This window comes from Sceloporus occidentalis, unplaced genomic scaffold (genome assembly GCF_023333645.1).
Source record: "Sceloporus occidentalis isolate IW3139 unplaced genomic scaffold, rSceOcc1.0.p SCAF_5, whole genome shotgun sequence".
Classification (NCBI taxonomy): Eukaryota; Metazoa; Chordata; class Lepidosauria; order Squamata; family Phrynosomatidae; genus Sceloporus; species Sceloporus occidentalis.
Genome location: NW_028316985.1, coordinates 164699776 through 164843954, shown reverse-complemented (window position 1 = coordinate 164843954; position 144179 = coordinate 164699776). Strand labels below are relative to the sequence as shown.

General features: G+C 39.9%; 1 protein-coding gene across 2 annotated transcripts; it reads right to left on the bottom strand.

Moving 5' to 3' along the window:
* Positions 1 to 68184: 68184 nt before the first annotated feature.
* TACR3 (tachykinin receptor 3) lies at positions 68185 to 119351 on the bottom strand. Of its 2 annotated transcripts, XM_089527076.1 has the most exons (5): positions 118906 to 119351; positions 95543 to 95731; positions 94648 to 94798; positions 74058 to 74254; positions 68185 to 68673 (listed from the first exon to the last, which is right to left on the bottom strand). In XM_089527076.1, the coding sequence occupies exons 1-5, from the start codon at positions 119340 to 119342 to the stop codon at positions 68358 to 68360; spliced, it is 1290 nt and encodes a 429-aa protein (XP_089383202.1). In that variant the 5' UTR covers positions 119343 to 119351; the 3' UTR covers positions 68185 to 68357. The 2 variants fall into 2 exon arrangements, with proteins under 2 accessions (XP_089383202.1, XP_089383204.1); XM_089527078.1 differs by lacking the exon at positions 95543 to 95731.
* Positions 119352 to 144179: the final 24828 nt, after the last annotated feature.

Sequence of the window (144179 nt, the reverse complement as noted above, 5' to 3'; positions counted from 1 at the left end):
TAGACATGTGTAGCATCACACTGTTACATATGTATATTAACCCATTCCCCATATCCATTCCCCTTTCCCCTTTAACCCCATTCACCTTTAATGAATTTAACATGTAGAACTTTTACTTCACTTCTTCAGTATAGTGTGTATTATTATGTTATGAGTTGAGATGCTTTTACCAGCTCATGCAGTGTTCTCTCAACCAAGAAGGTTTGAGACAAATGCAAACAGTGAGAAGAAACAAATACTCCTTTGTCTGAGACTCTGTTAGTTTGTGTAATTTTATTCTGCTAGATTCAGGATTACTTTAAGAAACACTAACTCATAGATCACATGCAGTTCTGAATTTCCAGCTGTCCTAAAAAGAATTCAGAGGGTTGCTTTTCTCTCTCTTAAAATGTTTGCACACATTTATATCTGTTCTCTGAGCACAAACAATCTGGAGCTGGTTTACATACAATAAAACAATTTAAAATAATTAAAAAATGTAAAACAATTTAAACTCATTAAATTATTAAAAAGCATTTTAATAATCAAATTCATGAACAAAGCAATGTTAAAAGCATCTTTCTGATAAAAGGATGGAAATACACTGTGCCTTTGCCTTACGTGGGGGATCCATTCTGCCCCCCGCGTAAGGGAAATAGTGTGTATTCTCGAGCCTCATTAAAAACAATGGGGCTTGTGCATGTCACACAGTGTGGCACACATGTGCCATTGTTTCTTCCATCACACGGCTTTCAGTGTAAGGTGAAAGCTGCATAAGAGTCACCCCCATATGATGCAGGTGTACTGTACTAAAAAAACCCTTGTGTTTGTAATAAAATGAAGAACATAGATCCAGGTCTGGCACTTCAGAGTTCTGAGACGTACACGGAAGGACTCTATACTACCATGGCTGCATCCTATAGAATCCTGGGACTTGTGGTTTGGTGAGGCACTAAAGCTGGTTGACTGAGAATTTCAAATATCTCTCCCTATAATGCAAATTCCAGGATTCTGTGGGATGGAACCACGGCAGTTGAAGAGGAATTATAATGCTACCAATGTGCAGTGTGAAACGGAATAGGATATACGTGTAACATTTTTTAAAAGAAAGAAGCAATGAAGATATTTCAGAACTAATGCAAGATTTGCCTACCATTATTACAGGATTGCACCAACCCTGGATGATCTTTGGCACTTGATAGTCATCCTAGTTGCACAAATATGCTACTATTTTATTCTTTAATTACAGGAAAAATCTGCTTGCTGAGGTCTAGTTTCTTTCATGTCCCTCTCCATACAGAGTATTATTAAATCATTTGAACAGAGGTCCACTGGTAAATTTTGAAGTGCAGCTCATAACGGTCCAAGCTCATAACAATCAATTTCTCTTCCAAGGCCATTTCACATTGCACAGTTACAGACCTATATTTTCACTAACTTCCAGTTTGGAGAAGGAGATTTAGACTTCTCAGCCAGAGAGCTCTATTTTCTCACCAAACTACAAATTCCAGGATTCTGTAAGATGCAGCTGTGGCAGCTGAAGTGGAATAATAATTTTACCATTGTGTAGTGTGAAAGGGACTATTATAGTACTGTTCAGAGCTAAATTGAGAGGAAACAGGATTGTCCAAGGTGGTGGTAGATGATGTCATAGTACCTGCTAATTCAAAAGTCCCAGGACTTCAGCCCTGCTAGCCTTAGTTCCACTACACAACTGCACATAAATGAAATGAATCAATTTGAAGTGGGGTAGCACATGCACAAGAACATAAATTTAGAAACTGGCTCCAGATTTGGAGGATAAGGTGGGTGGACCAAACTAAAGCTGCTAGACTGGCCTCCATGGTCTCTTTCCTATAATAACTTTCTTTTGTTTCAACAGATGTTTGAGAACCAACTGTTTAAGGGAAAGTTTTTTTTAAAAAAACTAATGTCCTGTATTGTCTGTAGTTCTGGCTTTTTAATGAGTATGTTTGAAAATGGTACTGTGGTTTGAGTATCAGACTATGACCCTGGAGATCAGGGTTTGATTTCTTGCTCAGACATGGAAACTCACTGGATGACCCTGAGTAAGTCACACACTCTTAGCCCCAGAAAACCCTGTGATAGGTACACCTTAGGGTCTCTGTAAGTCAGAAACAACTTAAAGATACACAACAAAAATGACAACAAATGTTTTAAATTCCTTTTAAATATACAGTACTGACAGTTTAATTAACTTTTTTTTTTTTTTTTACTGGTATGAGCTTTGTTTGTATTTAAAAACATTTTTGTAAGCACTCTTGATTCCTATGGTTAAGAAAAGGGGAGGAAGATAGAAAACAAGAACAACCAACTCTAAATGAAAGAATGGGATCTGATATTATTATTATTATTATTATTATTATTATTATTATTATTATTATCCTTTATTTATAAAGCGCTGTAAATTTACACAGCGTTGTACATAGAATCTTTTTAATTAGACGGTTCCCTGCCCTCAGGCTTACAATCTAAAAAGACATGACACAAAAGGAGAAGGGAAAGGTGGTGAGGAAGGGGATGAGGTCCAGCAGTTCCTCTCTACCTCCAAGGCCTGGACCAAGGCAGATGGACTGGAGGGAGGGCTTGGCTTCATAATGGATGGTTAATCTTCTTCCAGGGAGGCCTGTTGGAGCTAGCCTGCCTCTCTAGTAGGATAATACATATAAAGTACACAGCAATATAGGAAATGGTTCAATAAAACAGGCACCAAAAGAGCATCAAACAGCAAGCGACAATTATGCAATGCCTGGGAAAGCTTCTCTGAACAGGATGGTCTTCAACTCTGTTTTGAAGCTGGTTAAGGAAGTGATGGCCCTTGCTTGTGGGGGAAGAAGGTTCCAGGAGTGAGGGGCATACACAGCCTTTTCTGATACACAGCTAATGGATTTCCAAGCAGAGGAATAATTGTTTATTAGTATGTTTGTTTGTTTTTAAAAAAACCAGTAGCATCTCCCCTCCATCCTCCTCTCCAGTGTTTTTATATCTGTAGCATTTCTACTTCCATTAAGGGGGCAGGGGAAAGCATTCTATGAATAGCAGATCACAGCCATCTTGCTGTGAATTCTGTTGGGTGCAGAAAGTCAGTTTCTGAATGTTCTGAAAGAATAACAATAAAACACCACTGCTTCATACAGCCTATAGAAAAAGCTACAAGGTAGTTCCATTGTGCCAGTAATATAACTGATTTTTTTTGCTATTAGGCAGTGTTTTGAAGTTGGCAGCTCTATAAGTGCGTACAGTGTGTGCCTTCCCTACCTTTTGATTTCAATTTCCATTGGACTTCTTTTTTAAAAAAACGGATTGCTGAATATAAAAGATAGATTCCATGTTCACAGCTTCTATTTTGAGCCATATTTCCATCAGTTTTGAAAAATATCACAATTTTCCTTCAAACTTTCTTCAAATTTACTTGATTGGATATTACTACATTACACATCAGTAATCTTAGCTTGGGTTGTGTGAGAATTTTTTCCAACTAGAGAATGGTTCTTTAAACAACTTCAGCTGGTGCCAGATGTGTAATACATGATTCATGTCTATAGTGGAAACTATGAATGGCTGTAATGAATCTCATTCTTCTAGGTGGGATAACCACACAATTGGAGTTGAGGTAAATGAATGAGACTGGCCCCAAATGCAACACATGAGTGTTGTGGAGGTCATCATCATTGTCACTGTTGTCATAACTTTACATTAACCTGAATGGGTAAAATGCAGTCTTGAGTGTACTCTGTACAATGGGATGATGAGCAGATCTACACAAGATTCCCACTAATGCAACTGTGATGACAATTTTGTTCTGCCCTTGACCGTATTTCTATTTTCCTGCTTCTCCTCTTCCTTTCAGTGTGTTATTATGATACATTCCTACCGAGAGAGGAAATCATCCATTGTATTCTATGTCCATCGTCCAGCTTTTAAACATACAGCGATGTTATCTCATAAACTATATAGAGCAGAATGAGATTTGTGTAGAACCCAATTTCACATGTAAGGATCAATCCAGGCATTTGAATACCTATGTGTTAGGGCAGAGCTTACCGAAAATCTTTTTTTGGACTATAACTCCCATGAATCCCTAGCCATCATGACCCCTTTTGGCTAGGGGATGTACAGTGTAAGCCTTTTGGGTTCCCATATGGGGGAAAAGCAGAATATAAATTAAATAAATAGATAATTCTGGAAAATAGACTTGAGTCTGTCACTGTGATGCTGTTATAGAAGGACAGTATGAACACATACTATCCTAAACTCTGCCTTGCCTCAGCAAGCAAAGATTAGCTCCGCCCAAAAGTGGCATTTTATTTAAAAAAAAAACCCACAGTGATGATGATTAATATATAAATGTCTTCTACACAGTGCCAGAAATGGAGTGTAACAATAAGACCATTGGAAAGATTTAGGTCAATTGTGTAGAGGACTGTCTAGCAAAGGCATGATTGATTTGTTAAGTTTTGACTCTTGAAAATCAGTTTATGGTGACGCATGGCCAAGTCAAAGTGAGACAGTCAATAAAATATGTTACATTATTCTTTAGCATTAATGTCATTACTTAGTGAGACTAAGGTAAAGACTATTTATGTAAAGCAGAATAAGTACAAGGTGAGCATTAGTGGTAGGCAAACTGAGATAGTTACTTCAGGTAACAGTTTCTGGTGGGCTGGAGTCATAGTGAGCTGTTGAAAAGCAGAGCTGCTTGGGCTGCTCTGGATGCCCAAAGCTAGCTTGTCCTCAGAAGACTATTGTGTCATGGTCAGTCTCAAAATAAGATACAATGGACAGTTCAGCCACCTTCTCTGTGTGGGATGGTGGTGGTGGGGTGCATTTTGTCTCTTGCCCTAGACATCAAAGTAGCTAGGGTTTGTCCTGGATAAGAACAAGAATGTATGAATGAAGATCAAGGGCATTAGTTTCATCTGCTATTATTATTCATGAGCTTCTCTTCTGCCACACACACTGTTGTACAGGACAACATTCTCTATAGCTCAAACTAGAAATTAAGGGGAATGTGAATGCGTATACCCAAAGTTTCACCTATTTTCCATCCCAAAGTGGAATTTCCATAGAGATATATGCCTCTTCAATTGGACTTGCCAATTGGTTTATCTACCAGTGACTTATCATAAAATACAGTATGCTAAATGTAAGCTATGCAAGTGAAGGAAATCATGAAAAACAGGGGCTCTTCCAGATGGAGGTGGTGGTGGTGGTGACAGCTCCTGTATTTGTTGCTGTAGTTCTCAGGGTTTTCAAAATAAAAATAACGAGACACTATTTCTATTGTCCTGGGTTATTCAAATGGCAATTCCCTGCGCCAGCAGCATCATTTTAGTTCTATCCAGAGGGTGTTTTTTTTAAAATCCAGGATGTACTGTATTGCAACAACAAAAAATCTCAAGGCACTTATGGTTCAATACTTGCGGTCCATATTGTCCTGGGTTCCTTGGCCATTCCTTCTTCTTGCCTCTATGAAGGTAGGGAGCACAGTCATCTCCTTACAGTTTAAAGGATTGTAGAACACTTTTTCTTTTAAAAAAAAGGAAACATGCTCATACCAGGTCTCACATGCTGAGCCAACAGGTAAGCAAAGACACCGAAGAGATCCAAATTCACATTGGCTAAGTTGCCTAAGGTGCCATAGAGCTTTCTTCGTTTCCTCCTTACACTGTCACCATCTTGTTGTTTTACTGTGTACCTTCAAGTTGTATCTTACTCATGGTTACTCAGTCTAAGATGAAACTGCCACAGGGTTTTCTTGGCAAGATTGTGGGGTTGTGCTTTTGCCTTCCTTTGAAGGTGAGAGAGTCTTACTTGCCGAACATCACCTAGCGGGTTTCCATGGCTAAGCAGGGATTCAAATTATGTTCTCCAGTCATAGTCCAATTCTCAAACCACTACACCATGCTGGCTTTCAGTCTCTTACGGGGACTAAAAAAAAAAAAATCTAAGCATTGAGATGCTTCTGAGAGGATACTGAGGGAATATGAACTGACAATTTCCAGCAACAAGTAGAGAACTCTGGGTCCTTTGACACTACACAATTATAGTGCAATTATAGTGCTATTATTCCACCTTAACTGCCTTAATTCCATCCCATGAAATCCTGAGTTTGGTGGGGCACTAGAACTCTCTGGCTGAGAATTCTAAATGCCCCTTCCTAAACTACAAATCCCAAGATTGTCACATAATCATGTAGCGTGAGAGGATTCTCTGCTGTCAAACCTTTTCCTTCTTTGAATGAGTCTGTGCAAGTTCCAGCTGTCTTTTCACTGCTTGAAGCAGAAGCTCTTCTAAAAGCACAATAAACATATCATATTTGATTGGGTGTCATCCATCCTCAAACCTGGTACCAGATAGCTTGGAGGTGCAATCCAACAAATTAGGATATGATTATTGTCACCCGCAACCCCAAGTCACAATGAGGGATATTTTATGTTCACAGAACTGAATTACTGATTTTGAAATCCCATTCAAAAATATTATTGTCCGAATTTCCAATACAGTTTGTTCAGGATGGAAAGATTCCATTTCCATCTGTATCAAGAGGCTAGATCATTATGGGAAACACACAGATTTTCCAGATGTTGTTAGTCAACAACTCCCATCACTCTTCACCATTGGTTATGTTAGTTGGGGATGATTGGAGTTGCTGTCCAACAATATCAAGAGGTCCCCAAGTTGCTAAACATAATTAAGATTCTACCCCTCCCCATTTCTGAAGGAATTATTATCTCTAGGCAGCAGTCCTATTCATCAAAAGAGATGACAAATACTTTTCTGTGACGTTTGGCTTCCCATCTACCTCCCTCTCACTGTCACCCTAATGATATACATTCACCTTGGTATTCTCACAGATTCGTAGGCAAAGCTTCGAGAGAGACATCAGAAGCAGAAAGAAAATCATATAGGACCTGTGTATAATACTATAAGATTAACTTTAGTTCACCAGAGGTTATTCCCCTCTGTAAGAAGGAATCAGCAGGCTTTGATATGGAAAGCCTTCTTGCTGGGCAGAAAGCTTACATTTAGGAAGCAGCCTTATTAATCTCAGCTGGGGAGCTAGCCAGCAAATCACACAGGCACGTCATTCCTTGAATGCCTGAGCTTCTCTTGAGCTGAATGGCTTTTTATGAAATCGCAGGTAATATGTCTCAGAAAATAGTCATTGAGAGAGCAGGCTGTCTTTGGGTAGCTTTGCCTTAAGTGCAAGCAGGCAGCAGGAGAAAATGAATTATGCAGAACACCTCTGGCATCCCTGGCATCTTAATTAACAAGGAATCCCAATTAGCAGTACCTCAGATAATTGGCTGCTCCTGACTTTGTAAGAGTTCAGATAATAAATTGGAAAAAAAAAAGTCTTTGGAAAGTTCTTCCTTTCAGTCACAATCATCACAGACACAAAAATGGAAACATCTGTGGTCCACTAATGAGTGAAGATGGAGTTCTAAGATCACTGTGGCGATATGGCTGTATGTGAAAAAGCCATAATATATTTATACTGAAGATGGGGAAGATGTTGCCCTTCAGATGCCATAAGCGGCAATTTCCAGCAATCCTAGGAAGCACAACTATTTGGGTGAAGGATGATGGGAGCTGCCATCCAAAAACATCTGAAGGGCCACACTATTCACATCACTGATATATGTACTTAATTTATCTTCCAATAAAATAAAATACATGTGTATGCTTTTGCCTGTTTTTATCATATTTCCCAGCCAATGAAACTTGGCATGGATACTAAGTAGATCTTCAGAATATACATCTCCAGGATATATTTTTTAAAAAAATGTGTCAATTTTAATTTTCCAGATATTGTTGGTCTACAGGGCATTTCTATTATTTTGCTCTAAGTTGTAATTTTAATTCTGTTGCTCCTCCCTAGCAGATACCCTATGCCTGGCCGCCTTTATTTTTGCTTTCATCCTTTTCTTTACCTCATTTTGCCTCTTCTTCTGCTACTTGCCTTTTTACTTTCCTTGCCACTCATCTCACCATTTTTAGTCAGTTTTATTGAATCCTACAATAAATGAGAAGTCATTTATCTCAGAATAGTCAGATGAATACTAAGTGTCTGGACAGACATATAGCAGAACGGCAATATATGCTGGGGCCAGAACAAGCCTTATTCAAGTAATTTCTTGATTTATACACTAGAAATATCAGTTAAAAAACTTGCCAACTGAATGCCTGTTGTATAATAAGGGGAATTTTAAAAATGATAATGCGTAGGGTTGCCTATACCTTACTGGTTGCGTAGAAGAAACAATTTGGACAGTCACACCTGAAATTCTCTCTTCTACATGACCATTAATGGTACAGGAGCCCTCCTTAGTTGCCACTTTGGCAACCCCAGTGCTGGTGGTGGGCTGCTATCAGATCCTAAGGTGAGTCTGAATCCTTCAGTACCAGCTTGCTTTGTGTATAATTGCTTTGGGCCTTGAAGACAAGATCCGTACAGGTCATCTGTATTATAGGCGGGATACAGACCACCCGTTTTGGAGCTCCTTTGGGCGCTGCTGAAAGGGCGCCACAAGCGCCCTTCAGCGGCACCAAGACATAATGGCTGCACCATGCCGTTTGGATGCAACATGGCCATTACGTTAAAATGGCGGCACCCATGTAAACAGGGCACTGCCATTTTTACGTACTCAGTACATACTAGGGTTAGGGAGCATCTAAAAAGGACGCTCCCGGGCAACCCTAGCACGTACTGAGTATATGTTTAATGGCCTATCTAAACAGGGCCATAGTTTCCTTTAGCCTGGTCCTTGTTCACACTACACAGCTGCAGCAATATGATTCCACTTTACGTGTCATGGCTAATGCCTGTGGAATATTGAGGTTTATAGTTTGGTGAGGCACTAGAACTTTCTGACTGAGAATTTTAAGTGTCTTTCTCTAATGTACAAATCCTTGGATTCCATTGGACATGCCATGGCAGTTAAAGTGGAATCATAGTGCTATAATTGTGAAGTGTGACATGTCCCCTGGGTTATTTCAGAATATGGTTGAAGCAAAAAAAATAGAAAGTAGGCAGAGGAGATGAAATTTCAGGAAAAGAAGCAGCAGACTAAGAATTGAGCTTCTCTTCAAAACAAAACAAAACAAAACAAAACAAAACAAAACAAAACAAAGAACACCTCTGATCCAAATGAGCATGCGCTATTTAGCAAACATGGTGTAGGGATACACCTGCCTCCATGCACTTTCATTTTCTTAATTTGAAGAGATAGTAAAAATAGGAGATCTGAATTCTGTCTGGGCATGTGCTTGAACCCTGAGAAATAATGAATAAAAAATAAAATGCAATTAGGGTTTTCTGTATATGACCATTAACATTGCATGGAATATATTGTCAAAATAATAGACCAAAAGCCATCCACATCTATGTTAATAAGATTAGTTGCGATGAAGTTTACTGGTGTAGAATATACAAGTAATTTCCCCTGAGATCATACAACAGTGGATATTGATTAAATGAAAGCATAGTTATTACAGTGTAATGAAAAGAAGAATTTAGCTAGAAATTGTGTGGGTTGGCATATGCACTTAACTGAGAACTGGAAGAGATTATTCAGTACAAGCTCCACAAACAATGCTTCCATCTTGTTTAAATCATCACTGACCTCTGTTAATGTGGAAATATATCTCAAGAAGGAACTCTGGGTAAAAAGTATCCAGGGTATTGTAGGAAAAAGATATCCTACTTGCTTTGATACCAGTCATAGTGGTCCAATTCACATGATACAATAAACCAAGGAAGAGTGGGAAACTGAACGTGCTGTGGACATGGCCCACTTGTCCTTTTTTGCCACGGGAGTTGCTGAACAAGCCAAGTTTTGACAATTCTATAAAAATTGTTGTGTCATCTTAACCTATACACAGGTGACACCTGGTTTTTCTCCCTCCAACAAAGCAGAGAAAGGAACCTACCATTTATTATGTTTTAGTTTCCTTTATTTCTTTTTTTCTTTTTTTCTTCCTCCGTCCTTCCCTTTTCCCTGGTCCTAAGACTGCAGATGGCTTACATAATTTAAAATACACAGAAGAAAAGCTCCCAGCAGTAAAACAAAGAAAACATACCCTGTTATTGACATTTTCAGTTCTTACAGGTGATAACCAAGAAGAACAAACTAAGGTAAATATCCAACCCAACTGTAACTTTGATAGACTAAGGCTGCATCTGCACTGCAGAAATAACCCAGATTGACACCACTTTCACTGCCATGGCATCATGCTATGGAATCTGGCCATTTTAGTTGGAGCACCAGAGATGTCTGACAGGGAAAGCTAAATGTCTCACAAAACTGCAATTCACAAAATTCCATAGCACTGAGCCATGGCAGTAACTGGATTATTTCTGCAGTGTGGATGCAGCTCATGAAAATTTTGATATAGGAATTTAATAATATGCTGTAACCACTTATCACTATGGTGGCTTTTTGCCCTATTGGGGTAATACAATTACAGCTAAGCACAACCTTGCCTCTTTATTTAAAACGTCCTACAGTGAGTTTAATATACTGTCTGTGAAAACACTGGCTAACACTTCACTTCCAAAAAGATTTCTTCTTACTTTTTCATTTTCCAAAATCCCAGCACTGAAAATAAAATTAAAGGTATATATTGCTAAAAAAAGGAATATTTCCAGAAAGATTAATGATGGGAAGAAAACTTCTTCCTTATTACCCAATGTAAGTTATCTCGCTTACAAGACAAAGAATGTGAGATCAATTTTAATGACTACAGGAAATCTTTCAAAGGACGAATGGCTCTGTAATCAAATTGGAAGCAAGAGTCAGCCCAACTTCTTATTTGATTCTGGAAATAAAGTACTAATAGGTTCTTATTCTAAGGCCACAATGGATGGACATAATTATATAGCACAAAGACTATCCAATTTAATGTGGCAGCCTGAAGAATTTACAGACAGCTCTAAACATTCTTCTCATACTAAGCCCACAGGCCCTCTTAAATCTGATCAGAAATTGCCTACAGGTTTCCCTCCACCATGTGCCCAATTCAAATGGTACTTGTGTTTTAACTGCTGCTTCAAAACAGCTTGAACCCCCGCTTTCCTCTTTTTATGATCTTACTACACCTATTACAGAGATATAGGGCATTTGGACATCATCATTTGGATTCACCAGAACAATGATGACCAATGGATAAATCCATCTCCTCATGTCCATGAACAGCTTGGGTTCGCCTTCTTCAAAACAATGGTGATATGTTTTATGATCCAGTAGAGATATTGGTAAATGTAGTCCAGCCACAGCTGCAAACACTGTTCTAGCCTTTTCCAAATTGTTTGAAGCTACTTGAAGCACCCCAGTATGAGTGACATCACATACAACGAATGAACTAAGGTGCAGGACAGACCGGCGTGATAAGACACCCTCGTCACGTGTGAGGGGTGACACTTCCAGACGCCCTTCGCACATGATGAGGGCATCAAAATGGTGGCGCCCTGTACAGATGGGTGCCTCCATTTTGACGTGACGGATGTTTAGCGTCTGCACATCACAGCGCCATAATGAAGTCACGAGTGCACCATTGGCGCACTGCAGTGTCATTATGGCGCCGCAAAAAGAACCCACTTTTTGCGGGTTCTTTTTGCTGCATGAGGAAGCTGTGCGGTTTGTCTGCTGTAGCTTCCTCGCACAGCAAACCAAGGCGCCGGCAGACCACCCTTTTTGGGTGGTCTGTACCAGGCCTAAGTTACTTTGTTAAATGTGCATTGTCTGAGGTCTATAAGAAGGAAAAGGTTGTAAAGACAAATCAGAATGGCTGATCCAAATGGCTTAATGCTTCAAAGGTTGCAGCATTGGGTGATCACAACAAACTGGAAGTGTTAGGCAAGAGACCAATGCCAGAGAAGTTGATTCAAAGCCTACTCGAGAGCAATAACCAGAGACTTATTTTGGGATCCACATCTTGGACTTGGCTCTGTTGTCAGATAATAGTTTGCAAAACTATTTCACTCTAAATTCTCACATTCCCAAGTCTCTTGGAGAAAGTTTATGTCAGATCCATTAATAAAATTGCTGAAGGAGAAGTCAGGAATCTTGTTGCACCAATGTGCAAAATTCTAATAGAGGAATGATAACTGAAGGGTATTCTGGAATAATTTGTTATGTGCCTTCAAGTTTACTTTGACATATGATGACCCTATTTTAGCAATTTATTGGCAAAATTTATTGGGAGGAGATTTTCCATTGTCTTCTTATATGGCAGAGGGTACAGGACTTGTTCAGGATCATCCAACAAGTTTCCATGGCTGATGTAGTGGTTTGAATGTTGGACTGCAACTCTGGAGACCAGGGTTCAATTCCCAGCTTGGCCATGAAAACCATTGGGTGGCCTTGTGCAAGTCACATGCTCTCGGCCTCAGGGTAAGAGAATGGCAAAGGCAAACCTCCTCTGAAAAAATCTTTCCAAGAAAATATAAGTTTGCTTTAGGGTCACCATAAATCAGGAATGACCTAAAGGCACACAATACATTCCCTGAGTCTCTGACTCTTAGATCATCCAAAATATGAAAAAATCTTCCAACAAAAGGCTTTCTTCCCATCAACACAGGCCTATCCTGATGATATCCCAATAAAAACAGGCCTATTTAAATAGAAGAAACTATATGAGAACTCTGATCTTGAAAGACTTCAGGAAGTCTGATAAAACAAATTTATTTTGTCTGATAAAACAAATTGACACTATTGCCATTTGTCATCGGTGACAATAATCTCTTTAGTTAATTTAATTTCCCCCCCTCCAACAGGACATAAGACAACAGATCTTGAATAAGGGAATTTTTCATATAATGTAGAGCTCTTGTGAACACCTAATTTGCGGGCTCCATTGCAGTATAAATATGAGTTTTAAGGCACCTTTTTTTTGTGTTCCTCTTTATTGTTAACTTCTCAGAGGAGTTTATCACATGGGACGAATCCTGTGCAGAAACTAAATTTAAACTGAAAACAACCCACATTTGCAGGCTGTTTTTCAAACGATGTTCGGGGTTAACCTGAACAGAAAGTTGAAAAAACCTGCATTTGTGGGATGTTTTTGAGACGACGTTTACATGAAAGAGAAATAATGCAAAATAATCGGAATGCAAAGTCATGAAAACCAACTCCTTTTTACTTTCACTAAGTTCCAAAAGTACAAAGGAGATTTCCATTTGGATTATTTTTGTGTTATTTCTCTTTCACGCCAATGCATCTGACAAACAACACCCGGGTTTTAAAATCCCATTTCTGCACAGGAGTTTTACCAATTTTCCCTCCATGTGATAAATTATAGGGTTCTATTTAGACCCTCATCTTGAGGGCTCCTTTGAAATATTTTTTTGTTAAAAATATTAATAGCAAAGTGGTTTAAGATTTTTATAATTTTTACTTATCTTCATACTTTCTCCAAGAAATGGAAATCTGAGAACTTGGAATTCAATGGCCCACATTTTACAATTTGTGGGGCTTTCTTGGCAAGATTTGTTCAGAGTAGGTTTTCCTTTTCCTTTCCCTTCCTCTGAGGCTGAGACAGTGTGACTTGCCCAAGGTCACCCACTGGTTTTCATAGCTGAGTGAGGAATCAAATCCAGTTCTCCAGAGTTATAGTCCACTGTGCTATATATCTCTAAATCTGAATCTGGGCCTCCTGAGGTCCCAATCTGGCCATCTATTCCTGGCCAGAGTGCCATACCACATCTCCCATGACACCATCATTCAAAGATTTCCCCACTTCTGTATGGGATTCTGCTGTTCTAATGGAGTAAAATACTTCTCTTAAAGCTTCATTAGATGCGGTAAGAGCTTTAAGATGATATGTGCTCATCTTTTTGGTCACACCTTCCCCCTTTGGTCCCTGGGAATTTCTCTGAAATTGAATTTAGCCCTTGGAATGAATATCCAAGCTCTGGGTCTAAAGGGACACAGTGTCACTATGGAAGTGATAATCCCTGTTCCATGATGTGTTAATATCTGTGCCACTTTGTATACAGCAGATCCGCAGAAAAAAGATGAACCAATCATCTTGGCATGAAGATCTCCTCTAGGCATTACATTTCTCTCTCAGAGAAAGGTTCAATGTATCTACAGTCCATCTTAAATGTAATTAAGGCACTGCTGATTAGTCTTTTTAGAAAATAAATAAATTAGAATGAAGCATTCAGGAAATGATATATTCTTCATCAATGTGTATAAATTTAACATCGTGGACTTAAGAAGAAAATGGAGCTTTAATTAACCTGCAAAAATGCTTATGCTTTTCTCTCACTTTCTTTTCTTTTCTTTTCTCTTTTTTGAAAAACAGAACTCCATTAAAAGTACAATTTGTAATTTTAGAGTGCTTTAGAGAACATTGCAGTACATGAAGAGACTACTGCTGTCTGAAAAACTGAGGTACCTTAATAATTTCTACTTCAACTATTTCAGTATAATAGAGTGGTGTTTGATGTGACTAGCCTCCATGTTAATGGGATGGTAAACCCACTCTGGGTTTTAGTGTATGAACTTTAAAGGAGCTGTCCAAGGCTGAACTTATTGTGTGTAGTGTTAAATATCCTTTTATAGCTCGTTTACATTCAGTTTAAAACACAGGATAGCTTCACTGCTCAATGACATGGAAGTGACTGTTCTATTTGATTGGCATCAAGTTCTGTTCAACTTATGGCAACCTTATGAATGAGAGACCTCCAAGTTATGCTGTTATTCAGCAGCCCTGCTCAGTTCTTGCAAACCCAGGGCCATGGCATCTTTAATGGTCTCTATCCACCTGTAATGTGATTCCCTCTTTTCATACTGCCTTCTACCTTACCAAACACCATTGTCTTTTCTAATGGGCCATATCTTCCATGACTTGTTTGAAGTACAACAGTCTCAGTGTAGTAATCTTGGCTTCTAGAGAGCTTAGGCTTAATTTATTCTTCGACCCATTTATTTGTCTATTTGGAAGTCCATGATATATGTAGAACTCACTACCCAACACCACATTTCAAATAAGTTGATTCTCTTCCTGTTAGCATTCTTCACTGTCTAGCTTTCATAATCATACTAAGAAATTGGGAATATGGCATGGACAGTCCTGACTTTGGTATTCAGTGATATAGCTTTACACTTGAGAATTTTGTCTACTTTTTTCATAGCTGCCTCCTAAATCCTAGTCTTTTTCTGATTTCTTTATTACAGTTTCCATTCTGATTTATTGCTGAGCCAAGATATAGAAATTCTTTTACTATTTCAGTGTCTTCATCATGGGGATCTTGCATTGAGCTATGATTCTATGACTGTGTGTGTAATGGTTTGAGTGTTGGGTTAAGACTCTGGGAGACCAGGGTTCAAATCCAGCCTTGGGCATGGAAACCCACTGGGTGACCTTGAATAAGTCACAATCTCTCAGCCTCAGTGGAAGGCTATAGCAAATCCACTCTGAACAATTTTTTCCAAAAAACTTTGTCAAAGGTTTCACCATAGAGTTGCTATAAGTCAAAATCAACTTACAGCTACACAGTGATAACAAACAAAGCTCCACCTATGTTTTGCTGATATTTGGAACACTTACAATCTCATGGACACTATATGTTTCCTTCCACTCCCACCAAGACCTTGAAAATGTTACTTTTGAGGACTACAGCCCCCAAATCCTTCAACTATTAGGGTCAATTGTCTTCCCCAAAGAATAACTTTTCCAAGGTTTGTTTTCATGCTATGTATTACATTAATGGTGGCTCTTTGCTGTGTGGTGTATTGATTTAAACTGAAAGTGCCCTAACTACCATTGACTGAAAAGCCAAAGAGACACTAGATGCATCCACTTCTCAACTCAGTGATGTTACTTTTAAATACCCTCAGGGACGGAGATGAGCCTTGAAGAATTACAATGCAGCTAGTATCTTCTACTAATAAAATGTTGATAGTGTACCTTACAGGCTCGGCAAAAACAGAGACAGAGATTTACTAGAGGCAAGTGGTAATAAACAAAGATCAGACCAAAGATTCTATGTCTGCCCCCACCAGCTAGAGGTGCTGGAAAAATTTAAAGCAAGCTGTAAATCAAGTGTATTGATTTATACTGAAATTGCTCTAAACACCATTGATTGACTAGATGCACCCACTTATCAATTCAGTGGTGTGACTTTTAAATACCCTTGGGGATGGAGAGGATTAACAAGAAGGCTTGTTTTGGTGTGTGAACAATTTCCTCTTGAACTCCAGCATAGAATTTTCAGTTTCTTCCCTATTACCTCTGTGATTGGAGCATAAACTTGGATTATGTTTATAGTGATAGGTTTTCCTTGGAGTCATAGTGTCATAATTTGGCCAGATTTTGCATTATATTCTTTGACTGCTTTTGCTACTTCTCTTCTTACTATAAATACCACCCTATTTCTTTTTGTCTTTTCATTTCCTCAGTGAAACTCTGTGTAATTATCTGAATCAAAATATCCCATTCCTGTCCACTTTAGTTCATTCACCCCAAGTATTGCATTTCTTGTTTTACTATATCTAGTTTTCCCGATTCATTCACACATTCCATGTTACAATATGTGGTGTTCAGCTTCAGACTTTTCTTTCACATCTGAGCACTTCAGCAGCCAAACTTCCTTTCAGCTTGAGCCCAGTTGCATCATCAGGCACAGCTCTACTTGTCCTCTGCCCTCCCATTAGTTCTTTGAGTGCATCCTGACATTGTTTCTTGTTTCACTTTGGATTATTTCATCATATGAAATATATGGTAAAATATTCAAAAGGGGGGTTATCATGCCTCCCTCTGCATAAGCATTAGTTATGGTGTTACTAGCATCTCTGAGAGATACTCTGCCAGTGTTACCCTTCATTCAGGCTGCTGCCCAGTAGCTGCTTGATGCATTTTATCTGTTTCTTCAGCAATATCCTTGATGCTTACTCAAGAGTATATCTACACACATAACAGAGGTATATAAAATCATGCATGATGTGAGGAAAGTGAAAGGTTTCTTATAATCCTGGAACCATCCACAGTAGCCGAGTGCTGCAAAATTCAGGATGGATAAAATGAAGTACTTCATCACACAGTGGAGAGTTAGAATCTGGAACTCACTAAAACATGATCACTATCTTGGTTGGCTTTAAAAAGAATTAATATAAATTCATGATTAACAACAACAACAACAACAAATAAAATAAAAAAGTGACCAGGTGCCACAATTTTTTTAACCAGTAGATGTCCCTCTTTGTTGTTTTTTTCACTCCGTCATACTTGTTTACTGCATACAACAAAAGCTGTCAAGGACTCTCTCCAGTAACCTTGACTCAAGAAAAGAGACAGGATACTGACTAACTGAATTTTGGGAGGCCAACAGTTGAAGAATGTATTTGTTATGAACGAACAAATCAAGAAGCAACTGTATACATGGGCGTCACCTGATGGCCAATATAGAAATCAAATGGACTATGTAATTGGAAGATGGAGAAGCCCCATTCTCTCTGCAAAAACAAGACTAAAATCAAATTGTGGCACAGGCCATGAACTACTAATAGCAAAAATTGGAATAAAGCTAAAGAAGAACAATAAACCAAACATCATGCCAAAATACAACCCAAAGAACATTTCTGTAGACTTTAAAGATAATGTGAAAAATAGATTTCCACTGCTAAGTGTACCTGACTGGGAACCAGATGAGCTATAGATTTAAGCCAGGGACATTGTCAGGGAGGAATGCAGAAATGCACTATATGCAGCCAGAAAGAATGGATGACAGAAGAAACTCCTCAAGCAGTCAAGGACATATGAAAAGCACAAGTGAAAGTGACAGAAATAGAACCAGAATTCTGATTGCAACTGTTGAACGACTTGTGTACAAGGACAAGGAGAGCTACTATAACAATCAATGCAGAGATATAAAAAATGATAACAAAATGTAAGAATAAGAGATCTCTTCCACAAGTTCTGAGAAATCAAAGAGAAATTAAAGAAAGAGTGAGGATGCTCTATGAACAGCAGGTGAACACATTACATGACCAAGTAGAAGTAAAAAGATGATTGGAAAAAAAAATTACAGAAGAACTATATAAAAGAGGTGGGAATTTTGAGAGCTGTAGTGCAATAGCTGTAGTCCAGAAACTTTCCAAGCCCTTGGCAAGAAAGATATGATTGTACCTGAACATTTTTGATATAATGCCATCACATTTGGAAATCATTCTATGGATGGAGGGTAGGACGTGTGGTTTCAATGCATCATTCTAAAATAGTACTGACAAATTTATTGATATAAAACTTCTCAAGTAAACAAGAGTTGCATTTTCCATGCAAAATTTAATTCTGTCAGTGCTGATAGGTAGTATTTATGGAATGTCACAAATATTGCCTTTCCTCAGCAGGTTCCATGCATTCCATTTCAATTCTCCTTGAATGAAACATGTCCTTTAATTTGGATTGACTCTGAGACAGTGTTACTCTGAATAGTGGTGGTGGGGGGATGTGGTGGTACCAACAATTTCTTAGAATGTTGGGGAAATTATAGCTCAAAATGAGGCCTGCAAGAGAAAGGTAACTTCAGGTATCTTTTCACTTCTGTATACCAAAGAGACTCCAGTTTCAATGAATGAGGTCCAAAACACACTGCAGAAATAATCCAGTTTGAAATCTCTTTAATGGTCCTTGCTCAGTGCTAGTGAATTCTGGGACGTGTAGTTTTGTAAGACATTTAGCCTTCTCTGTCAGAGAGCTCTGGGCCAAAATAAACTACAATTACCAGGATTCCCTAGAACTGAGCCAGGGAAGTTAAAACTTATTTCTGTAGTGTATTTTAGGCCTAAGAGAGTTTTATTTAGAAATAAAGGTGCAAAGGTGCACGCAAACATACAAAACCAATGCAACCTTAAGAACCATACAAGGCTAGCAGAAAGAAAGGTGTGGAAGGTTAGATAGAAAGTAATTGGGAATTAGGAAGGCTGATATTTACCAGTCCTGAAGATATGTCCATGGAAGATGGAGAGTGACTCAGAAAACAGGGCAACACAGTAAGTGGAAGGGAACCTCTGTGAACACATGAGGCTAGAGCTGGTGGGTGATGTTTATACCCTATTTCATACCTTCAAGGGGTGTTTGCTGTCACCACACAGTATTGACTTTAACTCCAAAGTGATAAAACATTGATTGGATTTGAGACAATCCTTGGCCCAAAATTCATGGACCAAATAAGGTGGCTTCCAGCCACTTGAGGGCTTGGTGTTCAGATAACACATGCCCCCAAAGCATTCGGAAGCCACTCCAGCACTGTGATCACTGACCTGGTCTTCAGGACTGGATAAAAAAAGAGTGGATATAACCTTGCTCCTGGTGGTGCCAATTTGAGACTGTGGCGATGGCCACCCATTTCAGGAGTGGGCCATTTGGTCGCTACAGTCCCAGCCCAATTGTGGCTGGAGTGGACTCCGGATGCTCTTTACTGGCCATGTGCTTTGGCCCTCTGTCTCAAGTCTTTCCCTGGATAGTCAGTCAGGAAGGGTGAATAGGAACACAACCATAGGTGAGGTGGAGGTATTGTCCTTAACTGCTTTGCAATGGGACTTGGTTTCCATTGTGAGAGGAAGTGTGAAGAGCCTGAGGGTGCTGGAGTGGATCAGAAAACTCATTCAGCATTTATTTTAATACTATCTAGGTCTCCCACAGGTTTTTAAATCAGTGTGAACCCTTACCTAGTTTATGCAGGTAATTGTGGACTCTCCAAAAACATGCTCAGTGTTAGATATTAATTATGAAACCCCATATCCAGCTAGAAGGGTGTAGGTTATGCTAAGAACAATAGCTACAGTCATTGAACAGTGACAGAAAACTGTCTTCTGAATTTCATTGGTAAAGAGAAAATTATCTTTATACAGTTTCCCCCCATTTCCACAGCACAAAAATTGGATTTGCATATATACCAACTGAACCTGCAGGCAACAATGTGATTTTTAACATTCCTTATTTCTTTTAAATCTTGGTTATTACAAAAGGAAACCAAATTAAAAAAAAATTAGACTTTTAGTAGCAGTATTGTTAAAAGAAAAAAGCACCTAATGACTGCATTACACTTTTTAGAATCCTACAACAGACGCAGCAGGATATCTTGTCTATTGATGCTACCAGTTTTGACATAGCATGTGGTTGTTTCTGTTGCATGTTCAGAGAGAATCTCATTAAATAAAATATATGGTGCATAATTCATTATCTTACTGGAGTTTGAGGCCAAAGCAAATAATATGTTATACATCCCCCCCCCCCCCCCGTTACAACAATAGTACACGGCACACACACTGAGTTCTACATCATACACATTCAGCTGGAGATGTTTTCAGTGTTTGGCTTAATGAATAACTGTCAATACAGTCTTTTGTAAGAACTTTTGCAAGTGCCCAGGTCATGCTGGTTTGTGTTGTCTGGGGATTCTGGGAGCCGTAGTTGAAAAGAATAAATTCTCCAAACTCTGCCTCAATCCTCTTGGGTTCCCAGTAGAACTTGAGAAAGCAGTGCATTCAGGTGGTGGTGCTTTGCTAGTCTTATAGCATCAGAAAATATCTGTCCTTTGTGACATCTGGAACTAGTTTTGGCAGAAATCCTTAGGCTTACTGTCTTCCAACATGAATAAAAGAGATCCATGGCAGAAGGAGCAAATGATGAGCTATGGATACTTTATGCATCTGCTTTCATTCTGGTTCAGCAGGTGCCTTTTAGATAACTCTAGCACATTACTCTTCCCAGCCTTGGTTGTCCACAAAAGAACAAATATCTGCAATTTATCCCCATCATAAAAGTTGGCCAGAAGACTCCACTAGGATCAGCTGTAAATCGGTCTCATTTGTCTTTTACCAAAATTACAACCCTACATCTTGGCACCACAATTATTGTAGCTGATCCTGGTATTAAACAATGGTGATCAATCATAATTGCACAAAAAGAGAGGGTGCAGCATTAATTATAGGGCAGTTATTGAATTATTATAATTCCAGCTCCAAAACCTTGGTTTTTGATCAATTTCTCATCCACGAGAAAGCCAACAGCTGCAGAAATTTTGTGCCATCTCCTTCCTAAGGGGGAATGTATTTCAAAATGCCAGCTATTGTATGGGTAGTTGGCAGAGATGGCTGTCATAGACTATTTAGGAGCTATTTATGGAACATTTTGAAGAAACCTCTATTTCTTTGGGAGTGTCAAAATCTATCCTTGATTTTCAAAAAGTATAAGATTTTACCTAGAGGGCAAGGAAATCTGCTCCAAAATGTATTAAAAGTTCACTGGCTGGAAAACAACAGCAGTAGGATAAAATATGGCACAATCTCGATAGTAGATGGCCAGAAATCAATGCAAAGCATATAGGAAGCTGCTTTACAGTGGTCAGAGTATCTGTCTCTTATTGCCTACTCTCATTAGCAGTGTTTTTTTCTGGTGGATGGATGTCCTATCACCTTACCCTTCAATCATCCTACTGGCAATGTCAGATATTCAGCCAGAGATTTTTACATGGAGAATATATTAAGCAAAAAGGCACTTTTTGTGAAAAACTTATATATCAAAAGGGATTTATTAATGTTAGAATTTCCCTTTGGAGAAGCATGGGTATTTACTTCTGAACAGGGCCATACCTTAGTGCTTGAGGTCTCATGGGCAAGAAGTACAAATGAGACCCTCTGAGTGTGCCCATCAGTACCATGCTGAGGACTGAGGTGGTGGTGGTGAGGCATGTAGTGGCAGGTATTCTCAATTGCTTAGAGGCCTGGTGACAATATCCTTCCTATTCCAGTGGTAGATATGCTCCTATTTCTTGAGTCACAAATAATTTGAAGCAGCAGCCAAGCTTGAATATTGCATCTCCAGATCTCTGGACCTGCCCCTCCTCAGGGCAAGAGCCATGGCCTTGTAAAGAAAATACTAAAAAAATAAACTGTACTGTTGGCTCCCACTGGTTGTCGGCCATTGGTATGCAGGCACCTGCCATACATGGATCCAAGCATCTGCAGAGGACAAGCCCGCATTGTCCCCAATGGTGGTGCACTGCCATTAGGGACAGCTGCTGTTATCTTCTGGCTATGTGTGCATGTGGCCGTGCCATCATTATGTTCTGTTGTGCCTGATAGTGGCATGGTCACATGCACATGCTGCAATAGCGAACAACATAAGCTTGAGCATCCTTGGATTTTGGTTTTCCGGGGGGGGGGGGGGAGGGGGAAGAGAAGCTGTCCAGAACAGGTCCCCTGAGGATACTGAGGTCTGACTGTATAGGCTATTTCAGAGTGGCTGCTGAATACTCTTCAGAAACACTCCTTTCTTCCCTTGCCTACTTTGTGTCAATTGTTAAACTTAGCAATAACAAGTACATTTGTGTGTTTTTTTTTCTCTGAATGACATACTCTGAGTGACTGTGATGCATACTGTATCATGCTTCAATACATCATAATTTGTCTGTTAGAAAAATTAATTATTGTTGTGGTCAAGGTTGATGAGCTTAGTTTAGCAGCAGCAACAAGCATACTCCACAGGTATTTAGTAAAAGGCTAGATCTGAGCTTCTGGTAAACAAACAGGATACATTGTTAGGTAAAAAAGAAACTTACTTTATTGTTGCATCTAGGGTCTACAAAAATAACTAATCAGTAGAGAAAAACTATACTTGGTAGAAGATGTCAGGGATGATGGGAGTTGTTGCTCTTCACCTCAGGCTGTAACTCACCACCTTGTTAATGAAGCTGAGCTGACCAGCTTTGGTCAGTGGTTATTGCTTTCTCCCAAAGCAGCAGAGTTTTCTGAGAATAGGCTGAAGACCCTGACAATCTTCTCCAAGCCTTCTCACTCTTCTTCTTCAGATGTCTCCAAACACCATCAGGATTCTGTTGGTTCTTGTATCTTCACTCAAGACACCAACACAACTCAGTAGTCTTAGATAAAAGATCTACTTTATTCTACTATATACAGTTACTATCTCTATATGCCCAACAATCCACAATATCTCTACACTCTACCAATACTCCAGAACTACCCACATGTTACATTAGCAAAACTGGCAATTATTATAGCAAATGTTTGTTACCACCCACTAGACAATTACCACCCAGTGGGTGTGTACATTCACAATGATTGGTTGACTTTTGTTCATCCCATACTCAAGTCCAACCCATGAACATCATCTGATCACCTTGTACATGTAACAAGTCTCAGGTGTTACCAATGTACATTCCTTAATTTTGTCCTTGGCTCCCAAGACTTCTAAATTATATCATCCTTTACACCTGTGTGATTTCTTAATTGTTCATGCTTAGTCATTCTGACTCTCACATACATATTTTATTTCTATAACTGCATGTCCCATGCTGCATTTCCTTGACAGAAGAGTCCCTATAGCTGACTCTCATGTGTGCAACTAGGAAGAAAAACATCTTTAGAAATACCACCTGGTTTGTGCATCCATGCTTGCAGGAGGCAGAGAAGGGAAGAGACTACAGAGAACAAAGAGTCATAAACTTTATTAACCCCCAGGAAGAGGAGGAGGATGGGAAGTGACCTCTTCACAGTCACACTGACTAAATGACCATAAAGATACTCAGTGCTTCTGTTTAGAGGATCACCCCCCCCTTCCCAAGAACAACATAGAGCTACAAACAAGCACTGATGTCAATGCTCCAACAGCACCATCCTTTGTGATATCACCAGGCTTAGAATGCAGGTTTTGGCTTTGAAATCTCAGTTCCTGGGATTTTTGCTCTGACAGCCCTAATTGGATACTCTGGAACAAAGGTTTTCAAACAATAGTCTTTTATTAAAGTCCACAGACCATTGGGCAACACATTAAATGCATAAACATATTAAAATAGCTCTATAAAACATATAACCTTAAAATATATAATGTGACTTATAAATATATTAATGATTAAAAAACTACCATTATAATAAAAACAAAGATAAATATTTGCATGAGTTCTTAAAATTTATTTGTATATCTATCTATAAATTTTAATACCAACTTTGTAGTATAAAATTTAATACCACATGAGCCAAAATCATGCATAATATGAAATTTAAATGATTTGTTAGCATCCATAAAAACAGCCAGGGTGTTAAAGGCCATTGGGTAGGGCTAATTTTTACACATGTGCAGATATCATAGTCTTAAGGTTTTAACAGTGAAAAAGAATTTAGCCACTGCTTCCATTATACTTTTCTCAGAATCTCTCATCCTTGTAAAAAGCATAGAAAAATAGGATATGAGATAGAGGGGTGAAAGGGATTATAAGGGATTCTGTTGAAGCAGCCCTCTAGTAAAGCAGAGGGGTATATAATAAGCTCACCTCAAGATTAAGTTGCAGCTCTTAACTAATAGGAAAATAGGTTGTATGGGCAGTGGATACAGAATACTGTGTATCTATATATTTAAAGCAGTGTGCCCAGGTTAGCTGTCCCTTGTCAAATCCAAAAATTGGATACCCTTTTTGTCTAATTGATGTTTTTTTATGAACATTCCTTACCAAAGGTGGATGTATTCAGAATTCAACAATAATTTGGTGACACCTCTAGACTGGGTACTGTATTCTGAAACAGGAATAAATGCTCAAATCCAACCTGATAAAGGGAAATAATTTTAGACCTCAATTGCAAGCCCTTAACTAACTTTTGATAGCCTTTTAAACTGTGGTCTTTCACTAATTCATGTCATTAGGAATACATCCTTCATCATTAATACAATAGTGCTTGTATTCCAGAAACAAACTTTTGCCCTTTACTTTCCAAAACCTAAGTATAGGTTTTCCCTATGGGTGCCCAAATGAGAGAATGCCAGAACATTCAGCAAAACTGGCTGCCAGTCTGATGAACAGAGAAATGCTTCTTATACTACAGTTGGCTACATGAAGCTGTCGTGGTTACCATTAAATTTATGGCCATATATTTACTTTAACTATCACAACTTGGCATTGTGAAGAGTTTAGACTTTCAATTACTTTTAAACTTTTCTTTTCATTTCCTTTCCGGTTTCCTTGCTATTTATAATATAGATTTATGGGTCACAATGTTACCTTTATTATATATATAAAAAGATTAGGTCCAATGTAATAAGAAGTGTTGTGAGAAATGAATAACAGCACTGCTCCTCTTCAGGATAAAATGTACTGCATTTGATTTGATGCAGCAACAACAACAAAATTATTCATGTGACAAATTTCACCTCTTGCAAAATTAATCTGTGAAAAAGATGGCAAATGCTGGCATTAAGAGAAGTGATAGCCCATGTTTGATAGCTTGTTTTCTCTGCAGCTGTGATTCCCTGCCTACAGCATGCAAATTATCATTTGTGCTTAATAATAATTAACCATTGTATTTTCTGGAGGAATAAATGATTTTGTGCAGAAACTGTTTCTCAGAAACAGTTTCTACTATTTGTCCACCTTGTTTTGCCTATTTGTTATCAAACCTCTTATTGACTCAATCTGTTTCCCTCCAGGTAGATAAATATTGCTTTTCTTTGGCATTGTGTATATGTGGTTTCTCCCCACTCTGATTTGCTTGTAATTTAGTTTACAAATGATGCCAAGCTAAGCCCCAAGAAACCATTATCTGATATAGTTCCCAAAACATTGATAAGTTTATGCAAACAAATAATAAAGCTGTGCAAATATTCTTCCAGACTTCTCTTTGTATTGCCTTTCATAAAGCTTCTGGGTTCTTGAAATATAGGACTGGAATGTATATGGGAATACTATAGTTAATCGTGAGCAATGTGTAGTGGTTTGAGTGTTAGACTACAATCCTGGAGACCAGGGTTGGATTCCCCATGCAGCCATGGAAACCCATTGGGGGGTCTTGGGCAAGTCACACACTGTCAGCCTCAGAAGACCCAATGACAGGTTTGCCTTAGGGATACCATAGTTCTAAAACAACTCGAAGGCACACAGCAACAACATAGGCAATCATATTCTGTTTAGGCATAATTTCTCCTTGTAAAGTAAGAGAGGAGGGAGGATGGCCTCTAGTGATGTAATGATTAGAGCAGGGACGTAGCCAAGGGGGGGTTCTTGGGGTCCGGACCCCCCCTTCCATTAGAAAAATGAATGGTGTGTGCTGCTGCGCCGCCGCGCTCAAGCCCCATTATAATGGTGGCACTTAGTCTGGACCCCCCCCCCCCCATCTAAAATCCTAGCTACGTCCCTGATTAGAGTCCTGGAGTGGGAATAGATGATTCAGATTCAAGTTCATTGGATGATCCTGGGATAATCACTCTCATACCTCTGTCAGCTTTATCTACTTTACAGGGTTGTTGTGAGGATAAAGTGGAGAAGAAACTTGTATGCCACTTTCAGCATGATGGAGAAAACACAAGATGTTAAAAAATAAAAAATAAGTAAATAACAAAACACCACCATAACACATTTCCAGAATACGCCCAGATTGCAGATTTAAGCACACTAAAAGTTTGTTGTTTACAAATGGTGCAGCCACACTGCAGAATTAGAGCAGTTTGATACCATTTTAACTGCCATGACTCTATCCTGTAGAATCCTGGGATTTGTCATTTGGTGAGAGCTTTCTGACCAGAGCTTTCTTATAAGACCAGCCTGAATACCTCACCAAACAACAAATCTCAGGATTCCACAGGATAGAATCATGACAGAAGTGGTGCCAAATTGCTTTAATTCTGCAGTGTGTATGTACTCAAATATTTGATTAAGTATGCTTAAATAAGTAATCTGTCCTGACCTCCATCTGACAGAAACATCATTCACCATGCTCTGATCTCTGGCAAATGGACCTCCTTCTTCCCATGTAGCTGATGCCCAGTAAAATAGGTGTGTGTGTGTATGTGTAAGTTATGATCATGGCAATAGTGTCACAATCATGATTAAGTAGTGATTGTGAATATGGAAGATTGACGGATGAATATACTTGACTAAGTAGCTGATGGCCCTGGCTTTTAAAATTTCACTGTTTTTATTTCTTTTTAAAACCACCAGGGTATAAAGAAGACTTCCATAAAGATCAGCTAAGACAACTGAGCAAAGGAAAATAATTTGTTGTTGTGATTGATTGCCATGAAATCAACTTCGACTTATGGTGACCCTATGAATGAGAGACTTCCGAGTCACTCTATTATCATCACTCAGGCTTTGCAGAGTCATGGCCATGGCTTCCTTGATTGAATCGATTCACCTGTAATGCAGTCTCCATCTTTTCCTAATGCCTTCTAACTTACCAAGCATTATTATCCTTTCTAATGAGTCATGTCTTGTGTTCTCATGATAATAGGGGGAAAAAAAGAATACTAAAGCTGAGATCAGTACGGTGTCAGCTTTGCAGTTGCTTGTTGCCCAGTATGAATGCCCAGAAAGACAAAATGAGTGATGTTTTTAATTTTAAACTTCAAAATGTAAAGTTTGCTATGCTTTTCCTATGAGGATGTCGTTTGCTGGTTCTTGTTGGCATTCATTTTGGCAAATGTGGAATAATGACTGTTATGGGAAAGTCTTTGTTTCCCACAACAAAATCCAATGAGATTAATCACTGAAACTTGGGTTGTAGGAAGAAGTGCAGAGAGTGATTTTTGTCAGTACTAATACTTCATGACTTATTCAGTTGTCTTGTAATATTAACTAGCAAAATAGAGATAGAAGATACCAAGGAATAGATATCAGTCAGAAAAAGAAAGGAAGGCAAAGGAGATATTGTGTATTCTTGATCTAACACAGTGATAAGAATTAAAAAGCCTTATTTCCTCTCACTGTACAAGTACAATCATTTGTTGTTTACAAGTTCAAGGTGGATTGTCATGAAAAATAGACGAAAACTTCAAAACAAGGCCTCTGCTGGTCAATTGCATATCAGTTAATGTCCTAGTCCAGATTATAACCTCCTGTTACTCAAAAAGATGGGGGAGAGGATGAAGGTCCCCACCAATTGTGTTGGCATCTCCTTAAATATTGGGGGACTTGCTTAGCTAAATGAGGCTTGTGAGAGTCTGGGTAAATTAAGGAACATTTCCACCTAATTATGTCAGTACTAACTGCTGGAGTACTCTAACTCTGGTGAATATAAAAAGGTTTTTATTTGGAAATATGCAAGAGTGCATTCAAACACACAATTGTAATTTAAACAGAAACATCACACAGAGCTAACTGAAATAGAGGTATGGAAATTGCATAGTGGAGGCTTAGGGTTGTAGAGGGGATAATACCTACCGGTCCTGAAGAGAAAACCATGGAAAGTGGGGTGTGGCTCAGATGGGATCCAAGGGCAATATGGTGAGTACACACATGGTCTGTAGGCAGACTGTGAACACAAACTGTTTGCTAGGAGTGAAGTTGATATTTATATCTCATATCCTAGCTTCAAGTGTTGCCAGGTGCTATGCTGCAATGTAACAAAGATCTGATGGGCTTCCCAGGGAATTGTCAATGGGATTCTGGAATGACTGATAACAAAAACTTTGATTGATTTAGGACAACCTCAAAATATATGGATACAGACATTGGCTGGGAACATGGCAGGGCGTAAGTAGAAAGTATGGTCACACTTGCCTTCACCTTTGTTCCCAGTGTGAGAGGATATGCAGAAAGCATGGGGGGAGAATGGAGCAAGCAGCAAACCCATTTAGCTTTTACCTTGGTATTACCCGGGTTCTTCACATTTGCAGGTCTACGTGTCCCTCCCATGAGAAAGCTTCCTGGTGTTCCAAAAGTCATCATGATCTCTTAAGAACATGCCTGGCTCCAGATGTGAAAATATGGGAACTCCATATACAGCACTGGGAATGCTGGGTATGTTAACACTCCCAAATCTGTAGGAGCAATGGTGGTGGTGGTAAACTGGTACAAATTAATGGGTGATCTAATAGGGAGCCCAGTGCCTCACTATGTTGCATATAGAATCATAGAGATGGAAAAGACCACAAGGAACATCCAGTCCAACCCCCTATCATGCAGGAAATCTCAATCAAAGCATCCCCGACAGATGGCCATCCAGCCTCTGTTTAAAGACCTCCAAAGAAGGAGACTCCACTACACTCCGAGGGAGTGTGTTCCACTGTCAAACAGTCCTTACTGTCAGGAAGTTCCTCCTAATGTTGAGGTGGAATCTCTTTTCCTGTAGCTTGCATCCATTGTTCTGGGTCCTGGTCTCTGGAGCAGCAGAAAACAAGCTTGTTCCCTCCTCAATATGACATCCCTTCAAGTATTTAACCAGGGCTATCATAGCACCTCTTAACCTTCTCTTCTCCAGGCTAAATATCCTCAGCTCCCTAAATTGTTCCTCATAGGGAATGGTTTCCAGGCCCTTCACCATTTTAGTCGCCCTCCTTTGGACACGCTCCAGTTTCTCAACATCCTTTTTAAATTGTGATGCCCAGAACTAGCCAGTGAAGAAAACCAATGGAAAGAAAATCAACTCACTTGAGATGTGGTGCTAGAGAAGAGTTGAGAATACCATAGACAGCCAGAAAATTATACAAATGGGTACTAGAGCAGCTCAGGCCTGAGCTTTCCCTGGAATCCAAGATGATCAAATTGAAGCTATCGTACTTTGCCACATCATGAGAATACATGACTCCCTGGAAAAGACAATAATTCTAGGAAAGATGGAGTGTAGCAGAAAGAGAGAAAGAAAGCATATTAGTTGGGTAGATTCAATCAAGGAGGCCACAGCCCTGAACCTGCAAGACAGCAGAGCAGCTGAAAACAGGGTAAGGGGGGGCTGGAGGTGTCTCACTCATAGGGTCACCATGAGTCATAGTCAACTCAGTGGCAACAACAACAACACAATTGGGATCAATGGTGATGTTGTAATATAAATTTATCTCTCCATTTATTCCATATTTTGAAAGTGTTATTTAGAAAGGGATTTTACATTAGATCTAAGTGTCTATGCTTAAATTTTCAACACTAAAGCAAAAATGATCTGGGCATTCTACATTGTGATGAGGAATACAATGGCTTAGATAATTTTTGCTTTAGTGTTGAGCTTTATTTCTTTGCATTTTCAGATTTTGTCTAGTTCATTCATAGTTGCTCTTCCCAGTCTTAATCTTCTTCTGATTTCTTGACTGCAATTGCCATTCTGGTCAATTATGGATCCAAGGTATGGGAAATCTTTGATTATTTTGATTTCTTTTTTGTCTAGATTGTATAAATCCTCCATGGTCATTATTTTTGTTTCCTTACTGTTGATCAGTAAGCCAGCCTTTGCATTTTCTTCTTTAACTTTCCTTAGTTGTGTTTTCTGCTAGTAGTATGATGTTGGCTGTATCTGCTTGCAGAAAAAATGCAGTTTGACACCATTTTAACTGCCAATGGTTCAATGCTATAGGATTCTGGGAAGTACCCATAGGGTCATGGGGGGTGCGAGAGGTGCCGACAGCACCAGGTGACACCCAGGAGGGGGGTGACAACCCAGAGGGAGGTGAAACCCAGGCTCACCATCCCTCCTTGCAGAAGCCCTGCTTTTCCGCTTGGGAAGCCCCACCCCCCACACTGGGTGACATCAAAGATAGGTACACCACTAGGCAGTACAATTTGCTGTGGCACCAGAGCTCTCTCGCAGAGAAGGCTAAAAGTCACAAAACTACAGTTCCCAGTATTCCATAGCATCGAGTCATGGCAGTTAAAGTGGTATCAAGCTGGATTATTTCTGCAGTGCAAATACTTTTGTTGTCTGTTTATCTTAGGTTGTTCATGTTTCTTCCTTGTCTTCACTCCTCTTTCTGAGTCTAATCCTGCTCTTCATATGATATTTACTGCATACAAGTTGAACAAATAGGGTGATAGAATGCAGCTCTGCCTAGCCTTTTTACCAGTTGGAAACCATTCACCTTGTTAGCCTCTTGTCCTGAGTATAGGTTTCTCATTAGGACAATCAGATGTATTGGCACTCCTATTTCTTTAAGAGCATCCTATAGCTTTTTGTGATCAATACTGTCAAAGGCATTGTTGTAATATATTATTCCTTATGTTGTCATCTAGCTAAATGCAATTTATTTAAAGGCTGGGAACAAAAAGTATTATATAGACTCTTAGACTTTTATACAGAAGCTAAACATAAATCTCGCACTCAATCCAAGGCCAATTAGCGGCAATTAAACTGATGTGGATCCATATACACCAGGTGCTCCAGAGCAGACATGAAGACACAGGTGCAACCTCCTGCAAGCAAAGGTAAACTATTAATGTAAATTTCCCAAACAAACATTATAGCTTTAGTGTCAAAACCTATGATCTGTTGATTTAATCAACATCCCCAGACCCTGGGTGCTTTGATAAAGCATGGTATGCTGATCTGCATACAAATGTGGCAAATGTCAAATGGAAAACACAGTGGAAGAGCCTTCCAGTAAAATCTTTATGAGACACCATGCTTTAAAATAATATAATATTGGTAAAATATTCTAGTAAAAATAGAAACATATAGTCAAACACATGCTGGAAGAACTGTGGGATGCTGGGTACATACTTCCATATGTGGCGGGACAGTGACAATATTTCTCAATTTTGCAGAAACATATTTCTAAAAATAAGTCAGATTATAAACCAAACAGTTCCTGGTGTCCCCCCCAAAAAAGGACTTCTTTCCATCTTTTGTGACAACTATGAGGCATTAAATGATAAAGGACTGATTACATTTCTTTTTTTTTGTTTTGCTGCAAGATTGGTAATAGCTCAAAATGAAAAAAAATCACTGGAGGATAAATTTGTTTTGGGGAAGCATCAGTTATGGAAAAGTTGAGATCTACTATACAAGATGATAGAAATGGCTAGATAACTAAGCTTCTTTTCAAAATGGTTTCTTTTTATTAATTTTATCAGTGACAGTAGGGAGTTTACACATGCTTTAATTGAATGGTAAATTTATTCTTATTTTCTCATGTTGTGAACCTAAGAACCAAAGATTTCTTACAAGCATTGAAAATCTTATTTTTGAGGAAATAATATGCAATGCCTGGTGAGCTTTTTTTGTTGTTCTGGTGAAATTATTTGCATTATGTCACTATGTTATATTGTTAAAACTGGAAAAAATAAAAATAAAAATTAAAAGAGAGACTTTTGGCTTGTCTACTCCTACTCTTGCTGGAGGAGTTGACTTTCCCCGCTGTTGGAGCCAGAATAAAATCTTACTGGCTTTGCTACTGTGGCCTTTATCTAGATACGTCTCCCTTTTCTTCTTTCATCTGTATTCATGGAGGATTATAAAGAACAGGCAGACAGGTTGGTATGCCAGGGGACTTCATTGCAAAGTGTACACAGAGAAACAATAGAAGGAGGAGGAACTGGAGGCATGGATAAGTTGGAAAAATAGATGTGACTGTTTCAGTTGCATGTACTTTTCCTGTAGTTCCAAAAAAACCACAACACTACAGGGATTAAGGAATGATTGAAAAACTTCCGCTGGAAGCTGAGCTTTGAAGCAGGACTTAAACAAGAGAAAGAATTGCATGGAATAATACAGGGAGGCAAATCCAGGTACAAGAGTTAGCAAGATTAAAAAGAGTGGGCTTGTCTAGATTTTTGGAGAGGTGATGATGGTACAACTGGATTTGGCAGGCAGGAATGTGATTGGGAGACAAACATAAGAGATAAGGAGTGGGCAGTGTCAGAACTTCAAAATGAAGGACAAGATTGCAGGGTTTTTCACATAATGGAATTGTACACAGTGGTCAAGATCCAGTGTCATGTGGGTAGAATGTAACCCTCTTTCCATGTAGTTCCAGATCCCTTCCATCCCCTGGGCACTCTGCAAAGCCCATTTATTGGCTGGGAAGAGAGACAGCAGGAAGAGTCTCCATAATATGATGCTACAGCTGGCCACAATGAAGGAATGGCAAGAGATATCCAGGCAGCACCTTCTGTAGCCACAGGAAAGCTGGCATTGCCCTCTCATTATCCATTCCCTCAGCCAGTTACAACAATGTGCTCTGCAGAAACCCCTGTCATCTCTTCCACAGCCAGAAATGGCAATCATTGCCCACACAGGGCTGTGTGTATATGGACACTGTAGAAGGAGGTACTGAATACCTCATTTACAATGTTTTTAAAAATACATGCACAGTAAGATTTGCATTTGGAAAGAAAGTGCAGTTTGAAATCTGAGAGAAGTGCATTTGGAAAAAGTGGGGGTAATGAGGCATTTCTTATGAGATGTGACACTGGAATGGGAATGTATAACAGGATGAATGTGCAGAAATCTTAAAGAAACTTTCAAAGATTATTTTGAATTGGGTTAAGGTGGAGGAACAGTGTCAAGAGGTATTAAATTTGGTAGAAGAAATCTGATAGTAGAGGAGTAGATACAGAGTCCTTTTATTAAACAAAGCCAGAATTCCAAATAAGGGCACCAGATTGAAAACTGGAGGAGGCTCTTGTCCCTTTAATCATTGTGTAGAAGTGAGAATTTCAGCAGGTGTTGCTTGTCATGTAACCAGGGTAAAAAGCAATACCTGCTGAAATTCCGGTGTTTGCTCTATTAGTTCATTACAAATGACATGTGCAGAGCAGGGTTTCTCAACCAGGCTTCCCTGGAACCCCTGTAGTCTTTCAGAGGTTGCAAGAGGTTCCATGATGACTAGGGGAAAAATCAGTTTTTATTTGAATTGTAGATATGATATTTTTGCAGATGTTTCCTGAAAAACATTTCAAGGGTTCCTCCAGGGGAAAAAGATTGAGAAAGGCTGGTAAAGAGAATAGTAACTATTGACCTCCCTGAAGAAACCATTGCAATTAGCAAGTTGTAGGTAAAACCAAGGAGGGAAGCACAATTGGTGCTCATCTTAAAAAAAAAAGTTTGGGGTGTCTGACAGGATATATGTGTAGTTCAAAAATTAGATTTAAAACAACATTTTTCCCTCCTCCCTCTCACCTACTGATAGACATAAACCATCCTGCAGCTGCGCCAGCACATCAGATCTTCTCAGATGCTTCACCATCCACCATCAACATCTTTCTGTTCCTCCTCCCTCAACACTAGCAGGTTTTGGAAGGGAAAGGGCATGAAAAATTGTACACGTTTTCTACAAGGTACACTAATACAAAGCCATTTGGATGCATTTGTATATCTTTTATTGGTGCTTTCATCATCTTCTATCACTTTCAAAAGCAACAGTGTACAGCATTTTCTACAGGCATATATGTACGTGCTCTCCAATGTGAGAAAAAAATGCTGCTTGCACACAAGACCCCCAGGTACAAGGTACATTGGAACTCCTGGCATCAGTGGTATGATCAGCTTTGCTACACCCCTTGATGTCATCTTGCCCGCATAAGGTGAGTTGGAGTTCTGGTCCTGGACTCCGAACTAGTTGTTTAACTCTGGCCTGCAGTTGCTACCAATAAGATCTAGGAAGGAACTATAGAAGTTGTAGGCCAAAACAAGACTCTGCTGCCTTTTCAGCCACATCCAGATATAATGCTGGATTTTAGTCATCTGAATTGCCTCTGTTACTCCAGTGGAGATTTTAGAATCAAATAATGATGGAATTAGGGTTTAACATAAGAGATTTTGCTGCTGTGATGGATAGGATGGTGCTCCCTGCTCCATTTCACATAGAGGCAAAGACTTGTGGATTTTGACAGGACTTCAACATTTAATTGGCTTTTGATAAGGTTTGTTTTTTACTTTTACCCCTATGATTTGAACATGTTATTAAATGCTTTTAAATTAATGTTAACATTCATTTTTAAGAGAATTGTTTATTTCAACAATGTTTTAGTTACATTTTGTTTTAAATATTTAAAACTGTGATATGTTTGGAGAAAGATGGGATAAAACACATACATACATAGGCTGATTGGCCTGTCAGTTGAATATTGACCCAATATGTGCAAGTATTCTCTACCCCACTAGAGAGCAGCAAGTTAGTTTGCCAACAGATGGGATTGCCTGAGATGTTTCAGAGGTTTACTGGCTAAAAGCTAAAAGTCCAGTAGTTTACTGCTTCTGACTGATCTAGCATCTATTGCCAGAGGCCATTGGTTCACTCTTTCTAATAATAGGACCAACCCTGGATGAGATTTCTAATACAACCAGAGTCCTTTTCATGGACTACATGAAAAGTATGAAAAAAAAGTCTGTCAATGCAGATTTCAGTTAAACAGAGTAATTCTGATGTAGGAATAGAGGTATATAACTATAGACATGAGCTTGAAGCAAGAACAGATATAGTTCTTTCTTTCATTCCCTTTAGTTATATACTCTGTATTTGCTTGTGTGTGAAATAAGATAGATAGACAATTTAGGGTTAGTTGATTGCAATACAAATTGCACTTTGAATAGCTTGACTCTCTGATGAGAGCAGCATCCACCTCATCAAACATCAGGCATTTTGAAACACCACCACTGACAAGTCCAATTAGACTAGCTTTGGGAATCAATTAAGCATTTAAAAAAATCTTTAAGGTCACTGACTTTTGAAGGTTTATGTTCAGCAGGGAGGATAAAAAAGTCCATTACCTTGTGACACCCAACTGATAGAAAATGCAAGGAGGAAGAAATTGCTTCACTAACACTTTGATTGCTTTTTGGAGAAACTTCAAAGTAAAGGAATCATAACTTAAAACAGGAATGTCTGAAACTTTCTCCAGTTCCAAAAAAGCAAAACAAAACACCAAAACAAAGAAAGCAAACAAAAACACCCAAAGCAACTTACTTCCTATACAACTTTAGGAAGGTTTAATATCCAAATTCTAATAGTTGTACAGTGAACCCTCGATTTATGCAGGGGATCCATTCTGGACCCCCCCCCCCCCCCGTGTAAAAGAAATACTGTGGGACCTCAAGTACACTCTTGTGTGCCTTGCCATGCATTTGTCATGGCCATGCACACCATTTATTTAATGGGGGCTCGCCATCCATGTGACATCACATCCATGTATAGCAAGCCTGCATATGGTACAGGCGTGCTGTAATTTACTATAGCGTAGAATTATTTCACCTGCAACAACTATCCCTCCCTGGCAGCAAATGTTACTTTTCAGTTCTATTAAAGTTTTCTTCTTTGTTCCAAAGAGTGCATGGAATTATTATAATGTGGTGTGAGGTACTGTAGAACTGGGACACTACTTAGAAACTTTACATTGTCATTCTTCTTGGACATTGTTCTGCGCCACCTCTTCCAGTACTGTAACATCTGGTAAATTTGCTTCATTTCCCTCCATGAAGCACACTGTTTTCATCTATTAAGGGTAACTGAAAATATGTCAGCTTTATTGATCCTGGAACCCGTGTGTCTCAAGCTGCCACTCAGCCTGCCAAATTCCAGCATATTGCATCCAGTTTACTACAGGAGACATGGGTGTAAACCAATGCATATAATAAGCTTAATTTGATCAGCATGGCAGATTGAGCTTTTTTTTCTTGCAGAGAACTTCATGGTATAATGAGTTTTTCGCAACAGTGTCAGTTCTTCAGTGGAACAAGCTTTATAGATTCCATTACTTTGAGTTCACATGAACTTAAGCTACAGAATATTGAAATTTATCTAGCAGATTTGAAAGCTTCCAGCAGCCCTGAGGTAGTAAGGATGTAGCTAATTGGTATTTTGGGTATAGAGTAGCAGAGACACTGAGTTCTCTCCAGTGGGCAGCAACTAACTCTTAAGCTAAGTACTGTATACAATATGCCCATGCAACTATCCCACTGTGAGTACTTTGTTCTGTCCTGGTAAAATGACTTTGGAGAACCAAGCCAGAAAGAATGAGGAACCATCCAACAGGCAGAGAATGTGCAGCACAGCCTTTTCAAACTGTGCTCTCCAGATGTGTTGGTCTACAAACTGAATCATCCAATGGACATGATGAGAATTGTAAGCCAACATATCTGGAGGGCACCAGTTTGGGGAAATCCTGTCTATCAGGGCCTTAATACCATAAAGGCACTAGGTCCAATCTAATATTGGATGTTAAGCAGGATGTTAAGCAGAGTCAGCACTGGTTAGTACCTGAAGCAGAAACTGCCAGTGAATACCAGGTGTTGTAGGCTATATTTCAGACGAAAGCGCTATGAAATTCATGAGGTTGCCATAAATTAATAGATGATTAGAACGTACAGCCACACCCACACATCAATTTATCAGGGCAAGAACCAGAATCAGAGAACAAGGGTGTTCATAGACCGTTTTTTTCAGAGCCCTGGACAGATCTTACGAAGAGCTGAGCTTTTACATTGCTCTTCCTAATCTGTTCTCCCCTCATGCAGTTACTGTGCCTGCACCTTTCTCCAGCCTCCATGGGCTCAACGAAAGGGTCTGTTGCTGTAATTAAGCCCTGTACATTTTATTTTATTTTATTTTATGATCTTCAATTTTATGTTCTACAATTTCCCCAAAAGTGGGGCTCAAGACATCTTTGAAATGATGTTCCCATGGATGTTTTATCCTGGTGACTTCATTTTTCACTTGGATTTTGATCTTGGTTTTTGTAATTCTGCAGTTCTTTTTTAACATGTTGGTGTTTTTTAAGCCACTGTTTTAATTATTAAGTCAGTCATTCTGAGTATTCAAAGGCTGAACTGGATAAATCTGTGTCCTTAACTTCATATCATTTTGGATTATGACCCTACTGGCAATCATGACTATGGTGGTTAAGGCTTTTGGGGTGGCATTCCAGCATCATATGGAAAAACACAAGCTGCCAGCCTCGGCATTAGTGGTTTAAATAGAAGCACTTACATATACATATTCTTTAAGTATAAAGAAATACAAATACACCACATCAGCTTTGTTTTAGATCATGGGATCTGTGCCCAGGGGTGAGCCTGGAAGAGGAATTGCAAGGTCCTGCTAAGTAAAATTTCCAAGAGGAATGTGCCCAATTTTTTTGGTAGGAGACGGGTAGGCAAAGAAGTGTGCACCTGTAGTTTCGGACTACAGATCTCATAATCTATGTCCAGTCTCTCCCACAGTTGCTGATTGGGGCTATGGGAGTTGTAAGCCAAAACATATAGCGGACCCAAAGTAGTTTACTCTTACTTTAGGATATGTGGTCAACACAGAGCTTTGAAACCTTTTAGTACTACAGCTCTGAGAATTACCTGGCTAGTATGGCTGGTGGAATTCTATGAGTTGTGGATTAAAAAAAGGGTAAGATTTCCAAGTTCTGGCTGGACACTGCAAGACTGGAACACTAATAATGTTAGCATTTTGTGCAGGTACCAAGGAACTGATAAGAACAACCCACAGCTCACTCAAAAAGCCAGCAGGCAATAAGGGGCTCAAGAAAGTAAAACACAAAGAAAATCCTGTGTTATTAATGTAGATTTATATCGAACAGTAATCACACTCATATTGTTCCAGGCATTTTTGCTGTACACTGAAGAATATTGTCATTAAGCTGGCATCCAGAGACTAAGGCTGGAGGAAAGAACGAGAAACGAGAAAACAGATATACTGCAAAACAAGTAATTTCAGTTGTACTCAGAGGTGAAAGCAGAAAACAATGCAAACCTTGTTAAGCTGCTCCATACAATTCATTTCCTTTGGGTCAGGGGTAGAAAAATAATGTATATTTTGAAAAATCAGTTCAGAACAAGGCTATAATTTCCTGTGGATATACCTGAGTGTGTGTATTTTTATGCTCATTTCCTGGATCAGGCCCAGTTTAATTTCAGAAAAATTGTGAATTCAATATAACTGTTGGTAATCCAGATCAGAATCCAATCCAAAATGAACTAGGTTTTTATATTTTTTGGTGAGCATGTGTATATAGTGTAGAATAGAGATTTTCAAAAGATTTACTAGAAAATGAAAACAGTAGAAAAATAGTTCACAGGGACAGTCCAACAGCACAATGCTATCTAGTGTTCCTGTTATTATGCACTTTTAGGTTGACTCTAAGTTAACCATGTCACAGGGTTTTCTTGGCAAGATTTACACAGAGGAGGTTTACCAGTGCCTTCCTCTATGGCTAAGAGAATATGACATGCCCAAGGTCACCCACTGGGTTTCCATGGCTGAGCAGGCATTTGAACTCTGGTCTCCCAGAGTTCTACTCCAGCACTCTAACCAGTATACCACGCTGGCTGATCTAGGTCTACGTAGAGGTAAGCCTTATTGTTTCCTGTACCTTGCAGATCCTACCAATTGCACTACTTGTTAATCATAGGTGACTGGAATGCAAAAGTAGGAGACACAGAGGAATTTAAAAACTTAAAAGAATTAAAGTTTGTAGAAAAATTTGTCCAGGATCAAGTAAAAAAGCAGGAAAGCAACTGACTGAATTTTCTGAGGCCAACGATTTGTTTAAACACAAAAACATTCTTCAAGTAACCAAAGAGGCAACTATATACATGGACATTACTTGATAGCCAATATAGAAATAAAATAGATTACCAAATTGGAAGCTGAAGATGGAGAAGTTCCATTCTCTGTAAAAACAAGACCAGGAGCAGATTGTGGCATGAGCTTTGCTTTGGTGCCACAGCAAACTAACATTCCCAGAATTCTATCACCTTGAGCCAAAGCTGTTAAAGCAGTGTTAACCCAGATTATTTCTCCAGTGCGGATGCAGTCTATGTCACAAAGAGAATGAGTTAGGAACACTCTGAGAGACCATAGTCCTTATATGAGCCTGCCTGAGCTTTAAGATCTGTCAGGAAAACAAAGGAAGGGAAGAGATACAGTACTGTGCATACTTGATCTAACACAATGATGGCAGTATAAAATCAAACTGTGGAAACAATTTCAACAATATCAGACTATTGAAACAGCTCCCTACCCCCAAAACAACACCATAGGTTTATGGCCTGCTTGTGGGCACAAGTCAAAGTGCTGGTTTTGAATTGTAAAACCCTACATAGCTTACGTCCAGACTATCTGAAACACTGTATCTTCCTTTATTCCACAGCAATAAGTGATAGAAGGCCTGCTGGGGCTTGGCGCTGCCAGACAGTGGAGGAGGTGGAACTGCACATACAGAGCTATGTGTCCCTGTAGTATCTTTAATATTACCATGTTTATTAAGTGCATGCATTGCAGTGTTTATCAGACAATCTTGGTGAAAAAAAGAAATATCCAGTTTTGGAGAGGTACCAGTTTTGTAAGTACAGCTTTGATGAAGCAGCCAGAATATCTCTTACACTGATTTAAGGGCCATTGAGGCAAGATTGGCACTGCTGCATGAGCCATCAAATTATCTTATCAGTGAGTGAGCTAAGGCAGGTTCATAAATTAATGATTTCTGTATGGTGGATAAGAGCTACTGAACTCTGTGGAAAAACTGCCCCTTACACAGGGTGTGAGCATGTTTTATGTTTGTTTAGTGTGCATATGTTCTTGTGTGTGTGTGTGCAAGCTGATGCTTGTGTTGGGGAATTTGTACAGCTGAAAAACTTTTAAAAATACTGGGTGGAGAAGGTTGATTTGGGTATTTTTTTTTGTTTGAAGAGCATAATTAGCTGAGTCAAGGCACATAAGTTTAATGAAATGTCATTTTGGCTGTGGCTGAAACCTCACCTCACTGCCCTTATGTAGCCTTTAACATTGCCTAAGTGACTGATCTGTGAAGAATTCCTTAGGGTTACAACCTTGCTTGTCCTTATCTCTGCACTATCATTTCCTTTCCATAATGTGCTCATGAAAACCAAGATAAAATACCATGTTAAAAAGAGCTTGTTTAGTATACATGGATTGGCTTTAAGATGCCTGTTTAAGTTGATAGAACAGACCTAAAGAGGTAAAGATCACATCAGTGGTGATAAAAATTAATATACATTTGTCCATTTGCTTGTGTAATTAATGAAATGTCTTTTTGCAGCCTCATTTCCTGGTCCAGAGCATTGACGATAGAGACCTTATCAGCCGTTTGAACTTGCTGCATCAAAGCCAACAATTAAGATAATGAAATCAAGAAGGATAAACAAGATGCATTAATTTTGATGGGGCGCGGGGAGAGAAATTTGCATTTAATAACAGACAAGAGACATTCCATCTCATTCCTTGAGGTGAAATGACAGTAGATCATTAGTAATTCAGCAGAAAGAATATACATTGCTAAAACAATCAAATGGACATTGCTGAAGCTGACTTCAGAAAAACTTTCAGATTTAATTCAGGTCATGCAACAAAATTGCTTAATTTGAACAAGGCCACCTGAGCAGACTCAATATTTCATGTTCATTTTGATGGGAAAAACTTGGCCTGTTGAATTTTTCACTATCATGTGGATATCAAAGTCAGGGAGACCTTGCCTTAAAGAAAGGAAAAATGCCCAGAGTCATGTATTTAGCTGTCCTTGACATCTGAAATATGGTGAACAAGGGCAAGGGTCTTCTCACCACTGATATTCCAATGATGGAACACTTTCCTCAGGGAGATTCAATTAATACAGGGGCAATAGCTTTGAGTGGGTTGGATGTTTTTTCAAAGCGGTAGTGGGAACAAAAGAAGTACAACTTTCCTTTTAAACAAGGCTAAGAATTCACCACATTCTGTGTTCAAAAGCAGAATCACACTTTCAGGAGACATCTGGGAGAATGACCATACTCTCCAACATTTCACAGATGAAAACAAGGATGTGTGTGGCCAAACAAAATAAATGTGTGGTCAAGATGGCAAATGTTATTAAATAAGAATAAAAGAAAAGATAAACTAGTAGAGGCTACTTTTGCCTGAGTCTATGAAAATCTGTTCCCCTCCTCTTCCCTTTGTTGATTTAACTGAATGCAAACTACTTTGGCACTTTGGCACTTTGAACTCAGTCTGCAGCAGCTGAAGTAAGCTGAGTGTGAAAAATAGAGAGGAAACTCTGATATTTTAAAAGCAGATGAAAAGGCAGAACAATAGAGGATTAATTAAGACTGTCTTTCTCAAATGAGACAAATGGGATGAGTCTGTTTGTAAACAAGGTGGATGGGAAACACACATATTGTTTTAAATGTGGTGCTTCCCCCTCTTGCCACCACTGCCACTGTTACACACAGTTCAGCTGGAGGGATATTTAGAGCCTGTTCAAAAATGGTAGTCTTACCATTACTGCATATGACTAGCTACTGGATTGGTCTTTTGATATCATTTTGACATTAGGGAAAGGCTTTTATTTTCTTAAGCTTTCAATATAATGGCTTAGATTTAGATTAAAGACTTTATCACATGAGGCAGTAAATCGAAATCAAAACAAGATATTAGTGTGTTTTGCTTGTACCTATCACACAACATTGTGTCTATTCAGTTGTTGCTTTGCATTTCCTTTTTCTCTAGCTCATCTCTTCATTGAGGGGAAGACCCATCAATAGGCTCCACTCTTGCTCTTACAATTGGTCCTCTGTATCCACTGACTTTTTATTCATGGATTCAACCATCCACAGCTTGAAAATATTGAAAAATTAATATAAATTCCAAAAGCAAGCCCTTTTTGCTGTTTTCTATAAGGGACACTATTTCACAATGCCACTGTACTTAATGGGACTTGAGCAGCCACAAATTTTGGTATCCACAGGGAGTTCTAGAACCAAACACCAGCAGATGTCAAGGGCCCACTGTATTTCGTTATTCCATAGATTCCTTCCATAGCAGTAACTATTGATGACAGTTACAATGCATGGGGGAATGTGATTCTCCTCCTTTTCTCCCTCCCTGTCACTATTCCCAAGTAGGCTGAGGTTGTTTTTACTCCATGGCTTTTAATTTTTGTTATTGTTGTGATTGTGTAATTATAGCAAAAATAAAAATAAAGACCACCCCCAAAGGAATGGAGGGGGTTACAAAACTGTTGCAGAAGGGGCAGCATGCTTATGTGATTGCAGAGAAGTGTGATACTGAAAGTTTTCAAAACAATATGTTCCTGTTTGCTTCACTAATATGATTGTTGCAAGAAACAAAGCTGGCATGATATATTCCTAGGCTAATTGCACTTTGTTTCCATTCATTGTGGTCCGTGGAAGTGAATCTAGTCATGAGTAACTTCTTGTGTGTTTCAGTGGGCCCTAAATAGATTTAACTTACAGTGCAATCCTATACTCAGAAGTAAATCCCACTCAGTTCAATGGACCCTACAAGTGGGTTATTTTTTCTTTTTTTGCCTTGAATTGGGTATGCAATTTAACACGCTTTTCATAATTTACATGTGAGTGTATGTGCCTTCAAGTTACCTCTTAACTTATAATAACTCCACAAATTTCATAGGATTTTCATACTTTCATACTTTCACATACTCTCAGACTGAGGGGAAAGCAATGGCAAACTTCTCCGAACAAATCTTGCCAAGAAAACCCCATGATAGGTTCAATTTAGGGTTGCCAGAAGTCAGAAATGACTTGAAGGCACACAATAACAGCAGCAGCAGCAGCAGCAGCAGCAGCAGCAGCAGCAGCAGCAGCAGCAGCAGCAGCAGCAACAATGTATGAAATGCATTTTCCCATTGATTTAAAGTTTTTTTGTGCTGCCTTTTCAACTGTACTAATGTGGAATTCTTTTAAAAATTATTATTAAAATTTTATTGAGTTTTCAAAAACCAGTTGTTGATGCTACACCTATAGTTTCACATTTGCAGGTATAAAAATATAAATTGATACAAGCATTTTTATTGTATAGAAATTTCAATGTTGGAGGGGAAAAAAGTCAATTATTGGTTAAAAATCAATATGGGGGGCAAGGCAAGTTGAATTTGGAGAACAAAATGCAAAAAAACTGAGATTTTGCAACTTTCCTGGAGATTTTATTTTTGAGCGTGGCATGCAGTAAATCCCTGTAATGAATGTGGAAGCCGACAAACCTTTGTGGAATCCTTTTGATTACTCCCATGTACAGTAGGACCATTGAATCAATTGTTGAATTTACACAAAGGTAAATCCAAACGGTACAATGGGTCTGCTTTAGTCAGGACTAATTTACCTTCAGTATGTCCAAACTCAGCTCTCCATGCAATCCTAGTCACATTTTACAAAGCCAGGATTAAAATCTATACAGTCAGTTCCAATAATGTGTATTCTTACCCTTTGTACTCAGTAGGTCTCATGCTTTATGCAACTTTTCACTCCCATTTATAAGAATTTCTAAGGTCCAAAATACACTGCAGAAATAATCCAGCTTGATACCACTTTAACTGCCCTGGCTCAATGCTGAGGAATCCCGGGAACTGTAGTTTTGGGAGACATTTAGCCTTCTTTGTCAGAGAGTTCTGGTGCCACAGTACCCTTCAATTCCCAGGATTCCCTAGCACTGAACCAGGGCAGTTAAAGTATTCTCAAACTGGATTATTTCTGCAGTGTGTTTTGGACCTAAGTGTACCCAATTATTCTTGTCTGAATTGCTGGTAAGGAATTAACAAAACTATGAGTTGCAGTTTCACCCAATTTCACATTTCTCTAAATGAAAGTTCATTATGATCTCTCTATGCACCAGTTTGTGAATGTGGCAAAATCATTTTCATCAAAACTGGGTCTAAAATTCATAGTCACTTCCCCTAATATACACCTTTTGGTATGCACTTTGTCTAGCTTGCACACTTTTTTTTACATGCTTTTCCTAAATGAAGTGCTCAGTTTCTCCTAACAAAAACATTTTTTTCTGTGCATTGTTCCTCAGTATACATGCATGTTCATGGTTGATTAGCAAACCGGACTGTAAAATTGTGATTCTGAAAAATGCAATTTATAGCCTTCAAGTACAACCCTATTTTGCTTATACTGTAGATTCGACAGATCTGAATTTGGTAAGGCTATAGAAAAGTTCAATCTAATTAATTTTTCCTACATCTCAGCCAGTGGTCTGTATTTGCTTTCATCCAGGTTTGTTTCCTTTCCATTAAAAAAAAATCCACTAGGGTTCATTTCATTCAGTCTTGTTATATAACCTCTAGACATTCAGTTCTATGGGCTGCTGTTTTTCCTTCTTCTTTCCAGACTTTTTAAGATAACAAAAATGAAATCAAATCACAAGTAACCCTGTAGCCAAGTCCAAAATTGTGAATAATCTTATTCCTAAATTCCCAAAGAATAAGACCCTAAAAGCTTAATTCATTGACTTTATAGTGCTTATTCCCAGCATAGCCTGACAACAGTGGAACTAATCCCAATTGATTTAAAACTGTGCATTGCAATATTGATTTATCCTTGTTAATAGCTCACAATAGGGACATTCTGTTTCATTGACTTTCATGGTTCCTACACAATTTCTAAAGCTGTCTGTTTCTAGCCCCTTATTAGACCAGATTCAGAGATGACAATTCACCATTTTATGAAGAAAACACTCAGGACTGAAGAAACATTTCCAGCTTGAAGGAGGACTTCATATGCTATTTGCTAATGCTCAGAACTAGAAAACAGTCTCTTTTTCCTCCTCAGAATCCTCCAGTTGTCAGTAGCCATGCTGGGTAGGGGATTCTGGGAGCCATAGTCCAAAAGGTATTCCTTTCATGCTGCACTATTGCTCACACAACACCTCTAGAAAAAAAACAACATACATGTCTGGAGCCTATATCCAATTGGTAGTCCCAACTAGAGTAAGTTCACTGAATCAATTGATGAATGGTAAGTCAGCACTTTGTTCAATGCTTTTGATTCAATAGTTTTACTATAGTGGGGAGTACCAAATCATTTTAGATCTCTTCTTAACTACAGTTGGGTTTTATTAAGGAGCAAACAAGCTTTATAAAATAAGTAAAGCAGAGTCAGCATAACCCAATTGGTTGTTGTTGACCACCTTCAAGTTGACCCCGACTCATGTCGACCTTGTGGGTGGGAAATGTCCAAAAACCACTATCCTCCACTGCTCTGCAAGGTCCTGTAAATTCAGGCCTGTGACTCTCTTAATTGACTCTAGCCATCTGGTGTGCAGCCTTCCTCTCTTTCTATTTCCCTACACCTTTCCTAGCATTATTGTCTTTTCCAGTGAGTCATGCCTTCTTATGATATGGCCAAAATACAACAGCCTCAATTTAACAGTTTTGGCTTCCAGGGAGATTTCAGGTTTGATCTTTTCAAGGACTTATTTATTTGTCGTTTTTGGCTGCCCACAGTATCCTTAGCACTTGTCTCCAGCACCATATCTCAAATGAGTTGATTTTCTTTTTATCTGCTTTCTTCACTGTCCAGCTCTCACACCTGTACATGGTGATGAGGAATGTAATAGTTTGGAAGATTCTACTTTTAGTGCTCTGTTGTATATCTTTAATCTTTAGGATCTTGTATAGTTCTTTCATAGCTGCCCTTCCCATTCCTAGTCTTCTTCTGCTTTGCTTAAAAAACTCTAATGAAGGAAGGCCACTATTCTGTGATCAGGAAGTTCTTCCTAATGTTTAGCCCTAGTGTATTATTGATTTTTTAAAAATTGTATTTATAACTTTAATAAATATATTTTTTAAAAAAACCACAGGAAGTGCAGGATGGGTAATCAGGGACCGATTCGCACTATACAAATATAATGTTTTTTCACTAATTGCCATGGCAAAATTCTGGAGTTTGTAGTTTTCTGGGGTGCTAAAGTTCTCTGACTGAGAATTCGAAACTTCCCTCCCCAAACTGCCAGTCCCAGGATTCTATGGGATGCTGCCATGACACTTAAAGCAGAATCATAGTGCTATCATTGTGTAATGTGAATGGGGCACAAGTCCCTTTGCTGCCTTTATGTTATGATTTTGTATAGTATTGTTGATTGCATCAGGAAAAAAACCCAACTTACTTAATAAACTTGCTTTCAACCTTGATTATAACAATTATAACACTGTGTTCAATATTAATTGAGTCATGGGCTTTGGGAAAGGTAGAATATAGATTAACTCACTCACTATATAAAACAAGCTGACTAAAGTACTGGTGGCTACAAGGACAGGCACATCACAAACCCTGTTTAGTACTTATAGATGTTTCACTCCAAAAGTTTACACCATTCAGCAACTGTTATGCTCCAGGCAATGCAATACAAGTCCCATTCAATTTAGCACTACATTTTGTTAAAGCCAGAATAAAAAAAAATGTTGAAACATGTTTTTAGTGCATTTTTTCCCTCAGGATACTGCTACCCTTTCAGCTATCAGAGGTTCAAAATGTAAAAACAACCAGCTTCTCATCTTCTTAGATTTTTTAAAAAAAAGCCACTCACAAAAGTGTTTTCAGATTTATGTTACTCTTGTTTCTTTTAAAGTTTTGTTTCCATACATTATATAGTTTCCAAAAGCAGAATGAGAACAAAGCAGGTCGTAATGCCTGTTAATGTTTTTTTTTAAAAGTTCCTGAATCTATAGACCTAACATTAGTCACCTCACAGATCTCAGAATTGCAACCTAGAGATTTTAATGACCTTTTTTAAAAGACACAAAAAAGAGGGGAGATATTTGGGCCTCTAGATACTTTGACCTACAGCTCCAATCAACCACAGCTGTCCAGCAATGAGGGATTGTGGGTGGTCTAAGTCAAAATATCTGGAGGGCCACATGTTCCTCACCCTCTGCCTTAGTGGAACCACAGCATCTGGCTTGGGCATCTTTGTTCAGGTGGAATGTGCTCTACATGGGGCTGCCTTTGGAAACTGTTCTGAAACTTCAACAGGTCCAAAATGCTGCAGCCAGAATGCTGACGCAGGGCCAATTATAGGGAGCATATAACTCCCTTGTTAAAACAGCTTCACTGGCTAAAAGTTTGTTTCTTGCCACATTTCAAAGCCCTATGAAGCCCAATATGGTTTAGGTCCAAACTATGTGGAAGACTGTGTCTCCCTATATAAACCTACCAGAGGCTTAAGATCTACAGGGGAAGGCTTTCTTTTGGGCCTTGAGGTGATGGGACAAGAAAACACACTGAGCCAATGCTATTCTGGCTTTAGTGGTCACTTGGGTCAGTCACCGGGCCAGTGTGGGTTCATTAATAAAAAAAAGTATTACTTTCCTGACATTTGGTATCATTTAAATTTCAAGTCCTTTTCACCATAAACATTTAGAATTTTTCACATTTTGGGAAATTATGATTGAAAAGCAACTGAAATGAAATTCTCATTCTTCCCTGCCCTCTCTGGCAATTCACAGGGAATTCTGCAACAATACATGTTAACAATCCCTGCTTTGTGTTGTCTGTTGCTGTCAGACTTCTCATTAGCTGCCTCTTTGCAGTTTGATATGTCACTATGAAGTTTTTTGTATTACTGAGATGGAATGTGGAAATGGTATTAAGTGAACATTTTACTCCTGGCATGCTGTTGCTATTTCAGTAAAAACCACACCCACATCCACACATGCCACACCTACTTATGAAGCTGCTCTATATTGACCCAAATCTTTCCCCCCAATCTGAATGATAAAGTAATTGTCTAAAGTTCTTTTTTTTTTTCATTTTTTAAAATTTTATTTATAATTATTAAACAATATTCATGAATACAAAAATCATACAAATAAACAACATACAAGTGACATATAACAAAAAGGACCCATTACTAACATAACTAAAAACAAAGAAAGGCTTAATTTTAGAATTGTCATAAATTTTCTATTAACTTTAATAGAACATTAATAAGAATTGTCTAAAGTTCTGAACCTCAACCACAAATCAGGTTCAGCACCTTGGATAGTTCCTTCAAGATTTAGCTTAAAAGCCAGAACACATTCACCATCCCACTGACATGGTTGTCATCACCATCAGCAAGCCCAGTACTGTGTCATGGTAATTCTGAATCTTAGACTGTTTGCATTGGCCAGGATCTTGACCTGCCCCTCTTACCACGACTTCCATTCGTACACTGCAGTCACTTTATGCAAAGGTGATGGTAAAATGCTGACAACTTCATTCTGACCTCAAAAGGATCAACCCAAAGTGGTAGCTCAGTGGGACACCCATGCGGACAGCCACAGCTTGGAAATGGAGGGCTTTGGAGCAACAGGGCTCCAGAGCAACAGGTCATTTTTTAAAATCCCGTTTTATACGTGTTATACTGTGGTTCTACTGTGGAGTATGCTGGATATTGTCCAGACTGCTTGCAGGAGAAATGAGGTTTGGGTCATGCATTGTCCACACAGGACAAATGCAGAATGGGGTGGTGCTGGGGGAACAGGCTTTTCAGCCCATGCAGACTAGGCCTAAGCCAGTGGTTTTCCCAGCCTTCTTACTATTAGATAGATTATTTTTAACTGGAGGTAACAGGATTAGACCTGGAACCTTCTGCATACCAAGCATGGTACCTACCAATGTGATCTCTGTTTCCTTCAAGTAGCTGGTCTTAATACTTTGGGATGAATATACAATTAAGGAATTAGAATGTGAAATCTGATGGTGGCTTGGATAAAAGAAGCAACATAGAAGAGTACTGCCTTTTGGCTCCTGTGGAGAGATAAAACTAAGCCCATTGTACGAAACCCCACCAATCTTTTAATCTTGCTCAGTTTTGAAAGGAAGTAATTTCTTTCATTTTCCACAATTGTGTTCTAAATAAATCATGCTTGCTTTTCATTCTTCCAATGATTAGAATCCTGTGGCTGGTTTCTAACCTAAATTATTTCATGGGCCATTTCTACTGAATTCTTTTCTTTCAGTGCAAATAGTAGTGCAGTGAAGGTCACTCATCAGACGTCAAGGACTGGGTATTACTTGTGTCCGCCTTGCATGGCCTTTTGGACCGTCTCTTGTTTAATGAGTTCGACTTGCTGTGCTCTGGTGCAATCGGCAGTGGCAGTGAGCTGGGATAAACAGATAGGAAATTAAATTTTTGAAGGATACATATCTTCCAGCTCTTTTAATATATGAGGGAAGGGATAATCCATTCTCCCAGATGTGGGTGTATTAAAAGCTTTATGTTTCCCTTCAGGTGCAGATGGGATAAGTCCCATTTCAAACTCTCCTCTGATTTACTGTACCTCTCAGAGCATTCCTGTTCAATATTAACCACCTTATTAAAAACTGAGACATAAGTGGAATATTTGCACCATAGACACTCATAAATGAGAAGGAAAGAGGCATCAACACTTGCATAAAGTGATTAGTGAGATAAGGAAGTCTAGATAATGCCTGTGCTTTGTTTTCACCTCATATCTGTATCTTTCTTTGGTCTATATACTCAAGCTTTTTTGCTTTGTTCTTATCTGCACTTCTCCCTTCTCTAAAGAAGTTAATCACTTTGTTTTCCTTTGTCTGGAGCACCCATGAGGATTCAACCCCAACAACAGATGTTAGTTTGCACCTATACATGAGAGTCAGCTTTTAGGGTTTCTTATAACCAAGTATATGCCAACTTTTGCCTATTTCCTTTATTATTCTGAGATGGTAGTAGAATCCAGAGACATAATCATATTAGTCTGGAAAATCAGTATGCAAAGGGATCATGTAGCACCATTTTGATTAACTGAAAGAAAGAAGTTGATAGCATAAGCGTTCATAGAATTTAGCCTACTTCCTTAGATGCATGTTTGGAGTGAGGAATCCAGAGCCAAAGTATTTAAGCCATTATATGGCAATTAAAATTCAAAACCTTGTGGGTATGGAGATGAGGTGACAAGTTCAGTACTAATGATGGTCTTTGACATCTGAAATTGCTTAAACTCTTCAAAAAACTTGCCCAGGTACAGACAGCCATAATCTTTCTCAACAAGTGCTTCCTCCTGCCTTTGTCCCCCAATGACCATAGGACTTTATCACAAGTGAGGAATTTCTCTTAATTTCGAATGAAAAGAAAGTGGGGCCAGAACGCATTCATGTGAATTCGCTAGTTCAGCAAATTTACGTGAATGCGAATTGCGTTCAAACTGACTTCCCATTGCCCGAAAATAGCATGCCATTGCCTGAATTTGCATGTGGTGGATTATCACGCAATAACGTGAAACCCCATGATTGCGTTCAGATTGCCATTGGATTATACTTCCAATTTCCCTTGTCTGATAAACTCCATAGTTAATATCAAACTTGTCACCTCATCTCCATACCCACAAGGTGTTGAATTTGAATTGACATTCTCACACACATATGGCGTATATATGATTGTCTCTGGATTCTCTACTCAAAACATTCATCTGAGGAAGTAGGCTCAATTCTGCAAAAGCTCATGCTATCAACTTCTTTTTTTCAGTTTGTCTCAAAGATGCTACAAGATTCCTTTATATCCTGAGATAGATTTCCTGAGACAATAAATGTAAGCTTTTCTTTTTCACCTTAAAAGAGCATCCAGAGTCATCCTTTTCCCACCACAAGCTCATTTTGCAATAGCTCTGCTGCAATCTGTTTAATATGGACACCAAATATTCCTATACCATATATAGCTTGCCTGGAGCATTTTTCTGCCTGAGGTGGTACATGAAACTTGCTGTCTGCCTTGTGCCCAGGAAAGTTTCTTTTCTCGATGACAATATCAAGAAACCCAGCCAGCATGGCCAGTAATCATTGTGGTCAAGGGATTCTGGGAGCACTACCTTTCCCTTTAGTCTTTAGTCACAGTAGGGTGAAAACGTCCCAAGTTTAGTCAAGTTAGTTTTTTGTGGGCTTTTCAGGCTATGTGGCCACATTCCAGAAAAGTTTCTTCCTGACGTTTCGCCAGCATCTGTGGTTGGCATCTTCAGAGAATTCTTTGCCTGGAAAATTGGGTGTATATATACTGTGTGAGCCTGTGAATGCAGGAGTGATTTGCATGTGTATTGTTCTGTGCTGATGGCTGGCCTCAGGCTGGGAGGCTAATGCAAACGAGGATTAATGTCTGTTAATTGGTGATGATTATCTGCTGGGAAAGCCCCTGACTCTGAATGGTTTCCCATTTGCATTTGCTGAGTCCTAATTTTGCTATCCTTCAGGCCTTACTGAAATCAAGTTATGTTATACCCACAGCATTCCCTTCATCTACCAAGCTTGTAACTCTTTCCCAGAGAGAGAGAGAGAGAGAGAATCAGTTGGGCTTGACTTGTTTTTGAAGAATCCATGTTGACTTCTAGCGATTACGACATTTTTTTCTAAGTGCTTACAGACTGTCTATTTAATGATCTACTCTAGAATCTTTCCTGGTATTGATGTTAGGCTGACTGAGTGGTATTTTTTTGGGTACCCCCCACCCTTTCGAAAATGGGAACAACATTTGCCCTCCTCCAGTCTGCTGGGAGTTTTTCAACTGATGATATTGTAATTTACTAACAGGATGTCCTACATGTTTATTTTTAATATCCATTAAACAAAAAATATTTTACTTTTAACTTGCTGCCACTTTTGCTGCTGTTGAATGCACACTGCCTATTGATCTTGCTTTCCTAGCTTCCTGAGCAGAGAAAATGTCAAGCACTTGAACTGTTTAATAGAGAAGGGATGAAAAAGGGAGAAACTCCAAGCAGTTTTGGATGAAACTGATTATCTGGATCCATTTCAAACTGGCTTTAGGGCAGCATATGGAGTTGAGACTGCCATGGTCGCCTTAGTGGATGATCTTCATCTAGGTATTGACAGGAGAAGTGTGACTGACTGTCTCTGACTGACCAGCCTGTAATGTTGATATGGCCGTCCTGTCTGCCCCAGGATGCCTCATTTTATTCATATTTAATTTAATAATTTAACTGTAATTATAATTATGTTTTAAGTTCTTAATATGTGGGTAAGGGGATAATGTGATATTAATTTATGTTTGTTTTATAATTGTTATTGTTTTATTTTATGGCTGTAAACTGCTTTGATCTTTCAGGGAGAGGCAGGCTATAAATAAAATTATTATTATTATTATTATTATTATTATTATTATTATTATTATTCCCGGACCTCTTAGTGGCTTTTGATACCATTGACTGGTATCCTTCTGGAATACCCAGGAGAGCTAGGAATCAGGGGCACTGTGCTCCAGTGGTTCCGATTCAGTTGCTCCTCAAAAAGGGAGCTCAGATTTGGCAACCCTCAAGGTGCCATTCTGTCCCCAATGCTACTTAACATATATATGAAGCCACTGGGAGAGATCATCCCGAGACATGGAGCAGGGTGTTATCAGTATGCTGATGATGCTCAGATATTTTTCGCCATGCCTCAGATTACAGCATCGAGCAAGGACAGCATCTCTCCTCTGAATGAATGTCTTAGGCTGGTAATGGACTGGATGAGGAAAAACAGACTGAAACTGAATACAGATAAGATGGATGTGTTCATTGTGCGGGACTGGGTATAGAGATATGTCACCTGGTCCTGGATGGGGTCACACTTTCTCTAAAAGACTGTGTTCGCAGCTTGGGGGTACTCCTGGATTTGTCGCTTCAGATGTCAACTCAGATAGATGCGACAGCCAGAAGTGCCTGTTACCAGCTTCGACTGATGCGCCAGCTGTGTCTTTTCCTGGAGCTGGGGGACCTGGAAACTGTGGTAACCTCATGATAGTTTCCAGGTCCCCTCATGACTTGACTTCTGTAATGCACTCTACATGGGGCTACCCTTGTGCCTAGTCCGGAAACTTCAGTTAGTTCAAGATATGGTGGCCAGATTAGTCACCGGGAAAGCTAGAGGTGACCATATAACACCGGTTCTAAAATCTCTTCACTGGATGCCCATTTCTGGGCACAGTACAAGGTGTTGGTGATGACCTTTAAAGTCGTTCATGGCCTGGGTCCAGCCTACTTGAGGAATCACCTTCTTCTATACAATCCACCCCACACACTTAGGTCCTCTGGGAAAAACTTACTGTGGATGGTAAAGACTAGGTTGGCCGCGGTTACCCAGAATGCTTTTTCATCTGCCGCTCCCAAATTATGGAATGGCCTGTTGGAGGAGATCCAACATATCACCAATCTTGATGGCTTTAAAAAGGCTGTCAAGATGGATCTTTTCCAATAGGCCTTTCCTGACACATTTGCTCCCACTGATATGGACTGATATGGACTACACTAGTCACCACCCCAAGTTGTCTTGTTTCTTATCGCTGATTGTTTTAAATGATTTGAATTGTATTTTATTGTAATGTTGAATTTTTTTGTGTGGCTCTGTTTTAATGAGAGCCCTCTCCTCCCTCCTTCCAACTGTCATCTTCTGGCTTTAGAGGGAGTGAAAGGATGGGCCCAATGCCATCGGGCCTTAAGAGGAAGAGCCCTCCCCTCCCTCCTTCCAACTGTTATCTTCTGGCCTGGGAAGGAGTGAAAGGACAGGCCCAACGCCATCGGGTCTGAAGAGGAAGAGCCCTCCCCTCCCTCCTTCCAACTGTCATCTTCTGGCCTTAGAGGGAGTGAAAGGACAGGCCCAACGCCATTGGGCCTGAAGAGGAAGAGCCTCCTCTCCCTCCTTCCAACTGTCATCTTCTGGCCTGGGAAGGAGTGAAAGGACAGGCCCAATGCCATCGGGCCTGAAGAGGAAGAGCCCTTCCCTCCCTCCAACTGTCATCTTCTGGCCTGGGAAGGAGTGAAAGGACAGGCCCAACACCATTGGGCCCAGCCTCGATTAAGAAAAAGAGCCCTCCCTCTGGCCCATCTGCCTTGGTCCAGGCCTCAGAGGGAGAGAAGAATGCTGGACCTGATCCCCTTCCCCCACCATTCCCTTCTCCTTTTGTGTCGTGTCTTTTTAGATTGTAAGTCTGAGGGCAGGGAACCGTCTATTATCCCCTCTGTTGTAAGCTGCCCGGATTCCCAGTGATTGGGTGGCATATAAATAAATAAATAAATAAATAAATAATAATAATAATAATATTAATGAGGGAGGGGATAGTGAGATTTATTTTAATGTATTGTATTGTATGGCTTGTTATTGTTGTAATGCTCCCACAATCTCATAGGAGAGTCGGGATAAAAATATTATTATTATTATTATTATTATTATTAATATTATTAATATTAAGGGCTAATTTATTTACTTAGCCCTCTTTATTGTTCTTCAGGGCTGTTTCTGTGCTATAAAGCTGGCTCAGCTGTGTCATTTTTGATGAAATGATATCTGTGCTACAATTTCTGATATCAAATGACTTTTAAACAAAGAAGCTGGGCCATACATGGGTACATGGAGTTGCACACTGCTGGCTGGTGGAGCTATTTCCAAGTGGTCAGGGATCTTTTACACACTGGTCCATGAGAGGTGAATCCTGATCATTTGACAGCCTGCTGTGAACAGCTTTCCTGACACTATGCAGATAAAATCATTCCAGCCATTCTGTGTTTCACAGCAAGCAGGCAGGATCACTGAAGTGTCTGGCTATGTCCCCATAGTCTAATGCACCATGATGATATCAGTGCTGAGATCTGCCAGGGGGTCTTAGCACTTCTGTAATCATTGTGTTTCTGGATACCGGAATGTAGACAGACACTTCTTTGATCCTACCTGTTTGGCGCAAATCACAGCTTGGCCATGCGGCATGGCTTTAGGGGTTTCACAGTAAGTTTGGTGTGTGTGTATGGCTCAGTGTAGTATAGATCTGCATGTAGGTATTGATGCTATCTGAGGGAATGTTAAATTGAGGCCTTTACCATCATTGTACTAACACTGTTATTATTGTCAACTGTAATACTGTCTTTTATTAGTTCAGTGATTCCCAAACTTTGGTGCTCCAGGTGTTTTGGACTTCAACTCCCAGAAGCCCCTGCCAGCTTGACCAATAATCAGGAATTCTGAGTGCTGAAGTCAAAACATCTGGAGGACCAAAGTTTGAAAACCACTTCTGCGATTTGGTTCCAGGACCTCCTGTGGATACTAAAATCCGTGGATACTTGCATCCCATTAAGTACAATGGATAGTAAAATGGTGACCCTTATAGAAAATTGCAAAATCCTGGTTTGATTTTCAGAATTTATGCATTTTTAGCAAATATTTTCAAGTCGTGGATGCTTGAATCCATGGATGAGAAATCCATGGATATCGAGGGCTCACTGTACATTATTGTATATAACACAAAATGTAATAAAATAAGATTTGATAATACAGTATTATACAATTTGTAATACTATCTTTTATATCACTGCTACTCAAGATTATGATCCTTCAACTGATCCATGAACCACCAGCTACTGCTCCCTGGTGAGTTTCCAGGAAAGAAAGAAACAGTTGAAGCCAACGGGCAAAAGCACATTGCTGGTATCTGGCACATTGAAAATAAATTGCCAGTTCCCTACACCAGATAGCTTGAAATGTGTTGTTTTGTATGATATAATCTTCTCCTTTGGAAAATTAGCAGCAGCAGTGCCCATTGAACAAAGAGTGTGTCTGAATAACTGGGACCAGACCACTCCAGTTATGTGGACTGAAGCAGCTTCAGCCTGGCTGATGTAATGGGCATCTACAGCATACAACTGGCCTCTCAGAAGACAGAACAGTGTATTCCAGGTCACATTCCCTGATGCCCTTCATCAGGCCTGCTACTTTCAACTGTGGTGGATGATGATGTTCCATAACTCAGGTAGAAATAAGACTGAGCTGCCATTCTATAAGTGGAATGAGAGGCATCTTGTTCTTTACCTTAGGCAACAAAGTGTCTTGCACTGTTCAAATGCAATAAAAATGTTAAGGAATTAAAAAGCTGATCAAATTGAGAGGCTGTGGTACAAGATACCCCTGGCTACAGAACCATAATCTGTGTTTTGCAGCAAGCTGGCAGGCAGGCAAGCCAGTGTCCAGGCCTCCTATAGAAATTACATCAAGACTGGAATCCTGTACTCACACATGTCAGACTAAGTACTCTGTGAACTCAATAGAAGTTACTTCTGAACATCTACAGTCAGCCCTCTGTATCCATGGATTCTTTATCCATGCTTTGAAAATATATTTTAAAAAATCTATAAATTCCAAAAATCAAACCTTGATTTTGCCATTTTATATAAGGGACACTGTTTTACTTACATTGTATTTAATGGGACTTGAGCATCTATGGGTTTTCATATCCACAGAGGGTCCTGGAACCAAACCCCAGTGGATACCAGGACCCATTGTACAATGGAATGTCTTATAAAGGGGCAATCCTGATCCCATTTGCTTGAGAATAAACTCTGCTGAATTCAGTAGCATTATTTTACGGTAAACATTCATTGGGTGGGCTGCATGTTCAAAAGAATGTATCATTCTAACCCCATCCTCTTTCAGTGCCTATAAATTATATTTATAGAATCAGTGAAATCACTCTGAAAGTGGAATGCAAGAAGATCCAGCTCCCTGGAGATAAAGTTTTTCAAATGACTCTAGAGTCTTCATTATTTTGTATCCAAGGACAATCATATACTGACTCTATTTCAATAGTCCAGCATCCAAGTGATGAGGGTAGAGGTTGCTACTGAAATGTTTGCCATTTCATTTATATACTTTTCATTTTCACAAGGCTCAGAACATTTCACGAATTTTTTTTTTTGATATTTGGAAAGTAAATCCTGTTTGTCCATTTATATGGTTCAGATGGACATTTTCTGAAGAGATAAGCTGCTCAGCCTACTACACCTGAGACCCTGAGAAATTATATTTAGGAGGGTTTAGCATTCAAGACAGTTTGATTGCAGCCAGCCCGCTGAGCATAGTCTTCAGGCAATTGGAAACTCTGAGCCTTTTAAAAGAAAACAAAAAGAACACTATTCAAATATATTGCATAAAAGGCCTGCCACATTCTTAATGTTGACAAGGGTGCCAAATGGTATTATTCTGAATTTATATTCAGGTTTAAAATTCAGGATTTGAATTTATATTGACGTTCAGGACATGACAGTTCTCAGCAAGGTAACTGATGCTTTGTACTAGTCTCAGTGGTCCCCAAACTGTGCCCTTTAAGAGAATTTGGACTTCAGCTCCCAGAAGCCTCAGCCATGTTGGTTTGGGATTCTGGGAGCTAAATCCCTTAAAGAGTACAGTTTGGGGACCACTGTGCTAGTGTTTTAAGATATAGAAAAAAATAACCAAGATGAATCTGACATTCACCATATAAATAAAGGTTGCACCATATATATTCATGTATAAGTGTCAACCTAATACTGTATATACATTGAGGAAAGGTTTGGGGGCCATAATTATGGATTCTGATATCACCCATGGATAAGTCAAGGTTACAATTTAGGGGCATGTAACAAAGGCGGCAAAGGACAAAGCAAGGGCACTGGTGAAGAGCCAATCACTACACACATGTAAATAAGCTCTCTCCCTGCCTAGGTGGCATCTCATTCAGAGCTCCCCACTGCTGAAACAAGGACATATTTACACACACACATTCTCTCTCCTTGTCAGGGCAGCAGTAAATTTGAACCCAGGATTTTGACTTGTAGACTCATATATGGTAGATGATTCTGTGACAGGAAAATGTAGAATATGAGTTTGAAGAGACCTCAAGGGTCCTCATGTCCAACCCCCTGCCATGCATGAATACACAGTCAACAGATGGCTATCCAGTTTCTGTTTAAAAACATCCAGAGGATACTTCACCACACTCCAAGGGAGTGTGTTCCACTGTCGAACAGCTCTTTATCATCTGTCTTGCTTCTGCACTGAGAATTCTGTTGAGACATAGTGCCAGTTAATATGTTCTTTGGGCTCACTTCTCCCCACAACTTTGTTGTAATTGCAGCAATCTGTGAAGTAAACCAGGATGAGAGAGCATGATTGGCTCAAGGTTAGCCAATGCATTTCATGTCTCAGTTGGTATATGAACATGGATTGTCCAAGCTCTGCCTGCCATAGCATATAAACACCTTGTGAATATGCCCACATTTCATACACAGAAAAATGTCTAAAAACTAATCAGGGAAGAGGAAGGAAGACAAGGTCAGGAGAGATCTGACCTTGCTGAGACAAGGAATGCAGCTGAAGATGAGGGACATCTAATGAGGTCTTTATTAACAGACAAATTACATTATATCCTTCCTAGATTTTTTTCCCTGTTTCAGGCTTTTAGACATTATTTCTTAATGCGTTCACTTGCAAGAGGCTGGTATTTTAAAGCAAAGGTTAAATACGCTGGCGTGTTGCAAATGTTATAATAGTTATTACTGTTTTTATTAAACAATATTTTGCCTAATTAGAACAAAGTATTGCATGGCTATTTGCACCATAAAATGGTAGAATGAAGATACACTCAAACTGAAAAACAACAACAACCAAGGAGCAAAATTATTTATTTTGATGTATAAATAACTCCATGGAAGTTATAACCAAACACTAATGTATTTGAGTGTGTGTGCATTCATTTAAGTATATTGCCCTCCATAGATTTTTTTAAAATAAAGAAATGTAGTTAATTAGCTGAAGATCAAAATTATCAGCATGGAAATCATCTTTATTTTTTCCAGCAGGGAAAGTGGCCTAGGAAATTATAAGCAACCATCTCCTGTTTTTAAAAGTTCTCAAAAATTGCCTCCTCTGGGGCGGATTGGGAACGGAATGGAAGAGAATGGAATGGGGACTTCTGTGTGCAGTAAAATGCATCCCCCACTTGTTCCCATCCCCTTTCATTCCATTCTCATCCCGTGCCTGGAGTCCGTGTGCATTAAGGTCCTAACAATAGGAATAGGCCATAGTTTCAGTTGTTCTTGGAGAATATTTTCTGCAAAACTCCAGATAGAAGCATGTGTCTCTTCTGTTGTGTTGCAAACATCATCCTTTATTCAAACCCTCCCTGATGTAGCTTGACAGTGGCAAGGGACCTCATTTCCAAGTGTGCAGAAGGATGATCTTATTATGACATTTATCTAGTCAGTGATTGCAGAAATCGCTTCTAATGAGTGCATGTACAAGCTGATAATTATGAAAGATATAAGGGAGAATAACCTTCAAAATCTATCGTTGATTTGCTGAACAAAAACAACAGAGAATAACCTTTGAAGAAAAAGACAGGACTGATTATGGTTTCCCTGATATCTATTCCAGCCTTGTTTGGACTAGATCAATTAACCCATAGATTCAGTGGTCTTTGGGTATATTATTTGTATGACTTGGGGGTCAGGAAGGTTGTACATGAATTTAATAAATGAATAAATATGCAGAGAACTTTCCTGTGTAAGCTTTCAGTCCCAAAATTGGGAGAAGGGGAAAGGACATGAGCTTCAGTTGTATAACATCTAAAGTTAGCCTGTGACATTCGTGTTACCTGCTGTAAGTAAGCAAATAAATAGTTAGATACACACCTACAAAATTCAACTAGTTTTGTTCTCTTTTAGTAATTCTAAGAATATGCTTTGTTAAGAAGTATCTAGCTCATTCAGCCATGTGGTCAGGACTTATTCTGGAAGATCCACTTGGAACTAATATGAACTTGAAAAATGAACAAGTTCATTTGGATTTGTAGCCTGGAGTTACTGGTCCGTAACTGATCTACATTCAGTAGTCTTACTATTTGTCGTTATTAAGTGCTGTCAAGTCAATCTTGATCTATGGGGATTCTATGAATGAGAGATCTCCAAGTCACCCTATCATCAACCACCCTGCTCAGGTCCTGCAGAGTCAGGGCTGTGCCTTCCTTGATTGAATTTATTCAACTGGAATGTGTCTTCCTCTTTTCCTACTGACTTCTACTTTGCTAAGCATTATCGTCTTTTCTAGTGAGTCATGTCTTTTCATGATATGGTCAAAGGATGATAGCCTCAATTTAGTCATGGCTTCCAGGAAGAATTCAGATTTGTTTTGCTCTAGGACTATTTGTCCTTTTCTCAGTCCATAGTATCTGCAGAACATTTCTCCAGCACCACATCTCAAATGAGTTGATTTTCATCCTGTCAGCTTTCATTGTCCAGCTTTCACAAACATACATAGAAATGGGAAATATGATAGCATGGGCAATTCTGTTTGTTGTTATTGTTGTTGTGTGATTTCAAGATGTTTATGACTTATGGTGACTGTAAGATGAACCTATCATGGGGTTTTCTTATTCAGTGATAAATCTTTACACTTGAGGAGCTTGTCTATTTCCTTCATAGCTGCAAGTCCAAGTCCTAGTCTCTTCCAATTCCAGTCTTAGTAGTAACCTATGTACATGCCAGCCCAGCACACCCTAAGAACTAGCTATGGGTCAGCTGAAGTAGATCTATTCAGCTGCTAACTGGGGTGCAAGGAGGATGACATTCCCACCAGTTAGTGACTATTGACTATGGCCAGTATTCTACATCAGCTATTTAATTATGTGCAGTCAGCCCTCTGTATTTGCAGGGGTTCTGTTTCAGACCCCCCCCCCCCGCACATAGAAAAAAGCATGGGACTTTAAGTCCCATTATTGTCAATGGATGTGTGATGTGTGTGTGAGTGGACTGGCATGGCTGTGTGCATGTGCCACCACTGACAATAACGGGGTGGGGCCATCTGTAGATGCTCCAATCCACGGATGGCTAGCCCATAAATACAAAGGGCCGACAGTATATGCAACCTCTCTTGCCCCCCTCCCCCAAACTTGATGGAAAATTAATAAACCAGTGCAGTATAGTGACCATTCTGCCAGCAACCAGAGCATGGGTGAATAATGTTTCCATCAGCTCTGGTACATTTGGGCCAGGAGAAGTTACTTGGTTAAGTATACTTAAATAGTTGATACAGAATTGAATTTTCTATCATAACTATCACCTTCCATTTTATAAGAAATGAAGCATGTTTCTAGTGCTTAAAGTCATTTTTTTAAAAAAAGGATACCCACCTGTTTCTTCCATAGTCTTATGAAATGCCTTATACATTGTTAGAGTCATCTAGGGCAGAGCCAGCTCCACCATTGGAAAGAATGAGATGGCAACCTCTGGTCGTGGATTCAAGGGAATTGGAATATGCTGGAGAACTAATAGTTGTTGTTGTTGTTAATTGCTGTCAGGTCAGCTTTGATACATGGAATGAGAGACCGCCCCCCCCCCCCCAGGTCACCATATCAAGGCAACACAGCTTTGGGGCAGAGTGGAAAACATAAAATGACATATCAAAATACTTGCCTGCAGCAGTGACAAGAGGTAAAAAACCATAAGAAAAGGAAATAGCTGTGCCAGTGTTAGTGGTGACCCTGCTTTCCCCAAAAAACCTGTTGGAGAATTTCTTCTCCTCACTAGACAAATTTGGTGAAGTGGTGCCTGGCATCTTGTTAAGCAGTGTATGGAAGCATAATTGAAAATAATGGGTGATGGAAGAATTCAGCATCTTCATTTGCTGTGACTCCTATCTGAGCCATTTACCTGTCCAGGAGAGGTTAAGGAGTGGGTGAGGGACAATCAGGCAGCCAGCTGTCTCCTTTTCTGCAGTCACTTGCAGGAAGACAAAAGGCATCCTCCTGGGCTTCCAAGGGGACCTTCCAGAGGTCCAGGAGGGTGACATTAGCCTTCTGAAACTGGTTGCAGGAATGGAGCTCACTGGCTACCTGTAGTCTTCACCTACTCACAGAACGGCCATGGGAAGGGGCATACAGCCAGAAAACAAGTAGGTCAGGTGTGTATATGCTGTGCCTCACCTCCAGGACTCAGACTGTCAAGATGAAGCAGAGAGTCAAGAGTGCCAGGCTAGTACAGCCTGGAAAGCAAAGCAGTTTCTGAACAATAAAAGACAGAGTTAACGGTGCCAAGCATGGCAGTTTCTGAACAGCAAAGCACAGAGCTAACAGCACCTACTGTGACAGAATGAAGGAGAGAAAAGAAATGGCCATCGAGGTCAGAATGTTTAAGGACCAAACAACCATTAATCAGGGAACAGCTGCTTGCTGACAACAGACCATAAATTCAGGTACCTCCCTCACGGAATGTGTTACAACAGTTCTGTCTGGTGGACACAGCATTCTTGACTTGTTTTCCTGGTTCATACTGCCTGATAATCTCAGACCTTGCTCTGTTTAAGGATTACGCTTTTGGATCAGTCTTTTGGTCTGTTTATTGCTTGACTGTTTTTGATTTGGACTGGTCTGATTACACTGCTATGTCATCCTTGCTGATAAGCCATGCATCCTTCAGGGTGCATCCTTCAGATACTCCCATGTTCTGTTGCCTGTATTCTCTCTCAGGGGCTCAAACTTGGACTCATGTTGACACCAAAACAGGACAGTGGATGAGTGTGGATGAGACATAGCTAAGCCTGATAGGACTTTTCAATCCACCAGGGTGATGTAGCTAATTGCTCCAAATTTTCAGCCCAGAAATAGGGTGGAGAATTATGAGAGGCCATATGCAGAGACCTTTCACAGAGCTCATAAAAAACTTGCCCTCTACCTTAAGTTTACTCTATTTTCCCTCATATTTTTAAAAAAGTTGAGCACATTGACCTCAATGTTTCTTATGTTCTTCTACAGTACATTTTGAGTATATTTTAGGCACAAAACTATCTAAATGTTAGATAAATGAATAAGGATGAGGAGGTTAAACATTTTGGAATCACACTCTTCAATATGACTTTGGCAACCCACCAGATACCATTGAATTCAACAGGAGTTACTCCCAGGTAAATGTATAGAGTATGCTGACTGAGAATGAAAGGCGTTTTAGAAGCCTTTCACACTACAGAATTGTAGCACTTTGGTTCCACATTAATTGCCATGGCTACATTCTACAGAATCCTGGATTTTGTAATTTGGGAGGCACTAGAGCTATCTGGTTGAGAATTCTAAGTACTCTTCCTTAAATTACAAATATCGGGGAGCAACATGATGTTACTATGACAGTTAAAGTGGAATCATGGTACTATAATTGTGCACTGTGAAGGTTTCCTCAGCCCAAGTTGGGTAAGGCTACAGTACAACAAGCAGAATATAACATATGTTTAATAAAGGACCTTTGCAGTTACCATGACATGTGGGATTATGGGTCTGTCAAGCAAGCCAGCTGTGCTGTGCTATTAAATGTTAGAATACAGCATGTGTAAAAGTGGATGATTCTAGCATATTTCAGTGGCAATAAAAGTACTCTCAGACACAGACTTTCTCTTTCTTCTTACATTTTTTTTCACATTTGAAATGACATATACTTTACAAAATACTATAATATTAAACCTGTTCAAAGCAAACTGTTCAAAATTAAGTGAGAAAAATGCCGTTGTAATGTACATATGCATTCATATTTATGAATTTACTTGAAAACATGTTCTTTTTAATGCAGTGTTCCCTGGATATTGAGAACAACTGCTGAATTACATTTTGACAGCTTGAACAAATTGCCTTAATATAGTGCTTTAAAGGCTGTTCTTTACAATAGTCTGTTAAAAATTGAGTTGCCTGGATGGACACCTTTGGCTCAAATATTTGCAGTTTTGCTGATCTGCTTAAAAGCCATGGAGGGCTGATAACATCAAAGCATTAAGAAAACTATCCCACTAAAATAGATGGCTTATTATGATCTATATATTATGATCTATATTGTGATCTATATTTATATATGATTTTATTGTGGTAATTTTATTCAGGGAGGGAGGGTGAGGGTTGGTGGGATTCGGGGGTTTGTTTTGTTTGATTATTATTTTGATTGTTGTTACCCACCTTGATCCCCAAAAGAGAAGAGGTGGGATATAAATAAATACATCATTATTATTATTATTATTATTATTATTATTATTATTATTATTATTGCTGATGTGGTAAACTTTTTGAAAAATGTTGCATTACACAAGTGGCAGGGAAAATGTCCCCCTAGGACCAAATGTGGCCATCCATGCCTTAGGCTCTTAGAATCATAAAATCATAGAGTTGGAAAAGACCACAAGGAACATCCAGTCCAACCCCCTGCCATGCAGGAAATCTAAATCAAAGCATCCCCAATAGATGGCCATCCAGCCTCTGTTTAAAGATCTCCAAGGAAGGAGACTTCACCACTCTCCAAGGGAGTGTGTTCCACTGTCGAACAGCCCTTACTGTCAGGAAGTTCCTCCTAATGTTGAGGTGGAATCTCTTTTCCTGTAGCTTGCATCTATTGCTCTGGATCCTAGTCTCTGGAGCAGCAGAAAACAAGCTTGTTCTCTCCTCCATATGACATTCCTTCAAATATTTAAACAGGGCTATCACATCACCTCTTAACCTTCTCTTCTCCAGGCTAAACATACTCAGCTCCCTAAGTCATTCCTCATAGGGCATGGTTTCCAGACCCTTCACCATTTTAGTTGCCCTCCTTTGGACACGCTCCAGTTTCTCCACATCCCTTTTGAATTGTGGTGCCCAGAACTGGACACAATATTCCTGGTGCGGCCTGACCAAAGCAGAATAGAGTGGCACTATTGCTTCTCTTGATCTATACTTCTATTGATGCAGCCTAAAATCGCATTGGCCTTGTTAGCTGCCGCATCACACTGTTGACTCATGTTCAACTTATCGTCTACTTGGACTCCTAGATCCCTTTCACGCAGTTTCATTCAGCCAGGTGTATATATGTGCATTTCATTTTTCTGCCCTAAGTGCAGTACCTTACATGTCTCTGTGTTGAATTTCATTTTGTTAGCTTTGGCCCAGCTTTCTAGTCTATTCAGGTCATTTTGAATTTTCATCCTGTCCTCCAGGGTATTAGCTACTCCCGCTATTTTGGTGTCATCTGCAAACTTGATAAGTATGCTCCCAATTTTGTCCTCAATGACTTGGATAAAGATGTTGAATAGCATTGGGCCCAGTACAGAACTCCCCACTGGTCACTTCTCTCCAGGATGAAAAGGAGCCATTGTTGAACATTATTTGGGTTCAGCTGGTCAACCAATTACAAATCCATGTAACAGTTGCCTTGTCTAGTCCATGTTTTATAAGCTTGTTTACAAGAATGTCATGGGAACCTTGTCAAAGGCCTTACTGAAATCAAGATATACTATATCCACAGCATTCCCTTCATCTAACAAGCTGGTAATTTTATCAAAAAAAGATATCAGGTTTGTCTGGCATGACTTGTTTCTCTGAAACCCATGGTGACTTTTTGTGATTATGGCCTTGCTTTCTAGATGTTCACTAACTCTCTGTTTAATGATCTGCTCTAGAATCTTTCCTGTTATAGATGTCAGACTAACTGGAGGATAATTGCTGGGATCCTCTTTTTCCCCTTTTTGAAGATGGGGACAACGTTTCCCCTCCTCCAGTCTGCTGGGACTTCTCCTGTTCTCCAGGAGTTCTCAAAGATTATTGCCAATGGCTCTGATATTACATTCGCCAGTTCTTTTAATACCCTTGGATGTAGTTCATCTGGCCCTGGAGACTTGACCCCTCCAGACACTCTGTTGGCAAAGAAGATTAGCACTTCACCTTTTAGATAAGTTGCAGCCTGTTTAATGTTTAAAAAGACTTGTTTTTTTTCTCCCCAAACCAGCCACCTCCATTTTTTCTGGGGAGGGAATTTCTGTCCATCTCTGTGACTTCCAGAGAAGACCAGAGAGAAAGCAATGCATGCCTGAATTGCACAATAATCATCCAAACATTGCAGCAAACCAACCTACTCACTTCCCTCTGCTGCATAGGACAAAATGGATGGCAGTGTTCAACCCTGGATAGACCTTGAACCTGTGAAAAGCTGCCATCTGGAACTTGACAATCTTTAGTCAGACTCCATCACTACCAGCCAATGATGCCACTTGAAAGTTAAAGGTCACACTAACGTTCACTCACTAGTGTGGTCTGATTTTCTTTCCCTCCCTTTCTCCTGCTTAAAATGATAAGATCCCTAGAGAATGTCTTGACAGGGCATGGGACACTAATGGGATGATCTACTGAATTCTGGTCACTGACTGCTTGCCTTTGGAAGATGAGGTGGAGATGAGGAAACAAAATTAAGATGAACTGTTCCTAGACCAGCCACTAGCATTTTTCCCTTGAGTAGAAAAACAAACATTACCATCCAGAATTGAAGCTCGTGACAAAGACAGCAGCAGACTAAATAAGTTCTTTATGCTGTAGTGAATCCTTCTTCTCTGGGGCCCTTGCCACATTGCAAAAATAAAGCAGTCTGACATCACTTTAACTGCAACAATTCAATGTGATGGCATTCTGGGATTTGTAGTTTCATGGGATATTTAGCCTTCCTTGTCAGAGTTTTGTGCCCTACCATACTACATATCTCAGGATTCCATAGCATTGAGTCATGGCAGTTAAAGTGGCACCAAACTGCTGTATTTCTGCAGTGTTGCAGCAGCCTAGTGATTAGGAATTCACCATCACTTCTCCCACATTTAATATATACATCTAATCATTTAGAAATAGACATCAATATAAGTGCATGCTGATACACAAAGGAATGTTTCAGATGTTCAGAATTCCTCCATACATTCACTACTGCAGATGTAGTAACAGAGAAGAAGAAAAAGCAATGAAGAGTCTTATGGCCTCTTAAATACTATTATTACATCATGGCACACATTTTTGTGGACAACAGTCCACTTCTTCAGTAGTATCTGTTCAGGCGCTGCTACCTGTTCATGATCTCCATGATTATAGTAGTCCGCCTTTTTCAGCAATTACTTTTCTACAAATTTCTGTTGAGAGCTTCAGCTATTTTTGTTTGTAGATTCAACATGACTTGTCTATATGAAAGAACTCAAAATGTATTGTGCAATCACTGCATGCTCTTTCTGTTAAGGCATTGTGTAGGCATCTGTGTTCATTACTCTGTGGCTTTATCTTCACAGAGTCATACTCAAAAAAACCACACAAGCTTCATGGATTCCATACTTCATACTTTGATGGCACAAAAATGTTCATCTGAAGTACTGAATGCTGAAGACATTGAATGCTTTCCAACAAAATGCCTAAGGTGATCTTGGGATGGAAAATGAAATCAGGGAGATATCCATGAGAATAACATTTATGGGAAAAGTTGATTTCAGTTACCTTCATATGGACAGAATGTATTCTGGTAACTAGAAGTTATGTAGGAAAACAGGCAATCTATACAGCAACCATTACATTGACGGATGAGTTTTTCCTTATGTAGTCAGTGATCCAAATGTTCTGTAGTGAAGATTAGCAAATGGTTGGTAATTTTGATGAGTAAGAAAGATGTCCTCACACAGTGAATGTTTTTCTTAAAAAACTTGCACTGGTAGAACTTTTGCGCCATTCTAATGTCCAATATAGAACCAAGCAAGTTCAAGTCCATTAGGCATCATAATTCCAGATTAAATGTCCATCATGTACAATGTGGCTTATCTCCAGATAAAATAAATTATAAATGAGACTTTAAAATTAATCAGGATTCACTCTACACTTTGATTTTAGAGGGCTAACTTGTTCTGGATTCAGCTTAACTCTGCACAATTTCACACAAACATTCAAATTTACAACATGGCACTATGACATTATATGCATGTAAATAGATCTCAGTCTTTGCTTTTTTCCAAAGTATGAAGAAAAGAAAAGGTGCATGGTTAACTTGTGGTTCCACCCAACCCAACCCAACCCCACCCCACCTCTGATGTTGCTGGACTGCAGTTTTCATCAGATCCAGCCAGCAATAATCAATAGTGAAGGATTGTGGGAACAACAGTCCAAAAACATCTAAAGGGCTGAACATTTCTCATCCCTGACATAAACAGATATATATACATGCAATCAGGGTTCAGCATCTGAAGCCTGGCTGCCCTCCAGAAAGTTAGATGTTCAGTTCTTAGGCAGAATAGAATTGTCTTATTTATTAGCAATACTATGTTCTCTCACATCCCTAACATGATCCATGTAACGCTTTAGGAATACTCATCTACTGATGTGTATGGAGAACTGATGTAACTTGACACTGTTGAAGTGGCTTTGGAATTTCTGCGGGGACAGCCGTTAAGATTTGTTTCCTGTGAAGGTGCTTTTTTTTTGCGGCTGGACCTGGCACTTTCTCCATCACTGGGATCAAACACTACAGACATGCTGGATTCCATTCTGGAAACAGTGTATAAGCTACTGTGCCTGGTAGGATTGAACCTGGTTGTCTTAAGCTCCAGTTCGTCGTAACTAGATACTTCAATGAAAGGACACCATTGGAATGCTCTCTTGAAACCAGCTCGGAACCTAAAACAAAGACATGTCTAGTAATTATATATTATATGCTCTGATACTTGATAAAAAGTAGTGATACAGAAGAGTTCAAACAGTAAGAATGTAGAGTAACATGCCCAACTGTGGGCATTATATTTTAAGAAGCGCACACACATACATACATACATATATATATATATATATATATATATATATATGAAGTGAGTCAAAACAGGGCAACAAGGATGGTCAACAGTTTAGAAATCAAATGGTTGAAAGATCTGAATAGCTTTATCCTAGCGAACAGAGGCTGCTATTCTAGAGTAGGGGTGGGGAACTGCATGGTGGTTGGGGAGCAATTCCCACTGAGACTGCTAAGTACCATAACCTGCAGAGATTTCTTTTGTCAGCATCCTTCCAGTTACCATTTTGGCCAGGATATGGCTGAAAGAGCTATTTTTTTTTGGGGGGGGGGGGAGGTTCTAGGAACTTTGAAGAATGCTTTTTAATGCAGGTGCACATTTTTGTGTGTCTGGGAATGGCACTAGCATGATTTGGGGGCAAAAATTGTTCAAGAGGCTTCAGGGAAGGAGTTTTAAAGTAAAATTAAATAAAAATAAAAATAAAAGTGAGGCTCAGGGCCCAAAATTCCCCAATCCTGCTCCAGAGAGCAGGAAGCAGCTCTCAGCTAAAGGGTAGCCACAATGATAAAAGCTGGGAACAGTAAGAGTGGAACAGTCTGCCTTCAAAGGTAGTGGGCTCTCCTTCATTGGAGGCATTTCAACAGAGACTAGGGTCCAAAACACACTTCAGAAATAATCCAGTTTGAGACCATTTTAATTTACCTAGCTCAGTGCTACGGAATTCTGGGAACTGTAGTTTTGTGAGACATTTAGCCTTCTCTGTCAGAAGGAAGTCATGTGCAACAATAAACTACAATGTCCAGGATTCCCTAGCACTGAACCAGGGCAGTTAAAGTGGTCTCAAACTGGATTATTTCTGCAGTGTGTTTTGGACCTTCATTGCCCTCTCTAAGGATAGTGGTGCCTCCTGATGTGGTGATCCTGCAGCCAGCAAGGGTTGGATTAGATGACCTCCAGGGTATCATCTGTCTCAATTCTATATATCTATGAGACTAATACACTGACCTTTAAGCTTTTTCTTTGACTTTCATCTGAAAGGCCTACTTAAGCTTTTCTGGGCACAAAGCTTTAATAAACCTCACATCTCACAGTCTTGTGACCTTTCAATTACAGTTAGCAAAAATTACTCTGTTGGACTAGAAGTCCCAATAGTGATAATACTTGGGGGACTCTGGCAGATGTAGCCCCTTGAAATTACTTTTCCAAGCTATACTTTGGATGCATGCAAAGACTTTTGGAGCATGGGTGTCTTCATTTGACTTTTTAATCAAGCAATAAAGATGGTGACTAGCTCCCTGTATTTGTGAATTCATGTTAGATAAACATTCAAATGAAAGAAACAACATAGAAACCCACAACCACATGATTTGTATGTATGTGGCCTATGTTAACCCAATAAGAGAAGAATGGCAGATTAGATGAGCAGATACTTTATTTTATCACATAAAACATGTTTATTGTTCATGCATACATTCTAAGGTTGAGTCCTGGTATGGAACAATAAAGAGAGAAAGGTGGTTTTAATTGCATGTTCTCATGGCCATCATAGGTTAAATGTTTCATCTTCTGTCTAAAGTACTTTAAAACTGACTGTGTAATAGTTTGGTGAAAATAAAAGGGCAGGCCAGAGGCTAACAAAGGAGTTAAAAAGTTAAGATGCTGAGTAATGAGTAAGCGGCAGGATGCCGAAAGGCAAGGGCAAATATCTTAGAATACAGTTCTCAGTGTTTTGTACACTGAACTCGTACTTCAAACGCTTTGCATCAGGGGAGTGTAAAAATCATGTTAATCTGTTACAATAGTCAAAAGAGCACTGTAAAGATGAACAGATTTATCGTGACACAAGCTTGCTCTACAGTACATCTGTTCATCTATTCAGGTGCCAGCTGAATCAGTAACGAAGAGTTGCTGTGTCCAGAATTCAAAATAGTTTTCAAATGGAGTCCCAGACTTTCTTTGCTGAAAGTCTGATGGAACTACTGAAGGAAAAAGCTGCTCCCCATGCCTTTGATGACTAAGGCGGGTTACAGACCACCGCTGCCGCTTGCTCCGTGAGGGAGCTGTAGCACCACACCGCGCGGCTCCCGCGCGGAGCAAAAAAGGAGCTCCAAAATGGAGCTCCTTCTTGCGGTGCCTCTATGACGTCGCGAGGCGCCGCTGGCGCATTCGCGACGTCATAGGCGCTGCGACACGTCTGGACGCTATGCGTCCGATACATAAACATGGCGGCCCCCATGTGGAAGGGGCGCCGCCATGTTGTACGTATGGAATATGTACTGGGGTTAGGGGGGTGCGGAAGCACCGCCCCTTCCTAACCCTAATACGTATTCCATACGTATTTTTGGCGGTCTGTAACCCGCCTAAATTTAAGACTTAAGACCATAATCTAGAGCAGTGTTTTCCAAACCTTGCTTCTCCAGATGTTTTGGGCTTCAGCCCATTCCTGAGTTGGGTGTCTGGGATTTGAAGTCCAAAACACTTGGAGGACCAAAGTTTGGAAAACACTGATCTAGAGGAATCAGGACCCAAAGAGTTGAAACACTGGAACTATTCCTTGATTAGAAAGGAGGCTGATGTGAACTCTCCTCTTCATTTACCTTATTTCGTCCAACTCTAGTCATGATATGCACAATAGCTGGTATTGGGGTAAGTGAAGAAATGAATTTTCCCAGCAACAATCTATTTTGCAAAGTATTTTGGGGTGGCTTAGGCTGCATCTGTACTGCAGAAATAATCTAGTTTGACACCACTTTAACTGCCACGGCTCAATGCTATGGAATTCTTGGAATTGTAGCCTTCTCTATTAGAGGCCTCTGGTGCCACAGCAAACTACAATTCTAAGTATTTAACAGTAGTGGGAATGAGGCGTAGGAAAAGCCTTGTTAATTTGGATGAATGTATAAAATAGCTTAGAATAACCAATATAGCTATATAGTTTTAGACTCCTATACAGGAAGATCTTCTCTATTATATTTAGTAATGTGAACTGCTTTAGTTTCTGTCTATTCATATCTATTTGGTAATGTGTATTGCTTTAGTTCCTGCAAAATATGGCAAGCCAGCTTGGTTAAATTTGGGGTCCTTCCTGTTCATTCAGCTGAATGGGACTGTGGAGATCTGATCCAAGGTTCACCACGATAGCACTATTAGGGACAGTTGGTAATTTAATCTGGCCTACATTTTAAAGCAAAATGACCCAATCTCCACTTTTGGGTCTGATATGTTAATCAAAACACAAGGATTATGGACTGTGTATGTTATCAACTGGTGCAATGATGACAAAAATGCAGATTTTAGAGGGTAATACTTATATAAGTGCACAATTTAGGGGTGATGTGTGAAAAGTGCACACCATAAGGGAAATGCATAAAATATGTGCAGAAATACATGAAAATGCATGCATGTATAATATATATGCAGAATGTACTTTAAGGAAAAGGCATACAAAACTGTCAAAGAAAAATGGACACAGGTTAAATACACACTCTCTCAGTGAGTGTATGTCTTTGTTTGTCTAAAAATACTGCAGAAATAGCAAAAGTACAGCACTGAAAATTTCAAAACTGACATGCAGTGGAAGTAAATAGATCTCTTCCTCCCCATAACAATATGTTGAGTGTATAGCTAGCTGGTCAGATGTTTCTGAGTGGAAGCTGCTCCATGTACATTCAATATGTGAATGTATACAGTGACTACATGTAGCATTGATGTAAGTAACAATGTCGTTTTGAAAAGGACCAGATGTTGAAGTTGATTTCAGTTGGAATGACTGACAGAATAATGTTTCATATACCAGTAAATATCAGAAATGTTTAGGGACTTTGTTTTGATTGGGAGGCATGGGAAGCAAGAGATCAGTGCTCCTGTACCAGATGAAATCCTGATAGGAATAGGTATATGTTAAATGAGACTGCAGCAGTCAGGTGCTGGATTAAGATGCAGAAGAACAGTGGAATATTTGTTTATTAGGCTCCTACAATCATCTTAAACTATTTACATACATACTGTAGCAATTAGAGTGTGCTATTTGGAAATCATCCCAAAGAGATTTCAAAATAATATTCCATAATAGCTGCTCAATATTGAATTAGATGTTGATTTTGATCATGAATTAATGTTTTTACAGACTAGCTAGGTAGATTTCTTTGGAAATACATTCCACAGTGTTCATTCTTGCTGGCTTTCAGGTAAAGTGAAACACAGCATTGTGTTTCAATTTGTAAAAACTCCAGGAAATGTCACATAACATTCATATTGAGAAAGACAAAAACAGTGTGATGGCATAGGCACAATGCTGGTATGGCATGGGCTTTGATTTTGACATAATGATGCTCTCAGCGTGCAGTCTCATAAACCTGAATTCTACTAGTAATAGTAATACCAGTTACAGTAGACCAAAAGAATCAATGGGATTTCAGTTAGACTCACCATCCAACTACTGATTCTATGTGTTTCCTTTTGACTTTCTGCTCCCATAATGGCCCCATGCAGAATGTTCAGTAACAAGGGTTTATGGGAGTTGTAGTCCAAATTATCTAGAGACCACAAGTTCAGCTACCTATACACTAGATCATGAGTCAGTAGCCACCTCTGCTTATGTATTCAAGACATACATAGAATGTCTTCTGTCAACAGCCATCTTCCATCTTCCATGGGTACTGATAAATATAAAACACTTGGCCTGGTGATTATGCTTTACTGAAATCATTCTGAATTTATGGTCCACTGATCTCATCTATAACATGGATATGCAAAATTTTTAAAAAGGGAAATCCTGCTCAATGTGCAGCTGTCAGCGTCAGGGTGCCTTGAATGCTGCCCATGCTTTTCAGGCATTTAGTGTTGTATCTGATATACTAACTAGATTTTCAGTGCCATGCAACACTCTCTTCAGACTGCATTGTATTAGCCCTTGTGTGGTGCATCTAACTTAGGTAAGTGATTGTGAGAAAGGGAGAAGAGAGAAGAAATTGTGATGGCATTATGGATCTTTTGGTTGGGGATTTACTTGCTGGTTGAAGCATGCTGGGAGATACAGTCCACAATAGCTTTTCTAAGTTCAATGTGGAATGGGTTCACTCTGAGAGGTATGGATAAGCAAGGTTTACAGAATGGAAGCTCTGTTGTACACACTTTCTCCAATCTTGATCTTCCTTCTCTTGATCTGAATAAGTGAAAAGAGTAAATAAAAATTCCCAGGACTCTTCTAATCTGGTAAAAATTTGTTTTGTGTTACAGCCCCAAATGCTTAAGGAACCCATAAAACAACCTTACCTTTTATTGAGACAGCAGTAGATAATGGGATTGTACATGGTAGAACTCATTGCTAGCCAAAATGTGGCCAGGTAAATTTGCTGAATATACTTCCACCGGTTCAAATTCTCATAGATCCCAGTAACTATAAAGTAAATGTGGTACGGCAACCAGCAGACTGCAAATGTCACAACGACGACAATCATCATTTTCACCACCTGAGAAAAGAGAAGTGCATTTTTTTGACAGCCACACAGATCTGAGTGCCTGGCATATTCTTTTAGCACCAAGAAGTTTACGTTGCCAAGCTGCAGCTACTGAAATTCCAGAAAAAAAACCAAAAACCAAACATGGATGATAATGGGATGGAACAGGGTGCTGGAAAGAGCAAACATCTGACAATTTTTATTTTGTTCTGTTAGGTAATGGAGACTATTTTGATATGGAACTGGGCCAAGAGATGCAGTTTGAATGACTCATTTTAAAGCTATTTTCCCTGTAAGTATGAACAATGGCTTTTCTACACTGTACTTTCTCTTTGCTTGGGGCAGACTGAGGTCTGAATTGCTAAACCTGACCCATGGGGCAGATAAATGGATCTGCTTTATGTGAGGGGATGAACAAACCAATTATTTACTTTTTTCTAGAACTTGAAAAAGTTTTTTTTAAAACAAAAAAACGTTCACCCCAGTTCTGTATTTTCTAGTGTTTGGGTATATCTAGGGTTAGCCTAAGATGGGGTTGTGTTTAATGAAAAAATGATGACATTCCAGATTATTATAATTGGGCAAGTATCTGCAAAAGAGAATGAAAATATTTTGGTATTCTTTCTGAAAGGGTAGAAAGAATTGCCCTCACTCTGATTTAGCTTTAAGATGGTGTCACATAGTCGAACCTAAATGGGTAAACAGTATCATGATATTAATATACTGGCTTGTTACATAATTTGTCTTTTAGGCGATTCATTCAAAATAGATTTGCATTACAATTCTTACTATCAATAACTCATCTTCATACCTAAAATGATGATCTGGCGAGTCCTGGCCTTTGTGTGCAATAGAAAATGGGTTAGCAGGGTCAATTACTATATTGATGACATAGACTGAAAATCAAAACTACCGGGACAATATTGTGAGTTTTAAAAAAAGTTATTTAATTTGACTACAACTCATAAAATACTTCAACCAACATGGCTTCTAGCTCCATCAGGGCTAGCCTGAAGAAGAAGAGTCCTCCCTCCAGTCCATCTGCCTTGGTCCAGGCCTCAGAGGGAGAGAAGAATGCTGGACTTGATCCCCTCCCCTCATCATTCCCTTCTCCTTTTGTGTCGTGTCTTTGTAAGTCTGAGGGCAGGGAACCGTCTATTATCCCCTCTGTTGTAAACCGCCCAGATTCCCAGTGATTGGGCGGTATATAAATAAATCCTATTATTATTATTAATATTATTATTATTAAATATTCTGGCTGTGGTAATCCTAAAGCTATTTTCGCCATAGTTTCTATTGCTCCAACATGTTTGAAGACCTTGCTTCATTAATGGAGACGGTTTAATAAAGGAGAATCTTTAATTCATTGTCACATACAGTCAAATTTGTACTATTATTTTATACAGAGGTGTTCAACAGGGCTTACTCCAATCTTTTTCTGGTGAAGGCCACAGCTGATGTTCTTGAACTGCTTGGGGGACACACATTTGAAAAGGTATGTCCAAAATCTAAGTGGGTGGGGCCAGAACGAAGAATCGGGACAAATCTATGTTTCCATGTCAACAATTTTCTGATTCCTCATTAGCATTAATAAAATTATGCTACATATTTCTCATTAATTTCATCACATACATTACTAATGCTTTTCCTTCTTTTTGGTTTTTGTTTCATTGCTTTCTCTTTCAACTTTAAGATGGTATTCTATCCCCTTCTAAACAGGGGCTGTTTTTCAGCACTGCAGTTGTGTATTTAGTTAAGAGTAGGTAGTCTTACCAGAAACCTATTTAAATGCCACTCCATCTTAAGAACTGGAATGCAGGATTGTGTGAATAAATCCCATCTAGCTTCTCATCAGCCACTTAGTTACATCTGTGCAACATTACTGAGTAAAGCAGATGTAACTAAGTGGCTGATCTTCCGGCAAACTATACATACAAATACCCTAAAGGTGCCAAATTCTGTCTGATCTTGGAAACCGAGCAGAATCAGCTCTGGTTAGTTCTTGGATGGGAGATTGCCAACAAATACCAGGCACATTAGGCTGTATTTCAGAGGAAAGAACTGACAAAACCACCTGTGAGTATTCATTGCCTAAGAAAATCCAATGAAATTATTGTGTTCACCATATGTTGACAGGTGATTTGAGGACACACACAAACACATACGTATATATATTTGCTATGATTATCAAATAAATTAACATTCTCTAGCACTAATGGAAGCAAAAGCAGCAGCAGCTGCAGTGGCCACAATAAAGAGCATTCCAAGACTGCTGTCAAGAGTATCTTGCAGCAGATGTTCTGGCTTCTGAATTCAGAAAGCATGGAACATAGAGTCCTGAGGCAGTAGATGCCAGAGCATCTGCTTAAATAGGCTAGAGAAGCTGAAGAAACAGGAAAAAGTGGCAGTATGAGGAAGAACAGAGAGGAAGAACACAATGGTGGCAGCTTCTTTTCAGCTGCAAAACTGTGTTTGCAATTGTCGAGTAGAGGGGGTTGTAAAGTGGTACCTGCCATTAACAAAAGACCTCAAAGGGAGTTCCACGGGCAAATAAGTCAAGAATGAGAAGAAAACACCATTGTAGTCTTTGAATGATGCAAAACGTACAGGAGCTTTTTAAAAAAAATGGACTAAATCTAATTTGCACCTTATTGCCATTCCAGATAAATTTAGAAATTGTTTTATTCCATTTAATGAAAGGCTTATCATTCATGATGACCAGGATATTTTGAAATAAAAACTTCATCTTAGGTAAGATCATCTTAACTACAGATATTCTTCCCAATAGGGATAAATTCATCGATTTCCATTTTTTTCCAAATTATTTTTAATTTCCGTCCAAATTTTTCATAATTATTTTCAAAAAGTTCTGAATTCATTTTAATGATATTTATTCCTAGATACCTTATTTTCTTTTTGACTTTAAATTCAGTATTTCTTGAACAGACATACTTTTTTGTTAACACTGATGTTTTATCCTTATTTATTTTAAAACCTGCATGTGATCCAAATTCATCTACCACCTCCACAAACTTTGATAAAATTTTTATCAGGTCTAACAACAAACCCCAATCTGTATATACTTTAACTTTTAAAATTTTGTCCCTTAAACCTAACTCCAAATATTTCTTTTCATTTTGTATTGTTCTGCTTAAGATCTCTATTATAATAAAAAATTATAAAGGTAATAGGAGACAACCTTGTCTACTTCCCCTCTGTATTTCAACAGCTCTTGTTTTTACTTTGTAAACCAGAACTTGAGCTATTTGTTTTTCATCTATTTGTCTTATCCATAAGGTTTTCAGCCTGTAACTACCAGGTTCTTTGGAATCTTTTCCTTCTTTGTGGACCAGTGTTATATTTGCTCCATTCCAAGTGTCAGGCCTTTTTTTTATTTTATAATCATATTAAAGGATTTTTAAAAAAGGTATTATTAATTCTTCTTCAAATTTTCTGTAGTATTCTATGATGAACCCATCAGGACCAGGCACTTCCCCCCTTTTAAGGTCTCAATAGCATCTATTATTTCTGCTGCAGTTATAGGTTGATTAAGGCTCTGGCAGAAAATGCTAAGAACCTTTCCCAAATTACAAATCCCAAGGTTCAGTAGAATGCAGTCATGAAAATTATAGTGGTATTTAAGTGCTACAATTACATAGTGTAGATACACCCCAATATATACTTTTTAAAAAGCATCATTTACTCTCAAAAATCTTCTATCATCTTCTAAAGTTCCAGAAGTGCTGACTTGTCTTTCTATAATATGTCATTTTCAGTGGGCCAAAAAGCAATACTTGATACTGTTAGAAATTATTATTTTTTGTCATAAATAATATAGTAATTTTCATGGCAAATTGCATTTCTACACTCCATTACCCCTTTCCCAATAGGATGGATTATTCCTTGTATATTGCTGCCAGACACATGGCCTCATCAGTCAAATGATCAAGCTTTTGATGATAAGTCAAACTTCTTGGCTGCAGCTCTTGCATTCTTCTCCAGTTCTCTTTTTGTAAGGAACGGGTAGATAACTTTTTGGATACAGTTGCTGATGCAAAGGGTGTTTAAAACAAAAATTAATTTAGTACCAGAGCTATTCCTACTGGGGCTGTCAAATGAGCACATTAAAGAGAGCTTTATAAAATACTTCATTATATGATTTTGGCAGCCAGTGTGTTGTAAGTGAAATAGCGGAAGAATCTGGAGATTCCATCTAAGGGTGAATGGGTACTGAAGACTATAGAAATGGCTGGAATAAACAAGCTGTCTATCTTAATGAAAGATAAGGTGCAAGATAACTTCTTGGCAAACTGGGAACCACTAATTGCATTTTAAAACAGGAAATGTGGGATAAATATGTTTGTGAGATTTGAATACTGAGCTGTATTTAGTTTAATTTCTTTGGCAGAAGTGTAAACAGAACAAACGAAAATGAAGAAGTACATGAAAGGTATATATGCAGTTTTTATGTATGTGGCTTGGAGGGTGGTAGGTCAGTTTTAGCTTGTGCATGTAATGGGGAGTGGGGGGATACTGTTTCTGTTTGTATTGTATGGTATTGGTGGTTAAGTTGTATATTTTGTATACCTTGTGTGTGCATATATATGTGTATGTGTGTGTTTTGTGAAAATATTATTTTAGAAAAAGCCAGAATCATTATGCATGTATAAATTCACTCATGAAAGTGTCGACACTGGCTGCATCTGCACCACAGAACTAATCCAGATTGACTCCACTTTAACTGCTGTGACTCAATAGGATGCTGAGAACTGTAGTTTGGTGAGATATTGAGCCTTTGCTGTCAGAGAGCTCTGATGTCATAACAAACTACTGTTCCCAAGATTTCATAGCATTGAGACATGGCAGTTAAAGTGGTATCAAATTAAGTTATTTCTGTAGTGCAGATGCAGCCATTCAGATCAAGGTTTGTACAAGTGGACGTACACATACAGTGCCAGAGGAAATAAATGGGCATAAATGGCAACATCAAAAGACTAGAGCACCTGAAAACAAAACTTGATAAGTCAGGAGAGCAGTCAATCCTCTCAGGAAAGCTATTCTACAACTGCATCTCTTCCAAATACACCATTGCCTCTATGTTCAACATTGCATTAAAATGTGTTCTCTAGATGAAGAGTGCTTTATGACACTCAGCTTCTAATACAGAAAAAATAGGGGAAACTAAGAAGAGAAACAGGCTGTATCTGTGGCATACAAAATAGCACCTATGAGAGAATCACCCCTTTGGCCTACTAAGGGCATCTTCTGCAAGTGTGTGTATGTGCTTTCAAGTCATCGGTTGACTTGTGGTGACCCCATCAATTTCATTTTTGTTATGGAGGCTTATGGTGGAAAACCCAAGACAAAATGACATTAACCTGTACAACTGAAGCAGAAATGTGGAATGGAAAATGAGGACAGTGTTTTCTAAAAGAGAGCACAGAGAGGAAGCAATAAAACATTCTGTTCTCCCACTGTGTCAAGGGTGTGGCTCTTTATCTTGGGAGTGACACTAAAGGGGGGGGACACTCAGAGAAGACAGAAACTTAAAACACCTTATATCTGAACTGATATAAGATCTTTATATTTGAACAGATATAAGATCTGAACAGAGCAGTCTCTTCCATCAGTGAGAGAAGAATGGCTAGTGAAAGTGTATGTATGTGTCTCCAAGTTGACTGTTGACTTATAGTGACCTCATGAATTTCATAGGATTTTCTTAGGCAACGAAGAATACTCAGAGGTGGCCTTGCTAGTTTTTTCCTCTTGAAATATAGAGGGTGTACAGACTGGCACTTTGTGCTGATCTGAACCTGAACTAGGGTTCAGCGAGGGCTAAGCGTTTACATGCTTGAAGCCCTTGTGCCAGCACCCGGGCACCATCTTGTACTGGGTTGGGGGCGTGGCATGCAGTTGCCACATCCTCAACCCATAGACCCGCCCCTTAAGGGCTGTTTGTACATCCCCATAGCCTACAGCAATAGTTTGTTTTCCCCAACTTCTGGAGTTTCCAAAATTCCAGTAAAGTAAAATCCAGGAAAAAAAATGACTGCAATGAATCAGGTTTTTCATTGGCAGTCTCCCATAGCCCTGAAAAAAATGTTTTAAATCATCAGAATATCATGATAAACTTTCTAAATCAAATATCAAGTTGTTAGTCCCAACTACAGCACAGACATTGAATCATTGAGACTTGGGGTCTGTACAGATAGCCCCAAAGGAGCAGTGTCCTACTGGCCCTTTCAGCACCAGATCGGGGCTGCAGCAACTGCACGCTGTGGTCCTGATCTGGCAATTTATCAGCCCAAAAAAGACCAGCAAAATGCTGCTCCTTTTTAAAATGGCAAAAAGCCGCCCTTACTGCTACTGTGGTGGCTTTTCGCTGTTTCTTTGGCACAGTGTGTCTAAGCACTGTGCCAAAGAAATGTGATGGATCCGTCCACCATCTGGTTGGCCCGGCAGCTTCCAGGAGGCTTGGGGATGGAGTTAGTGCATGCAGTGTGCAGCCGCCATGCCCCCACTCCACCCTGATGCTGGTCCTTTTAGCCGATCTGTACAGCCCCTTACTCAAACCTGACTTACTGTACAGCAGTTGAATCAAATGCACCACTCTGGTTGGGAATAGCAATTGGATTTAAACTTTTATATTTGTACCACTGGAACAAAAGTTATAGGCAAATGTAAAATAGGAAATCAGATCAGAATGAGAAATTATGGAAATTTAGACTCATATGGCAAAGTGCAGTCTGCAAGCATGTGGCCCTTGGGACCCTTAAATGCAACACCTGAGGCTCCCTAGAAACCAGCCAAAGCCCCCATAACTCCCCCAATTATTAGTTTTGTTCACGGTGATTTTCAGGCCATTTTCACTCCAAACCAGCCCAAAGCCTCCAAAGCCATCCACAAATGCAGTAAAGTCCAGAAAGAAAAAAAAAGAAAGAAAAAAAGTAATGACTGCAAACTGGGTAAAATGGTGGCCAGCCATGGAATTATGTCACTTCCAGTGCACTGAAACATGCTGGTTTGGCCCAGCAGTTGGACAATGAGGGAAATGCCACCCCACAGTTGCCCATTCCTACTTTAAACACATGTCACAAACAAGGCTCCAGGGACTGTTTTCTGTTCACCACACTTTCCCTACCTTCCCCCCCCCCCCCCAAAAGTGGGCCTGCATTCATATTGACATATGTGTCCAGAATTTGTTCCTGGGATGAGGAATCTTGACTAACTCTCACTGAGGTGCCTGTATGCATCAGTATATGAACAGGGTCCATCTGAGTCTCCTCCAACATGTGGCCTCACAGCCCCCTACTCTATGCTTTTAATGCATGTGGAAAGTCTAAAGGAAGTGTATCCCAGACGTAGACACCTTCAGCAGGACAGGGGACCAACTTCATCCTCCCTGAACCTACCAACCACACCAAGGCTGTCTGGCAACAAGAAAATTACAACTTCTGCCTTAAAACAAGGTGCACAGAGAGCACACATTCTTGTTTCAAAGGGAAACCTGGAAGGCTTCTGGTAGCACAGTTCTTCTCAAAACATTTGTCTTCTTGTTTTAAGCCTAGCTTGTTTTGTACCATGGAATTCAAGGGGAGGAGGCCAAAAGGCAGACCATTTTTTTTTGCCTTGACCACATACTTTTAATCCATGCCTCATGCCAGGACTAAGAAAGAAACAAGACAGATTTTCCTGTTTTGCAGGGAGGTACTGGCAAGACTCTTGACAAACAATGATCAAGTGAGCCATTATATTATCAGAGCATCTTTGTCTCAAAACCGCCATGACAAAATTGCAGGGTTTTTTTTTTTTTGAGAACATTCTAGTGATAAAGCTGTTTCATTGACCTTTGTAGTGGCTGTTGATTTTTTTATAGCTTCAATAAATTTACTATAGAAATTGGGATTGATGGGACAAATAAAATGTAGAATGCTTGCAAAGCCTAAGAACTGTATCTTTTTTGATTTGAAAATAAGATTCATACAGAAATGCTGGGAAATAGTCTGTTAACTGTTAACAGTGACGTCCTGCTGAAAATCAAGTACTTCAATTAAACTGCAGAATCAAGAGGAAGTAATGGCTACAATCAAGTTTGTAGCAATAAGAAGTGGTTCACATTTCTCTAACTTTGGCAGTTATTTTAAAGTTGAGATTAAAGTAGCGAAATAAAAAGTTATTGAGTTTTGCCAGTGAAACTGGGTCACAGAAACATTTAAAAAATCTAAGAAAAAGTCAGGACTAGATGTGAATGGAAAGGTTTTTCAGTGATTCATGGCAACAAATAATTTATCCAAATGGCAAAATTCCATTGAAGCATTTCCACTCCCCAGTATCACTATCCTTCAGGTCACATTACTGGAGCCAACATAGGAAGGTGGCAACATTATTGAACTAATTTAAATGCCTGAACATCTAATACAGGTAAACTAATACAAAAGAAAGAAAGAAAAAAAACCACTTGTAGTTTTGCAGCAAATTCTTAGCAAATGTTTCCCTGAGATTGGACTGGATGCATTTAAGATAAATACTGGAATCCTGTTGGTTAATGCCAACTAGATTAGAAGAATCACTGAATCAGCGATTGAATGGTAAGTCACCACACAGGTAAATCTGTTTCAATGGCTCTACTCTAGCTGGGAGTCAGAGTAGGATTTAGGCTCAGGGCTTTAAAGCTGAAAAAGGGGGAAGCTTGGAACAGTTACTCTTTTGGACTACAACTCCCAACATGGCCAATCAGGGATGCTGGAAGTTATCAAAAAGGTAACATTTCCAAGCTCTGGAAAATGGTTTAGCCATGCATTAAGTGTGGAAACATTATAAGTCAAATGAAGACAGAAAAAGAGTTTGGGGAAACCTTGGAAGAAGATTTTGGGGAAACTGCCTGTCCTTCACACCCCCCCCCCCAATCAGAAAGGGAAGAGGTGAGATACGTGGTGGCTATATTCTATATCTTCAATATTATTTTTCTTATTGTTATTTACCTTTCATTTACTTGAAGAGGTAGCTTCTGATGCTGACTTTCATACAAATGTATACCTGTCTCCCTCTGTGCAGTGAGGCATGTGGTATTTCTGTTTAACCTAGAGTATCTACTTCCAGATGTTCACTCAATGGCAGCTGATGGCTTGCATATCAGTGAGGCAGTGAACCCAAATTTTGGGTATAGCGGTCATCACCTTGGGCAGATCTTTTGAAAACTGGACCAGAACAGAACAGATTCATTGCCTTAATGACACGAAATTACTACTTGACATTTTGTTCACCTGCAAATTAACCATATGTGAATTTTATGCAAACCTGTGTCCCCTTTTGTCCCCTTTTGCCAGCTGCTAGAAATGATTGTGCAAGGGCTGCAAGGACTACAAGGTGTATGAAACATTTATCAGTATTAAGGTGTATTTTTTTTCTAGTAGCAACTTAACATATCATTTAATGGAACAAAATAATCCAACAGTTTCATTGACAATGCCATTGCAGAGCAATACTGAAAAGACTACACACATCTGACACAAGATACTCATTTATTTGGACTATTGAATAAATATGAAGACAAGATCAGCTCAGTAATTTAGTTTGGATAAATCACTAGGAAATGTCAAAATGTGGGAGCATATCTACATGTCTATGCTTGAAATCCATTCATTACCAAGTTATACATCAATGGCACTTTACGTACACAGATTTATAAATCAAGTTCAGGAAATTTAATAAATTACAATTTAGTTATTGCAATTGGAATAAGACAGGAATGACTCATTGCCTTTGGTTGTGAAGGAAATGGTGTGCAATTGGTGAAATTCAGGCGTCAACTAGTTTAATAGTTTAACTAGTTTAATAGAAATTGGAGATAGAAATGAGAGTATAGATGAGATGGATGAACTTTTTGGATGCTTAGAATGAGAATTGTAAGGATTAATTACAAATCTATGTCCTTGCCTAGACAGAAAGGGAAACAAACAAAACCAGGTTCAGCTGATGGATTTATTTTACTGCTAGCAAAACGGAAATGGTAAAAGTATTCTCATACCTGGGATCAGTCACTGACAGGAACAGGGACTGCTGCCAGAAAATCAGAAGAAGATTAAGAATGGGGAGGGTGGCTATGAAAGAACTAGAAAAGATCCTAAAATGCAAAGATATACTACTGGGTACAAAAGTTAGAATCATACAAGCCATTGTATTCCCCATTACCATGTATGGATGTGAGAGCTGGACAGTTAAGGAAGAAGATCGAAAGAAAATCAATTAATTGGAGATGTGGGGCTGGAGAAGAGTGCTGAGGATTCCGTGGACAGCCAAAAAGACAAACAAATGGGTTCTAGAGCAGTTCAAGCCAGAAATCTCCCTGGAAGTCAAAATGACAAAATCTAGGCTGTTGTATTTTGGACATATCTTGAGAAGAGATAACTCATTAGAAAAAAACAATATTGCTGGGAAAGGTGGAGGGAAGTAGGAAGAGAGGTAGGCTGCATGCAAGATGGATGGACTCTATTAAGGAGGTCACCGGTATGAATTTGGAAGAACTAAGAGCAGTGGAGGTCAGGGAGTCATGAAGATGTCTACAGGTTCGCCATGGGTTGATCAATTTGAGGGCAGTTAACAACAAACACCTATAGCTATGCCTCTACAGGTGACCAGATTTCATAATTGCAAAGGAAGAAAAGGCACCGCAAAATGTAGGACATTTCAGAAAAATATAGGATACTGCCAAATAAAAACTAAAAACATTAATATAAATATAAATTCATGCTACTCATCAAGGGCATTTTGAAATTCTTCCTGAGCAGAAGGTTGAAATGTAGGATGAGTCCTGGAAAAGTAGGATGTTTGATGTGTGTGTGTGTGTTTGTATACACGTGCACATGCACACTCACACACACACAGGGTGCTTACACATTCTCCTTTTTTATATGTACACACATATCTGTATTTTGGTCAGAAACATTCTCTCTCTCTATGTATGGTTTGGGATGAAAAAAGAAACATTGCTATGAATGCCTGCTGACATTTTGAGGAGGTCAGAGTACAAAGCACTAGAATTCACAGGGTAACTGTGAACTGAATGAGCATTTGTGGCCTGGTGATCTCATTCCATCTAAAGAATCCATAAACTGGAAAGTGTTGAGTAGTGCTAAAGTACTTTGCTTTTGTTTTCAAAAAGCTCTAATGTGTTTCAGTTATTATGTACTTTTCCCAATACATTATCTACTTGTTTCAAATACCAAACGGAGTGTGTCATGCTGGGTGGCTCTTTGCTCTCATAACTGTGAGAGAATGCCTAATTATGTCACATTAATATGCTGATTGCTTAATGTTATAAACTACAGCCCACAAGAAGAAGGTAACCTCCTTGTGAAGTCGAAGGCTTTCACAAATGGCATCCATTTTTTTTGTGGGTTTTTCAGGCTATGAGGCCATATTCTAGAAGAGTTTATTCCAGCATTCTCTGAAAATGCCAGCCACAGTTGCTGGCAAAACATCAGGAATAAATTCTAGAACACAACCTCATAGCCTGAAAAATCCACAATTTTGTTTTATTATTATTATTAACCTTTATTTATGAAGCGCTGTACATTTACACAGCGCTGTACATGCAATCTTTTTAGTTAGATGGATCCCTGCCCTCGGGCTTACAATCTAAAAAGACATGACACAGAAGGAGAAGGGAGTGGTGGAGGGAAAGGGTAAGAGGTCCAGCAGTTCCTCTCTACCTCCAAGGCCTGGACCAAGGCAGATGGACTAGTTGTTGTTGTTGTTGTGTGCTTTCAACTCATTTCCCTCTTATGGCGACCCTAAGGTGAACTTATAGTGTGACTTGCCCAGAGTCACTCAGTGGGTTACATGGCTGAACAGGGACTAGCCCCCTGTTCTCTAGCATCATCGTTCAATGATAAAACCCCTACACCATGCTGGCTCTCCAGTAGTTATGAGAAAGGCAGCAATACTCATATCTTAGAATTAGAAGATTGGAATGGAACAAAAGGGCCATTTAGTCCAGATCCATAAGAAAAATCCTGCTGGGTCAGACCAAAGTTCTACCAGGTCTTCTATCCTATTTCTCACCATGGCCAAGTGTAACAGAAATTTCAGGAAACTTAAATTTCTAGGATTTGCAGAACAATAGAATTGGCAAGAGGACCTAGTAATTGAAAATCCATAAGTTTATTTCCAATTGTCGACAAAGGAAAACAATGAACTCAGTGGAATTCAAGTTCCAAAAGCTGAGACCCCGAACAAGACAAAATGGCTCTTTTTATATTATTCAAGACAAAGAAGCTTCTTCTATACACTTGATTGGCTAATTACAATTTAAACATACAGAATTCTTACAATCAGAACAGAAATACATGCATACATTAAAACTGCATCATCACTCCTTACCCCCTCCTGTAGGAATTCAGTGGCTTTCCTCCTAACCTTGCTTCTGAATGTCAACTATGTGTCCTTATCTCAGTAGTTTATGTTATGTCTTTTTACTGGTGCCAGCTTCCATCCAGGTCAAGATGCACTCCTTATTCCTTTGCTCTAGTTTCTCCTAAACTCTAAGCCTTTATTTCAAAAACCATCTCTCTGGCTGACAAAGGTGACTCCATCTTTCTATAGCTTTTTTATTTCAACAAGGAATATTTCCACCACACAAGGAGTTACTGCTAATAAACCCCTCAATACAATATCCCTCTTAAATTGTTTGTGTCTTAGCCAGTAGAATCATAGAACCATAGGAGAGAGGTAATGGTAAAGTAATACTTTATTCAGATCTCACTTGGCATTCTGTGTCCAATTCTGGATACTACACTAAGGTCACATGGAAAATGTTTGCTTATGGTAACACAGCCAATTATCAGTAGTCTGTCAATGATCCAGAGGTTCATTCTAAATCTATGTTTCTATGATATTCAGGGTGTATCCACACTGCAGGAATAAAGCCATCTGACGCCATTTTAACTGTCAGGCTTCTAACCTGTGAAATCTTGGGATCTGAAGTTTGGTGAGGCAGTAGGGCTCTCTGACAGACCAGACTGAATACCTCATCAAACTACAAACCCCATTCCACAGCCATACCGTTAAAATGATGTCAAACTGCTTTGTTTCTGCAGTCTGGCATTAGCTCTTTAAACTTACTGTATATTAGGTATCCCATTGGTTAACAAAGTTAGGACAAGCAGCCACTGATAATCCTAGGAACCATGAATCTGCTGGTTTCCAGCCTGAGTGATCTAAACTAGTAGCCATCAACACATCCATTAATGTAATCACTAGTTATAACAAAACCTTATGAGTTATTAATTTAATTTTTATCTAGGATATCCTACCATATTGATCTTCTGCAACGGTTTAAGGCTTAAACTTTAAGTCATCTCATGGTGCTCAAGGCACTTCCACTGCCACCACCACCACCACAATTGCTAATACTACTACTTCTACTATTAATATTTAAAAGGGATTAAAATTAGGCTTTATGCCACACCTCCTACCTACCTCCACCCATGCTACTGCATTCAAGATGCCACACCAATTCTACTGGCAACATAGAAGAAAGGATATGGTAACACAGTCTGTGAGGACATGAGATATGAATTTAAATTATACCTGTGAAGAAAATGGTATCCCCTGAATCCTATACAATCCCACTGGTGTTTTGGCAGAGACTAGAACCACATGCCTGCCCAGATGCTATAGCAGCTGCGCTTGACAAAATGTCTGATGCCTTTAAAAAGGCCTCATATGAATTGATCACACTGGCTTCTAATAATTAATAATGATTAACCACAGTTTCAGTTAATTTGTACTTTCAGGCTTTACCTCAGCACACAGTGTCTTACTTAGAGTGCCACTGTGTGTTTCTTCTTATAATCAAATGCAGAATCGCATGAATCCCAGTCCCCCATGGGTACAGATAATTACACATGCTAAATAGCATGCAAAAACAATATTGCAGTTCGCTCAAGTAAAAAGATAGCTATTATTTATTACAGGAAGAAGAAACAATAAACTAATTTAAAAGCAAGTCATCCAAGTGATCAATCGAGTGATGATTTCCTTCCTTTTAAAATGCAATCCAAACGGGCAAAGATGGCCAAATGCCAATAGAGACCAGAATATAGCTATGCTATATTCAAAATCCTCCCAGCCTAAGAGTGTTGGAAATTATGGACTGCCTATTGAGTGTTTCTAAGTGGATGACCACTCACCATCTTAAGCTGAATATGGACAAAATAGAGATCCTAGGGTTTCAGGCTGACCACCCAATAGCCCCACTTTCATACCTTTCATTGTGTTTACAGGGTTACACACTGGCCCCTGTCTCAGTTGCCAGAAACTGCTGGATGATCATTTATCTCTATGCCCCTTTGCTGGGGAAACTGCTATGGCATGTAACATACATCTTCTGAACATCCACAGGATCTGTAGGTTTTTGACTGTTGAGACTGCTCATTTGCTTGTCCAGGCCTTGGTATTCCTGGCAAATCTATGAGACCAGGCAGCAGAATAGGATTCTGCTAACCAGAGAGACAGTCATAACCCAACCCCTAAACCACTACACCACCACTATACTACACTGCTCTTGGATAGGAGTGTAGTGTTGTCTTTCTTTTTTAAAAGAAAGCAACTTCTTGTCAAAAGTAGGATGTCTTTTCCTTGTGTTAAGAGATATTGGCCCTCAGATCTGTTTTTAGCCTGTTCCTCTCTCAGTAATTTCTTTTTTCAGAGAAAAGATACTTTGGAGGAACATTTTATAGAATTTTATCATTAGTATTCTATATCTGAGTATTCCATTGCCTTCTTCTGAAATATAGTGTGCAGCACTTGGTATTCCCTGGAGACCCCTAACCAAGTACTAACCAGGCCTGACTCTGCTTCTTCCAAGATCAGCTGGGATCTGGTGCTTTCAGGGTATTTAAGGACTGGGCTAGTGACTCACATTTGTTCCTGGCAATTTAAAAGATCAAGGGTAAGCTCACTGGAAGTGGAGGAAGAAAGGAAGCATTAAAAATGTTGTGTCTGAACTAATGACATCATCCCATTTGGGTCTGAATATGTTTTCTGCATATTCTGGTGCTTTTGATATTTTTTGAGCTAGCATGGTTTGAGTCATGTTTTTATAAAACTTTATAGACTTTAAAAGATTACTTTTGTGAAGCAGACATCAAGCTAGAGGAGGTGTTGAAATCCACCTAATCCATCATCCTGCTTGATGCAGAATGTAGAGACATCTTGTAGTGCCTCTGAGACTAAATGAAAGAAGAAAGGTGACAGCATAAGCTTTCGTAGGCTTAAGTCTACTTCTTCAGATGCATACTGATTCCACAGACTAACACAGCGATATCTTTGAATTCTGCTTGATCCAGAGTTAGAATTAGAGATGGGTAGTTTAGCAGAAAGGCATTAAAAAGTGAACTAATTGTTAGTGACTTCAATCTCTGTCTCAATTACATCTCACCAATAGATAACAGTTAATCCTTCTTTACTAGATTTCCCATCTCTGATTAGAATATGATCAATAGGTAGATGTCTAGCCTCCACCTCTGAGGTAGTGCCTACCCACCTTCTAGTTAACTGCAATGGTAGTTGGTGGCTCCCATGTCAAAGAATCCATTCCAAGTTCTAGCAAAACTTAAAACGACCCAGAATCGATTCTCTACTCCAATGACAAAGATGTCACCAGCTGCCATGGGGCAGGTGGCTTGACTTTTGAACCACTCTAAAAACAAGCACAGGTGGCACACATATTTCATAAGGGATCTGTCCTGGGGCAAGTTTTGAGTAAACTTTGGAACTCCATTCCTCTTACCTGAAATGAAGGCTGTACAGATTGGCCATTAAGGCCGGCTTGGGGATCAAGTCGGAGCATGGCGTCCAAATGATGGGCGACATCATGGTGCTCCTTTGGTGCTGCATCTAGATAATGTATCAGCAAAGGAGTGCTGAAAAGCTGTGGGGCTGGTGGCTATGGTGCTCCTTCAGTGGCGCAGAAAGCGGCTCCTTTTTGTGCTGCGGAAAGGCAAGATTGGGGCTGTGGCGTGCAGTTACCATAGCCCCAATCTGGCTCTAAAAGGGGTGGCTGCAGGCCACCCCTTAGGGGCGGTCTGTACAGACCCTAAGTGTTCTCTCTAGGCATTTTTAGGTCCTCCAGCACAATTCTATGATATATGTCTGCCAGAAGTTGATCATATAGCTGCACTGCCAGACCTACACATGTCTAGAGAAGTGTTCTCTCTAGGAATCTCTAGGTCCTCCAGCATAACTGTACGGCCAACTGCTGGTAGAAAAATACCATGGGATCATGCTGGAGGACCTAGAAAATGCCTAGAGAGAAGGTATTTTTTCCGGAGCATGAAAGTGAACCTCTGTTTTATGAACTTGGATATGTGGGCTGCCTGTAATACAACCAAGATATCTTAGCACAAAATTAAGAGGCAGGCATGGAGAACATGTCTTCTATTTCCTAAGAACTTTCCTTGATCATGTTCACCTGACAAAGAAAGATCAAGGTTTTTTTTAAAGAGGTTTGATATATAATCCCTTCATTTTTAAACAGAGGAACATATTTGGTCTACCTATTTATCTGCTGCCTATTGTACCCTTTTCTCTTTCATAGCTCTCAAGCTATCATGGCATATGTGAGCATTAATTTCACTGTCAATTGGGGTTATCCTCTTTTTCCTAAAGTGAGAATAAGAACCTTCTTTATGCCAAGATTTGCTTTCAAATAATTTTCCCTCTGCACTTGGTTTCTTTCACAGTGAGCGATTTCTCACTTTATCTTCATAATCAGACCTCTGGCAAATCTTCAGAAGCAGAAGTCCCTTTGTTAACAGAAAAGGAGCTGGTGGCAATAACCCAGAAAATTGCCTTGTAGAGCATTTCCCTGCCTTTTGTTTCATAGTAGTATTTACCTTAGAAGCTGAAGAGAGCAGGAAACATTTTAATGGGTGACATTGTACATGATATTCTCATTCCCATTAGCTATTTATGCTAATGGCTAAACATGACACTTCTGAATGGTACATTCAGCATACATAAAAACAATTTTGATCCCCTTTTGTCTTCTAGTGATGATTTATTAAGTACAGCAGACAGATCTATTGGAGAAATGCCTGTTGGTTTAATGTTACCATTGCCTTCCCATCAGTAATATGGGGGGAAAAGTAGTCTATCCACCTATCAGAAATAGGAGAATGCTAAAGAAGAACAGGGGAGTCCTAAAGAAAAAGGAGCCAAGGCATTGGGACTTAGCTCCTACCTCCAACAAAGGAGGTATTTTATTCGGACTGCATTTGGTGGGTTTTCCCTATAAATCACCTAAAGAATTTTTTCAGATGCAAAAGTACAGAGGCCTCTTGAGAAATTCAATGTCTTCTGCCAAAGAAAGGGGTGGGTAGCCTCATCCAGGACAGAAATAGCCTGGATCTCAAGGGAAGTTACTTTTTCTCTTGCTAATGTAGGGCCCGAACAGACAGGCCAAAATAAAGCTGCTTTGGGTCACTTTGGAGGTATGCTGTTTAAATGACACATACATCTTAAGAGGCCAGAAGCTACACCAAAGCTGCACTCTAGTACTTAGAACTGGAGCGTGGCTTTGGCACAGCTTCCAGCCCCTTAAGAGACATGCATCATTTAAGTAGCATACCTTCAAAGTGACCCGAAGCAGCTTTATTTGGACCAGTCTGTTTGGGCCCATAGTTTAGATTTTATTGCCTGGATTTTACAACTCTTTGTCTCCTGAGCCCAGATGGCCAAAGAGAGGAGTGGCGTGCACAGATATCCCTCTAGACCATCTTAACAGACAACAACAAAAACACATTTTGACAAAATGTAGACCTGTGACTCTTGTCATTCTATTTTCTTTTCCAGTATGATTTTAACACTTTTTCCCAATGAAGAAACCAGTAGAGCTTTGAAATGAATTATGTACTTTGTGTATTTTTGGTTGACCCAATAAATATATTGCTGCTTTGTTGATTTTAGATGTTATTGTGTTCTGCTGTATGACCAACACAGATATGATTATTATAAAAAAAAATTTGGCATTACAAAATTTTTCTTTAGGAGAAAAAAATTGGTGTATACATCTGTTCCAGATGGATTGGCTGTTTCTTGTAGAAACACACATATTTATTGGCATGTAAATATTTTTACATACATTCTGTTATTCCAGAGGATTTTAAAGATATGTTTTTGAAACAGTTTTTGAGACACATTCTGATTCTGCAGATGGTTTTTGCCCAGATGGGAACACACACACACACACACTCTATGTCATAGGCTCCATGAACTCTAGCAGGGCACACGTTCTCTCTGTGCACTCTGCAGAAGTATCTAATATAGATCTGAAATCTTTCATTTATTTTAGCTTGTAGTCTGCCCTCTGCTAGAAGCTTGCAACTGGTTTTTTAATTAAAACAGCAAGAGAGAGATAGGTGCTATATGTTAAAATAGCATATAGGTACAAGTTGTACTCCATACAGACATCAAACAGATGTGCAAACAGAAATATGTTAATGATTCTTCTAAAGGTAAAGGTGTATTTGTGTTGAAAAAATGAGTGGAGACCAGTTAGCCAAGTGTTTCATCCCATGCCTTATGCAAACATCAGGACATACTCAGTCAATAAGTAATAGGTTGTCATTAATGTCATGGAAAAAAGTCACTTTGATAAATGGGATCATGATTTCAACCAAGGCCTTTCAGAGTTCTTTCATTGCGGTTTTTGTATTTTTAAATGTAAAGGCCTTTAGGATAATGTCTGAAGCAACAGCAAAGCAAAGTCAGAATCCTTTAGAAGACTGTACACAGGTCCCTTGTCATGATACCATGACAATACCAAATGGAAGGTGAGACATGTTCCACATCTTTTAAAAAAACTTCATTTTTTTCCATCTCTGCAAACAGCACCAGTGAAATAAAATAGAAACAAACACATTCAATATTTTGTTTTTGTTCTTATGTGTCTTCATAATGATTTTTTATTTTTGACAAGGCTTTCCTTGGCAACAGTTATTCAGAGAAGATTTTGCCATTGGAGATTATGGCACTGCCCTTTCCTCCTGCACTAGATGCAGGTGGATTTTATTGCACATGTCCATGTACAAGCAGGAGGCATCCTGTATCTGATCTGGGCTTCTCCTGCACTTTGCAAAGAATGAAATTTTCTATTGGATGTCTCCTGCCTGGGCACAGGTGTGTGCAATAAAATTCATGTATTGAAGGTTACACCCCATGTCCAACAAGGGAGGAAAGGGTGATCCAATAATCTCATCTTCTTTTAAGGCTGAAAGAATGTGACTTGCCTTGGGTCATCCAGTGGATTTCCATGGCTGAGCAGGGCTTTGAACCTTGGTTCCACACATTCTGTATTGTTACTAAATATTATAGCAGGTAGAAGAAAAAACAGCTTAACAGCCTGTGTTCTCTGTAAGGTTAGGCTCTGGGCTCAGTTCACCATGATCAAAGATTTTATAGGGTTGGTCAAGCACTTCAAGGGAAGCCATTAGAAAGAGTAGCACTGTAAATACACATTGAATTTATTCACTTGTGTTTCATAAAATTGGCTGGAATTATTTTGGTTTTTTTTTTTGCATACCTGGGGGTTATTTTCTAGATGTTGTACAGGGAGGTATGTTTGCACAACAGTTTTCCCCACTTGCAGAATGGCTGCTAGGCACACTAGGGTTGCAATTGCACCCCCACCCTTGACTCAAATCAGTATTGAATGTCTAGAGAGGGAAATTTCTGTTACAGCTCTCCCATGCCATCAAAAGGCTGAAAGCTATTGTGTCCCTGGACCTCCTGGGTCAAGTATGCTGTTGGAACATTATATTTTACCAGTAGAAAATCAGATCTTAGCCTTAGTATTCTCAAATGTTTCAGGATAAGTTTAGTCTTTACACATAGGTATCCATCAGTATAACAAATGTTTGGATTCTTGTATCTTTTAACCGTTCTATTTTGAATTGCATTTTAACCTGGTTTTATGTTCCAATTGTATTTGTTTTTTTAATTTGAATTACATTGTTATTAGCCAATCGTTGGCTTGTTAGATGCCATTTGATGTCCGAAAGGTGGCCTATTAAATATATCTGCATACATACCTATATATGCACATACATACATACATCTATATTAAATAGAATGACCTTTGTAAGGTCAAAACGCTAAATAACATGATAGCAAGAAAAGCAATGAGAAAGAAAACAAAACAAAAAGTAATCAGTGCCAATTAGTCATTCTACTTAAATCCAGTTTTATCATGTCTACAAGTAAAAAAAAAAAAAAAAAAGCATCAGGTGTGATCTAGCCTTTTCCAAAAAAACAGTATTTTTCAAAGCAATAATTTGCAACCAAAATGATGAAGCTATAGAACTTCAGCACTAACAATGAAACAAGACTTAGAGATACGGTACCTTCCTTTTTGCTTTCAGCTGTTCATGATATTTGTCAGATGTATCACCTGGGATCTCTCCACCCCAAAGGGTAATTCCAACAATTGTATATGTGATGCCCATGACAAGCAGTGGAAAGCAATAGACCAGTACAATCACAACGATATGGTACCTGTGAAAAAGAAACACTGAAGTTATAGATTCTGTGGGGAAAACCAACCAGAATAGAAGTTGCTGTCTGTATTGTTAAAAATGAGCAGTCTTCTGTGGCTGAAGAATGGGATGGCATGGGTAATAGCCACATGGACATCCATCCTTTGAAATATTACTATTTGTTTGTTTGTTTAACTTAAATCTTGCCTTTCTTCTAACATGGGACTTAAGGTGGCTCATGACAAAGCTAAAACAAAAAAGATCAAAAGGTCTGATGTTAAAATGCCATAGTAAAAGCTACACTAAACTAAATAATCATAAAATATGTTCTTCCCAGTCACTCACAAAATTTGTGTGGTAAAAAGAAAGAATAGATATTAAGAGAAAGAAAATACCCACTTATTCTGGAACTAGCAGACTTAGAATGCATGCACACAGACACACAAATACAAATATATGGCACTCATATATAACAGACAGATGGGGTAGGCAACCTTTTTGCTCTCAAATGATGCACACGGTAATGGGTAGTCGGCTGATGGACAGAGCTGGTTTTCAATGCTTTTTACTGCCCAAAAAGATGTGGTGGTGAATTCACCTTTTTGAAGAGGTTATAGCCCACCCACACCATGGTTTTTTTTAAAATGTGTTTTTCAAAACCAGAAGTGACAGAAAATTGACCCTAGAGCTACTGCAGTTGCCCACTTCTATTCTAGGGCATAGAAGAATGGAGATGTTCACTCCCACTGAAACTGTGACTTACGTAAAACGCTGCTTCATACCACCTGGCCAGAAAACATAACACAGAGTTCTTCCAGGCATCACTTTGGTCTTAGAAAAGAGACACTGGGGAAAAGCAAGTAGGAATGCTAGGATCCATATGCTTGCAATCACCACTTTGGTTGCTGTGGCAGACAGTCTGGGCTTCAGAGGATCAATAATGGCCATATATCTGTGAAAATGAAATGAAACAATTTTTTTATTGTGGATGTTATAAAATTAGAAATGGTAGGAAAACGGTAACTTGGTGTTAACTCTTTTCTCTTGCAACATAGTGTAGGAAACGAAAGTCACTCTCTGACATTGCTGTCACCCCTCATTTGAGGACAATCACTCTCAAGAAAATGGCTACAGTGCCACAGGACGTAAATTAAATAATTGAAAACTTCACTCAGTCCAAAGTAATCACCCACAGAGCAACTGTCCACTGAGTTCACTGCATGATTTGTTGTTCTTGCCTTTCCTCTTTCTAAGACATTTCCTCTGCGGAGTAGTAATTCTGATTTATCTCCATGATTCAGTGTGACTGGATTCTCTTTATACAGTGGAAGAGTCAGCATTAATAGGTCCATAGAGTACTATGCAAGACAGATACTATGCAGGCTGGAATGTGCATGTGCACACCACACACACACGCACACACACACACACACACACAACCCATCCTTTACCTTAAGGCAAAAAGTGCTCAAAACAAGCCCATGAGCATTCAATTCTCCTTAATGGAAGAGATGGTAGAATTCAATCTGCTAGGTACAGGTATAATAAAAACTATTTCATGTTCACTATGTTTATGGTACTCCCATTCATTTCCTGTTGCCTTTGTTACAGTCTCATTTCATTGCTGATGCCTTTTTTTCTTCCTTTCTCATTTCTTTATAGCAATAGCAACAGTAAGTACGTTTCTATACCATTTATCAGTGGACTAATCACTCCCTAAGCATAGGTTTTTGTGGGTTCTTCCGGCTATGTGGCCATGTTCTAGCAGAGTTTCTTTCTGACGTTTCACCAGCATCTGTGGCTGGCATTTCTCTGAAGATAAAACTAACAAATCAGGGGGAGAACCACTAAGGTAAATTGTGAATCTTCAATACCAAATACTGTAATTATAATAAAGATACAAACAATTTTCTTGCAAAATGTATATTTGTATGTGTGTAACAGTTAATAAAGAGCAGGGGTAGGCAACCTTTTTGAGTCGGGGGCCGGGTTGCTGTCCCTCAGACAACTGGGGGGCCGAAGCCGGAGGGTGGAGCTTCCACCCTCTGGGGGCGGAGCCTCCACCCTCCAGGGGCGGAGCCACACATGGGGGTGGAGCTTCCACCCTCTGGGGCGGAGCCACATGCCAGGGCGGAGCTTCCACTATCTGGGGCGGAGCCACATGTCAGGGGCGGAGTTTCCACCCTCCAGGGGCGGAGCCGCATAATATTTGCAAGAAGCTACTAGGGCCGGCAATGCCATAACACAGGAAAAACGCATGCACACTGTCTCAACCCACAAAAGAGCAAGCAAGTCCATGTGGGGGGATTTTACAAAGAGAATACCAAAGGAGAACAACAACAATAATAAGAGCAATATTTGCAAGAATGGAAGCGACTAGGCAAGGCCACAAAACAGCAAAAAATGCATGCCACTGTCTCAACCCACAAAAGAGCAAGCAAGTCCATGTGGGGGGATTTTACAAAGAGAATACCAAAGGAGAACAACAACAATAATAAGAGCAATATTTGCAAGAATGGAAGCAACTAGGCAAGGCCACAAAACAGCAAAAAATGCATGCCACTGTCTCAACCCACTTTCTTTCTCTCCCTTCCTCCCTCCCTATCACTCCCACCTTCTCACCTTTTCTCTCTCTCTCTTCTCCTCTCCCTCCCTCCCTCTCCTCTCCCTCTCACCTTTTCTCTCTCTCTTCTCCCCTCCCTCCCACCCTCTCCCTCCCACCCACCCACCCTTTCTCTCTCTCTCTTCTCCCCTCCCTCCCTCCCTCCCTCTCTCTTCTCTCCCTCCCACTCTCTCTCTCTCCTCCTCCCCTCCCTCCTTCTCTCTTCTCTCCCTCCCACTCTCTCTCTCTCTCCTCCTCCCCTCCCTCCATCTCTCTCTCTCTGCCTCCTCCTCCTTCCCCCCCGCCCCTCCATTTATAGGAGGGAGGTGGGCGGGGCCAGGAGGGAGGTGGGCGGGGCCCATTTGAAGGCCCGGTGCGGCTCCTGGAGCCCCGATTCAGGGCTCCAGATGCCGCATCATGCCTCCCAGGGGCCCGGTGAGGCTGCTGAAGCCCCGTTTCAGGGCTACAGAGGCCGCATCGGGCCTCCCAGGGGCCCGGTGAGGCTGCTGAAGCCCCGATTCAGGGCTCCAGATGCCGCATCGGGCCTCCCAGGGGCCCGGTGAGGCTGCTGAAGCCCCGTTTCAGGGCTTCGGCTGCCGCATCAGGCCTCCCAATGGGCGCCGCCATTTTGCCCTTCAAAATGGCGACGAAGTCTCGCGCGGCCTTTATGGTCGCGCGAGACTTTGCCGCCATTTTGAAAGGCAAAATGGTGGCCGGAGCGGCCGAAATCAGCAGCGATTTCGGCGGCAGGAGGGAGCGGGGGCCGGCAGAAAGGCGCCCGCGGGCCGCATCTGGCCTGCGGGCCGGAGGTTGCCGACCCCTGATAAAGAGCAACAGTGATGACCAGGGATTCTACTATTGCTAATTCAAGTTGTCCTATGATCTGGAAGCATGGAATGACAGAATGATATACCTATCCAGAATTGTAATTTATTTTATGCTGATGAAGACCATAGTGAGTCGAAATGGCCAGACATTACTCTGGAGGTAGCCGTCTGAAGGTTTCGCACCATGTTTCTTTTGTTGAAAACAGTCAATATTTGAAGGATATTGCCACTAATGGAGTGTTATTTTATCCGCAAGAGATACAAATAAACATTACCATAGCTCCTAGATTGGATTGTTCTACAATAGCAGAATATTGTCCTACAACAGCAGAATATTGCCACCACTCATAGTATATTGACTCCATCCTCATCATTGGGAATACTAGTTACCACTGCTGTTGTTTTAAAGACTTTGCTTTCATCATTGGGACTATCAATCACCAGTAAATAGCATTAATTTCTACAGCTGTCTTAGTGTTGTTAATGTATTTAGGAATTGTTCATCACTGTTGTTCTTTATTAACTGTTATACACATACAAATATACATTTTGCAAGAAAATTTTGTATTTTTATTATAATTACAGTATTTGGTATTGAAGATTCACAATTTACCTTAGTGGTTCTCCCCCTGCTTTGTTAGTTTTCTCTGTAAGCCTCCTGTTTATTTTGGATTTCACTGAAGATACCAGCCACAGATGCTGGCGAAACGTCAGAAAGAAACTCTGCTAGAACATGGCCACATAGCCTGAAAAAGCCACAAAAAACTATGGATGCTGGCCATGAAAGCCTTCGACTCCCTAAGCAGTTTACAATGTGTAAGCTAATTGCCAGCAACAGGCTGGGTACTTATTTTAGCAACCTACCGAATGATGCAAGGCTGAGTGGACCTTGGAGCCTCTGGGATCAAACTTACAACCTTGTGGCTTGCAGTATAGGTATCTAGCCACTGCACACCCAGGGCTCCTTTAGTGCAGGCATAGGCAACACACAGTTCTCCAAATGTTGTTAGATCTTAGCTCCCCTCATCCCGCAACCCTGATTGTGTTAGCTCAAACTAATGGGGGTTTCAGTCCCACATCTGGAAGGCCACACTTTCCTAAGCTCAGGGTCACTGATAACAGTGGCCATTCAACCTGTATTCCCTTTCCTGATGCCTGTAATTTCTAGTTTTGATCCAAATAGCAAAGACGCTCCTGGGGGTTGTACAGTAGACAATGTCCATGAAAGTCCAGCTTATGCTACAACTTCTTTAGTCTTTAAAGGTGGGTACTGATATTCCAGACTAACATGGTTATATTGTTTATTTCTTATGTTGCATACAAAAAGCCTGGCCCAAGATATTTTGCTTCCTGAGGAAAAGGACAAGAAGGTAAACCTCTTATTGTCTCAATTAGTTTTGGACACTAAGCTGTTCTCCTCCTCCTCTTCAGCTTTGTGTCTGCTTGTCTATGCAATGCCTCTTTCAAAAACAAGACATCACCAAATAGGCTGACATAACAAGCCCTATTTCAGAAGGATTCTGAACACATTCAGCTATATTCATGTGCTGTTCTTTAGCTAATATTCCCAGCTATCTGCTTACTGGTTCCAAGGCGTCAGGAGATAAATTGCTATCAATTCCATTTGAGATTTCAATATTGCCTTTTCTTTTCTTTTCTTTCTGAACATTAGTCTCCACTACAGATTTTATTCCAGTTCTCTTTGCTCCCATTTTAATGTTATTTTTATTATGTTCATAAAGTTTTGAGGTTCTTTTCTGCTTTAGTTGATGTCTGTGTCTCTGATAGCAGCAAATATAGTATGTGTGTGTGTGTGTGTGTGTGTGTATATATGTAAGGGGAGAGGTAGGCATTAAAGTGAGACAGTTGTACTCTAATATTGATGGCTAATACAATCTTTTAAATATCTATGGGATAGATCATGATAGTTCATAGGATGGTAAATGGATTATGTGTTTGTAATCATAAGTGTCTATGTGACATGACTTCCTGACACATACTTGACTGTGTATTCCTACGTGACTGGATGGCCCTTGTAGTCTCCTTCAACTCTATGAATCTATATAATGCTTCCTAGTGCAAAACTGCACAATGAGCAGTTAGTATTGAAGCAGAACACTATTAGAGCTAAATGTCAAACCATTCTAAATTCTACTGGGGCAGTTTAAAAAAAGAGATGAGAAATCATAGGTATGGAAAAGCTTTGGGGCCAGATGGTTTTCTTATTATGATTCTATGGTATAAAACATACTCAGATATATTCGTTCCCAGATTTTTGGTTTGTTTGTATCAAAGGTTTTTGAGTCAGGCTCCTTTCCAAGTTCTTTCAATGAAGCCTTTATTTCTGTTAATCCAAACTCAGTCAGAGATCATATGAGGTGTATGGATTATAGTCCAGTCTCTTTATTAAATATTAATGTTCAAATGCTAAATGTTGTGTTGGCTAGCAGGCTTTGAAAGTCATAACAACATTAATTTGCCTGGCTCAGATAGGCTTTGTTAATAACTGCAGGGAGGTGATCATTTAGGATTAGCTACAAATTTGATTGCTTTAAATACTAGAACTGAGCCTGATGCCATTATTCTATTTGATGCTAGGAAAACGTTAGACAAAACCAACTGGCAGTTTATTATTATGATTTTAAGGAATTTGGTTTTCTGCCACATCTTTTGAAATGGATTTGGATTTTCTGCCTCTCTTCTAGGTTAAGAGTGATTTCAAATAGGACACCTTCTGATTTTTTTAATTGAATGAGGGATACAAGACAAGGATTTCCTCTCTCTCCACTGATATTTGACATATGTTTAGAAATAATTTATTATTTTATTTTAATTATTTTATTTTCTCTTTCTCTTAAATGAAATTCACACATAAAAAGAGTTCATGAACTTTGATGTTCAGGCAGGCAAAGTCCTGAAATCCCAAGATTTAGACTTTGAAAAAATGATTATAAATCTTCTTCACGGAGCTGATAAAATTAATTAATAGCTTTGAGGGCTATTAATCTGTCTAAATTTGAGTCCGTGCCTCTTGGGACTAATATGCCATCTATGTTGTTTACCAATGTCATTGCTGTTATTGAATGCCATTTTACTGTTTTCGGAAATAATTATCTACTTCAACTAAATGTTGCCATTACAATAAATATAGGCAAAGTTCCCGTATCAGAAAACATAGCTATGAAGATGTTTTCGAATGATACTCCCCCTCCAAATCCTACCTTTTTAGCAGCACATCCCTGGCAACAGAAGGATTTCTAAGGTGCTGGTGATTGGTGATTGGTGCAAAAACTATAAATGTGAATTTCAAAATCTAAGATGTTGCATGTCTGGTTTACAACATTATAAATACTGATCAATATGCCAGCCATTCTGTATCCTTGTGGCATATGATACTGACATGTTCAGTAGTTACCGCCTTTTGGTTGCATGTGTTACAAGACATTAACTTTGTATTGGAAAAATCTTTGGCATTCATAGATGCATGCATTCGTTTAAATTATATTCCTGTGATGTGGAATCTATCTAAAGGTCAACATAATTGGACCCAATGTGCTGGGAAAAGACTTATACTGCAGTGTTGGAGAGATACAAACATATACCATCTGTCATTCAAGATCATAAAATTATACTGCTTTAGCTGTATGTGAGTGCATATTATATAAATATTAACGTCAAGAATATGCACTCTCAGAAATACAACAATTTTAGATTAATTATAATTACAGTGTGAGTTTATATCCTATATACTTCACTTTCCCCCTTTTTGCTTTTTCTTCTTTTCCCCATCTTTTTGTAACTTTACTTTAAAGATCCAACACATAAAACAAAATAATGTGACCAACTAGAATCTTCCAAAATCCTTCATAAAAAGGAAAGATGTATTTTTATTTTAACATGATACCATGAAGAAAATAACACTGGCAGATTGGGTTTTCTTGGCAAGATTTGTTCAGAGGAGGTTTTGCCATTGCTTTCCCCTGAGGCTGAGACAGTGTGACCTGCCACCCACAGTTTCCATGACTGAGCAAGGATTTGAGCCCTGGCCTCCAGAGTCCTAGTCCAATAGTCAAGCCAAGCTGGCTCTACTGAGGCATAATGGATTTGAATTTACAAGAGTAAATTCATGATTTTTCTCTTCTAAAACTATATACAACACCAGGCTAGATTAACTCTTGTTATGAAATGAGAAGTTTCTATTTGCAGTACGTTTCATATCATGTGCTCTACAGTTTTCTTTACAGCATGACAGTAATAACTGTAAATGGATTTATCATGCCTGCCATCCATGACAGATAAAGGTTATGACTTCTAGAAATAAGAAGTCATATTCATTAGTTTTCCCTTTCTATTTCAGGCATGGGTTTGGTCAAATGGATGGCAAAAGAAAAACAGAAAGAAAAAAAAAACAGAGTAAGAGAAATCACATAACTCAGTGTAGGTCACATATCTCACAAAAATACCCATATCTTCCAAAGTTAAAATATCACAATGGCATCTCTATCATATCTGTAAAATAAAATGTAAATACTTCATTGAAATTCATTATGCTGTAGGTTGCTATACATGACCACTGTGGCTATACATGACCATCATGTTTTAAATGTGAAAGCCATTGGCATACAAAAGTGATCAAATTCATATTTTCCAGTTTCATTTTTAACTAACTTTTTTTTCCTCACTAGGCTTAAATCCTAGGCATGTGTTAAAAGTAGTTCAGATCAAAGCAACATTCTTCCCAGCTCAGAGGAAGAAAAAATAATCACTGAATTATTATTAATCATTAATTACAATGTCCATTGGGATAACAAAAGGATAGCATATGACACTGACTGCATTAGATTTTATGGTGTATTATGAAGTTATAGGAATAAACCCTTGAAAATTGAAGACCTCAGACAATGTCAAGAACTAAACAAAACACTGCCACTTCCCTATCATAAGGTTATTTAGAGCACCTTCCTATCAGGGTCGCCATCATCTCTTCTTCATGCATTCCCCACTACTGGATATTCCTATCATTAGGGGCAGCCTTACCATTAGGAAAAATGAGGCAGCTGTCTCATGAAGAAGATCTGAGTTGTCAGGAAAGGTCAACAAACAGTTATTTAATAAGAGCAGAGATTATAAAGTTCCATCAGGCATAGTTGCATCTAGATCTCCTTCCCCACATACTTAATATGTTTGCTGGCTGGATGCCCATCCCCACAGCCATTCCAATGGCCAGGGGAGGCCAGGGGAAAGGCAAGGGAGATCAAGCCAGATGGTTCTGTTCCTGCAGAGGTCCAGGAGGATACCTTTTTCTTCTTGCAGGTGACTGAAGGAGCTGGATGCCTAATTCTTTTTTTATCCCTTGCATTCTGCTCCACCAATGAGTAGCTGCAGAGGTGGGCAACCAGCCAGAAAACAGGTAAGTGGCTCAGTGAGGGAGATGTAGCAGATGGAGGTGCTGAATTCCTCCATCTGCCACAACCTCAATGTTACTATGTGTGTCACTAACCTGATGCCAGCCGAATTCTTACAGCATTTTTGATTGCCAGGAAAGGTGTTTCTGAGAGCTCTGTCTGGGACAGGAGCAGCTGGTGGCTTCCATATCAGAGATATAGTAGATCCACTCTCTGTTCTGTTTCAGACTTGAATGGATCATGCCAAAACTACCTGGAGAACAATGTTCAGCACCTTGGACAGCTCCTTAAAATTTCAGGAAAAAGGCCTGAGAGGACTGTATGCTGTTGTTTTTTTTGCTGTAAAATAGAGGTGGACATCCACAGCTTTACAGGCCTATAATTCCTGACCACTGACAACACTGGCCAGGGATGATGGGAACTGTAGGTCCCAAACATCTGGGGTGTCCCATCTCTACTGTACAGAAAAAATGTAGACTTCAAGATGAATGCTGAACTGAAGCTAATATGAGGCACTTGACCTAGTGGAATAAGAACCATGTATCTTCAAGGGTCTAAATACTCTGAAGGCCCAAGATACCACCTGATCTAGGCAGGGTCAGCTTTGATTAGTACTTGGATGGGAGACTGCCAATGAATACCAGGTGCTGTAGGATATATTTTCAGAAGGAGGAATTGGTATTGCCATGGTTCTCTTGCTTATCAGTTTATCCACTTCTCCCTTTTCTTTCTGTCTCTTTTCAAGTATTAACCAGCCAGTAACCAGCTCAGCAGTAAGTCAATGGTGATCTTGCCTCAAACTGTATATTTCCTTGGTTTGTTTCCAATGTTCTTCCATTCCTGGCTTCTCCATTAGCCCCCTGTTACTTTCATTTGGGACTCTGAAGGCACCTGATTTGATTTGATCTGATCTGATCTAGGAAACTAAGCAGGATGAGCTTTGGTTAGTACTTGGACAAGAGTCCACCAAGAAATACCAGGTGTTATAGGCTCTATTTCAAAGGAAGGCAATGGAAAACTAACTGTATTCCTCTGGTGATCAGAAACAGTTAGCCTCTGGAATGCTCACACATAATGGTTGCGGCTTTGAGCAATGGTCGGCAATTCCCGTAGGTGGGCAGAACATATATTGTCACCATCCCAAACCCAATGGCAGCAGCACCCTCCCCCCATGTCACTATGATTTAGAAGGAACAAGATTGCTTGTGTGGTGATGCTGTAGTAGCAAATTTAGCAGTGGCAGTAAGGGAACAGCCTTGCCTTAAAGGGACATTGATTTTGTTTCTTAATTCAAGCAACATTTTGTAGCAGAGCCACATATGTCTATGGCCCTTAACAGACCAGCAAAATATACCGGTGTGGGGGTATGGTGCCTGCCTGCTGTTTGCCCCCAGGCTGGCGTCACACCGCCCGACCAAACACATGGTGGGTGGCATCACACTATGTCTTTGGTGCAGTGTGTAGATACGCTGCGCCAAAAAGCCATAGAAAAGCTGCAGCAGTGGCTATGACACCCTTTTTGCATTGCAAAAAGAAGTCACTTTTTGTGGCGTCTTTTTGTGCCATGGACCTAAAAGTTTGGGGACGTGGCATGTGGTTGCTGTGTCCCCAACCCAGTGCTTCCAGGGGTGGCACAGTGGCGCCTCTTAATGGTGGTCTGCCGAGCCCCTATATTACTTCACATATCACAGATCAAAGTTTGAGAAGTTGAAGGCTTTCATGGCCGGTATCCATAGTTTTTTGTGGGTTTTTCGGGCTGTGTGGCCATGTTCTAGAAGAGTTGAGAAGCTTGCTCAAACTGACACAGTGATTTCATATATAAATTGAGACTTGAAATGTCTTGGTGAAACTTGGGCAAACTTTAACTATACAGAAATTCAGCTCATCCAGTCACGTCAAATCAATGAGATAACAGCAGTCTAACTCTTTTGGCACTAAAATAATTCTTTGTAAGTCTCATCACACAGTTAAGTCATAAGGTTATTCCAAGAAGCATACATAGGAACTGAATGTTCAAGCCTGGTGTACTTTATCATCATTTGCAGAAAGAACTAATTTGAAGCTCTAAAATGTTACAGAATGCAGATTATTCTGTGTACAGCAGCTTCTCAAATTTACTGTCTTTTCAATACCCCTCCAAGGCACTGCATACAAAACACCACTAAAGTGATTATAATAAAAGTCCAGTTGAAACTACAGCTATGTCAAAAGCATGAGTTTTGGCATATGAGTTGGGGTTGTGACCTATTTGAATATGTGGGATGCAGGTTTTTTGGGGGAGAAATGTTTGTCCTTGAACCATTTTGTACTTTTTAAGGGTTTAAGTTACCCCTCTCTCCTCCTGCTTGAGCCTGCAGAGCCACTGAAATCAAAAGAACAAGCCATCTTGTATCACACAACACTATGAATTGGTTAATCTGTCAGTTGCACTTTCTCCCACATAAAATTTTGTTAAACCTGGAATATAAGAAAATGATGAATGCTGATCAAGTCTTCCAAATGATGGGTATAACCAAAACTATGTTGTACCTGTCTGACAGATCCTATACAAAAAGCCTACCAAGGCTGTCAAGTTAAATCAAGAAAAAAGCCAGGCTAGTATGCCTTTAACTGAAGAACAGCTTTAGTTAATGTTATTTATCTAGGAACAATCTACAACACTGGTTTCCAACCTTTGGTGCTCCACTTGGTTTGCACTTCAGCTCCTAGAAGCCCCAGCCAACTTGGCCAACAGTCAGAAATGATGGGATCCGAAGTCCAAATCATCTTAAAATTAAACCTTTTTGCACATGAAAATGAAAGAAATGAAATGAAAGAAAACACTTACATCCCTACCAAGAGTAATTTATATTACTCTAGGGAACAAACCAAAAGGACAAACTGGGTAAGTATTTCTACATCTGCAATTCAGTGAATCCACATTTTCTTACAACCCAAATAATATTTTAATATATGGAAAGAAAGATGTGTGAAGCAATGCTGTAAGACCTTAGAAATAATAAAAATAATACTAAAAATTCTAATGAAGTCCTGTTTGTGAGTATTTGACATAAATGGTGGAACAAGCATTCCCTGTGATTAGACCATATACATTTGGGACATGAATTTTCATTGAGGAGATTGGTATGCCTGTATTCTATTGCTGAAGCATCAGATCAACAATTCTGTTAAAAGAAACCCATGTGACACCAGAAACAGGTTGCAGTTGGAGACCTAAAACAGAACATCCAAACTTATACTCCTATTAGTTAGCAACAAGCAAATGCTACTCAGCTCTATTACTGTAAAGATCAGCAAAGGAGTAGTTTGCAATATACTATATGTACACTGGAGACAAATAAAATTAATTGTCCATAAAACAACTTCTTGCAAAGATTTTTTTTTAAAGAAAGAGGAAATATCTGAGGCAGAGAGAATCTTTTTTAACCCTCTTTGGAAATATCATTTTAAGACAACACTAGAAGAAAATATATTTCAGTAGAAACCCAGGAGAAACAATCAGCTTATTTAGCAATGTAAGCATCAAGGACATCTAATATATAATATTGTTTCAGTCCTACTAGATGCATACACATAAAACACTGCGTGGGCACAGATGTACATTGTGAGGTAGAATGAAGAAATCCATTTAGATTTGGTTGCTGTATGAGCAATAATTAACATAAGTTAAATGAGGAAAATAGAAAAATAAAATCCCAGCAACTTCACTCAATACTGAGTGAAGAGCTGAGCTGAGACTGGCTTGGAGAGCCAGGAGCAACAAAAGGGTCTCTCCCCCCCCCCCCTCCCCAAATCCATTCAAGGCAAGAGAATGACCAAGGAGATGGTGAGGCTGCTGTTCAGTAAGAATGGTAAAATGCTAACACATCATAGTGAAAAAGTAGAACTACTTAGTACCCATTTTGCTTCAGGCTTTTCCCAAAAAAGAGAACCGTGAGCTTCCATGTAGCAGCAGAGAATGTGGCAAAAGTTCTGGATTGCAAATCAAGATTGATAGGGAGTTAGTCAGGAATCACCTAGCTAATCTAAATGAGTTAAAATTTGCAGGGCCAGATGAACTGCTTCCCAAATTAATTAAGGAACTTGCTGGTGTACTCTCTGAACTTGCCATCATTACTGAGAAATCTTGGAGGATGGTGAGGTGCCAGAAGACTGGAGAAAGGCAAACACTGTCCCTCTCTTCAAAAAAAGAAAAAAGAAAAGAAAGACAGTATTGAGGAGAGACCAGTCAGCCTGACCTCAATCTCAGGAAAATATTAGAACAGATTATACAGGAGTTTGTCTGCAAGTATCTCAATGACAAGAGATGACAAGTATGAATTAACATAGCTTTGTCAAGAATAAAATCCTGTCAAACTAATCTTATCTCTTTGTTAAAATCAGATCCCTAGTTTAGTAGATGTTGGGAATTCTGTGGATGTCATTTATCTGGATTTCAACAAAGCAGGTGATAAAGTCCCCCGTAATATTTTGATTAGCAAACTGATTAATTGTGGACTAGATTGGAACACTATCAGATGCATCCACAACTGGCTAGAAAACTGTGCTGATAAGAGTAATAATCAAGGGCTGCATTTCAGACTGGAAGGAAGTCTCAAGTGGAGTGCTGGAGGGTTCTGTTCTAGGGCCATTAATCTTCAACATTTTTATCACTGGCTTACATGACACAGTGAAGGAAATCCTTAGCAAGTTTCAGGATAACACAAAATTGGGAGGGATGGCTAATACATTAGGAACATATTTCAAAAGGCCTTAATAAACTTGAAAATAAACTCCAGTATCCATTGGGGACTGGTTTCAGGATCCTGTGCGCATAGCAAATCATGCTGATGATTGCGTCCCTACTAATAATATGGTGTAAAGCAGCAGTGGAGGCTGCCATATTCCTTAGTCTCCATCATCTCTGGGGGGCTGTCAGCCACTCCCTTCTGCCTTTGGAACCAACAAGCAGAAATGTCAAGGTGATGGCTGTGGCGCTTCTGTTCCTAGCCACTTCTGTGGGCCTCAAAGGTGCTTTTGCTCCTTCATTCCAAAGGCAGAAGCAGGTGACTGGTGGGCTCCTGAGAGTTAGGGTAGTCTGAAGAAAGCATGCCTGGTGGCTGGGGCTTGGTGCTACCTCCGATGTTGCCCTGTGCCATATTATTAATAGGGAGTTTTGTCTTTCTGGGACCCTGCATTCACATATCTCTCCTGTGACTCCAGGTTTATTCCCTATTGACCCAGAGATTAGGACCAAGTCTAATGGTCTTAAGTTATAGGAGGGTAGTTTTTGAATGTACCTTAGAAGGAACGTCTTGATAGTTAAAGTGGTATGGTAATGGTGATGTCTCCTCTGGACATCTTGGGAAAGAGGCTGGTCAGCTACCTGTAGAGTATGTTCATAGTTCATCATATCTTATGGATGCAGTTTGCAGGAGGCTGTTTACATTAATAAAATGGAGGGGAGTGCCACATAATGAGGGACGATCAGTTCCTGCCCCTCTTTCTTTCCTTCATCTTTTCTATGTGTAGGAATTTCTCCTAGTGTCCTTGCCTAAGAAAACCCTATGAAGTTCATGGGATCACATAAGTTTACAGCCAATGTGAAGGCACACAGGCACTCACACATGTACACACATACACATTCTTGTAAAAGTTCCTAGCAAATTAAAATTCTTGTTAAATTCCACAGATTCAACAGTAAAAAAACAACAACCTGGTTCTTTCCCTTCTAGTTCTGCTATGGTGCAGCACAATTTGGCTAATAATATGAGTCCGCTAATAATATGAGTTGTTTTTTAAACGTTGTGGAAAATTAAAATTACTTTCCCACCCTTCTAGTTGCAGGACCTAAAGAGGCTGTTTCCGGTATCTGCCCTTCACCAAAAAGGGTACCATAGGTGCTTATTTCCATCTCCCTGCTACACTACCTGCCAAATGACCACCTATTTAAGACACCACCCTAGGCCAATTGTCCAAGTCCCTACCAACAGTGAAGGGGTAGGGGAAAAAGCAGGGAGGGGGAGATTCCTGCCTTGCCCCACAGCAACCAGCACTGCTCACACTATGGTAGAGGCAGGAGGGTGGGTTAAAGGAAGAGAAGGCAAAGAGGAAAAAGAAGGGTGGCAAGGCCTTAAATAGGCTGACCCTTCACTTTGGATGCCCCCTCCCCCATGCTCCCTGTCATGGCACTGTGCACCCTGGCATTAAATTGGTTTTGTTTCCTTTGAGGCCAGAAAAACTGTCTCTCCCATTGCATGGCTGTACTGTGCTGGGCTGGGTGGGTTCAGTTTTGCATTCTGAACTCAGTTTGCAACAGCTGAAATAACCTGGGGGCAAAGGTGCAAAGTAGGAGGAGGAGAGAGAAACTGGGGACACTTGGAAGGTCCTGTATAAATAAAACACGTCTGTTAGCAAGGAGAGTGCTTTTACTGGAAAACAACCCTAAAGATTAAGAAATATTGTGGGAAATTAAAATTACTACTCCCACAGGTATGCTTATGTTTGATCTCACAGGAATACTATTGCTCTCTGCTGCTTCCACCAGGAGACCTGTTCCACCAAATGGTCCTACTGAAGCAGGAGGGTGTTAGGCAGAACCCATTTGTTGAGTCCCCTCCTCAAATCTCTAGCTCACTCTAGCGAAAGTGAGAACTTCCCCTCTTACGTTTCCATGACTTTTGCTCAGGACCTGTTACTGACCCGTTTGAACCACAATCATCAATACAGCTCATTGCTGGCTGTCATGTTCTTTCTTTCTTACTGCTGCAGCAACAGGACAGCTCCCACTGATATAGAATCCACATGTAGTGCTTCCTTATATTGGTTATTAAAACATGATCCCAATGTCATTTGAATCATTCATACCATTTTCCTTCTTTAGTTTGTTTTTAAAAAATTAAATGGCAATTATCGCTCATGAATTTTAATACTGCATATAATATATCAGACACACTGGGCAGAGTTCAGGTAAGTGATCTGCCTCCAAAATAACACCGTTAATAAAACACTTTGCTTAATGCTTTCCACAGAAAGAAGAGCAAACAAGTGGCTTCCACTCATTCAAGCTCCTTAGGTTTTCTTTGAAGAGAAAATAGAAAGGTTGGATAATTTCCTATTTTAACAGAACATGAACAAGTGGGGTTCATGGCTGAGAGGGGAATTGAACTCTGGTCTCCAGAGTCACAATCCAGCACTAAAAAAACCCTACACCACACTGGGTCTCTGAGTACAGTTTACAGCAAATGAAATAAGCTGAGGACAAAGGAAGAAAGCGAGAGGAAGGGAGAGAAACTGGGACAGCTGAAAAAGTGGAACATATAATTAATTGGGACTGTCCCCACCAAACTGGGACAGTTGCATAGTATAGCATTGCATCGCTGAGAGCTAGAAAGTTATTTTTAAATGTTTCAGTCCAACTCTTGCTCCCAGCACCAAGGATTCAAAGCTTAACTTTAAAAAAGAACATGAAAAGGGGATGATCAATTAGTGCTGAACAAGAATACTCCCCAGGGCAACATTTTCTCTCACATTCCACATGGCAACATTTTCTCTCCACGGACATTTTTGCAAAGCTCAAATTCCAGGAACATGTTTTTAATGCTCAAATGAGACTTGTAGACACATGCATTCTGTCATCTGAGAAGTGTAGACCACATCAGCGGGTGCCAGGCAGGTTGCCTGAATCCCACAGCTTTGACCTTCAGTAAAGGGGAATGACTGCAGGAGGTGGCCGCTGTTCTCTTTATATCAGGTCAGCAGTTGTGCTGGGGGGGGGGGGGGAGGGCTCCCTCCCTTTGTTTAATGGCAGGGCCAGTCCTGACACTATGGACCTTATGTAATGGTCTTTAGTTCATGAATGCATGTCATCAGAAAGACAAATGGCCCTTATTAGTTTTACTGCAACAGGTTAAAATGATTACTTCTGAAAGGTAATATGGTTTTGTGGCTTATGCCCAAGATTGGTTACATTTAATCCACATGTATTAGTTATTCCTTGTAAATCTTCACATATGTAGACTCGTGAATAGCCTCTTTCTAGAATTACATAGAATAATCACTACTTGACAGAGTAACTCAGGGAAAAACTATTTTTCCGACATCAACAATCAACTTTTAATGTGCAACCCTGCAGTAGGGATTATTTAGCATTCTGACAATCTACTCTAGAAATATGTTTCTAGCCTTCAATGATGCACAGACACATTTTAATGAAACATCTAGTATTGGGTTGAAGAATTTTAAGGAAATAAGGAAAAAGAATTTCCATCCGGACAAGAATACAAACACCACTCTGTTGCCACTCAACATGATCAGTACTCAGTGGATTGTTGTTGAACTTACATTTTTTCACAGTAAAAGGCATTCACTTGATGTTTATTCATATCTCTTTTGGATGAATGCTGGAATACTCTTCAACATTTTACAAATAAAAACAGGGCAAGCAACATCAGAGTGTGATCAAGATGACAAAAGTTATAAAGAAGAAAGAACAGTTAAACTAGGACTGGCTGCAGCATTTTGCTTTTGCCTGAACCAACTGAGAGGTGCAAAATTCCACTCCTCCTCTCCACTTCTTCCTGATGAGTTAAAAGAATGCAAACTACTTTTGCACTTTAAACCCAGTTTGCAGCAACAGAAGTACACAGAAGAGAAAGGAGAAAGTGAGACGAGGAGAGAAAATTGGGATATTAAAAAAGCAGTTGAAAAAAATGAGATGATAGAGGATCAAATTGGAGGATATGTGGTGATTGGTGCTAACATAGGGTTGTAAAATTTTAAAGTGCAACATTAAGAAGAATCCAAAAATGTAAACAGATAGATAGATAAACTGACTGATAGATCTTCACTAGAAGCAAGCCTTTTTGTAAAGCTAATGGGTCTTGTCAATGCAACACCAAGCCACCCCGACAGTCTTTGGATGACAACACAGGTAATTCATAAAAACAGTGTTGCTGGGAAAATCCATTTCCCCTCCAGCTACTATGGGGAGTCCAACTAAACTCAGAAGGAACTAGAGAATCCAAGGGGAATGACAACTGAGATCATAATTTTTGTTAACAAAATAAATTAAAAAAAATTAAAAAAAATCCTGGAGCCCATTCCCACTACAGAATTATAGTGCTATTCATTAAAAACAAACAAAACAATCCTACAATTGAAAAAGTAGGATGATTGAGGACTAATCAGGACTGTTCTGCTCAAGCCTGCCCAGGTATTCACAACTCTAGTCTGGAGGGAATCTTACCCTGAGAGCCACCCACAGTATGCAAGAATACTCACAGAAGAACAAGAAAGGACTGCAGCTGTCTGTCAAAGCCATTCTTGTTGGCAAACACAGATTTACTGCCATGCCATCTAGGGAATGGTGCTTCAGAATGGCAAGCTGTCTCCAACTATTCAACTCCTTTGAGTGAAAGTAATCTTTTTTTTTTTTTTTAAAAACCCCAAAACCCAAACACTAATGCATTTAGTTTATGAAGGAAGATAATACCTTTCTTCCCTGGATCTGAAAGTAGCATATTCATCTCCCTTCAGTTATATTGGTACAATTTCTGCAGGGAGTCAGGCAATTCTCGGAAGTGCTATCATGACGCTACACACCATCCAAACAGACTTGTCTTATCTCCCACAGAGGAGATTTTTGAGATGTTGTTTTGACTGGGGATAATGGCTCCTTAAGGAGATAAAGTTTTCATTGTGACAAACCTTAGGTTGATCTCTACATTCAAGCAGCAGACTCAGAAATGACTCAGTGGGAAAGGCAGAACAGTGCTCAAGTGAATCACCAGGAGCATTAACAGAATAAAGACATAACAATAATGCAGAAAATATAGCAAGGACTGACAGATATAATTTGGGAAAAATCTTGGAATAATCCCACCACCTGCCATATTTTTTAAAGGTTATATACTCCAGTATCCCACAAAGTGTCCCTGGGAGTTATCTGCCTCAACGATCACTTGTGTGGGACAGAAGAACAATTTCTTTGCAACAACGCATTGGGATAGTGTAAAAAGTAGATACTAAGTGTGGTGGGAGAGATTAAAGACACAGGTGGGGTCCTATCTCTGGCCCTACAGATACTGTTGGATTCTACTTCCCACCAGCCCCAGACAACAGATCAGTGGTTGGGAATGATGGGAGTTCTAATTCAGCATAGATGGCTGTACGTTCTTCACTCTTGATTTAAAGCACACTGAACAGGGATATCATTGGGAGCCTATGGGGATAACAGCTTCCATGCATATTTTAGATACTATTCAATGACTCTTTCGAAGCTTTTATATCTTCAGACTCTTCTATCCATTGAGTTAAAATCATTGAATGTAGAGCAATGGAATCTTAGAGATGGGAACCACAAGGACCTTCTAGTCAAACCCTCTGCTATGCAGTAACACACAATTACCACACTCCTAAAAGATGCCCATCCAACCTCTGCTTAAAGACCTCCAAAGATATTGTCACAGAATCTTAAAATTAGAAAAATGTATAAGTTATGGACACCAAAGTCTTAAATCTTTGTACAACTGTTTTTTTCAAAATATTCTACCTTCCTATGACAAGGGAACTCAAAACATTATACCTGGCTTCCCAGGAGATCTTTCTTCCAACTTTGCTTAGAAAAATGATATGTATCATGCACTCCTGTCCTGGAACCATAAATCAAGCCACTTTTTATATATAATACAGATACAATAGCTATGCAGGTATTTTGGGGTGTCTAAAGAATAACTCCTTTGAGTGAAAGTATTTTTTTTTTAAAAAAATCCAAACACTAACGCATTTAGTTTGTGAAGGAAGTAAATACCTTTCTTCTTTGGAAATGAAAGTAGCAAACACAAAGGTGATATGGGAATAAACTTCCATATATAGGAAATACACTCATATTGAGTGTATGAGGCAGACTATACGGGAGAAATGTTAGGTGTTTTGTAGGGGATGCTTCATCCTCAGTGGCAGGATAAGGCACTTGCTCCCTTCCCCACTCAGATCATGAAATCAGTTCTTCAGGTATCCTTGTACAGTTGGCCCTCCATATCCACAGATTTTTTTATCCACAGATTGAAGCATCCACAGCTTGAAATCCACACAAAAACACACAAAACAAAAACCTTGATTTTGCCATTTTATATAAGGGACATCATTTTACTATCCACTGTATTTAATAGGACTTGAACACCCATGGATTTTGGTATCCACAGAGGGTCCTGGAACCAAACCCCAGCAGACACCAAGGGCTCACTGTTACCTCAAGTACCAGGTCCTCTGGTGACATGTCTCCACACACCCCAAAATTGTGAAAATTGTATGCAACATGCCATCTACTTGTTGGCCACATCATTTCAAACACAGAGTTCTTGAAATATTCTAACTGTCATGAAACAAAATGTGTTTATGCCCATATCTGCCAGTCTTATAAAACAGACTCTCAACTGATAGTTCCCTTGGGAAGAATGATTCATTTTCATCTACATAGGAAGAGAAATATTTATCAAATTATAGGCTATTTCCCCATCTCCTTCTGACAAAAATAGGTGACACAGATTATGTCCTCAGGCAGATAAATAACTTTTGTGGCCATATTTAAATTTGTCAATTACAGTACTTACAAGGGAGGATAAGCTTAGAATACAAATGTACTCAAAGAACTTTGAATACAAATACACTCCAAGATTACAAATGCACTCCAGGTGTCACACACTTAGGCTCTGTGCTACACTTGTCTGCCTGTTTGGCAGCTGGTGGACATATCTACTAATGAATTTTTTTTTTATCAACCTGGTAACCCTCCCATGATCATGCTGGTTGGGGAGTGATGGAGATTGTAGCCTCACACATCTGAAGAACTGCTTGGCAGATCTCACACCAATCCATCTTTAAATAATCTGACCAGAGCATGTTGAATTCAAAGGCCTTTTGTCTGATCTAGAAATTTAGTCCTGACATTTTTTGATACTTCCAGCATTGTGTCTGCAATTTAAATACAAGAAGCAAAGAATGGGGATATCTGACAGCTGCATCTAAAGTATGCACAGGCTCCATCTCCTTTATCCAAAATGCTTGAGACCAGAAGCATTTTGGATTTTTGGATGTTGGGATATTTGCAAATACATAACAAGATATCTTGCAGGTGGGACCCAAGTCTAAACATGAAATTCATTTATGTTTTGTATACATAAGAGCTGGAATGATAATAGTTTGCCTTTGAGTATGTACAGAACAACCTACCCCACATTATGTGACATCACACATAATGCCTACACATTATATGACTTTTAATGAACCAGAACAATCTGCCTCTGAACATATACATAATGTATCCCCTCCTTTCTAAATAAGTCCAGCCCATTTTATACACTTCAGATTTTGCAACTTCTTCCCCAGTATGGAAGGCAGGGCAGATCTCCCAAATCCTCTGATATTAAAATACACGAAAAAATAATTAAAAGACAGGATAGTGCGCCTGTTTGTGAATCCTCCACAAATGTCATGTTCATGGCATTTTATAACATCTCATCTCACGCGTAAAATAAATTCAGGGAGCTTCTATGTGGATAGCTCCTACTGCAAACAATCAAAACAGCCCTGAGGAGAGACATTCTATTAATTCCATTCTTAATGGATTTTCTCTGACTAAAAAACATAGGAGAAGCAGTCAGACAAAAGGGGGGAACTCAAATGAAAGGCAGTGATAGCAACACCCTAAAAAAAAAATTAACCAAGAGTGATTGCATGATAAAAGTCCCATCTCAAAGCTCATCTCTTTGGATCATACTCAGAGCTTGGAAAAAAATCCTTTTTAAAAAAGCTACAGCCCCTAGAATCCTGACATCCACAATCATACCAGTTTTGGGGGGATTCTGTGAGCTGGAATGCCTAAAAAAGAACTCTTCTAAGCTCTGATCTTCCCACGGCACAAATGAGGACCAACAGTGAAAGCTCTAACTGAACTCTTCCGGCTAATGCTTAGAGACAACAGGAGGGAGACAATCTCATTCATCATGAACTTTCAGAATAACTAAAGCATCCAGAAGTGACATTTGTATGCTTGACAGATATTCTACCCCAGTCCTGGTGGATGCACATCCCAGCATGAAAAACACCACATATTTCTTATGCCAGCTGGGGGTGGAAAATCCGAGACTGGATAACATTATCCTGTACAACTGCAGCAGATATGGGGAATGGAAAATGAGGACAGTGAATGTTTTCTGAAGCAGAGCAGAGAGAGGAAACAATATACATAGGACTCCATTCTCCTGCTGTAACTTAGATGTAGCTCTTCATCTTGAGAGTGACACTTAAAAAAAAAACGGACTCAGAGAAGAGGGAAATTTAAACCACCTGATATACTTGCATAGATCTGAACACAACAGACTCTTCCTTCAAGGAAAGATGGTTAGTGAAAGTGTGTGTGTGTGTGTGTGTGTGTTGTGTGACTTCAAGTCTTTTCCGACTTGTGGCAACCCTAGGACCCTATCACAAAATTTTCTTGGCAAGTTTCTTCAGAGGGGGTTTGTCATTGCCATCTTCTGTGGCTGAGAGAGTGTGACTTGCCCAAGGTCATTCAGTGGGTTTTCATGGCTGAGCGGGAATTCAAGCCCTGGTCTCCAGAGTCACAGTTCAACACTCAAACCACCACACTCTGCTGATATGTGCCTCCAAGATGCCTGCTGACATATGGTGAACCCATGAATGTCATAATGTTTCTAGGGGCAAAAAATACTCATTATCTTCTTCTGAAATATAGCTGGTATTTCTTGGCAGTCTCCCTATTCAAGGCTGATCAGGTAGGATCTAGTGCCCTGAGGGTAAGTCCCAGCTCATGAAGAGGCCAGGGAAGAAAGGAAGTTGGAAAGAAACCAGGGGAAAATGACATTACTGACCTACTTGCTTAGCTGCTCATTGGTGAATGGATGTCATATTGAGGATGGAGAAAGCTTGTTTTCTGCTGCTCCAGAGAGTAGGACACAGAACATGGGATGCAAACTACAGGAAAAGAGACTCCACCTCAACATGAGGAAGACCTTCCTGACAGTAAGAGCTGTTCCACAGTGGAAGACACTCCCTTGGAGTGTGGTGGGTCTCCTTCTTTGGAGGTCTTTGAACAGAGGCTGGATGAACATCTGTTGGGGATTCTTTGATTGTGAGTTCCTGCATGGCAGGGGGTTGGACTTGATGGCCCTTGTGGTCTCTTCCAACTTTATGATTCTATGAATAATAATAATAGCAACAACAACTATTATTATTATTATTATTATTATTATTATTATTATTATATGCTGCCTTGGAGTTGTGGTGGAGTCTCCACCTCTGTTTAACACTCCCTAAAGAAGGAGACTCCACTGCCCTCCAAAGGAGTGTGTTCCACTGTCAAACAGCTCTTACGGTCAGGACGTTCCTCCTGATGTTGACTTGGAATTGCTTTTCCTGTAATTTAAATCCATTGCTCTAGGTCCTAGTCTCTGGAGCAGCAGAAAACAAGCTTGCTCCATCCCCAATATGACATCCCTTCAAATATTTCATAGAGTCATAGAATCCTACAGTTGGAAGAGACCTCTAGGGCCCCCCAGTTCAACCCCAGACTGCCATGCAGAAGCACAGAGTCAATGCACTTCCGGCAGATCCAGCCTATGTTTAAAAACTTCCAAAGAAGGAGACTCCATCACAACTCCAAGGCAGCATGTTATAATCTCTTTCTTAGGAGGTTTTGAAAGAGGGGCTGGATGGTTGTTGCTGTTGCTATTATTATTATTATTATTATTATTAATTTCCAAGCTAAAGCTATTTTTTTAAGGAGGGAAACTACAAGTCCCCTGACCCCCCTCCCCAGCCCTTCTTTCCCATCCCTCAGCATGCCCAACCTTATCGATACAATTCAAAGACATAGCCATGTTAGTCTGTAGAGAGATCTAGTAGCACCGTTGAGACTAACTGGAAGAAAGAAGTTGGCAGTAGGAGCATTCCTAGACTAAAGTCGACTTCCTCACTCCACTAAAAGCACCCCTTTAGACGAAGACACAGAGCAATGGATGCAAGCTCCAGGAAAAGAGATTCCAGCTGAACATTAGAAGAAAGACTCCCTTGAAGGGCGGTGGAGCCTCCTTCTTGGAGGTCTTTACACATTTCTTGGGGGTGCTTTGGCTGAGATTCCCTTGTGTTTCCCCACTGTGTTTCTCTATGGGCAAGTATTCCCCAATGGTCCTCCATGGACAAGTATGCTTCTCCCATGGGCAAATCTCTTTCCCTGGGGGCAAGGAGGCCTTCCCTTGGCCGGGGATTGGGGGGTTGAGGGGGGGGGGGTTCTGACCTGTCGACGGCGATGACGGTCATGGAGTAGATGCTGGCGAAGACGGCGGTGATGGGGAAGAAGTTCTGGAAGCGGCAGTAGGGCTGCCCGAAGGCCCAGTGGCCCTGGAGGGCGTAGAGGAAGTTGACCAAGGTGTTGAAGGCGGCCACCGAGGCGTCGGCGAAGGCCAGGTTGAGCAGGAAGGCGTTGGTCACCGTCCGCATGCGCTGGTGGGCCACGATGATCCAGATGACCACCAGGTTGCCCAGCACCGCCACCGCCACCACCCCGCCGTAGGCCACCGACCACAGGGCCACCCCCCAGGCCGGCTGGGCGAACTGGTTGGAGACGTTGGCCCCCGGAGCCCCGGCGGCAGCCCAGGACCAGTTCCCCGGGTGAAGGAGGAGGCTGGCGTTGGGGCCCGCCTCGCTCCAGGGCCCCGGAGGCAGCGAGGTCATCCTGGGGGAGCCTTCCTCCAGGCTGAGAGAGTGTGACTCCTTTCAGACCGAAGCCTAGCTGAGGAGAGCAGTTGTGCCCCTGCCACCCTCTGAGGCTGAGAGAGTGTGACTCCTTTCAGACTGAAGCCTACCGAAGCTCCTGCTGCCAACTTCTTTCTTCCCGGGAGTCTCAGAGAGTGCTGCCACAAGCCTCTGCCTTGGAATCCTCCCTTCTTCGTCTGGGGTTGGGCTCAAGGTGGGGTCGAGCCCTGCTCTCCGGAGCCTTGGTCCCAAGCTCAAGCCTGGTCTTTCAAGCGGAGCGGGAAAGGGGCTCTGGCGTCGAGGATCCAGCCACGCTCACCCGGCTTCTCTCTCTCTCTCTCAAAGGAAGGGGAGCCCCTTTTATAGGCTTGGGCGAAGCTTCCCTCCTCTTCCCTCCGCCTCTCGCTTTCCTCTGCTGTCCCCCCCCCCCTTTTCCCTGCCTTGGCAGATGTTGAAGGGGCGCCCATCCTTGGAGCCAGCCCTTCAGAAGACTCCCTTCCAGACACAGTGGGACCTCCAGATTCATGGGGCTGGGGAAGCAATGGTCTCAAGGGGCCAAGGAGGGTGGGAAAACAGGAGCCCAGCCCTGCTCCTCTCCCCCTGCCCTCCCTTCCCTTTAACTGGCTTCTAAGTTTGGGGCAGAGTTATTCGTGATTTCCCATATTCTCAGTGTCCCTGGAGGACTGTATAGCTAACATCTCTGCCCGCAAATGAGAGGTTTAGGCTTGCCTCTGCACTGTGGAAAGAATCCGCTTTGACACTGCTTTAACTGCCAGGGCTCAGTGCTATGGAACTCTGGGATTTGGAGACCAGGGGTCTCTGGCAGTGAAAGTTAAACTGCAGCTCCCAGGATTTCCTAGCACTGAGGCACATCAAGTTATAAAGAGATTTTATTTCTACAGGGCAGATGCAGCTACCGGTTGATAAAGAAGCCCAATGGAGGTTTGACAGCACCCATGAGGCATTTCCTGCATTTTGGTTGGCCAAGAAAGGCATCACCTTTTTTGTGGATTCTGGGTTTTGTTGAGTTGTACGACCTGGTCCTCCAGGACTTGTTTCATCAGATGCAAACCTCACTTTGTTCAATGGGACTTTAGGTCCCTTTCACACTAGACAATGATAGTGCCTTGATCTTAGTTTAACTACCAGGGATTCATACTGTGGAATCTGGGGATCAGTAGTTTGGTGAGGTTCTAGTGTGCAAGACTCAGCATGACAGTGGGCATAGCCATGCCTTGAAAGACAGTCCAAAAGACAGCAAGTGGTCTCTACCAACAAACCACTTGGTTGCAGTGTTATGGAAATCTGAGCTATGTAGTTTGTTGTAGCACCAGAGCTCTCTGACAGGGAATGCTATAAATGTTATAAAACTACAAACCCCAGAATTCCATAGCATTGAGCCATAGCAGTTAAAGTCATGTCAGTTCTGCAGTGCATATGCAGCCAGCGAAAGAATTCTTGGAGGGTACTAGAACTACACCTAGTTCTGGAACAAGGCAAGTGCAGATAAAATTCTACATCTTTAAGGCATACAACAGTTAAAATGTAATTACATTATAAATAGACTTGAAAGAAGTCTGAGAAACATACCCACTTTAGAAAGCAACAGAAAATATATATAGACAGTATGGCACATTCTTTGAGAACCTCTTCCCCACCAGCCATTCACAAAGCTTGTTTAAAACAAAACAAAACAAAACAAAACAAAACAAAACAGCCTGGAAGGATGCCCACTCATGTAATAAGTAAATAAATAAGCAAACAATCATCTGTGGTAGTAATGGGGGTAAAGAAATTGTACTTTTCTGCTACATTCTGTTTTTTAGTTGCCATCCAAGCAAACATTTCCGCAGGGTACATGGCTGAAGCCTGCTGTGACATGTTTATGAAAGAAAACCTCTTTGACATGGATGCTAGAAATACTGCACTATGATTTGTAGTCTTGATGAGGGAGACTGGCAATTTTTCAGGGTGTGTTTTATTTTGCGATCACAACATTGATAGCATACACCCTACTACCTGGATGTACTCAGTTTTTGCCATTCTTGGGAGATGGTGAAAAACTCACACGCCTGCATTGTTCAGCTGAACTGCAGGCTAGAGAGCTTGAAGAACTGTGTCTGTCTCTCACTTGGCAGGTATTTTGACAGATGGGGAAAAAAATCGTTGCACATCAGGGGGTGCTTTCTTCCTGTTCTAGATTCAGAATTCACTGACAATTGATTCACAAATATCCCCATGATACCATGTTTGTTATGGCATCTTCTTTGTGCCAATCAGTCCTCCTGAGCATGGCAGCCCTATCTGGCTTTCAGACTGAGATGATTTCTACTGCATTCATTTGTGGAACTGCTCACATTAAAAAATAAAAAAGTGAGAAACCACAGCCTGACTGCTTCTTCTTGGTTGTTCACATGTGTGCATGTCATTTTCCTGTTCTTGAAAACTAAATGAGATGCCCACTGAATGGTTTTGTGAAAGGTAGGAGGATGTACTACTGATTACAAATCCTAGGATTCTGTGAATGAAACCCTAACCATTGAAGCTGTAAGAAACTGTTATAACTATGTAGTGGATGCTCTAATGGTAGCTTGAGCACACATTTCTTCACTTTTAAGAAAAGTATTTTTCAAAGCCATGCCTGGTACCTGCTCTCCATAGTTCACCAACCATCACCTTAGCGTTGAAGAATTCTAAGCATAGGAATGTGTTGTGAATACCAGAACTTAACAAAACTCATAGTGTTACTCAAAGAACACGTGGCGGTGGGTCCCTATCTATTGTCAGTGTTACTTCAAATGTTGAGGAAATTAGCTTTGCAAGAGGCTTGGGTAACCATTGGACCATGTGCACCAGTGTATGTATACCAGTACTAACTGGGAGGACTCCAGGTCTTGGGTGAATTAAGAAAGTTTTATTTATTTAGAAAATATGTGGAGTGTAGTCACACACAAGGTAGCAATTCACAGAAACACAGCATAGAGAGCAGACTGAAATTGAAATATGGAAAGAGAATAGAATTTTTAGGAGTTGCAGTGGGGTTATAGTTGCCAATCTGATAAGAAGAATGTGGAAAGCTGGAATGGCTCACTGGGAGGTCTGAGGGTGACACAGAGCATACACAGAGTGTTTCTCAGTTACAGTTTTCAAGAGGGTTGGGCTGTGTGCAGAGAGGTTAGATTTTGAAACCATAAATATACCTTCAAACTAACCCTAGGAGGTGATCTATATGGTGCAACATATATTTTGTGCATATTGGTTGGACCAATAAAAGTATCACTGTTTTGTGGATTTTGGATGTTATTGTACATTGCTGCATGGCCAACATGGCTACCCTGAATATATACACATCCAAAAAGGATAACCTTGCCAAACTCTTGCTATATTATTTCGATTCCTCCTGACTATCCATAATGATAAAGTTTGCCCTTTATATCTCATACAATGAAGAACATGCAGAAAGTCAGATAAGTCATCCCCTTGAGACTATGCCTCATCAGCATGTTGTATCTGGAGAACAATCAGTATTGTTCAAAGCCTACATTTTCTTCCTGCAGTAAGCTGTTCTTCATTTATAGAATATAACAAAGGTAACATCAAGGGATTTTACAGTGGAGCCATGGAAAATAGATCAGCATCCCACTTCTCTGGTGCTGATAGCAATCCACTGGAGAGGTGCTTGTGCCTGATGTGCCAAACCTACTACTGTATATGGCTTCTCAAGAATGGAGTGAAAACAGAGCTGTATATTAACCCCTGTTTCTTTTTAATCTATGTGTTAATGACATTATATTCAATATTCTGGGTGGGCAGTCCCCTCCTCCCACCCTGTTTGTTGATGAAGACATTTTATTCATTTTTACATCTGTTATCTTCTCTGTAAACAGGAATTACTGTTATCATCCAAAATCCACAAAACAGTGGTAACTTTATTGGGCCAACCAAAATGTACATTATATGTATTACAAGCTTTTGAAGTTCCACTGGTTTCTTCATCAGGCAGTTACAGGTCAGACTTTCAGGAATCATATCCAAGGAATAAGGATATGAACTGGGTCCTTGGGATCCCCATCCATGTACTTCCTATGAGGAATATGAAATACAGAGAAATACATTGGGAACCAGAGTAAGGTAGGGTTCTTGACAAATGAAGTTTTTGAACTGATTTAGGAGAGCACATTAACATTTCCTTTCAGAACCTCCTAATAAACAAGGGAGGATCATGTGCAAAGGATACAAAGTCATAACTGTGTCACGTCCTTTTAGATTGTAAGCCCGAGGGCAGGGAACCGTCTAACTAAAAATATTGTATGTACAGCGCTGTGTAAATTTACAGCGCTTCATAAATAAAGGTTAATAATAATAATAATAATAATAACAACAAAAGTTCCTGAACAGGGCTAACAACTGCCTTAAAAGCGTAGGCAAAATAATAATAATAATAACAACAATAATAACAATAACAACAATATATTTATATTCCTTGTTTTCCTGAAGGAATCAAGGTGTCTTACAAGACAAAGAAAACAATAAAATACATTAAACATAAAATATACAATTAAGAATAACCCCATAACCTAACTCCCATCCCAATCATAAAACTGTAACAGTATAAAAAAAGTTACAATATACAATAAAAATTATAACAGAAAATGAGCTAAAATTAAAAGTAGAACAAATTGAGGCGAGGAGCTCTATCTTCAGAAGGTAACGGGAACAGATGAGCAGAAAAAATAGTTCAGACATGGCTCAGTCAAACTGGGCTGAAACTAGTGGAGTGTCAACAGGGTTATCTGCATTGGCCAAATAAAACGATCTTCTCCCATCCTCTCAGCGAGGAATTTGGAGATGTAGGGCAGAATCCCTGGTTCTGTTATGAACTATCTGGATGATATATGGACAGTTCAGCACTGAACCTGCCATATACACATCTTAAAATTTTGTTTAAAAAGTTACCTTTTGCTTTGGATCTTCCTGGAGGATCTGGAGCCCTCCATTGTGACCCTGAACAACTGTTTATAATGTGTCCCACTGTGCTGCTTGATGCCACTGTTGTTGTGTCAAGTTGCTCATTCTGAGGTTAGAGTGAGGGGCCCGGACGTATGATCAGTGCTAGATGCCTCATTCTGACCTCCGAGTGAGAGACATACCACAATCGTGGCTGTGCTCGGTGGCATAGTGGGACACACATGTGAATAGCCACCAGACATTGCAGTGGTGGGCCCAGGTACTGGTGTGTGTGTGTGTGGGGGGGGGGATATTGGTGCAGCTCTGGGGCCAGAATACTTTGGGATGCTCCTGGAGTATTCTGGCCCATGCAGACCTGGCTGTTATCTCTGAGTTGTCTTGGCCAGAGCTGGCCCTGCCATTAGGTAGAATGAGGCAGCTCATATCAAGGGACAATGGCAGCATTCCTTCCTCTAGCCATTCCTTTTGAGGTGTCTGACTCTCCCCTTGTGAAGGACAGCTGTGTGTACCTCACAGCCTGCCCTGTACCCTTAACCTGGCGTCCAGCCCTTGGATCCGTCTAACTAAAAAGATTGCATGTACAGCGCTGTGTAAATTTACAGCGCTTCATAAATAAAGGTTAATAATAATAATAATAATAATAATAAGGATGCCCTCTTTTCACCAATAGGCTTTCTGTCAGTCCAATCAGCTTTTTACATGGAATGGAGTTGAGTACCATTTTTTCATTTGCTGCAGGCAATGAACTATCTTGGGGCAGCCCTTGCCCTGTTCCCTACCCCCATATATTGCCTCCAGTTGGGAAAAAAAAAAACAGGATGTAAAAGAACACTACAGAATATTTTCACCAAGGATTTCTTGCTTCAAGTGGTTTTATTCAGAAGTGAAGCTTTTTCCTTGAAGGAAGGGGTCCTTTCATTAGCATCTTTCCGCAGCAGGAATAGCTTCCACAATCTGTCTCTCCAAGCATTTTTGAGAAATCAGTTACTTTATTGGCTGTAGCAGAAGGGAGACTCTTTATGAATATTTTTCGGCCCATTTTTAGTCTGTTATGAATAATGCTCATAGGACATCCACACTTTACAAACAGGGACAATGAATTTTGATGCCCATTTAAAGTATGGAATTTGTGTGAATATGCATACAGTTTGCATACATTTGGCTAGATGTTGCATCATTTTGACAACTATTGCAAGTTAGTGGAAAGGCAAAGATTTGTGCAGTATCCCTCCTTGTCACTCTTAATCACTAGAAATTTGATTCTATCAACTTTCTAATTTATGAGATTTCAACAGATATTGCATTTTTAAAACTGTCATCACCCACATATATCAGTTGCTTCATAGTAAAAAGGACCAGAAACTTTTTTTAAAAAATGTAACCTCGGGTTTTTCTATAAAGAAGAACATACTGCCTAGATATGTGAAATACTTCCAGTAGAAGATTTTTCTGGGTTTTTTCCCTCATGAACTGAGGACTTCATTTCCAAAATAACCAATTTCTCAGGTGCCAACAGCAACACAGTGATTTCTCAAGGTGAAATTGAGAAAAGAGCTGTCTTATTAATTTGGAGTTTTAGTATTAATTTTTTTTTAAAAAATCTAAGAAGCTACTGATGCTGAAGAAGAAAAGGTGATTTTCTTTTTATGTATTTGAAGAGGCTTCTGTTGCTCCCAAACAGGAAAACATGGGCGTTGTTTCCTTTTTTTTAGGTTTCACTGGGACAACTGTAGGATTGCTGGGTCACAGAAAAGGCCTGTAAAGATATTCTGAATAATTGGGCAGGCTTGCAGGGGAGAGGGTGTCCTCCAGAAATCCTGTTCCTAAATTATTCTGATTGCTTTGATAGAGCAAAAAACCTGTTAAATTAGTGAAGTCTGTTTAAATATTAGGGTCTAGTATAGGGGTACAAATTGTGTGGCATTCTAGATGTTGTTGAAACTTAACCCTCAGCATTTCTCAATATCGAACACACTGACTAAGGCTGCTGGGAGTTGCAGTCCAACAACATTAGGAAGGCTGCACAATTCTCACTGAGCCAGACTAGGTATTCAAGCTACAGCATCAGCAGCAACATCAGAAATGTTGCTTGGAAAGAAATGGCTGGATGAAAAAAGAGAAAGGTACAAAAATGCTAGAAAGGTCCAAGGATACAGTATATGAATGTTGCATGACAAGGCCATAAGAATTATTCTTCTGTTGATCAAGTTTTAAAGATGATACATTGAGCAAGATTCTTCCAACCTCCATTGGAAGGTCATAGCTTTAATTTATGGTGACCTTTACTTTCAGGCTGTAGTTACATTTGGCTTGACCAAATGTAAATTAAGATATCCAGAATACATAGCTGGACTTTTTGAAGGAACAAATGTTCCATTCATTTTAGCAGCACATTGTAAATTATGATGAAGTGCATGCATATGTTATCTCCCACTCCATAAGGGGTTATAAAATAATCTGAACGTTCTCTGGCTTTGAATCTAGAAACCCTGTAATGGCCAGAACAGGGCTTGTTTGGACTTGTCCTTAAGAATACACACACCATGTCTGGAGTGAATATAAAAAAGCAGGGTACAAGAGCTACATACTTTTCTTAAAAATAAAGCCATGCTGACCTTTTCAGCTACAGATCTTTAAATGATTACGACTGATTTCTTTCTCTTGAGATATTAAATTTTCACTTTTTGTGACAGGAGTGTTCACTGAAGATATAATACTATCAGCACCACTAACAACAATATGAAGAACTGCATACCCTCCAGTTGTCCTGGTTTCACTTTTTCAGCTGGATTTAATATGGTCCTGTTTCTTTCTCCCATTTTCCTTCTCCTCACCTTGCTTCATTTGCTGCAAACTAAATTCAAAGTGCAAAAATAGTTTGCATTCTATTACCTCAGGTGGGATGGGGGGGGGGGGGGGAGGAGTGGATCAGATGGAATCATGTCCAGGCTTAGGCACAAGCAAACTGCTTCAGCCTCTTATAGCTTCTTTGCTCTCCCATATTAATACTTATGGCATTTTGGCCACACTCTGATGTTCCTTGGCTACATGTGTCTTGGTTTTCATCTGCAAAATGTTGGAGAATATGCAATTGTGCTTAATAGGTGGAATACTGAGGCTGAAAAAGAACAGCTTATTTGAAGCAAAATGGCAACTTTATGGCTGAAGTGAGCCTCTGGGCTTAATAATAATAATAATAATAATAATAATAATAATAATTTGTATTCCACTTTTTCACAAAGGAATCAAAGCGGATTCCAACAGTATAAATAAAACATTATACAATTAAAAATCACAATTTAAAATTTTTAAAAAACCAAACCCCAACCCTCCCCCATTCATAAAAAAACAATGATCAACCCATAAAAAGAGATTAAACGTCAAAAATTTTAAAACTATCCAGTAGGAATACATTAAAATTTCAGGCAGATTAGTGCAAGAAATGAATCTTCTTCTAAAGGCAGGGGGGATGGGGAGGATGGTATTAATCAATTTTGGTAACAGTATCAATAGAGGTGTCAATAGAGGGGGGAGGCAAGTCTAATGGATCTAACCTAGTCTGGGAAATCACACTTCAATGTGCTTACTGGTCATGGTAAAATATTTCTGATATCAGGCCCAGAAAGAGAAGTAGTATGCTAATGGTATTTTATTCAAACAGGATAGGGAGACTAAATCTAAATATCTCAAATATGTCCACTCTTAAGTATCCAGAAAGCTTGGCATGTTTTAATTCTATATTATTATATTCACTGGCATGATGCTACAGAAATGTAAAGGATCTACATTGAAAGGTAAACCCTTCTTCTTATCTTTCTCCAACTAGCTCATTCACGCACATGTGCACATCCTTATGTGCACACATATGTGCACACACAAAGTGTGTCAGCACTACAGAATTATAACAGTATCATACCATTTTAACTCTTATAGCTCCATGTTGTGGAATTTTGGGATTTGTATTTTTGGTGAAGTGTGTAGGATTATGAGTCTGGAGACCAGGCTTTGAATCCCTGCTTGGCCATGTAAATCCACTGGGTGACCTTAAAGAAGTCACACATTTTCAGCTTCAGAAAACCCTGTGACAGGGTAGCCTTAGGACTGCCATGAATCAGAAATGACATGAATGCACTCAACAACAAATATAGACTTTTCTGCTTCTCAGTGCCATCTTACCTACACTCTGGTGTTGCTTGGCCACACATATCGCTGTTTCCACCTGTAAAATGTTGGAGCATATGATGTGGTATTATGATTGCTGAGATCAAAAATCCCTCAGATTCTTTAGTCTTTTCAGGCTATATCCACAAAGGATCCAGGTTGACACCACATTAACTGTCATGGCTCAATGCTATGGAATGCTGGGAATTGTAGTTGTGGCACCAGAGCTCTCAAACAGAGAAAGCTAAATGTTTCACAAAACTACAGTTCCCAGAATTCCATAGAATTGAGTTGTGGCAGTTGAAATTGTGCCAAACTGGATTATTTCTGTAGTGCAGATGCAGCTGTTGGCTTCCAGAAGGCACCCAAATGGGGCATTCCAAAGGTTTGTTGAGTATGGCCTTGGCAAAGTCCCCTTGCTCCAAATCACTCCCATCCACTGTATCAGTCTGAGGTTGGTACATCTGATCAGTTTCAGTGATAAGATGTCAAGGGGTGGGAGATACTGACAGAAGGAGGAGAGGCTGCTCACTTATTTTGTAGTGAGTGAACACAGAACATTGGTATTGGCAAATAATCTATCAAGTAACAACCCCCTAAACACATACACTTAGAGAGTCTCTGTGGATTAGTTTTGGAAATAATAATTCATCTGTGTTGCAAATAGCCTACGCAGTTATAACCATGTTTTATCTTATTAGCTTTCCACATTATTTGTGCAGAGTAAAGGGGAATGTTAGGACCAGGGAAGCACAATGAAGAGAGTCAAGCACTCTATAATTAGCACCATCTTTTACTATTTTGCTGCTGGTTTCTGAGAGATATTCACTTATTTTACATTTTTTTCTCCTCCTAGATTTGGCATCAAGGAAACATCTACCAGGTCAGCATTTTCTTTGCCCATGAGATGCTTATCATTGCTATTTCCCCACGTTTTCTCAGAATGCTGAGTGGACAGACATGAGACAAAAGGAACTCAGATTGATCTTCTTTAAATAATTTAACTTTATCCCGAAGGCCAAGTCCACTTTCTCAGTTAAGTGATTAAGATTAATCTGAATTTTTGTAACTTCTCACATGTCACTGAATCATTGTTTGAAGCCACTTGTGTCTCCTCTAACTCTACAAGTCCAAAGCATTAGTTTGATGTGTGGTCAAAAGTAAGCAGGAGGGGGCTTTTTCTTTTATTTAATGAAGTGTAGTGTCAGTTCAGATGTAGCATTTTTTTCCATGAAGAAACAATGGGATATGTAATAAAAATGAATACAGTGAATAAAAATAGTTTAGTAGGAGTGATGAAAATGAGGTGGTCTGCTTTTTAAACGAATGTATATATTGCCAGCTGTTCCAGGCTTGAATGCAAACTTCACTAGGATTTTGCAGGAAAGATTTGCAATGCAGTATTAAAGCAGTTTGACACTGCTTCAATTTCCATGCTATGTGCTATGGAATTCTGAGATCTGTATAGTGGGGCACTGGAGCCATCTGACAGATCAGACTAGATACCTCACCAAATTACAAATCCCAGAATTCCATAGTACTGAGTCATGGCAGTTCAAGTGGTGTCAAACTATTTTATTTTTGCAGTGTGGCTGCAGCAGGACACAAGCCAATGGATCCAAATTACAAGAAAAGAGATTCTACCTAAACATTAAGAAGAATTTCTTTACTGTAAGAAGTGATGTTTTCATAAAATCATAGAACCTTAGAGTTTGAAGAGGCTGTAAGGGCCGTGTAGGCCAATCCCCAGCTATCTTGATGGCAGCGCCCCCCCCCCCCCCCAGTGTAGGAAGCCACCTCAGTTTAGTTGGACCACTAGACACCCAGTTTCCAACAGGAAAAGACATCCCTAGAGACTGAAAATGCCTAATATCACCTCCCAGGCTCCAAGGTATGCCTGAAGCCCATGTGGCAAGAGCTGCAGGATACACTACAGCTGGCCCTCCATATCCATGGATTCTGCACCCATGGATTCAACCATCCATGGTTTGAAAATATTCCAACAAAAATAAAGTGCAAACTTTGATTTTTACATTTTATATAACGGACACCATTTTACTACACCATTGTATATAATGGGACTTGAACATCCACAAATTTTGGTATCCATGAGGAGGTCCTGGAATCAAGTCCCAGTGGATACCAAGGATCCAGTGCTCTTTTTGTAATGTCAAACATTGGAAGATCTTCAGGCTGTCCTGAGTGATGTATTGTAATACTTGAAAAAATTGCAATCTTTTTCAGAAGAGGCTGAAACTACAACTTTGGCAGCCCACAAAGACTAAAAACATAGGACCTACTGTATGTTGCTGCTATTTGTTAATAGAGCAATGGGGAATGAATGGTTTTCTAGATGTTCTTGGACTAGAACTCTCAATATTGGATGATGAAACCTGAAATCCAATTATATCAGGAAGTTCAAACCTTTCCCTAACTATATGCTGCTTGGGAAGATAGAAATCATACTCCAACATATCTGCACACTAGTTTGGGGAAAGCTGGTAATCCAGTTGTTCTTTGGAACTTCAATATTTTATGGATTTTGTATATTCTTTAAAAATAACAAAATTTGTTGTTGATGTATCATTTCCAAAGGAATTATGTTTGTTTACTTACTGTGATTTTTAATTAAAAATTACTCACTGTGATTCTTTTAATTTTTTTAAAAACCCAATCTGCCTTTTTGCCTGCCCAAAAAGAAGTGGCAAATTGCTGCTCCTTTTTTTGTTGGCAATAACCCGGCTTTATGACACTCCTGTGGTGTTCAGTATGTAATCGTCATGCCTCCAGAGCACCTGGAAGCTGGCTCATGTCTGGGAAGCTGGGCTGCCTCTGGGCATCTTGGGGGCATGTGGCATCTAAATGCAATGCCTCTAAGCTGCCAAGGAAGCCGGCATTAAGTGCCAGTCTGTTTCATCCCCATGAAAGTAGTGGTTGGCCCCACATAGATGGACCAAAAGGTCCACTGTCAGGATGCGTTGGGGGCATGGTATTTACATGAAGCATGAATGTGGCTGGAAGGTGCACCGAGCCTGTCCCAACTTGGAAGAGCCTGGCAAAAAAGGAGCGGACAAAAACCAGTGACCAGCTCAGGACTGTAGCAGCAGCCCAGGGCCAGGCATGTGTGGTCGCTGTGTCCTGCAGCAGTCTGTTTGAGGCCATGATCTCCCTGATCCATCACGTAGTATTTTTTATATTAGTTCTGTGATAGAATTTTCTGGAGAATGGGAGTCTGCCAGTATTGAAATGATAAGATTTTCATCTAGGATTCCCTTCTGGGGATGGACTAATTGAAAAGTGCATTTCCACTGGAGAACAATAATGCATCTGACAGAACTTTAATGATAGGATGGTGAAAAGTCAGTAAAATAATAGCTTAGGTTTCATTTTCCCTTGGAACAAACCTTTTAAAAACAACAGCTCTGAAACTTTCTTTCTGTTCTTTTTTCTTTCTTACCTCTAATGGAATTCTAAAGAGGTAACATATGCTCTAGTATCTGTGACTGTGCTTATTTAAATAACATTCAAGATATCCCTACTTTGTTTTTTCAGGTAGTTCAAAGTAGTGGTACTCGATACAGAAAAAAATATCTCCATTAAGGTAGAATAGGCATATTGTTTACCAAGTAAGGGAACTATAGAGGCAGGAAAAATAAACCGTGGGGTGGGAAATGTCCAGATTATTGAAAAACTTTTTGGAAGGCTTTTATTGCTTACATATTGCTATAGGGTGTACAAGATATATTGTTGAATACTAAAGTTAGAAGGCTCCATGCCATTGCATTTCCAGTTTCTATGTATGGCTGTGAAAGCTGGACGATAGGAAGAAAATAAATTCATTTGACTGTGGGGCTGAAAAAGAGTTCTACAGTTACTGTGAACTGCTAAAAAGACAAACTCTCCCCAGAAGCCATGATGACTAAACTGACACTGTTATACTATGGATATATCAAAAGACATGACTCCCAAGATAAAACAATAATGCCTGACAGAATAATGCTAAAGTAGAAGGCAGTGGGGGATACAGTGGCTTAGTGGTTAAGATGCCAATTCTGACAATTGGAAGATCAGAAGGTTGGTAGTTTGAGGCCCAAGTGCTCCATGATGGGGCGAGCTCCCATCACTAGTCCCAGCTTCTGCCAACCTAGCAGTTCAAAAGTATGCAAATGCAAGTAGATAAATAGGTACCACTTTGGTGGGAAAGTAACAGCTTTCAGTGCAGTCATGCTGGCCACATGACCACCGGAGTAGTCCTCGAACAATGCTGGCTCTTCGGCTTAGTAATGGAGATGAGCACCACCTCCTACAGTTGGTTGTGACTAGACATTCATGTCAAGAAAAAACCTTTACCTTTAGAAGGCAGTAGGAAAAGAGGAGGACCACATTGCAGTCAGTCAAGGAAGCCATAGCCCTGGGTCTGCAAGACCTAAGCAGGGTTGTTGATGGTTGAGTAGCTGGAGGTCTCTCATTCATGAAGGTACCATAGGTCAAAGTTGATAGCAATAAACAACAACATAGGGACTGAATGGACCCCAGAACAAGGTGTGGGGGCAACCAAGCCCCCTAAAACTAGGCTGGGAGCGCCTAGCATTGTATGGACAATTTCTCCATGTCAACTGGCATGTGTGAGGTAGCTGTTAAGTGAAAATTCCAGACAAGGATGTCACATCACTGGTGACCCAAAACTCTTCATCAGAAGTAATGGAGCTCTTACACTGGCCTACAAGTCCTGAAGGATGTTTTTAGGTCATGAATTACTAGCTGATCAGAAGATGATGTCTTCAGGTGATGATTCATTGGTGACCTATGTGTCCATGTGAACCGGCTTTTCTCAGTAATTTTTTTTTGTCACAGTCCTGCATGACAAAGTAAAAACTAACATTATGGCAATACTTAGAGCAGCTGAAACAATCTGACATTGTGATAATAGACCTTGCATCCTCTTCCTTCACACAACTAACAGGTTCATAAGTTAAAGGCATTCCTAATTGGAGGGTCATGCTGAGTGGCCTTTACCACAGTGCATTCAAACACTGTGCAACCTTTAATAATAACACTATTGATTTTCCCTCTGTTTAGCACTTGTTGTAAACAACAGACACATAGCCAATGAATATAATTTTATAGAATTTATTGGGTTGTGTTTTTTTAAAATATGGTTTCATTTCTTTATAATTCCAAACTCCAATCCTTTCTATTTTCCTTTAATGAGAAAAAATCTTGCATCTAAATAGAAATATTTGTCCTCTGGACAGTCCTTTTCTGGAGCAGGACCTTTTTCTGGAACAGAACCCATGGAACATGAACTTGTATATTTCTTTGCCCTGTATTGCTGAACATATGAACCTGCTCTATATTTAGTCAGACCACTGGTTCATATTTCTACTGGTGCTGGTGAGTCACTTTGAAATAGGGACAGATAACTTGTAGCCCTCCAGGGAGCATTGGATTGCAACCTTCACCATCCTTCACTACTGGCTATACTGAATAGTATAGATGAGAGTTGTAGTCCAAAAACACCCAGATGGCCATCTATTCCCCATCCTTGCTCTGGGGTGGACAACTGTGATGGGTTGGAATGGCAATTTTCTGTCAACAGAATATTCCAGAGGCTGCATGGACTTCCAAAAAAGCCAAAAAGCAAATACAAAACCAAACTGGAAGTAGACTGAAGTAGGGGGAAGGGGAAGGCAAATTTTTGGATGTTAAAAAGTTGGGTGCATGTGAGAAAGTCCAGCTGCAACCTGTTTAAAAGGTAAATTGCCACTCCTGGAAGTTTCTAGGAGACACAGTTCTCCCTCTCTCTCTCTTGGCCAGAAAACAGGCATTCCAGGGAGTCTGGAGGAATTGAGGGTTGCAAAAACAATCAGAAAGCCACATTTGCCCACACTGGGTTTAGGGTCTGCAGCAGAAGACTTCCCCATCACCTGGGGCCCTTTCACACTACACAATTATAGCAAAATTTAACTTCTTTGGTAACATTCTATGGAATCCTGGGATTTGCAGTTTGGTGAGGCACTAGAGCTCCCAGGCTGAGAGTTCTAATTCCCCTCCCTGAACTGCAAATGCATAGGATATTGCCATGGCAGTCAAACTGTGATGCTATACTTGTGTAGTGTGTAAGAGTCACTACTTCTTGAAATTGGGGGTGCTGAAAACTATACTTGGGCTCTTCAGCATACAAAATATGAGCTGGTCCACTGAATTATGAACCGCTCCCTATATCAGTCTTATATCTGAATATGTTACTATTCTTTTAAATTGCTGGTTGATCATTCCTTTGCTATCAAGATTGCTTGTTAATTGCCTAGGGGAGTAGGCTGATATTTCCACCATGGGAGCTAATTATTACCAGATAGTAACTTCTGGTATCTGAAAAATACAGGAAAAAACTATTTCCTTTCTCTACATGCCAACTGGAATATATTCCAAAAGTTTTGTGTTGTATAATACAGTTTAAAATAAAGTAAATTCCTGGATTTGTGAACTGGTGTATAGAAACCAAACACATTTATGGTCACAGACAGATGTTTACAATTCTGGACAGAATCTACATTTATGAGGGAAAAAAAGGTAAACAGACCAAAATGAGGGAAAAAAAAGGTTTGTTTGAGAAGCCATGAAGCTTGAATGGAAGCATTCAGAATATTTGAAGAATATTTTGGCTGCTGAATCTCATGGAAACTCCCCCTCCCCATATATGCCACTAGAGGAGAGAACTACAACTAAATATTGTGCACATTACTACTGTTCAAGATTATATGGTGGTGACCTATGTCTCCAGTTTTAGTGGGGCAGGGAACCAACTTTGGATTTTATTTTGAACCTTAAAGGAACTATCAAGGTACTGAACTTATTTTGAGGTTAGTGCTCAGCATCTTGGGAAAACTAAAAGCTGGATTGCCTTCCTCACCTAATTGACATCAGAGCTTCCAGTTGCCACTGATATTAATGCAATGCTATTCTATTCTCTGCTGCTCTTCCCTTTCCTTTTTCGATTCTGCTGAGCATATTCAGTCCTCATTGAGCTATTTTGAACCTGTTTTTTTTTCGTGTTTAGATTTTTCTGCTTCTGCAATCCTCAAGCGTCTTCCAGTCCTGCAGATGCATCTCCCATCTTGGGGTGGATAATGCAGTTTTGGCTTACTAGAGCAACAGGAACCACAGCCAGAAAACCGGAGACAGTTGGTGATTAACTGACAACTTCACATCTTTTCAAACTCCATTGTATTTTATTTATTGTTGTGTGCCTTCAAGTCATTTCCAGCTTATGGCAACCTTAAGGCATGGGGTTTTCTTGGCAAGAATTTTTTGATGGAGGTTTGCCATTGCCTTCCTCTAATGCTGAGAGCATTTGACTTGCCCAAGGTTGCCTAGTGGGTTTCATAGCCAAGCAGAGAACTGGAAAAAAAAATGTTTGTTTCTTAAAACTACAATCTGATGGTGGAGACAATTGGTTTCCTTTGCAGATTTTATTCTTTGCTCCTCAAAGAAATACCAATCATTTCCCAGCTTCGTTTTCTTTCCTTTCTCCAGATTTAATGACGATCAATATCACCTGCATTAAATAGTTACAGAAGACATGGGAGGAAGCTAAGCTTTGGATAAATTCCTAGTGACAACTTTAAATTCTGTGCTATTGAAATGGATCGCTGTGGGCGGGGCTGGTGGTGCCGGCTGCATTGCAAGTCCCGGGTACAACAAGTAGCACCCACGTGCGCAACAAACTTGCTGAAGCGAGGGTGCTGGTAACAGAAACTTTAATAACACTCAAACCAAAACTTCTGGTAACTTAGTCCCACCAACTTTCCCAACATAAATCTCCTGACCACATCCGGCCCTTCTTCCCCACATAGCTTCCTCTCACAGTTCCTCCTCCTCTTCCAGCTTCCCTGCAGGGTTCGCTGTAGGCCCTGGGTGTTCCCCTCGGTACTTCTCCAAAGGTTCCCTCTCGGCCTTCTCACATTCCTTCGGCCGTGGTCCTTGCTCCCAGCACTCTCACTTAGGGTTCCACCACGCTCCTTCCAAACCTCCTCTTTCTTGGCGCCTCCAGTCCCCTTCCCCTGGGTATGTAAAGTCTCCCTCCAGTCTGGGGTCTTGGAGCTGAACTTCCTCATGTGGCCCCAGTCAACGCACGCCGTGTCTTCCTTGAAGGGAGATGGGCAGACCCTCTCGTGGAGGGTTACGAGTCACCTTCGCTGTCCCTTCCTCAACCGCCACTCCCCAGCCTCCTCTTCCGTGTTTCTCTCTCCCCGCACGCCTCTCCTCCTCACCTCTTATAGATCCCTAGGGCCACACCTCCTCCTCTCGCTCCGCCCCTGGGTCCTTCTCCTTTCCCTGAGCCACCTGACCTCCTTCAGCCCTCCCAACTCCCCCAGCTGCCCCTGCTTTATTACAATCGCCTGCCTCATTTTGTGGAAGTAATCACTCGTCCCTATTTTAGATTAATTTTTGTTGAATAATCACTCCATGTAATAATTAACTGGTCCAAAGCCAATGGCTAGAGAATCAAAATAAGCCACCAGGGTACATGTTTTGTTGAGAGGGACTACATGATCATCTAATCCAGACTCTTCTGATGCAGGAAACCCACAGTGGACACATTCTTGACAGATGGCCATCCCCCTTCTATTTAAAAACCTCCAATGAAGGAGAGTCCATTACCTTCCTAGTCTATTAGTTCCACTGTCAAATGGCTTTATTACTTTCAGGCAGTTTTTACTAAAGTTTAGCTGAAATCTCCTTTCCTTAAATCCATTGGTTTGGGTTCTGCACCACAAAACAGCAGAAAACAACCAAACAACATCTTCTACATGGCAGTCTTTGAAATATTCGAGGACCACCATCATAGCACCTCTTATTAACCTCCCACCCAAATGACCATGCCAGACATAGGAGCTGCTGAAATAAGGCCACAACTTTATTAACCTCAGCAAACTAATAGGATATGCAGGCACAAATTTGCATGTGGAAACCCCATTAAGCCAGATCTCTGAGCTTGAAATCCAGTGCAAAGACTGGTCCCAAGGGACTCTCCTGGATGATATTGATTAGCACTCTTTCCTGGGGAAGATATCTTGGGAGAAGAACCTAGCTTCCATCTCCCCTTGAGCTGTTGATAGCAAAATAGATGCAAAGGAAATAGGTGAATTCTTTCATCTTGCAGTGCCAATGAAAGCCTCCAAACAGAACCAATTGAATCTAAGTGCCTGCACCTTGTCAGTTGTGTCATATAAGTTAACATTCAAGCAATTAGCCAGATAGAGAACTGTAACCAAATACTCCAATATTGTATAGCATGGGGTATGTGAAGAACTGTCAACTGCCAAAGAAGGCATGGCCAAAAATTCCTACTCGTCCCTCAAAAGGCAAGTGGAAAATCCCATGCTATGTAGAGGCAGGCAGATGAGAAGTAGAAATGGCAAAGGGAGCTGAGCTGAGACAGCCACTTTGAATAGCCGGCCACAGCCTGGTTGGATGCCAGTGCCTCAGTATCCCTTGGTGTAGCATTTGGCCAATAGCTTGCATAGGGTGATCCACTCCTGTCTTATGGCTTGGAGGAGGGTGTGTATCTTTTTTTCTCCAGGGTAAAGATACCCAGCTTTGTCAATCATTCATCACAGGGCTTGCTTTCCAGATCCTGTTTTATTTTTTTTTTGCTCTTGACATATTCCAGCTTGTTGATATGTTTCTTAAACTGTGAAAACATAACCTCTGAAAGACATGAGTGTTGCTTTCAGGGCTATTAAGTGACTGGAAAAAGGGAGGTAGGCAGGAAAGGAAGGAGAAAAGGAAGGAAGGAAGGAAGGAAGGAAGGAAAATGGTAGCTGACGACTAGGTGACTTGACACTGAATGAGGTGGTTTAGAGAACTTCACCAGAGATTAGTTGTATGTCCCAAACTCATACTCTCTTTACTTCAGCAACTTGTGATGCTTTGCATATGTGAATGTGCCATGACAAATCGGTCGCGTCAGTTGGTTTTATTCATTATCTGAGAATGCTGTCCAGTAGATAGAATGCTTTCTAGTGCATTCAGTTCATCTATTCAGTGCAGAGGTTGGAAAAAATAGTTTTGGACTGCAGCTCCCCAACTCCTCCAGCTGACATGACCAGTAGCCATCGGGAGAAGGAAAGTTATTCTTGGACTTGTAGTCTATAAAAGTATCTTTCCAACGACTGATTCATTGGCACTCAAAACCACAAGGTTGCGAGTTCAAGACCAGCAAAAGGGCCCAAGCTCAACTCAGGCTTGCATCCTTCCGAGGTCGCTAAAATGAGTACCCAGACTGTTGGGGGCAAATTAGCTTACTTGCTAATTAGCTTATTTGCTGTTCACCGCTATGATCTTTGGAATAGCGGTATATAAATAAAACAAATTATTATTATAAATGTACAAATGCATAAACATCTGTAAATTAGTCCTGAACATTAGGGAAAAGCTGTAGCCAGTGACATGTATATATTTACATTTACATTTATTTGTATGCTGCCTTTCTCCCAGAGTGGGACTGAAAGCTTCCCAAAAAAGTAAGTTTAAAAGAAAGACCAGTAAAAGTTTTAAAAACAATTAAAAATCCACATGTTAAAATATAAAATCATTAAAAATGTACAAAATTTTAAATAAAATAAAACAAAACAGCCACCCCAGTCAGAAGTTCCCTCACCTATCCATTAAATGGACAGGTCTTTGCCTGCCAGCAATGGATGGAAGTTCCAGGGGGGTGGGAGCATCCACTGAAAAGGCTCTCTCTCATGTCTTCACCAAATGAGCTTGTGATGGTGGTGGGACTGAAAGAAAGCCCTTCGCCTGTGGATCTTAGAAGCCTTGCAGGTTGGAATGGGGAGATATGGTCTTTCAGATAGTCTAGAGTTAAGCCATGTCAGGCTTTATAGGTCATGAGTAGCACTTTGAATTGTTCCCAAAATGGACCAGTAACCAGGAAAGCTGTTTTAACAAGGGAGAGACATGCTTCTTCTAACCAGGTCACTGGAGCGATGAATTTGCTTTGGGTTTGAATGCAAAGGTGCTATCCAAGGTGCTGAACCCATTTTGGTGGTAGTCCCTTCAAAACTTAAACTAAAACTTGGAGCAGAGTGACATATGAGATACCAGCTGCTACTGGTTGTAGCTCAGTGTTAGAGGGCATGCAGAAGAACTCAGGTTTCAGTCCCTGATATTTCCAGGTTGGATAGGAATGACTCCTGCCTGAGGTCTTGAAATGTTTAAATCCATCAATGTGTAGATCAACCATCTCCGAATCAACCTGGTAACCTTCTGATGTATTAGACTACAACACCCAAGCTACAGATGCTTAATCACATTTTCAGTATGCTGGATTATGACAATGTCATGTACATTTACATTTTGTTAATAGTTTTTTTTAAACAAACAAATAATATCTTGGTTTTTAATTCATCAGAGTTTATGAATATAACAGTCTACGGATGATGGGCTACAAGTTTCAATAGTCAGAATGTAGAGGATAACTAAGGGTCCCCAGTTGATGTAGAACTGCTATGCCCATCATCCCCAAGATTAGTATCAGTGATGGTGATTGTAGACAAGTGCATCTGGAAGGAACCAGACTGTTAAGACTGGTGCAGAAAATACTGTGGTACACTGGATGACAGGGCACGTTACATGTTCTCAGCTTGAGGGGAAGGCAATAAAAAACCTCTGAACAAATCTTGCCAAGAAAACCCCATAATAGGTTCACCTTAAGGTTGCCATAAATTGGAAATAACATGAAGGCACACAACACACACAGGCACATGGCACATGATATAACACAGTTTCTGTAGGGAGAAAAACATCTTTTTTTAGGAGAGCAGTTCAATTTTCTTTGAATAAATGGAGAATTCCCTTGCTGCTTCTCTCATGGTAGTATGGTGTTTCTGTTTTGTCAGGGCATTTCCTCAATAATAAAAGGCCACATTTATAAAGATGCTTGCAGTATCTCACAAAGAGCAGATTTAGAAAAGTAGAATTCCTCTTCACTCCACTCATGCTGTTCTTTGAGTATTAAATAATTTTGTGGCACAGATATTTATTGCTTTCTTTTTTTTTGTGTACAGAACATTGTTGTTACAGTGCTAGATTATCCATTAGGCTAAATCCACTACTGAGTGTGGCTCAAGATAAACAGAGGTCATGCTAAGGTGTAATTATACAAGATTGATTCTGCAATTGGAACAGTTGTGGCACTAGGAATAGAGACAGGAGGAGGGAGGGAGGGAGGGAAAGAGAGGGAACAAAGAAAGGATAAAATATATTCTGGGAACAAAAAAAAGAGACTATCTTGCATGCACAGTGGGAACAATACTAAAGAAAATGCTTATTTATTCAGCAAATGACATTTAACTCATGTCTGCTTGATAATACCAAGATCAAGCTACAATATTTTCCCTTGAGTACAAGGGATTCCTTTCACAGATACTCCCCCTCTCTGTATGTGTTTATGTATATGTGTATAGACTCCAGCGAGGACTTTTTGTTTTCCGCCACCACTGTGGTCCCAATGTGGATCAAATCCCCAGGCTGAGTCCAAGGGGTCATTCACATATTTATTTATTTATTTACCAGGACAATGCAAATATCCTTACTCATGCATTCCGGTTTTGTTATTCACACTTTGAAATGGCATCTATCCACATCTCTTCAGGACCTTAGCAGGAGCCAGCAGCTGAGGAAAGGAGGATCCCGCATTGCCAGGTCCTGGGCTTGTCCTCAAGGGTCTGGGGGGGCACATCACTTTCCTCCTAGGAAGCCTCTGGAAGCCACTTGTAGCAATGGGTGTGCAGGGAAAGAGGAAGAGGAGAAGTGTCTCCTTATGAAGCTGGCCAGGTGGAGGTTTGCTCCACTGAATCAATTATGTGAATGTATTTGAAACCTGTTCAAGATATGCTTGGTTTAATCCGGGTCTGTTTGCCTTGTTATTTACACTTCTGATGAAGCAAATCTTTTTTAAAAACTCAGGAAAAGACCTAGTGTCTAATACCTAGGTTTAAGTGGGTTTTTTTTTTTTTGGTAGGCCCCCAAAACTGAACTGAATCAGGGTACATGGGAACAACAGGGATTCAACTCAAATTCTACTAGATTATTTTCATAGTGTGAATAGGGCCCAAGAAGTATAGCAGCACCATGGGCAGAGTGAGATGGGGAAGCAGTTGAAAGGGTTGAGGTCTCCATTTCAGTCTAGATTTCTCACTGTTGTCCCACCCTGGCACTGAGCATTTGTGAAAAGTAAAACTTTACCAGGAAGGTGCTCATGTGGACTAGATGATGATGATGATGATTATTATTATCCCGCCCAATCACAAGGAATCTGGCCGGTTACAGTAATAAAAATACGTACAGAATACAATAAAAATTCAAAATTAGCTCCTTCTCGTCTGCTCACTCCCTCCAGGCTGGATGATGGCAGTTGCCATGGAAGGAGGGCTCCTTCTCTTGAGGGCAGTCCTGATGGCATTGGGCCTGCCCCCTCACTCCCTCCAGGATGCACCTGAGAATGTGGTAGCACCAAGAAGAAGCCCTCCCCTGAGGCTCTTATAGGCAGATATAATATTCTGTAGTTTTATTCTATACTTGGGTCTCATATAAGAAATGTGGTCAGTTTCACTTTCTTTCCAACTTATTTTTAAAAAACCTCAAGTTTTCCCCCATCTCAAATACAAAGAACTTTGGAAATTTTAGTCAGTTCTACAAATGCAAATTGAAATCAATGCTCTCTCCTTTGTTGTGTGTCCTCAAGTCATTGTTAAGTTATAGTGGCCCTGTCATGGCTTTTCTTGTCATGTTTCTTCAGAGCAGAAAGTTTGCCATTGCCATCCTCTGAGGCTGAGAGACTGCAACTTGCCCAAGGTATCCCAGTGGGTTTCCATGGCTGAGGAGGGATATGATCTCTGCTCTCCAGAATCATAAACAAATCACACTGGCTATCATCCCTTTATATTAATCAAATTGAAAACATACAGCCATGCAGCTGTTAAAGCTGAAGAGAATTTCAGGGAGGAAAAAGATGGTGACCCTAATTGAGTGCTTATGTGTCTGAATATAAAGCTATTCAAACTCAGATATTTTTTTCTAAAAAAGAGGTAAGCACTCAAAAATTGGGATGGACAAATCTGTCCACAACGGCTAGTATGGTGCAGTGGTTTGAATGTTGGGCTACTACTCCAGGAGACTAAGTTTCCGATCCCTGCTTGGCCATGAAAACCAACTGGGTAACTTTGGGCAAGTTACACTATGTCTCAGCCTTAGAGGAAGGTAATGGCAAACTACCTCTAGATAATTTTTGTCAATAAAGCCCTAGGAGGGACTTGCCATTAAATCAGAGTCATATGGCTCAAATCTACATGTGTCGGTTTCTGCCATATTCATCTTTTAAAAATCTTCAGTTTTTGCCCATCTTGGATTAAAAAAGCATTTGTGCATTCTGGTAATGTCTTTTCAAACACACACACACACACACACACACACACACACACACATGCTGCCTTTATCCCGAGGGCTAGGATCCAAGGCAGCTTCCATAAAAATACATTAAAAACCTTTACAAAAAATTAAAACCAATATTAAACACCACATGAAAACATGATAAAATTGACTGAAAATCATACAAAAGTTAAAAACAAATAAAACACACACACACACACACAAATACAGTTCAATGGGTATTAGTATTTTTTTTTAAATCTTCCTTGCTTAAGCATTAAAAAGTTTGCTTATAGAAGAATGTCTTTGCTTGCCAGCAAAAGGAAAGCAGGGAGGGAGCCAACCTAGCCTCCTAGTGTTGAAATTAAATTCTTGCTCTGCTCTTGTCATATGCTATATCTGCCCATACAGGAAGATAAAATACCCAGGAGAGGCAACAGAAAAAGTGGACAGTTTGATGGGTATTGGTATTATGATTCCTTCTCTAATAAAACGAGAAGCTTAGTGATGTCACACATGACTGAAAGCCAACAGGTCATTTTGAGAAAAGAGGATAAAATACAGGCAAACATGAAATCTGGATTCCAAGCAATCACTGGGATCATATTTTCTTGATGAGCCATAGCAAGTGAAACTGTTCAATGAACTTTAAAAGGAGAAGACCTCCTGGAAGCCCCTGGAAGGTGCAAACAAGTGGAAATGATGCAAAGGATTTGTGCTCTGTCTTAATTAAAAGTACAGCGGACCATTCAAACATGTGCCTTTTGTTGTTGCCTCTAAATAATTGATCGCCTGATTAAAATCTGCTCAGTTCCTCACTCATTATTGTGTACCTTGAAAAACTGTTGATTTTCCAATACAAAAGACGGGCAATTGTGGGAAGGAAAGCTGCATTCTATATCTTTGACTGCAGCAGGATTGATTTAGAAGTGGTACAACCACTGTCTCAAATATAGCTGGAATGGTGGAGTGACTTTCAGGCAAATTACTCAATTCATATCCCAAGGTGGCTAACAGATAAAAATCCAAGAAACCCAATGCAATTAGAAGATAGAGCAGATTAAGAAAAAACACAGATAAAATTACATCAGTGTAAGAAAGAACAGTACTAACACAGTTAAAAGCAGTGTTTAGGCAGTTAAACAAATCATAGGGCATTTGTCTTCCATTTCATAGAATCATAGAGTTGGAAGAGACCACAAGGGCCATCCACTCCAATCCCCTGCCATTCAGGGATATACAATCAAA

Coding starts and splice junctions, on each gene's coding strand:
- TACR3 (XM_089527076.1), bottom strand. CDS start 119,342: ATGACCTCGCTGCCTCCGGGGCCCTGGAGCGAGGCGGGCCCCAACGCC. Junction 95,732..118,905: donor ACCGTCATCGCCGTCGACAG/GTCAGAACCCCC, acceptor TCATTTTCACAG/ATATATGGCCATTATTGATC. Junction 94,799..95,542: donor GGTATGAAGCAGCGTTTTAC/GTAAGTCACAGT, acceptor TCTTTTTCACAG/GTACCATATCGTTGTGATTG.